The 115,879-nt window shown below is 35.5% G+C and overlaps 2 protein-coding genes and 1 non-coding gene across 15 annotated transcripts; 1 reads left to right on the forward strand and 2 right to left on the reverse strand.

The window, feature by feature from the left end:
- Positions 1-19,666: 19,666 nt before the first annotated feature.
- On the reverse strand, positions 19,667-25,165 carry TIGD4 (tigger transposable element derived 4). Its single transcript, XM_036233556.1, has 2 exons — positions 22,239-25,165; positions 19,667-22,069 (listed from the first exon to the last, which is right to left on the reverse strand). The coding sequence occupies exon 2, from the start codon at positions 21,518-21,520 to the stop codon at positions 19,964-19,966; it is 1,557 nt and encodes a 518-aa protein (XP_036089449.1). The 5' UTR covers positions 21,521-22,069; positions 22,239-25,165; the 3' UTR covers positions 19,667-19,963.
- Positions 25,166-28,497: 3,332 nt separating this feature from the next.
- Positions 28,498-110,068, forward strand: ARFIP1 (ADP ribosylation factor interacting protein 1). Of its 13 annotated transcripts, none has more exons than XM_036233557.1 (10): positions 29,052-29,341; positions 50,253-50,394; positions 50,569-50,670; positions 63,742-63,850; positions 67,437-67,532; positions 69,093-69,205; positions 74,765-74,986; positions 81,499-81,656; positions 87,133-87,307; positions 108,209-110,068. In XM_036233557.1, the coding sequence occupies exons 2-10, from the start codon at positions 50,311-50,313 to the stop codon at positions 108,362-108,364; spliced, it is 1,215 nt and encodes a 404-aa protein (XP_036089450.1). In that variant the 5' UTR covers positions 29,052-29,341; positions 50,253-50,310; the 3' UTR covers positions 108,365-110,068. The 13 variants fall into 13 exon arrangements, with proteins under 13 accessions (XP_016000075.1, XP_016000076.1, XP_016000080.1 ...); XM_036233558.1 differs by lacking the exon at positions 50,253-50,394 and adding an exon at positions 32,620-32,727 and having other exon boundaries at positions 29,053-29,341; XM_016144586.2 differs by lacking the exon at positions 50,253-50,394 and adding an exon at positions 42,001-42,080 and having other exon boundaries at positions 29,053-29,341.
- LOC118612525 lies at positions 50,247-50,349 on the reverse strand. The gene has a single exon (XR_004955054.1). It is a non-coding gene; the product is annotated as a small nucleolar RNA U13 (small nucleolar RNA).
- Positions 110,069-115,879: the final 5,811 nt, after the last annotated feature.

A 115,879-nucleotide genomic window follows, 5' to 3' on the forward strand; every position in this document is an offset into this window, starting at 1 on the left:
TAGATGACCAGACATACAGGGGTGGGCTTGGCTTATGTGTTAGGGCTGGAGAGACTGATTTGGAAGTTGGCTGTCCAAGCCAGACCAGACTTTTCCGTCCCAGATCTTCCCCAGGTAGAGAGAGGTCTGACGACCACAGGAAAAATGGAATTGTTTTCTAGGAGTGAGAAACAAAAAGAGATTAGAAATGGCTTTCAATTTAGGGAACTTGATAACATCCCAGCTGTTGCTCTCAGACTACCCGTATGATATCTCCTCACTGGCCGTGTTCTGAAGGATTCTTTCTCAATTTTATTGTTGATGTAAGGCTTCTGCTTTTGAAAAATTGCTTTAACAGTGACCTCTAGTGTTATAAAGAGAGCTCTGCTAACCGACGAGGCAGTCTGAAAATGAAAATTCCTTCAACCTAGGAGTCACTGAATAGATTCATATTGCCAGAAGGCATCTCAATAAATGATCCCGTTCATCTCTCTGCTTTTAGGGAGGACATCACTTAAACAATTCCAGGTCACTTCCCTTCGAGGCAAATGTAATGGAGCTTGAGAAAATTCGGAGAATGGCAGCTAGAGTAAACAAGGGGGAGATATATTGTCCTGCAAATATAGATTTGTTTTTTTAAATGAAGAATACACTACAGACTAGAAAGTTCACATGCATACAACACTGAACTAATAGAACAAACAAATCTCCCAGGGTGGAATCTGAGACGTACCTCCTTGAAACCGTAAAGAGGTCGCTTTAGCATAACGCTGGCTGCCACTTCTGAGCATTTGTTTTGTGCCGCTTATGCCCACCCCTACATAAGAACCATTATTATTATGTCCATTTACTGATAAGGAAACCAAGGCACAGCCATCAATTAACTAGCCAGGGCGACGCAGCCAAAGGGGGGCAGGATTGGAGCCCTGGCTTTTTGACTCCCACGTGTATGGCCTGAACTTTTAGATTCAACAACCCTTTAGTAAACGGGAATGCTAATTTAGACATAGGATGCGAAGACATTGGCAAAGGCTAAAAACGTAAATTTGTTCAAGAAATTTTAGGTGTGGACATGACAGTTTGGGAACATTCGGGATGTTTTCAGGCATGAGAGGCCAACCCAGAGTTCCTCAGTCGTAGCAAACCCCTCATCTGACCCCACATACTCATTCTCATGTCCTTATTACATATGAAATCTATGGAGCTTCAGAGAACAAACCCCATGCAGACTGAGTCATGCATTTCAATTTTTAAAAATCCTCACTAGCAGAAAAATTCTTCACATCTAAGTCCCTCCTGTCGATGCCCATTTTCTTTTATTTTGCCATCAGTGAAGATGGGAAACAGCTGGACATAATCCTCTCTAACCTTTTCTATATGTGAACAGCCATTAAGCCACTCTATAGCTTTCTGGTCTATCCACCCTCAAGATACATACTCTCCATCCTTTTGAATATCTCCATAGGCCTTATCTGTCTCGAGGCTTTAACTCATCATATATGAGCATCTTCAATCCTAAAGAGAAGTTTGTGTCTATGTAGTGAATAAATCGTAAAAACGTCAGCCTCTATAATATTTACACAATGTTTCTCATTTTCAGAGGACTTCAATATACTTTATTTTGACCGATTTTCATGTTTGTTCCTTGTTAGCAGAAGAGAGAGTGAGGCTCCAGGAAGTGAAGCAATTTGCCCAAATTCCCAGAGGGGAATAGTGGAAAAAATAACAAGGTTTGTCAAGAAAAGAGGGCGTGTGGTATTTGATGGCTCAGAAGATAAGAGAGAATTTTTTAGAAGACATGAAACGGTTGAAAAATAATATTTTTTGCCTCTTCTGTTTGTTTTGGCAACTGTCAGCATCTGGCAATATAAATATCTAGTAAACAAACAAACAAAAAAACAAACAAACAAGTGCAGCCTCCCTTTCTGGTCATCCTCGGCACTTTCATAATTGGAGCCCAGAGCCTCTCCTTCAACTTATAGGACTTAGGTAGCTGTCAACTCAGAGCCCCCTAATTATTATTATGGTGCCAAGCACTGTTCATCCACCTTACACATATCAACTCATGTAATCTTCACAACAACTCTATGGGGTGGGAGCTATTTTTACTTCTCACTGTACAGGGGAGGAAAAAAGGACAGATAAGGTAAATAGTTTGCTCAACGTGGTACAGTAGCCCTGGTAATTATAAAGGTAAAGTTTACATCAAAGCCTTTGAAATTCTGCTGGTAAGCAGTTAAGTATTCTTTACAGACTATGAACCATTATAATGCTATAAGGTAGGGCGGACACATATGATTTATCTGACACATGAGAAATTTGGGTCTCATAAGGTTAAGTGATTCAGAGTTGGTCACACAGTGAGGCAGAACTGATATCGGTTGGCACCCACCAGTAGTGCTGTATTATAACGGTATGTTTTTCTGTACAGGTAGGCAATAGCTGCTCCCCAAGAACCCGCATCACTCCCACTGCTTGGGCCCCTAGCCTCAGGCCCTGCAGGTCTCCCTGCAGCCCAGCGCTCCAGGGGCCCCTGCCCCAGTGAGGGCTTCGTTCAGCCCTGGCAGGTTCCCCTTGGGAACTGGCGCTGGGTAGACAGAGTAGGGGGAGGGGCAGAGCAGGGAGCCAGGAGAGGGAGGGCAACCCAGGATAGGAGGCTTTCAGGGGTGTCTGCTACATAGTTGGTTTCACTTCTCCTCTGCATTTTGTCCAAAAGACAAAAATAGTGTTTAGATAACAGTAGAAAATGTATTTTCTCTTTTGTTTTTTTCATTGGCTGGAAAAACTCAAGGTGTCTGAGCAGGAAACAGCTCTGTCTGTGGTATAGGGGTGCCTGGGGCAGTTAGAAAAGAGAGGGCCAGCATTTGAGGAGAGCCTGGGGGCTGGAAGTGAAGGCCAAGGGATTTTTCTTCTTTCAATTTGGTGGATACATGATGATACAATATTCATGAAACCCTCCAAAAATACAGTGTCAGGCCTTTACCTGGTACTCAATAAATATTTGTGTACACTCTTGAATAAGATAATGTGAGCTGTTTAAAAAAGAGCAGTCAGAGTCTGCTTTTAGTTTTGAATTTAGTAGGGGATTACTATAGCTGCAGAGCAGACATCCGGGGGCCAGGGAGAGGTTACCAACTAAGGAGATGTTGTTTCTATAAAAAAGACTCTCTGAAATGGACCAGTAGTTATAAAAACCAATGGCAGATGCCTATATGCTGATGTGAGAAGATGAACAGTCAAAGCATGAGTATCTTAGAAAAGGCCTGATCATAAGTGATTCTTTCAAGTGTAAATCCACTGAGTTAGTTCTGAGTCTCCTTCAGCATCACATGGAAGCAAACAGAAGCAAAGACAGAATAAATGGCACAGGATGAGAAGGCAAAATGATAAAAGATAGAGCCTGAAAACGAGCAAGGACTTTGTGAAGAAGTGTTACTTAGTTAACAAGTTTCATAAAGACTCTCTTGTTGGGTTTAATAATCTTATTCTTGCAAAGGATATAGCAGGAAGAGAATTGAGTCGCAAAAAGCAAAGGTGTTTGTGTTACTTTCCTAGGGCTGCTGTAACTTGGTGATTTAAAACAACAAAAGTTTATTCTCTCACAGTTCTGGAGGTCAGGCGTTCAAAACGAAGGTGTCAGCAGAACTCCGCAGTTTCTGAGGGCTCTAAGGGATGATTCTCTCTGGCTTTTTTCTGGTGTCTGGTGCCTCCTGGCATTTCCTGTTTGTGGCAGTGGCTCCCCTGCCTCTGTATTCACATGATTTTTTCCCCTGTGTTTCTCTGTGTCCTTTCCTCTTTTTATAAAAACACTAGTCATCATACTTAGGGCCTGCCCTAGACCCAGAATGATAACCTCTACTAAATCCCTAACTAATTACATCTGCAAAGACCCTACTTCCAAATAATTCCACATTCTGAGGTTCTGGGTGGATGTGAATTTGGGGGTGACATTATTCAATCCACGACAGTGTGTAACCCATTGCAGAAAGTGGACAAAAGAGTGGGAGATTATGCATTTATAAAACAGGAAATTCATTTACTCATTGTGATTAACTTGTTATTCTTACTACAGCTAACTATCTAATAATTGTTGACAATCAAAAGCAAACTTGATTTTTATCTGTATCCTGTACAGCAATGGTTCTACCGATGCTGGACACTGGAACAGTACTGGTCCCAGGGGAGGGTTTTATAGATCAGGGCATCTTTCCCCAGCTAAACCCTGTGGGCTGATTAAGGCCACAGGGCCTCCAGCCAGCCAGCCCAGCTATGAGGAATCACTGAGTTGGGGCTGCATCCCTGGGTTCTTCGGGGCCCAGTAAGGAATAAGGGGAGCATCAGAGCTGTCAATGAACTTGCTTTAATTTACACAGAATATTTCAAAATAAGGGAAATGTCATTAAAGAGTGTTACTTTCATTTTTTAAAAAACAAATCTATACAAAACAAAGTCTAATAGTGAATGATAAAGGTAAAATATGAGAATGAAGTGAACATTTATGCTTCACTTCATGATATCGCATTGAATACATAACCACAAGATGATAAATGTATACCAAACTGACAATTATATACAATATAATGTTGTAAAGTTAAATTTCATGTTGCAATTCTCCTAAATTCAAAAATTATGCATGTTTGTAAAAATATAGTTCATCTGTGTTTATTGTCAGACTACAACATTTATACTATGTTCTTTTTACTTTTCGAATATCAAATTACTACTTATTTTATGAAATAATAATAATAGATTTCTACCTCACAAAATATAAAGGGGGCAACTTTTTGTTGGTTTTGTGCTTTAAAAATATTTCAATTACACAATATTCTGTGTAATCTTGGAACACAGAATGATTACAGAAATAGATTTCAAAATATAAAGATATTGCACCATAAGTCAAACTTAAAAAATATATTTGCTAAAAAAAATCTATATTATTTTGCTTTAAAGTAAGAGAGTTTGCCCTTGAGAGAAAGTACGCTATGAACGTCCTTTACATAATAAACTTCTAAAGTGCATTTATATGGTTGCATTTTATATTTAAATCCCATGGCTCCATTTTATATTTAAATCCCAAATTTCAAGAGTATAGATACTTTACAAATCAAATTATGCCTCTTACTTTTTTCCACAAGGCAGCTGTCAGACTGCTCACTGCTACTCACAGGCACTTTGAGACCAGGCAGGTAGAACGACTTCAGTGGTGGAAGCCATACCCAGGCTGGACATAATTGTTCTGCCCAGGACATTGGCTTTTCCTTGGGCCTTTATGCTGATTGACCACCACGTGACAAAAACTGATAGTGATGACAAGGTCACTAGGTATCACGATGACCTTGGTCTTCTTTCAGAATAAAACACTCACCCCTCTCGTTTAAAGTATCAAGTATTTAATTCTGTCCAAGGTGATCCAAGGGGAGTGGCTTATGGTCTAATAGTGTTTTGTCTTCATTACCTCCTTGATGTTTCCCTGCACAATTGCTTCTGTGTTTCCCTCCCTGTGTACTTTGCTCCCAAAAGGCATGAGTTTCACATGCCTTACTAAAAATTATTTCTGTCAGTTGCTTATAATTAGAAAAGCGCTAAACCAAATCGTCTTCTAGTCTTTCTGAATAGTTTAAGCTCATAGAAACCAAGGCGTTATTCATTGCATTTCAAATATTTTTGAATTATAACCAGAGGCCTTATTTACTAATGTCCAATGAAAAGTCATATTCTAAGAAATATGCAGGTAATATAGCTGATTTGCTTTCTAACAGATGCCCATGGAGAGTTCACCACATAGTTGCATATGTAGATGCAGCTATATGCATATCGCAGGCTGGTTCCCAGTGAGATCTCTTATCTGCCTCCATGGAGACACATAGTTTAGCTCAATGCATCAAACTGCTTGAATCCTACACTCCGGAGGAGCTGGCATAGACACAAAGATAGTAAAAATCTTAAAAATATGAAAAATATTTAGTAGTTTTGCCTTGGTCTTTTTGATGTGTCTGTAATTTATACAAGAAATGTATTACGTCCTTGGAAATGGCCTCTCTCTAAATCCCCTCCCCACCTACCATTGTGTCAGAGTCTAGTATATCATAGTGTAAGCCAGATATACGTATCCTTTTGGATTAAGCTGGCTGGTAAATTAACTTATGCTAAACAGCTATCTGCCCATTCCTGTCAACTCTATCATCCTTGTCTGTCTCCTTTTCCTTTCCCCCAGACATTTCATTTCACTGTGGATGACATTTCATTTCATCTCCTTGCAATGTATAAAATTTTTCAGTGAACAGAAAACTCACTGACCCTTTTAAAACTGACAGGACACTGGTCCGCCCCAAACAAGTGCAATAACACAAGACCGCTTGGCTCCCCTTCCAGCCCCTTTCGAGCTAGTCTATGTTTCAGAGGCTGAGTTCTTAAAAAGGAGCACCTGCCCCACCTGTGCTCCACTCTCAGAACTGGACTTAAGCCTCTCTTATAGACACATATCACCAAAGATGAGCTGTCACATGAAGGTCTTTAATGGGCCAAGGTCATCTAGGAATCAGATCAACAGATATTTTGGGCACTTGCAATGTGAACTTGGATGTCAGGCTGGCATCGGGGTCACCTTAGGATCTCATGATCACTATGTGCTTTATGATAACAAAGAGATCCATATTCCTAGCACAGCAACTTTCCTGAAAGCTTCTATAAATGTACTAGGGCTCTAAGTTCTCCTATCTCTTCAGTCCAGATACAGAATCACTTTTCGTACAACTATTTATCAAGTTCCCACTAAGCTAATAAATGCTGAGAATACAATGCTGAAAAATAGAAGTGTGGCTTAGTTCCTCACAAAGCATCCGATCTGGTTGAGGCACTAGACAAGAAAACTATGAAGAAAAGGGGCTGTGAAGAATAAAATGCTACGGGAACACACACAGAAAAAAAATCCCGCAGGTCTTGGAAATAAGAAGGGCTTCCCAGGGGAAGTAATATCTAAGCTGAGACCTAAAATGCAAATAGAATTTAGATAAGAGAATAGAGATGGGACCATATTAAAACTCTCTTGTGAACTAAACATTGGCTAGGTTCACTGTAGTAATCACTCATTACCTATAGGTGACCTTTAAATATTCTGTGTACCAGGTATTATTCTTCAGATTCACAAATATTAACTTCTGTGCCCTTAGGAAAGTTGTATAACCTCTCTCTCCCTCAGTTTGCACATTTATAAAGTGGAAATAATAATTCTGACCTCACAGCTTTGTTGTGAGAATGAAATCAGATAATCCACATATAATTCTTAGAATCATTCCTTGTACATAGTAAGTGCTCAATACACTTTAACTCTGATTGGTTTGTGAAATCTCCACCACTCCATGTTTTACTAATGTGCTGTTCTTCTGAGTTCGATAATAAATGCTTTACCTGTTCTGAGATGGGATCGGTGAAGGGAGAAAGAGTGTTTACAAGAGGACCTAGGACGTAAGCTGGGCCATCACTAAATTTTGATGAGCAGGGTAGAGTGGGAAAGTAGCTGGGGGAGGGAAATATGTCGCTGGGGCTGGAGTTAGAGTCAAATGCCAAAGTGCTTGAATTTTAGCCTGACTGTTTACTAGATTCCCCTTCTGTGAATTCAGAATAATATCTTCCTCACATCACAGGGTTATTGCTATTCGGGTGTTATATGGAATAATGAACATAAATTTCTTAGCACAGTGACAGGAACATTGTAAGCATTCAATATCGTTAACTAACATCACTATCACCATAGAAGAAATAGAAGGGCAGAAATAGAAGCTTGTGAGAGAAGGAGAAAACTCACCAATTCCATCCCAGAATGGAGCTAACCCTGTATCCCCAGAATACATCACACACCTAGTGATTTTTCAACCTACGTAAGACCTTCTAAATATCACAGATCTGGTTTAAGTGGACGCTGAAGTTTTAATGGTTTGGATCTGGGGCATGGGGAGTGGGAACTGATTTTGAGTATACTACTTAGAATAAATTTTGTTCTTAAATAGGTTAATGTTAAAATTATTGGGAAACTGAATTAGTGGAGAAGTGATTTGCCCTTTCTTTTAACCCTTTCAGGCCAGCGAGTTGTGCTCCTTTTAAGTCACCTTGCTGCTGGTGTGGCAGGGAACAAGAAGTAACATGAGCTAGCTTACTTTCCGGCCACTCCTAGACACGCTTGATATAAATGTCTACCTCCCAAAATAATTTCCTTGGCCTCAGCGCTCTTTTTGACTCTGGTATTCCCTACTTTATCCTTTCATCCAGCCCTACCCCAGATATCTTAGAGAAGCATGAGCTTAGCCCTGTCTAACCTTTCCTTTCATATCTATGGCAGGAATTATTTTAATCTTTTTTTTTTCAAGTTTCTTTGTGAAGATTACAGGCACATTTGGAATGAAAGGACATTTTTTTCTTGGAAGCTTTATGCAATCAAGGTGGAGTCTTGTGCATTTATCTATAACATATACAAGTCCTAGGTTAATCAATAGACTTGTCTTCTACGATCTACATTCGGAAGTATCGTAAATGTGCAGTCTTTCTTCCTTATGTACAACACAGGAAATATCACATTAAAACACCTGAAGAAATTCTTCCAACCTGTATTTGTCATCCTGCCCTTCACTTGCCAGGCTTGGGCCCCTCTGCATGAAACCTTCTGACACAGCAGCTTGCACCAAGCTCTGTTCTGCGCTCTTGGTGCTCTTTTGTCCCAGGGATTCGAAACTTAGCATATAATGGCTTTCGGTATCCAGCGGATTTATTCTGTCTTCCCAACGAGATGGCAAATTCCAAGCAGAGACCAGGCCTTTGCCTCCTCTGTATCTCCCTCCGTAGCACGATGCACTGGCAGACCAGGCTTTGAAGATAACGCTTTACCCTTACGGGACAGTCCTTCTCCCAGTTCTGAAATAGCTTGACTAATAATAATTGTGTGATTGAATCATTATTTTCTTTGCTCTGAAAACAGAAAAGACGTCATTCCTGGGAAGTGAGCTTGGGGTCTGTAATGCTCAGTGTTCAAACGTTGTGTTTCTCATGCTTCACTAGAGGCTAATACCAGCGAGTGTCGCAAGGAGCAAGTCCTGCTTATAGAAAATCATCCTGGTACTAATTCCAGACTCTGTGTTCAGCTTTCAGAAAGCACAAGGCCTCCAATAGTTCTATTTATTAATCGGATTTGGCAAGGGGAGTAAATTCCTTATAAAAATATACAAACAAGCTATTAAAAATAATGTTCAAAGAAGAAAGTTAAAAATATTATGCAAAAGAAAATCAAATTGCTTAATTCAAATACAAGATTAAAAAATAATTCTATTAAAATTTTTAAGTATTTATTTGAAACACTGAGGGTTTAAAAAAGAAGATTCAGATATGGATGTTAGCTCAATAACCTCAGAGACTGAATTTTTTTTCTTTTTTAACATTTTGTATAGCTTTTAATAATGAAGACTTTATAAATAGTAGAAAGATAAAAGCAGGGTTTCTTAATTGTGAATCTTGTGAAATTCTAAGCAAATTTTATATGCATGTTCTTTTTCTGAAGAAAATCCAAAGCTTTATTTGCTTTCTCAGAAAGGGCTCTTAATCAGGAGAGATTTAAAAAACATAGATGTTCTTCTTACCACTGCCCTGAGTATAACAGAAGAGTTGGAGACACTTCCAGATCATCTTTATTCCAGATATGTCTCAAGTTTCAATGCGTGTTTCACTTATTCCATAATAACCAACCAAACGAAAAACCCTGTATCTTTAACAGTCTCAAAATTTGAAAGAAAAAGACATGAATAGTATTTACTCAAAGACTAAACATATAAAGATTCCAGAGGCGTATGGAACTTGACAAGGATTTCTAGAATTGCTCTTGAGAGCTTGACCATCTGGAGTCCTGATAGCACTGGGCTGCTAAGTCATTAAAAAATATTAGCTTTTTAGTTGCCCGATTAAAAATGTGGTATCATCTCCCTTCGGTCCCACAAAACCCACTGGAAGTGCTCAACCGATTCCCACACAGTGAAACTATTCATTGGACGGTTAATTAGGAGCAGAGTCTTTTCCAGACTGAAAGACATCTCCAAACTGCTCAGCACAGTGTGTCAATTACAGACATTATTAGAAGAAAGAAGTTGCCTGAGCTTGTGGGAAAAGTTCTTACAGAAAACAAAAATCTAAAGAACCATCTTCTAACCAGGGGCATTGTGAGACGAACCTTAGTTTATAAGAACTCTGGCTTCTTGTTAATTAAGTAAGTAGGGTGGGTGGAGGTGGAGCAGCGTGAGAAGAAAAACAGGTTTTCTGTGAAAGTAATCGTAAGGTTTTGCTCCTGCTGATGTGCTCAGCATAAAGCAGTGAGCTATGCTCCAGCTGAGAACAGAGGTCACCCCAGTGACAACGCAGCATTTGGAGAGGACAGCAAGTCGTTCTGAAAATAGATTTTCTATCTTTTACGCCAAGGATAGCTGTAGAATATGCTGAAAATACCAAATCAAATATCCAAAGTAAGAAACTAGAAAAAAAATCTTATCTACTGTGCTTTACATGTCCTAAAATATACTTTTATTCTTCCTTCTTGACCCGCGAGCCCCAGTGGGTTACATAGAACAACACATCTTGTTAGTATACTAGATAAGGGAAAAAAGGAGGGGGAAATCATTTCTTAGAGAATCATTTGTTCTTTAATAAATATTTATTTTGCCTTTTGTCATGTTTTTCTCCCTCCTTGTATATTCAAATTCTCCTTTTGAGGCTTGAACCTTAAAACGCTTAGCTTTCGGGTCGATTAGTTACTTCTTTTCCAGTAGCTTTGGAGATGTTTTATTCCAAGTAGAATATTAATTCCCAATGAGGCCATTTGAGAGCAATGGCCTAACATAATTTAAGCTGCCCTATGACAAACCACACCTCAAAAGAGAGAGTTAGAGGAGAACCCTGGTTATTATTTAACCTGTGCTTCCTTATTACACACTGTGGTCATACACATTTGCAGAGAAGTTGCAGAAAGGGAATCAAGAATGTTAATATAAGACTTGAAATCTGTTTTATTGTTTTTGTAAGATGTGCATATTATCGTATGACCTTATCTACTTGTTCCATATATATATATCTATATATACCCTCTTTCTTTTCAGGTTATAATTTATATGATCATGAAGGAAGTGGTTTCATCCCTGAGGGGGTGTGTGTTGAAGGAGAGGGGGACAATCACAGAGATCTTAAATGCTCTCAGTTCCGGGCTATTCCAAGTTCAGGACCGCGAAAGCATTCCTCACCCCCCACCTTTTCACGTGGTGTCCAGGGCCCATCTGCCCCTCTCTCGGCCACTTAAAAGGTGGGTTGTTCACATGGGGAAGTCACAAGATCTGCCAAGGTCCTGGGGCTAAGTCTGGAATCTTTTCTGCAAGGTGGTCACCAAACAAAGTACTGGTTGCTGTCACAGGAAGACTTCCCTGGGGGCACTGTGAGGCGGGAGGATGGTAGATGTAGCTCCAGGCCCAGGCAATGGACAGTCCACTCCGGCGCTCATTCCAACGGGTAGTGGGGCCATCTACAGAACCAACTCAGGTCCCATAGTTCCTGGACCTTCAAATAATGTCCCCCTCAGTAACTCTGGCTGTAACCTTCCTCATTAGTGTGTAGCCCCATCGATCTCTGCTCTCAGGGCCTTTCTCATCCCTTCTCCCCCAGCACTTGGAGGAACTCTTTTTTCACATGGGCAGGAGACTCCACTTCTCTCAGACTCAACTTTCTCTCTAACATCTCGCCTATGTTCTGAGTCCGATTATGCTGCTCTGGCTCAAGTTTTGGAAAACAAACATGGGAGGTCTTCTTTTCCACCCACATTTTTTCCTGTGAATAAGATAGTGAATGCTTAACTGGTCCTCACTACAGGCCTGCTGCGGCAAGGCCTGGCCTCTCTGCGCACCTCATCACCTTTTCCTCGTGCCAGATGCTTTCTTTCAGCTCCTTCCCCCTCAGAACCTTCGCCCAAAATGGTCTTCTCCTTTCATCTCCCTTGCCTGGTTAACTCCTATTTGCCATTCAAATCCCAGGTCTCAATTCCTGACACTTCTTCAGTGACTCCTTTTTTTGACCTGATTCAGCTTAGGCCAAATTCCCATGCACGATTTTATAGAAGCAGGTACTGCTCATTCAGAGTATTATTTATGTCTGCCCCCTAACTCAAGAGCTAGTTCCATGATGGCAAGGATTTTTTTTTTTTCACTCTCACCATTAAATCCTCGGTGCCTACCATAATGAGTGTGACAGGCTCTTGTTTCCAGAACAAACATTTTTTCCTCAATACAATTTTGAGAGCCACTAAGCTTGAATCAATTCTATGTGGAACCCCCCCCCAACCCCCCGCCCCGAGTAATTAAATAAATTAGATAAGGTAAATCTAGACTTCCTGGGATTTTGTATTATTTCTCTAAGAGAATAATTGAATCTGGAAGACAATGATCAAATTTGGAAGAAAAGACTCAAAGTCAAAATCTCACCACTAAGTAGATGCTGTGAAAGGTTATTAGCCTTGTAATAGACTTAAATTCCTGCACTACCATGCAGGAAAAAACAACCTTAATTTTTCCACTTAAATATAACTGTCTTTCAGTTTAAAATAATTTCTTCTGTTTCTTCTGGATAATTATTCAGACATTGTAGGAATTAAACTCTTCCCCAGTATTATTTCTGGGAATGACACAGGAACTTGTTATAACTAGAAAGGCACTATGAAACAGTAATCCAGTCAATGTATAGTGATTACTTCCCCTATAGGAAACTTAAGATTAGATAGATCCTTGACTCATACCACACACAAAATAAATGTATTTTAAATTAAATTTATTTATTTATTTATTTATTTTTAGGCGAGGCAACCGTTGGTAGACCTCACAGATTACAAGGACCTTGTCAGTTTACAATCCCTTATTTTTTACACCTACAGCACCTTGTCTTCCTGGGTGGTCTCTCATCGAAGTACTAATCAGGTCTGACCCTGCTTTGCTTTCGAGATCAGATGGGATCCGGGTTGTTCAGGGTGGCATGGCCATAGCACAAAATAAATTTAAATATGAAAATAAAACTTTTTAACTAGTAGAAGAAAATATGGAATATTTTGTGGCCTTCAGGTAAAGAGGAAAATAATTAGTAAAAATAAAAGAAAGAATTAAGTGATCTCTAGTTATGTTAATGAAATGATCTGGCTAGAAATCACATTTGAATTAATAAAAAAACTTTGGTGATATGACTAGATACAAAATAGTCAAAAATAACTTACTTTTCTCTATACTGGAAGTAATCAGAAAAAAAAAGAGAAAATATTCCATTTGTAATAATAGCCAATCTATATTCAGGAATAAATTAAGAAAATAAAGGATAGATACGAAAACCTAAAACAAACATGATAATAGCTACATTAATTATGAAATTGGTAAATATATGTATTGTATATACTTTCCTATACTTTTTTTAATTAAAATTTTAAAATTATAGTATGTCAAATTAATGATTATTCTTTTGCGATATTATACATGAGTCTTCTTATTCCAAGTTTTTCATTGGCTGGCTTCACAATAATTATAAGAAATCAATGTGGTTGTAGTGCATAGGTCTGAATCTGTTTTGGTGTTATTTGCTTTCTTACTTTTTGGTAACTAATAATTACATGAAGAGTATGAAATTCTCTGAGATATTCATTTTAGAGTGTAGGGCTAAGGCAAATAGTCCTCTGCAAACCACTCCAAGAGTTGAGAGACGCAATTCTGGATTTTGGGAGGGGGGAGTTGTTCCTCAGTGGGTCAGGCAGAAACATAAAAATGGCTTGTATCTCTCTATGCTGTGTTATCTGTTTTGCAACATAGAAAATAAGGTGTGGTACCAACCGGTAACACAGGCAGTGACTTTGCATTCATGAGGAGAGTTTAGTGGCATGCAAAGAGGAAGTTAGGGAAAAACAAAAGTCTGTTCTTTATTCCCAGTACAAGAAACGAGACTAACTTTTCATTCAGTTCTTCAGTTGAGCAAATATTTAATCATATCAGCAGCTTGCTTGTATTTAATAGGTACTGTAGGGAAGGTATAAAAGGAACATACAACAGTCGCACCTCTAAAAAAATGATCTTGTTGGGATTTGACAACTAAGAAAAAATAAAAGTGGAGTGAATTGGGACCCCTATCCTTTTAGTTTTACTCAGTTCTCTGATCAAAGAAGCTGACTTCTTTGGACTTAAATTGGGCAAACATATAGAGATAAACACGTAACTTATAGTACATTAAACCAGCAAGTCTAGTTTTTCACCAATTCGGTACTATGCCGTTGGTCCTGTTTTACTTGGCAAGGAATTTTCTGGTCTTTGTGGTGATAGTAAGATGTTCAACAAGGAGAATCACAGGAAGAGGAGATTTTTGGTCCAGAATTTGCAAGTCAAATTTAGAAAATTCCCACTTCAGTTCAGATAAGCAAACTGGCATACACACCACGTAAAAGTTGTTAAATTAAAAGTTTGAACCTTGATGTTTCATGCAATACATACATATATATTTCATCAAGCCTCTAAAACATTTAAATAGTTTTCAGTCTTTTGCATTTGTTTTAAGCTATTATAGGACTGTACTCTTTTATTTGCATTCCGAAACATGAAAAGCTCTGACCTGACATGAACCTTTTTGGCAATAAACATATGAAGCTATTTAAGCTATTTATAACCTTTACATATCTGACTCCATGTGAAAATGTTTCTTGCACAATTATTAATGTTTGATTGTGCAATGCTGCTCTAATTCCCCTTGGGGATATTATATAATATAGAGTATACACATATATTTTCTTTTTCGAATCTGAGGAATTCTGAATTCTGAAACATGTGCTCCCAGGGCTTTGGATAAGGAACTATGGAAGTATAAACACTGCAACAAATGTCCTCAACGTCATTGTTTTGTTAGGATAAATTTACATCATGTACAACATATATTTAAGTCAGACTTTCTGGGTTTGAATCCTAGTTTTGTCATTTATTAGCTATACCTATACTTCAATTTTCTCGGTAGTAAACTGCGAATGATAACAGAGTTATTCTGAGAATTAAGTGAAGTTACACATGCAAAACACTTAGAACGATGTCTGATAATTATTCAGCACTTAATACACATCAGTATAATTATAATAACAGTGTACCAATTTACATTTCCAACAATAGTGCACCTAGTTCTCTATGCTCTTGCCTATTACCATCTTTATAACTTTGTCTATTGTGATAGTCTCTCAAAAAAAATTCCATTATTTTATTTGCATTTCTTAGATTTCTAGTTGAAAATATTTTCATACTTTTAGTATTTTTATGCTCGATGATTTTTGTCACACTTTTAAAAGATCTTCCCTATTAAAATATTAAAATATTTACATTTACCTATTTTTTTAGTATTTGTAAATTTCTTTCCTTTTTCTCCCTCTTTTCCTTCCTTCCTTTCTGCCTTCTAAGAGCTCATTTCGATGTATGACTTTTAAAAAATATTCTATATTGTTAGCCAGTTACCCCAATACCAGTTACTGAATAATCCATCTTTTTCACCACTGATTTAAAAACTTTTATCATATGCTAAATTCTTTGTCTTTTTCTGGACATCATATATTATTCCTGTGATGACCTATTAATTTTCTTGCCTATATCATATTGTTTAAACTTCAGGTAAGTCAAAATATTTTTCTCAAAATTTTCTTAGATATTGATACATAGTATTTACTATGAGCAGTTTTCAACAAACCTGCATTGGAAGTTTGATTGAGATTAACTTGGAAGAAATATATATTTCAATATTGAGTCTTCCCATTTATTCAAGGACATATTTCCCTATTCTTATTTTCATACACTTTAAAGTCCTTGCTAACAGCTATAGATGATTAACACATTTTGAAATATGCGTGCCCTTTTAGTTTATAGCCAATTGGAAACTAAATATGTGAATACCTTCATCAGTACTAGGTAGTTGCTATGGACTGAATGTTTTTTTTATCCTCTTCAAAATTCATGTTAGAGTCCTAATATGTTGGTATGTGGAGAGGGGCCTTTGGCATGTAATTAGAGTGAGATGAGGCCATGAGAATGAGTTCCCTGTGATGGGATTAGTGTTCTTATGAGACACCAGAGAGCTTGACCTCAGTCTCTTGCTCTTGCATGTGCTAGCGCGCTCTCTCTCTCTCTCTCTCTCTCTCTCTCTCTCCTTCTCTCCCTCTCTCTCATATTCTGTGTGTGCGCACATGCACTGACACAAAAAAGAGGCCATATGAGCACATGATGAGGTGACTGTAACCCAAGGGAGAGCCTTCGCCATAAATGGACCATGCTGGCACCCTGATCTTGGACTTCCAGCCTCCAGAACTATGAGAAAATAAATTTCTGCCTTTTAAGCATCCCTGTCTATGATATTTTGTTATGGCAGCCTGAGCCAACTACTACAGTAGTGTGTATATTACTTAGTCTTTCCCCAGACTCTGGGTTGCTTTACAAATTAATCACAGCCCAAGGAAATAGTACAATTGTATGAGCTAATGTGGTGACAGAAAAGGCTACTACTCTGTGATGAATACTTATTTTATTGAATTGCTTTGCAAAGGATCAACTCAGGAAAAGATTTCTGTCACCTTGTTCCCACATTCAAAATGAAAATAATTTTTTAGTTCTACAGATAAATTGCAGATTTCCAGAAATGCTGACTTCCCTATTTTGTTGCCTAGAAGAATGCCAATAAGGAAATTGTCACTGATGCTCAGGAGCTACAATGTTAATATGGGGGCATATCTGAGAGTAGTAACAAAAGTACCTCTCTAGTCGTTCCTCATAGTTGTGGAATGCTTTAGAGTTTGCTAAATGCATTTATATGTAAATTTTTTTCCCATCCTTAAAAGAAATTCAAGTGAAGGGAGTAAACAGATTCAGAGAAATTAAATGTCTTTTCCAAGGTAGCATAAAACTAGGGCTGGATTTAATTTATTAGATTGAATGAAATTTTTTTCTGAGAATTTATTGTGTGCACACTATGGCCCCCAATCCAGGCCTTTGTATCCTGTGATCTCATCTCAGCGACCGATGTAGCTTCTTGGCTGTCTTATGTTAAGCTGTACTTAGTTCAGGTAGCTCCTGGTGCCTCCAAAGACCCAGCCTACCACTGGACTCTGAACCTGCGGGCAGATGCATGGTGCTGCCTCCCCTAGGGGGCAAGCCTCTCCCTGTCAGTCTCTCCACAGCCCTTGCTGAGCCAGAATGGAAAAGGGTTTCTTTTGATATCTGAGGTGTTTGTTGGGAAGCTCTTCTTCAACTCTCCCTCCCCTAAATTTCTCTTCTTCCCAATTATTCTGCTTTGTGTACAGTAAAAGGGAGGTTTGCAATTTGATCTTAGGTCCAAATGAAAAGCCAGGCAGGCAACGTGAAACCCACAGGCCTTGATTTACTCATTGTCCTACTTTACTCTAAACCAAACCTTTCTCTAGTAATTCGCTAGCCATTGGTAGTAAAATGATGCCCCAAATTCAATTTAAGAGCTGTTGCTTGATAAGGAAAAAAGAAGAAAAAATTGTCGAAACATCAGAAATCTATAAGGCAAGAAACAATGAAAATAATACCACATTTAATTGAAAAACAGGTGAATTACAAGTCATTTTTTTTTAAAAGACCAGTGACATTTAGTCCCAGCTTTGTGTTGACTATGTAGAGAGAAGATAACCCAAGAGCAAGGCACACAGTGTGACTATCTATGTCCTAGGAAAAGGAAATTTAAAAATTTTTTATTTCAGAAATTATTTAAATCTAGATATCTTGTAAACTAGACATAACAGTGCACAACATCAGCAACTTAATGGTTATCTTTGAATTTAAATCTGCAGGCATCTTTTTCTTATTATTTATATAGTAGCCTTACCTTCTTTTATCATTGTTAGATTATGCCCCAGATGTAAAAAATGAATCATACCATGTAGGGGAAAAGGAGTAGATGCTTTTAGCACTTTGGAAATATTAAAATTGTTTTAAATATTTTCAATAGAACTCCCTTGGAGCCTCTGTGTTAGAATGGTACAGAATTACCAAATCAGAAGGTATCCTAGTATTTCATTAGTAATGGGGTGAATATTCACTTTTTGTGAATATTGCTATCAGCTAGATCAACCCAGCATATTCTCAAAAATACTTCACCCTCAGGTCCCTAAACTCAAGGAGAAAATAATAGGATTTTCTTTTTTTAGAGTACTAAAAAGAAGCATTACGGTACATAGTTAGAGAAACATAGGACTAGGTGACAGGGAGCTACTGTGTTTTAGTTTTGGCTTTAAGATTTTAACCAAATCATTTAATATGCCCAGGTTTTAATTTCCCTATTTGTAAAAAGGGAGATAATAATTCTTATGGTATGGAATATCTGGAATTATTAAATTAAAAATATTTGATATCAAAATGTTATGAAGTGCAGAAAGAAATAAAAAATTGGTCAAGGGCTCAAATATGCCAGGTACTGTAGTAACAGGTGGAGCTCAGAAGAGCTTCTTTAGGTCCATGGCTCCACCACACTAAAATCGTATGCCAAATCATTAATAAAAATGTTTTTAATTAAATTTAAATAATCCACATTTTGCTCTGAAAGAAACTTTCTTAGTTTTAATATATTTTTAAGTCTTGCTATTACGAAATCTCAGATGCAGAGTAAATCAACAGTGGAAAATAAAAATACTTTCTGTAAAATACTTTCAGTTGGCAGACTAATAATAATTTATAATAAAAATAATTGGTATAACATTTTACATTTTTTTCTAAAGACTTTTCAAAGGGGACCTTAAATTAGCTATAATAAGTTAAGTAAGCTTACAATTTAAAATTTAACAACAGAAAAGCCTGATACATTGTTATATTTCTACTGTTTAAAGACTATTTTATGAATATATAGTAAATAATTTTATACAATATTTTTAAAACATTCTGTAGATACAACTTCCTCAGACAGAAATTTAATTCAAAATGTTAAGGTAGGTGAAGGGGATTAAATACATTAGACTATGCTGAAAAGACACTCAATTTTCTTGAAAATAAAATTCAGTAAAATCAATAAAATAATTAAATATTATAGATTATAAGCTCCAGCTATTAAAATTAGAAAACCATCTAAGAATGATAAGATATTTTCTTTTCTAGTAACAGCATCTATTTGCTTTTAAGAGTAGTCTTAACACAATATAAATATGAGTTTAATAAATGTTTTAATAATGTATTTTTCTATTAGATACACATATATGCATACAAATATAAGTACAAATCTATATCATCTTCTGGTTATAGATGAAAAACAAATCTGATAAGGTTTCTGACAAAAAAAATCTTTTGTTTCATCTTATATAGAAATAACTTGAAAATAGTTAGGACAAATTTTTAATCATGTTGGTATATAATTGGGTGAGATTTTATTTTCAGTAGTTTTTCATAATTTCTTATTAGGAAGATAATCTGGTTATAAGAAAATTAAGTAATTTAAAATTAATACTTGATACTTAAGAGCCTAGTTAGAATATATGTAATATATATATTTGTAAAAATAAATAAGCAATAATAGATAATAGATGAGGTAGTTAAAATATTCTGGAACATAATCTGAACCTTAAAAAAAAACAAAACAAAGAAAAGAGCATTCACCAATTCAACCCATATGAATCAGATAGCTGGAGAGTTTTTTATTTTTGACATATATACCATATGTTTCAAACACAAGGCCTCTGAAATACATTTCTAAGTTCCAAAACCTTGCTAAACTGAAATTCAAATTTTTTGCTTGCTTAACCATTGCTTAATCTACATCGGGAACTTTGCTGTTCAGACTAAAGATATTTGCAATTTAACCATGGATTAGTAGTTTTTCATTTTTTATATTTAAGTGGTATTTTCCCTTTATGTATGTCATATAGTAAAACACATTAGGAAAAGCTATTACTCCTCAGATGTTGTATGATAAACAATTACTTAGATGATAATGAGTTAACAAAAATTTCAAGGTCTGCTAAAGAATTATGAAGCCCATCATTCATATCTTGACTTCTAAGAAAATTTTTAAGAGTATCTAAAGCAGTTACTGCCTCGTTTTTTGATGGTAAAGCGAGTTCCGTTCCCAGAGATCCACTCTCATCCTCCTCATCAGAAGTGCAGAATCCAGTTTCATCTGATTTACTTTCCTTGGTCCATGCCGCATCACCATCCGGTGCCGCATCACCATCCGGTGCCGCTTCACACGTCTCCAAATCATCATCCAGGGCAGCGTACTCTTCGATAGACAGACCTTCAGGAAACTCCACTCCTGCTGCTTGGGCGTGGGCAACCAAATCCAGACCAGTGTCTATCTCTGCATCTGCCTTGTTACTTTCTCCCTGTTGAGATTTAAATCCTGCATCTTCATAGCTTTTAACAATAGTCTCTGGGGTTACAGCCCTCCAACAGAGATGCAGTGTATCAACTGCATCTAGTAGGGAAAACGTAAATTCTTTGCTGCCTTCAACAGAACTTAAAAATTTCTTGATAAGACAATGTCGATATTTGATTTTAAGGCTTTTAATAACGCCTTGTTTCATAGCTATAAATTTGGAAGATAAACATGATGGAAAAAATGCTAACTCGATAGACTTTAGGTTCTTAACCTCTGGATGTGCAGGAAAAGAATCAACAAAAATCACCACTCTTCGTTGCTGGGCTTGAAATTTCTCATCAAGCTTCCGCATCCATTGTTCAAATATATCCGAGGTCATCCATGCCATTCTGTTAGCTTCATAATACACAGGTAAAGATTTTATGCCTTTAAAACAAAGTGGATTTCTGTTTTTTCCAATGACAAGCAAAGGAAGTTTCTCTGAGCCATCCATGTTTGTCCCGACCACCAGAGTTATTCTGTCTTTGCATAACTTTCCAATTGAGCATGTTTCTCCTTTAAATGCAAATGTATTCGTAGGTAACATTCGATAAAGCAGCCCAGTCTCTTTTATATTAAAAACATTTTTAGGATGATAATCATTTAAATAATAAGGAAGTATGTTTTGGTGCCAGACAGTTGAAGGGTCTACTGATATACCTGTAGCTTCTACAGGTTGTGCTCTAAATACTAAACCATACCTGGATTTAAAGCGATCCAGCCAACCATTACTGCACTTAAAATCATTATGTCCCAGTTTCTGGGCAAAATCATTAGCTTTTAGACGCAGCATTGGACCATTAACTGGTACATTTAGACACTGAGCAATTCGATACCACCTCATTAACGCCTCTTCCAGATCTGTGTAAAAAGCAGTTCTCAGTCTTTTTCTTTTTGGATCAAATCTCAGAGATTCAAAGGCTTCTAGAACTTTGTCCTTATTCTTCATAATAGAAGACAATGAATTTTTCTTTATTCCATATTCAGCTGCAATCTCTGCTTTTTTCTTGCCACTTTCTACTGCATTTATGATGTCGATCTTTTCTTCAATGGATAGGCTTTTCTTTTTTTTCACTGTTACAGGCAGAGTTGAGGCATCCGCGGAAGCTTCTGCCATTTCAACCAGCGCCTGTAAAGAGATTTCTCCTCTTCCTGGTATCTGTTTCTTAATTAAATTTCTTTTCCAGTATGACACGAATTGCTGCTTTCTATCCACTTCATGTATTAAAAGTCGGTATGTGTTTAATAGTCTTATTCCTTAGGAAATTGGTGACTAAATATATTTTTTCCCCCAAAGAATCTAAATAAGAAAAATGTTATATCCAGCTAGAATAGTTTAGAAGAGAAACTTCCTTCCAAGGACCCTGTGCAGCTCAGTTTATAGTCTATTCAGAGTTCCAGAAGTCAAGCTAAAATAGAAATCTCATTATGCAAACCTGTCCAGTCCTGCTGATATATTTTTGGAACTTCAATCCTTTAAGACGATCCATTTTATCCATTCATGGATTCAAACTCCTATTAATTCTCCACAGAGGGCCTCAGAGATAAGAAGAAAAAGCATTCAAAAATTTTCATGCAAAATGTTACCCATTAATTCCCAAGTCTCTTCAGGGCAGAGAAGAAAATGGTAGAATCCTTCTAGGGTTTGACAGTGTATCTTCTGTCTCTTGAAAATGTAAATAAACAAATAAACAACGACAAAAAAATGACCATTTTTAGTAGTGATATGTCAATTAAATCTCAAAAAGAATATACTAAATAGTTCTGCTTTTAATAATAAAAAAATGGAAATGTGTTTCTGAAAATACAATAAGCAAAGCAGGAGAAATGCTTACCTTCTAACCGGCCTCCATAAAAAGCTCTCTACCTCTGCTCTGTGCATTTGAATTCTCACTTGCCTTTGAATACTTTCTAATATATACTTCTGAAATAAACCAGACAAATTTAATCTGTTTTGAAATGTGGGCTTACCAAAATTAAAGAACTATAAATGTTGCTGGTTAGATCTTTGGTGGCTATTTTGTACATGAAGTCACAGACTGCCCCCTCTGACTTCTCTAAAAGAAAAACATAGTCAGACAGTAGTCACAAGGTTTAACTTTTAATAGAACATGGGAGACAGTGTCCTCTTTATAGAAGTCTTGTAGAAGATGCTTCACTAAAAGTCAAATCAAATGATTTCATTACATAGTTTAAAATTTTAAATCTTATTCTATTTAAAAGCTTAAAAATCTAGTAACATTTATATCAGTCACGTTACAACCGAGCAGAAATACTTGACAAAATGCATAGGAAAAAACAAATTATCGAGAGGCTATAATGCAGAAAAAGACCTAGATTAAAAGTAAAGAGAGTGACCATGGGTCTTACTCTCTCAGGACCTCCACTTACTCGTAAATCAAAGGGCTTGTAGTACAACAACATGGACTTTGGTGCCAGACATGCCTGAATTGACAAGTGACTCTGACACTTAGTACTTATGTGATCCTGGGTAGTTTACTTAACCATTTGATCTCGGCTTCCTTATTAGTAAAATAGGGGTTAACTATAGCACCTACCTCAGGGTTATTTCACATTCAATGGTATTCAATGAGAAAGTGTAAAGCATTTAGCAGGGTGTTTAGCACCTTAAAAGGTGTTCAATAAATGTTTGGTGGTGATCTCATTTTATCAACATTATCTTCCCTCTAATGTCCCTTTGGCTGTGTCAATCTATAAAATTCATATATTTTGCAATATATACTGAGAGCAGAGCTTCTTAAAAGTACTGTGAGAATAGTCAAAGGACTCAGATGGGTTCACCCCCTACCTTCCCATGTAGCAGCATCTTCTCTTTTAGAATCTATAGGCTTTAGGCCTACTGCAGGCCAAGGTAATAAACTAATCTGAGGGGCGGAGGGGTGGGAGCATTACTGCTGTGTGAAATAGTGTAGGCACTCCATCCCTCTAGTTTTTCTCTCTGTCCTCCCAGGTTCCAATTTGACACATGCATTTTTTTCACAAAATTTTTTGTAAAAATTTTATCAAAATTCCTCTGCCTTTGTTGTGCAAATCAAAGAAGTAATTTTCATCATAGGAATTTCAACCAGTAAAGTAGTTTGTTGGTGTTATTTTTTAAAAAATGCCTTAATAATAATTATGATAGCTGAGGCTTTAATTTCTGAACCGCTTTGCTTGGGATATTTCAAACAACTCAGGAGGAAGGTAAAATTGGATTTCAAAGCTCATACAGCTATAATGTGGTTGAGTGCGGTCTGGAAACCAGACTTTCTAATGTCAAGTCTATCATTCATTTTCTCGAACCACACTGGTATGGCCTCCTGTAATAACAGTTACACATTCTATGCCCTCAGACCTATGCCAAGTCAGCATTTCTAATGCAGATCTGCCCCCCCCCCAAAAAAAGAGGGGGAGCAATATCAGGCCTCCATAGCAGAACAGGCCATTATGAATTCTGTGAAAACAAACAGTAACCTGTGGAGGGCTGACCTTGCTACATAAGCAATATTTGACCATTAGACTAAAAAACAAACAAACAAAACTTACTCATATATGGAAACTCCTGTACATTTTTCTGTAATTTCCTATTAGTCCATAATTATTTCAAAATAAAAAATTTAAAATAGCTCGTTCTTATTAGGAAGATACCAAGCTTCAGAAATTAAGGTAGCAAGCAAGAACCAATTTTTTAAAAAAGGCTAAACCAAGCAAAACTACTCTTCAATTTCCCAACTTCTCTCTTTCCTGTCTTTTGTTATTCCCAGTCTTCTTTTCTTCCTTTTTCCTTTCTGCCTTGTTTCATTTGTCAAAAACTCTACCATCTCAAATAATAAGGATTATAGAAAAAGTAACTTGAATTTCCCTTACCTCATCCCAAATAAAGCAATCTAATATACACAATCAGAAACTACTGGTTTTCTTAATCAAATTAAAAATAGTGATATGTTTATTTAGGAAGATAGTATGTTTTTTCTGATAGTTAATGGTATATGTTTCCTTCCAAAACAGCTGACAAAGCTATAATTTTCCATGGTAAGATATAATATATCATTAGTCCTGAAATGACCACATTTCTTATGACAAATCAGACAATCTAGACTTTTTTTTTTCCTAGAGAAGAAAAAGCACCTACTGCCTAAATCAACGAAGCTGACACTTTCTATTTTCCCATTGTCTAAGGTCTGGCATATACATACATATATATAGGAAGGCATGGCACAGCTAATATTTCTCAGAAGTATGCATTCTCTCAATTAAGTTCATAAATCATTCCGCCCCTTGAAAATATTACAGCAGAGAAATTCTACTAAGTTAGGGACTATTTCCTCTATGTGAAGAGAATAAAAACAGGCATTCTCTAAAAAAGACTGACCAACTGAACCCCAAATAAAGAAAACAATGGTCAACTCTACCGGTGCTAAAATAAATGTAAATCTCTTTTTAAAACAAGAGATACCTTTTTGGTTTTTGTTTTTGCCTATCAGAATGGTAATATCTAGTGTTTGCCAGAAAGCAGTAACATAGGTTACCAGGAAACACATAAATTGGTACAAAGCTTACAGAGGGAAATTAGCACTATGATACAAAAACCTTAAACATGTACATAACTTTTATCCAGCAATGCTATATGTAGGGTATTATCCCAAAAGAATTATTATAAATGTAAAAATCTAGCTTACAAATGTATTTGGTTTCTATTGCTGCAGAACAAATTACCACACGTTTAGTGGCTTAAAACAACAGCCATTTATTATCCGACAGTTCTGTAGGTCAGAAGTTCAGGTAGCATGTGTAATTTAAGAATAAAACAAATGAGTAAACAAAATAGAAACAAACTCATTGATACAGAGCACATTTTGATGGTTGCCAGATTGGGGGTGGCGGGGTTTGGAGGAGTGGGTGAAAAAGGAGAAGGGATTAATAACTACAAATTAGCAATTACAAAACAGTCATGCGGATGTGAAGTATAGCATAAGAAATATAGTCAATAATATCATAATAACTATGTATGGTGTCAGATGGGTACTAGATCACTTTATAAGTTATACAAATGTCTAATCACTATGTTTTACACCTGAAACTAAAAGAATATTGTATGTCAACTAGAATTGAAAAATAAAAAATTATTTAAAAAGAAGAAGTTCAGGTGGGTTCAACTGGGTCCTCTGCTTAGGGTCTCACAAGGCAGAAATCAAGATGTCGGTCAAGCGGGACTCTTATCTAAAGGCTCCGGGGAAGAATCAGCTCCCGAGCTCATTCAGGTTATTTACAGAATTTAGCTCCTTGGGGATGAAGGACTAAGATTCCTGCTTTTTTGTTGGCTGTCAGCAGAGACGCTCTCAGCTCCCAAAGGCCTACATCAGGTGCTCGCCTGTGGTCCTCTTCATTTCAGAAACAGAGAACCTTCCTCATGTCAAAACTCTCTCATGTTTCCAATCTCTCTGACTTCCTCTGCTGCCACCAACAGGAAAAAACTCTCAGTTCTTAAAAGGCTAATTTCAGGCTCACCCAGATTATCTCTTTTAACTCAAAGTCAACTGATTACTAACCTCAATTACATCTGTGAATTCCTTTTTACATGTAATATAACATAAACATGGGAATGACATCCTATCATGATCACAGGGGAGGGAATTATATAAGGAGAGGGTCATTTTGGAATTCTACCACACTAGACTATTCCTCATATTATTGTTTCATAATTATAGACAAAATTGGAAATAACCTAAATGTGTAACCAAATGTATTAGGTAAATAAATTAAGGAAAATCTATATGTTAAAATACTACTGAGTCACAAAAGGAGAATATTTAATGATGAGGAAAATTCCATAATATATTAAGTGAAAAAAGCAAAATACAAAATTGTATGCCAACAAATACAACATATACTGAAAGTTACACGAGGCCAGAGGCTCATGGCTGTTCCTACAGTGCTTAGTGCTCAGCAAACAGAAGGTTCTCAATAACAATTTGTTAAATAAATGAAGAAAAAATATATATGCATGGAAAAAAGGCATTAACCAAAATGTTGAATGTTAACTCTAAGTAATGAAATTATGAATAAGTACAGTTTTTTTCTCTTTGTAGTTAGAACAATTTCTACTCTTATGTTCTACTCATTCTATTCATGGGTTTCTTTGAGTGACCTATTAATCAGTATCTTCTAATAAAGGATTTGTTTCTAGAGAATTACACTGTGCAATCAGTAACTAAATCTCTCTCCATGAAAAGGGAGCTGTTGATAAAGAGTGATGAAATTATCGCGATATTACCAGAATTCCCCTAGAAAAGCTCTGAAGGTAGCAGCTTCCCCTTTCTCTTGAGGAAATAATATTGATAAGAAGTATACAGTATTCCACATCTAAGCAGGGTTAGGTTTAAAAAAAGATCTTTTAGTTAGTATGAAAAATGTTCTCCAAATCCAAAGAATACCTGTTACTGCTTCACTTTTCCCTAAGAAAGTGCATAGAATTTCACTGCTTTCCATCACCAAAGTCGTTTCCAGTATTTTCTTTTAGCCAATTTACATTCTAATTTCCCTTGGGGAAGCAGAAATCATGGGGAGATTAATCCTGTGCACAGCCTTGCACAGCATAACACTGTGTGTGAAGACTGACCATGTACAGTACCAGAATCACATGAGACTAAAAAGTACCTAACAAGATTACTAGCACCTTCACCAAGCCGAAGTTAGTTTTCGTTTCAAGCGGTTCCAAGTCCATCAGAATCTCTATCAAAATCATCAGCTGCTTCTAAGGAAATCATCCAGCTAAGGACAAATAACTAAGTGTCCACTTCCTAATATAAAAAACACTTGAGTCTAACAGACTAATAGTTACACTAATAGTTACACAGTAGTGAAGCTACTAAACTAATAGTTACACAGTAGTGAAGCTACTCAAGACAGCTAGCAGGAATCCTTAAGGCACCAGCCAGCTCAGTTAGGTACACATTCAAGTACCACTGAGCACTGCCAAGCACCTCCTCCTAACCACCTTTTTGAAACTCTAAGAATAACACTTGTACTTAGTTACTAAATTCCATTCTGTTCCTATACAAGAGCAGTAATTACGCTAATTGGGATCCTTTTCTTATAATTGAGAAGACTAACAGGATGGCTTTGAACAGGAAAGTCCACAGTAAGCTATAGAACTGAACAGTTTGAGTGAATTGGTATGTATATATATGTGCTCTTTTCTTTTAAGGATAGAGTCATTTGAGGGCCCTTTATACAAGAATGTACGTTTGGGGATTTCAGTACTGTTTTTGTCAGGGGAGGTTTCCTGGACATCTCAGACAATAAATATCCTTATTTCACTTTTGTAACATTTGTGGTGTCATGGATATTTACTATTCACGGATATGGGGAGGAGATTATATATATATATATATATATATATATATATATATATATGGATATATTGTTCACTGGGCTGAAACTCCCTAGAAATTTGTAGAGGCAGAGTTCTGCCTTTGGGCACTTACATATTAAAAATGTCTTGTTAACTAATGTGACAAGTAAAGGCAAGCGAGAAGTACAGTCTAAAGGAGGGTAAACCCCACGGAGTTCAGTCATCTTTCATATTTCTGCACGTGAAATGACAGTAAAAATGAGCATCCACAGCTGTCAAAAGAAAGGCAGTCCAGAACTTCGAAGGGAAACGTGTGTGGATTAACTGTCTGTACTGTATGTAAATGAGCTTCAGGTATGTCTAGCACCACTGCTGAGCCATACATTTTCTCCATTCAGTGCCGGGGCTAGGGAGAGAATCCGAAGGACAGGTTTGGGCCTCAACTTAGGAAACTTCAAAGGGCTCTGAGAGAAGAAATTGTTGTTCAGCGGTTTCTGTAGACAGGGCAGCGACCTACTTAATTAACAGGGCGAGCAAAGAAAGCAGAAACCAATTGTCTGGATAAAGAAAGAGGAGCACGAAAGAAAAGTATCGCGGATCCACTGTCAGCGAGCAGAGCAGAAACTGATCACAAAGAGCAAGTGCCAAGAATGCAGGAATGCCGAGCGTGGGGGTCTGGTTTTCCTGAAGGGGGTGGGCGCAAGTGACGTAGGCGGAGGGGGGCTCTCCAGGCACTGAGGGAGCGAGGGCGAGGCGCCCGCTTCCCGTTTGCTCCCTTAGCTCCGCATTCCCTCCACCCTCCCATCCCGCGAGGGGCTGGAATAACCTCGGTGCTCTCCCGCAGCTGAGAACGAAGCTTTGGCTCTCCGGTGACATGCGTGGCGGGGAGCTACGTCCACCTCCACCCTCCCGCCACCGGCTCACCGTCTGTCGGGGGGACGCCTAACGCGTGAGGCTGGGGTGAGTGAATGAGAAAGAAGGGATGCTGGGGACTCCTGGAGACCGCCGACCACTCAAGATCAGGCCCGCGCGCCCTTCCGCAAGCTCCCAGCTCTGGCGAGTGTATCGGAAACTTCGCACACACCCCTCTGTGATTCCGCGGCTGTCAGTAAATTACCCGGGCAACGGCACCGGCGGAGCCCCGGATGTGGTTGCTAGGGCCGCAGCGGAGGGGCGGGGCCAGCCTCCCGGAGACGGGTGGGGAGGCTCGTGGGTGGTGCGCTGGCACCATAGAGATGTGGCTGGGCCAGGCGCGATTGAGAGAGAGAGAGAGAGAGAGAGAGAGGCCATCCAGGGCCCCAGACAGCGCTACTTCCGGTCTCCTCACTTCCGTCTCCGCTGCTCTCTGTGCTGGTGTCGTAGGCCGGCTTGGGAGGCCGCCGGTCTGTGCCCTCGGCGGTTGGTCATTGTGAGGCTGTGACAGCTGCAGTTGATTCCCGCCCCTAAGGAGCCGAAGTGCGTGGGGGAGGGGAAGAAGGAAAAGTCCCAGGTCGCGTTTCCGCTCATTTCTTAGCGTTGAGACGATTCCAGAGCTGCGGCAAGGATAATCCTCGACGTGAGAGCTGCCGGCTTCCCAGGCGACAGGTGAGAGCGGAGCTGGCCCACCTGGGAAGAGGCCGGGAAAGACTGATCTGAGGTGATTGGCGGTAGTGGTCACGTTACTTTGGGATTCCGGACTTTCACATGGCACTTCTATCCTTAGTCTATGCCACATCTGACCAAGTATTCGGCCTTTGGTTTCTGCCCCGTCGTTCCTCCTGTCCCCCTGAGTATGTCCCCTGAAAGCCTTTTCAGGGCGGCACCCTTCTTTTCCTGCATCGGGTGGGAAAAGGGGTTACAGGATTCAGGTCTTTCTCGACTTAGTCTCGGACCTTCAGGTTTTGTGTCCAGCCTTTATTGCTCTCCTTTCCCTGCATCCTTCATTTCCTCTTTCCCGCAGTGAGAGGAAGGGAGATAGTGATAGTCCCTCCGAGAGATCGATCGGGCAGTGGTGCAGGGAGGAGCCTTGCTTATGAAATGTCCCAAGCCTGAGTGTGCTTGTGGGGACGTCCAAGGAGTGCTGGAGTTTGGGAAGGAAGTTGTGCTGTCGTCTTCTCATAGGTTCCTCTTTGCTAAGTTACTAGTGTTTACGTGTCTAGGAAGAGGAAAGAGAGTTTGTGTTTGTTTTAAGAACAGTTCCTAGATGCTTTTTCCTTTTATTTTATTATTACTTCCTGTGTTTTGTTTTCTCCCTCTTGAGCCCTTTGATCTAAAAACGTTTGTAGTCTTCACTTCCTGCAAATCCTTTAGCCATAACCTTTTAGGATTTTTGTTTCCTTCCCTTAGTTTTCTCCTGAATTATATTATTTCTCTAACTCGACTCTTATTTGATAAAGAAAAATGGAAGATTTGCAAGACTCTTCGTAAATTTGTGCTTTCACATGCAAGGGTGTGTTCACGTTTGCCATTTAATTAACTTCATTGGCATGGAACTATGCACCAGAATTGGTTCCCTTAAGTCGGCCCTGTGTTAAGGCTGCAGGAATTGGCCATTTCATTGCTGCTATCTCTGAGTGATTACAACACACTATATGCTAGTCCTGTTTTAATTCCACTTTTCTTCCGTTTTCCTGTTTGTTTTCCTTGCTCAACATGACCAACAGCCTATTCCAACTTCCATGTCTAACACTCATTATCTGAGAAAATAGAAAATATTTCTGATCTTGTTTTATTTTCTAGATTAAAATCTCTACCTCAGTTACTTTTATAAATTGTTAAATTATCTTAATTCTGGGTTATGTCTTGAGGTCCATTGTTTATGGGGTCTGTGACTTATCCTCAACCCTAAAATTATGTACAAAGTTTTGATTGAGTGCTTTTTGGGGGGATCAGGGGAAGTCCATTCTTTATATCAACTTCTCAAAGGAGACATATAATCTGCGCGCGCACGCGCGCGCGCGTGTGTGTGTGTGTGTGTGTGTGTAACCACATCGTAGTGTCTTATTGAAGTAGATGAAAACTTTTTTCATGGGGCTGTTATTTTTCCAAATTATAAATAGCTTTTTGCATAGAGTAGAATGCAGAGATTCTAGCTTTATACTGAAATCTTTCCAACTACTTCAAAACGTTGGTGTTTCTAAATTCCTTCCTACACTTAGAGAAGGAAATGAGTGCCTTCTTTAGTTCCTGATTTGTGGTTTTGTGGTTTCGTTTTAGAGATAGCTGTGGGCACTGCTGTGGAGATCCAGGATTTATCATTTACTATGTTTATTACTTTTTAAATACATATTAAATATTACCAACCTGCAAGGTACAGTTCAGTATAAAATATTTAAATTCTGGTTGTACTTTGCTTTCATTTTCTTGTTTTTCACTTGCGGCATATACTTTGGGCTTTTACTTTGCTAGAAAGGGCAAATAAGATGTTTCTGTAGTGTGGTCTATAAGCTTTATATTGCTTCTTATCTTGAAATCCCCTTTCTCTCCATTCTTATTAGGTATATTAATAATTGTTCTCTCTTGCGAATAAGTTAGTATCCTTCCAAACTTTAGGTTTAGAGTGCATATTTGAATTTACTGATTTGGTTGTGAAGTGTTTGTTCATCAAGGATTAAAGTTCTAAATGTTTGACACTTGTTTCATAAAATGTTAGAATTTGAAGAGACCTATACAGCTCATCAAATTCCGTATAGAATAACCAGTTTCTTCTGTCTAGCATCCTTACTTGGAGGATCACAAAGCATAACTTTATAAAGAGTAGATTATGCTAAATTGGTTTCCTTCTAATGTAATGAATGACAAAGTCAGAAGATTGATTATATCTAACATCAGAACAACAATTAACATTCTGTTGCTTACTGTGTGCCAGATATTATGCTAGGTGCTTTACAGATTACTTCATTTAATCATCGTAGCTGAAATCCCCATTTTTACAGATGAAGAAACTAAATGATTGACTGAAGCTAAAGGAACCCGTTCAGAATTATACTGGTGGAGCCAGGATTTAACTTAGGTTGTCTGACTCCAGTCTGAGCTCTTAGCTACTGCTCTGGACTGCTTCTACCATATTTCGTTACATCCTTTTTTGGCATGAGTTGGGGTATCTCATCGGACTTTTTAATCAGACATTAAGAAGATCTTTTCCTTTATTAATCTTCAGTGGATGAACACCTTATTGAATGTCATACTGAAAAGTAGGAAAGAAGAAATAAATTTGGAGTGTTATTTGATAGACTTTTCCCATGGGGATGGCTGTAAATCTGTACATATGTAGGGTGTGTGTGTGCGTTATGACATACAAGGAGTGGGAAATATGAAAGTAAAGATTTTAAATAATAAACTTGTCATTGTGAGAATCTAGATCTATGCATACATTCCAGAATGATAAATTTGGGGTGGAGTAAGGAATAAATTCAGGATGGAAGAAGGAGTAGATTCAACAGAGAATTTAAGATAATATGGCTATAGATGAAAAAATATATCTACTTCTACATAACATGGAAGATGATAAATTAGGGACCATGGCAATCTAAAAGTCATATGTACACAAGCATTAGTTCTAGGATGTATGAAAAAGACTATAAAACAAGAATCTGAAATGATCTTGTTATCTTGGGTCCTTACTAACTTTAGGCAGTCATGGAAGCCACTCAATAGCTCTTGCAGATTCTCAGCTTTTCTCTACAAGATAAAAGTATACAGATGTTTTTCTCTTTCTTCTCTCCTTTCCCCTCTCCCCCATCACTTCTAAACTTTTGTCTTAGGATGGTTATAGACAGTTGTTGCTGGAAATTGCTCATATCTTTTGTAAAAATATGGCGATATCTTGCCAGATTATCACTAAAGGGGTTTTATTTTGTTTCATTTTTGTGTATCTATGATAGCATTGGACCAGCAGCTCTTTGATGTTCAGTCTTGATCCCCTTTGATCCTTTGGGAAACTGACAGACACACAGTCTTTGAAGCAGGAGCATAAGACCAGCAGAGTTGGGGTAAGACCTAAATCATCCAGAGGAGGGAGTAAGTTGGCCAACTCGTTTCTGCTAACATGAGATAGTGTTTTAAAGCAAGTTCTCCAAACTTTTCTGCATCATGGCACACATGGAAAGTCGTTGTATTTGTATGATGATGGACTATATAGCCAAGCCCTCCCTGTCTTCCTTCAGGCTGAGGTGGAGGAGGGGGTCAGCATTAATATTCCAGCACATCTATGAATCCATTCTTGGTGCAGTGGTTGGAAAGCTTTGCTCTAGGGAAGAGGAATCTGTTATTCTTTGTTTAGTACGTTCTGTTTATTTAGCATGTAGTAATTTGCAAAGCACTTTCACATATATTCTCATTTTATTTTTACTCCAGTCATGTCAAGTAGGTAGAGCCAATAACATCATCATATTAGAAATGAAGAAATTGAGATTTTAGATAAAGTGCTTAATAAGTGATGGGTCAGGAATTCAAATCCTAGGTGGAAAGAATCCTTAAGTGTTAAACCAGTGGCATGTGACCTCCAGGATGGCCAGGACCCTATGTGTTGTATTTCAGAATGCTACCTTCGGCACCTATGTGTTGTATTTCAGAATGCTACCTTCAGCTCTAGGCACATAGAAGTCCATTTATCTAGTGCTACTCTGGCTAGGCACTTTGTAAATGCTACCTGTGTGTTAGAAATTGTTATTTTCTGTTAGCAGTTGAAGAAACAGGTATAGAAACCAGCAAGAATAATTAGCTCAAGGTCACCCAAGTGGTAAAAGGAGAACCGCAAGACCCATAACCAAAAGTGCTTTACTCCAAAGCCTTGTACTCTTTTCACTATAGCGACTAAATGATTTAACAACATCGCAGGTAGAGATTGGAGTCCGTAAAGCACATGACATTAGGGGCAAGAGGGCGATGATGATAGTGGTGAAAGGGAGATAAGCAAGTAGACTATTAAATGTTTATTTTTAGCAGTTTTGAGGTGGAGTTCTGGAAATGATGGCTGTCTAATGGTATTTTCGGGGTGCTTGAGGATGTGGTAGAAGAGAAACGGGCTAAAACTCAGTAATGGGTCATTGCTGCTACAGGTACGACTAACTAAATGGTTCTATATATGGTTAATGTTAATTGTAGATTATTTCTTAAAGGTAGGCTTACAGATTATTTTTATTTTCTTTCCATATTTCCTAATTTTTCTATATAACATTAATTATTTTTAAAATTAAAATTATTTAAAATTATCCAAGCAATATATTCAGATAATATAAATTCAAATAATATAATAAGCAGATGGAATGAAAACTTCTACTTCTCTAATCCCTCTGTTCCCACACCCACTGCCAGTGAATTCACAAGGTAGTTGTTGGGGGTTAGCTGAAATACCCCAGGAAGCTCTAAACCCACAATAATACTGTAGCCACTGGCCACATGTGGCTATTTAAATTAGTTAAAAATAGGATTTAAAAATTCATTTCCTTAGTCACACCAGGCACATGTCAGGTACTCAGTAGCCACATGTAGCTAGCAGTTACTTCATTGGACAGTGCAGGTATAAAACATTTCCAACGACATTGGCCAGTCCTGCTTAAACTTTAAAAGATTATATGATTAGTGACATAATTACTATATACTATCAAACCAAGATTTAAAAAATCTCTGTCTCCTCACAGTGCCCAGTTTTTGTTTTAGCTGATAAGATTATAGCAATGGCCTCTCTCCGCTTTTTGTTTTAACTAAATTCAGATGGCCAAAGTCTAACGTTTCTTCTAGGGTATCTGGGGATTGTAGTTAGCTGTCTTTCTAGGATGTCAGCTTTTCTAAGAACATGAGTGTTTTCTATTTCCTTGGAGCTCTAGACCTGTGTATCTTGCTTTCCTATTTGGCACTGTCTCTTGAATATGTTAAAGGTATCTCAAATACAGTATGTCTAAGAAGACTGAACTGATTTTCCCCCACATTCCCCCTAAACCTCCCCAAAATGTTGGCTTTCTTTCTTTGTTCTTTATTTCAATGAATGACCTCATTATCTTTTCAGTTGTAAAATTCTGAAAACTAGGCGTGATTCTTAATAACTCTTCTCCCTGACACATCCAGTCTGTCAAATTCTATTAATCTTACTTTTTCAGTATCTCTTGAATATGTCTATTTCTTATCATTTCCACTGCTACCGTTTAGTTTGTTACCATCATCTTGCCCGAAATTTCTATAGTAGCCTCCATTCCTGTCTGCCCGCTTGTTTTATTCATCCCTCTCTAACCCATTATCCATCCTGAAGGCACAGTGACTTATTTTGAAATGCACATCTGATTATCATTCCTTGCCACTTCCTCCCCCATCTTTTTATTACTTTCCATTGCTTCTAGGGTAGAAATGAAACTCCTTAACAATGCTTAGCCCTCTAGCCTCATCTTTTACCATATTCTGCTTAACTCTCCTCTTCACCAAGCTGGCCTTCTTTTGGTCCTTTCTACTTGTCTTGCTCCTTGCCATTATAAGGCCTTTCCTGGCATATGCTTTTCTCCTTTTCTGGACTGCTCTTTCTTTACTTTTACCGCACTTGTTGGCTCCTAGCCATCCTCTGTACCTGAATTGAGGTTTTGCTTCCTTAGAGAATACTTTTAATCTCCCTGAGTAGGTAGTAACATCATGCATTTACAGCAGTTGCCATTTACATTTATTTGTGATCGTGGGATTATCTTTTTCTTCCACTGCCTCCGAAATGCTGTGAAGATGAGGACTCCATCTCTTTTTTGGGGGGGCTCATTATTGAATCCCTAAGACCTAGCTGAGTGCCTGACACCTAAATATTGATTGAATTACAAAGTTGATGTTATTAAAGATTTCAGTTCATGGATTTTTGTAATATAGGATTTTTAATATTAATATTTATAAATATAGTAGTTAAAATATAGTAGTTAAACTGCCAGTTATACTGCTTTCCCAAGTACATGACAACATTATTTTAATAATACAATTCTATATTATTGTTAAGCATTGAAAACTAATTATAAAATATAACTATTTTTAGATTATTTTTTAATAAACTCATATTTTAAAACTATTAGATTTGCAGAATTATTGCAGAGATAGCATAGAGATTCTTGTATATCCTGTGCCCAGTTTCCTCTATTATTAATGTATTATGTTGATATGGTACATTTGTCAGAATTCGTGAATCGATATTCATACATTATTATTAATTAACATGTGTTCAGATTGCCTCAATTTTCTCTTGATGTTTATATTTCTAGGTTCCCATCCAGGATTTAGTTGTCATGTGTCTTCTTAGTTTCCTAAATGCCTTGTTTTTGATGACAAATTCATAGTTTTGAGGATTATTGGTCAAGTATTTTGTAAACTGTCCCTCAATTGGGATTTGTCAGATGGTTTTCTCATGATTAAACTGGGCAGTGTGTTTTTGGGAGGAAGACCACAGAGATAAAGTGCCATTCTCATCGTATCAAAAGTAAATGCTGTCAGTATGCTTTACCGCTGTTCATGTTAACCTTCGTCACCTGGCTTGAGATAGTGTTTGTCAGGTTTATCCATTGTAAAGTTATCTTTTTTCCCTCTTATTTTTTCACACTGTACATTTTAGAAGAAAGTCACTATGGGAGATACACACTTAAGGAGTGGGAAGTTATGTTTCACCTCCTTAACAGTGGAGAATATTTTGACTTCTGCAAGGAGATCTGCCTCTTGCCCACCCTCCACTTATTAATTTATTCAGATATATATAATCGACTCATGAATATTTATTTTATGCTTTGAGTTATAATCCAATACTACTTTACTTATTTTGTTGGTCAGATTGTTTCATCTTTGACTATTGGGAGCTCTTTCAGTTGATTCCCATATTCCTTTGACATATCCCCATCCTTGTGAGTTTTTTATTGTTTTATTTTTTTTAAGCACCGTCTTACTTTCTGGTACTACAAGATGGTCCAGGTTCATCTTGTATATTTCCTGCCCCAGTCCTAGAATCTGCCGGTTCTCCAAGGAGTGCTGGTTCTCTTTATTGAAGAATAGTATTAGAAGATCTGGGTATATGTGCTTATTATTGCTGTGGTTGCTTCTAGGAAATATAATCTAACTCATATATATACATATCTACAAATATTTCTATGTATATCTATTTATATTAAACTTCATTCTTAGATGATTTACCTTGAACTTTTTCCATTGAAAAAAATTACCTGTGAATATTGAAGGATTTCTTTTAGATAGTTTTGGGAATTTAATAACAGAATTAAAGTAACTCTCCAGTTCTCTTGGTTCTTGGTTGGCTTCACTACTCATGTCTTGGAATTCAAGTAGCCATCTATGAAGAATGAGGCCACAGTACACTGAATAATTCAGAGTTTGTTTACAGCTAGTTTTCTTTCGGGGAGTAATTTAGTTTTTAAAGTCTTATTATTTTACTTCTCATTAGTTTCTCTGTAACACAGTCTGGTGGGGAAAATAAAAAGACTTCCTCAGTTGTTAATGATGGTGGGATGGGAATAGGTGAATATCTGTTAGGTTGATTTTTAAATTGTTTCCTATTATTACATGTAATTGAGAAGTATATGTGTATTGCTAAAGCTTTCTACTTTTGAATTATCTAGACTAATGTGTTTATCTTAATGAGTAACCTGAACTTAATTTATAGGACTTACAGGTATCTAGCAAAATAGCTTTTGCAGATACCAGATAGTTGTTGACATAAAGACAGAAGCATAATGTAAATGATTCTTTATTATCTTATTTCTTTTTATTTGGTTATTCTACTTATAAAAGAAATTATAATGTACTTTGAACTTATTGTTTTGCAAACCGTTTTCAGTTCAATGTCATTTGCATTGGACAACAGGGAAAAAGACTTTCCTATTTAAAGACAACTACCGTCATAAAAAACAAAATTATTTAAAGTGTTTTAACTAAACCTGAAAACTTCTATATTTTGGGTATCATTTTTCAAATCTAAACATATATAGTTACTTAATGTAGTCATCGTGTGTCTTAACTCTAGATATTTTATTGTAAACAAGTCAGTTCAACTTGAAAATTAATATTGAATTATAAAATTAAAACAAGTCTTACCAGTCTCTTCCTGTTTATTCATGAGTGAGAAAAGATAGACATATTCCAATGGAATGAAAGAAATAGAGCCACTTTCTTTAATCTTTAGCCTGGTAACCAGTCTCTGATATCAATGATATAATAGTCTAAAGAAACTAAGCTAGTTCAGCTCAAAGCAAGCCCAAGTTTTGCTATCTTTTGCCCTAAGTTTTCTTTATTTACTGCCTTGGCATTGTCCTTGACAGGCAGAACCCCTTGGTCCCATATATCATATTTACGATGCTTCTCCAGCTTTTTTACTGAAGTACCCCAGAAAGAATAACCCTTCAGATATTTCTTTTGAAAGTCATATATTTCATTTAAAAATTCAAGTTATTTCTTAGAAGACATATGTGTATTATTTTATTTAAGTTATTTTTGCTTTAGATTCCATAATACCATGCTTAATTTAATAAGGGAGTGTAAATTGTCATTCCAGTATGATGTACTATGTTTATCCTATTTATGTCTGTCCTGTTTGTATCTGCCTTCAGGTGCCTTGAGCATACCATTTCAGATTCCCTGTGATGTATGAGTCCCTTAATTTGAAAAACTTATGATTTCTGTTCAACAAAATTAATCCCATACATAGATCTTTTAGTATTAAACTTCTGAGTCTTTAACTCATTGGCATCATAGAGACTGTAAATACAGTTTGTTTTCTGATACTCATGGAGCGATATGTTTCTCTTATGTTCCAAGATCTGGCAAATCGAGCACCTCCTGCCTTTTTTTCCCTGGGTCCTAGGAAGACCCTGAATGCATTTAAGAGTTGTAGGGTATAGAATGCTCCTTCATTAAATTATGATTAAAGTTCTTATATGGTTTCCCTTTGGGTAGATCTAGTCCGTTCAGTTTGTAGAAAGGAGAATGTGATTTTGATCATAAATCAAAACAGCTCCAAACAGTAGGATGAATTATAAACTTTAGTTGATATTATTTATTACTTATGCATTTTTTTATAAGTGCTAATTAGTAATTCACTTTATAGGTCATTGGTTCTTGCACTCATCAGTTAAGGAATACCTCTGACTGATTTAAGGTAGAGCCTCAGAGATGACTTAAGGCATTTTTGGCCTCCTATATAAACCCACCTGAATGGCCTGACCATTAGTGGTAGTTTGTAATAGTAATTTATCATTCTGTTTGAAGACAGTTTTTTAAAAATAACGGTGAATTTATGCAAAGATCCAAAAACATTTTAAACAGCACAAATAACAAGTCATTAACTTTTTAAATCTTGTCATTATTCATGTATGTTATCAAAGTTAAGAACAACAAACTTTTAAAAAATAAATATAAAAAGGTCAGAACCTTTAAAGAATATGAATAAAACACAAATTTAGTACTATCTCTGTTATTCTCAGAAACTTGGTTCTGTATTTCTCTGTCTACTAGGGATTACTTGGTCTTTTCTTTATCTGGATGATAATGATACATTTTCCTAATTGGTGCTACTGTTTAATACAGGGGAGCAGATGATAACTCCTATTTCACAAGAAAGTAGAAAATAGCAAAAACGAACTGCCTTAACTTTGTTCCATTTTCCATTCCACTCTTCGCTCTCCGTGGTTCCTTCCTCCTTTCATTCTTTCCTCAGTATAGAAGATTGCCTCCTGCTGATGTGTCCTTCTCGGTGCTGTGTACCAGTGGGATTATGATGTCCATGTGTCTTCCTACTGGTGATTACTATCACTTGGTTAAACTGGCTCTATTGCATTTCTTCCCTGTGAGCTGTGATTTTCTTCACTATCTTTTTCTTTTCAGTAGATAAGTACTTTGTGGGAGATGCTTCGAGATTATGTGAATCCTACTTGTCCTCAAACTTTAACCTCTAATTTTAGTGTTCATCAGTAGATCTTGGCTGCAACATTTATTACTGTGATGTTTGCCTGATGGTGATGCTCTTTGCCTCTTTTTCTGTTTTGTAATTGAGATTTTATTGTGAAGCACAATTGTCTCTTTACCCCCATTTACTTGACTGTTTATATCAGTATGGGCTCATTAATATTTGCTTTATTTTATGGGTTTTAATCCAGTGCTATCATTTATTTTGTTGCTCAGTTTGTTTCAGCCTTGGCCCTTAGGGACTCCTATAAGTTGACTCCTGTGTTCTTTTGACAAGACCCCCCCCCCTTTTTTTTTTCAATTTTCCATACTTTTTGACACAAGAAAATGTTCCAGGCTCATCTTGTATTTCCCTGCCCCAGCATTACAATCAACTGTTTCTCCTTAAGAGCTGTGGTTCCTTTGATTGGAGAATGGTGCTTAGAGACCAGTGTCTGAGCATTATTGTTGGGTATCACTGCTTCTAGACCCTCTCATGAACACAGCTGGGAAACCTGTACATGCACATACACATATGTGTGTATATAATACGCACACGCACACACACACACACTAAAAACCATGAGTTTAAAACTCATAACTGATTCCAGTCCAGCACCATAGGTTTTATTTTAGCATTTCTTCTTTTTGTTTGTTTATAACAGTGAGAAACCTAGTTCTCAGTATCTACATTCTATTTATTTATGTGTTCAATTCTATTACACACATGATGTAATTTTAGAATTATTAATCCATACCCCTATGAAAAACACTTTTACTAACGAGATTAACAGCATCTATGTGCAGTTCTTTGGGTCTTAAGCCTTATGGCGTCTAGTCAAGATACTCTTTTCTCCTTCCCTTCCCCTCTCCCACCCCCGCCCTTATTTCTCCCTCTTTTTCCCCTTCTCCCCTTGCCTCCTCTTCCCCCTTTCCTTCGCAGGGTTGTTCATTTATAATACAGTAAGGTTTATTTATTGGTGATTTGATATCATTTTGAATTTCTCTTAAATTCTAGTTGGTTTTAATTATTAATATTTTTTTAATGAAGGATATTTGAAAATTACTATGGTGCCGAGAGTCAGAATTATTTAAAAATATATATTTAGGGAAGTGTCACTCCCTCCTTATCCCTGCTTCCCTGTTCTTATTTTCTACTTTTTCCCACTTTCCTTTCTACCTGTTCCCTATAGTTAACCTATCGCCTTAGTTTCTGGTTTATCCTCCTGGTATTTCTCTTGTTTCAGTGAGGGAAAATGTGTATTTTCATATATCTCCTTTGTTTTTCCATGAAGGTAGCATACCTGTAGGTGTTTTTGCCTTTTTTGCTTAACAGTATGTCCTGGAAGTCATTCCCTGTCCAGAGAGATCTGCCTAGTTTTTCTTTTTCTTTTTTTTAATAGTTGCATAGTACTTCATTGTTTGGATGTACCATAGTTTATTCAGTCACTTTCCTATTTGAAGACATTTAAACTGTTTTCAGTGTTTTACAATTATCAAGGCTACACTGTGTATATATTTTTATATTGTTGGAGGTTTATTTACAGGATAGATTCCTAGAAATGGGATTGCTGGGTTCAAAGGTAAGTGCATATGTGACTTGTTAGGCATGACCAAAGTTTCCTCCAGAATGGTTGTACCAGTTTGAATTCCCATCAACAGTGTGCGAGAGTGCCTATTTCCTCACATCCTCACTAACGGGATGTTTTGTTATATTAAAATTTTTTTTTTGCCAGTCTAACAGGTGAGAAATGGTACATCAGTGTTATTTTAACTTGGATTTTTCTAATTGTGAGTGAATTTGAGCATTTTTTATATTTTGGATTGCCATTTTAATGCCTTTTTGTTATTTTCTGTCTTTTTTTTCTTTTTTCTTTTTTTTCCTTAACATTCTGGTTTTGTTCTTTTTTTTCCTTTGCTTTTCAGACTTTGTTATCTATTAGGGATATGAGCCTATTGTGGCATATATTGTGAGTATTTTATTCTAGCTTATTAGTTTTCTTTCGTCTTTGTTTGTAGTGTTCGTGTTGTGCAGTTTTTAAACATTCTTATTTAATCAAATTTATCAAAATGTTTAACCGTCTTTGGAGTCCTAGAATTAGAAAACCTTTCTATACACCAAGTTTAAAGCGCAGTTCCATCCATGTTTTCTTTTACATGGTTTTATTTTTTACATCTAGATTTCTAGGCCATTTGGAGTTTGTTCTTGTGTATAGTGTGAGATATTACTAGTATTAGGTATTCAGAAAACACCTAGTCATTTGACTTCAATGTAAATTTACTTAATATATTTCTCTTTATTCTAATGAACTAGAACAGCTCTTAACTAAATTATTTAATGTGTACTTAACACATTTTACTTTTAGGTATGTCTGACTGCAGCAATGATACTACTACTCTTGATGCATCTAAACCAGCCACAGAAGAAGTCAAGTCTAATTCTGAGGTGATTGGGTGGTATTTTTACTGTTATTTGAAGTCAGCTCATCTCAGTCAAAGTTTTAGACCGTCCAATTGAGTGAGCTAGTCAAAACATGTGCCATTCTAAGTAAACTCTTTTACACACATAGACACAGGAAAGGAGTAGGAGGAGAGAGACTTCTTCATAACAGGAAGTAAGTTACCATTTGCCTTCTCACATAAAAATTATTATAAAAGTTGGGGTCCCGCTATAGTTTGTAGTTTAAATATGAATTGAGATTTCTTTTGAAATAATAGTGGTAATGGGTTCATGTTTGATCTCATATATTCCTATATGCTCTCTCTATAGTTAGGTGTGCATCAGATCCAAGCGTAGAGTTTGTTTGTTTGTTTGTTTGTTTTTAATACCGAGTTCTGGACTTCACTTCAAACTCACTGAATGTACAGTGATGAACACAGGGCCATGTGTAATTTTTTTTTCTTGGAAGTTCTGCAGGTGATTTTAATATAGACCACGTAAGAACCACATTGTAGGTCATTAGAATAAAGAAAAATATATTAAGTTAATTTAATATTGAAATCAAGCCACCAGATGTTTTTTGAATACCTCTCATATATATAATGCTTAAAGATTTACAGAGTAACACTTTCATGTTGGCCCACCTTAGTCCTTAGAACAATTTGGTGTAATTCAGTTAGGTAAGTAGAATGACTATTACGGTCTCCATTTATCAAATATATTTAACTTTCAGACAGGTAGTAACTGACTTTTGGGAATTGACAAGGCTGGAACTCCAGTTGCAGTGTTTCTGAACCAGTTTGCGATCTGTGTTTCTGGCACAATGCTAGACACAGTATTTCTTCAGGCAAGCCAAGATACTGTGAGTCTGTGCAACAAGCTTTAATAGAGGATTTAAATACCTTATTCTTAGCCCAAAAGACAAAGATGGGTTCTGTTTGGGAAAATATTGTATTATCTGTGGAGGATTCTGAATTCTTTGTGATTTAAAATAGTTTGGCTGTTTACCATTTATCAAAACAGTGCTGTAGTTGTATTCAGTTCTGAGAAACTAGGGAATTATGTATCTTAACTCATGGATTTGATTTTTAATGGTTAGATCTCTAATCTATACTGTTGAGAGATCAGAGGAAGTTTATGCATGTGAACCATAGTAAATACTGGGAACCCAGCCAACGATGGGACTCATAATAATAAATGAAAGTATGCTCTTTGTGGTTTTTACCACTGTGGGTTTTGTCTATGTGAATGTCACTCAGAAAGATGCTAAACTAGAAGTTTCCTGCTCAATAGAGAATTAAGCCCGGATGGAAACCGCTGCCAAGTAATTGATTGTTCAAATTTGTCTGTAAATTAACAATAAAATGTGTTAGGTATTCCCTGTGTTTTTAGCCATAACTGAATGTGCAGTATCTATAGGAATATTGTAATTTTTTAAAAAGATCAGGCATGTGAGTATAATATGAATTTATGCTCAGATGTAAAAGCATATGAGTTTACAGTTAACCAAAGTAGGCTTTAGAAATATTTGTGATTTTAAAATTCCCCATTTATTAATATTCTACTAAATTAAATCTGCTTTTTTTCAAAATCTATAATGTAAATATTTGGGGATCAAATTTGCTTACAAGAATTCTTTTAATATTACAGCTCTGTATGTATTATGGTCATTCTCTGAATTTAGATATTCTATACATCATCATTTTTAGTAATTCAGACTAATCTTAGTAGAGCTTGGTACATACTTGTGGTTAATTTGATGAATGAATGAATTCTCACTCTACTAGTGTAAGTGATATAAGTATTGGTTTCTTATGAATAGAATGTAATGACTTGAGTGATAGTTTTCATCTCTTTAAAAAGGAAAACAAAACAATAGAAACTCCAGCATTTTAAATTGAGCCAACCCTGAATAAGAAGAGACTTAAAGTTCATTTAGGTTTTTTAAGGTGAATTACCTTGCTCATGCTCACTTAGCTGGTTTATTGCAGAACCTGGGGTGACGTTTCCATTAAAATGTCTATCTTATCAGTAACTGTAAAAATGGTTTCTTCTGCATGTGTGTGTTTTTTAAAGACATCAAGTTTTATTGTTGGTGTTCTTTTTGGATTAAAAAAGAAGAAAACATGAGCTTGGCTTGTTTTGTTCTCTGGTCCAGTCTTGACAAGAAAAGATAAAGGTAGATTTTGTTCTTTACATTTTTAGTATTCAAACTTTATACCTTAAAATATGTTTAAACTGCTTCTTCTATGTCTGTAGAAGAAATAATAGCCTAATAAGCACCATTCACTGAGAGCCTATGAGGTGCCAGGCACCGTACTGGGGTTTACATGTATTATTCCATTTAATGCTACACTAACCCTTTTGCAGTTAAGGTTTTCTTCCTCATTTAACAGGTTAGGCAACCGAGACCTGAAAGAGTTAACGTAGCTATTGAGGAAAAGAACTGTGATTTGAACCCAAAGGAAATGGAAATGAGTCAATTTAAGAAACTAATTAGGAAAAAAAATTATTTAAAGGTAGGGACAAGAAGTTTGAAAAAAGGCAAAAAAATGTATTTTTTAAAAAGAAAGAAAGCACAGTGGTTCGTGTTAGGTATTTTATTAGGGTATCCTCGGATTATTAACTGAATTCTTCTTTTCTGTCTGCCCTTTAATGTAATAACACTAATATATATACCAGTTTCTGATATCCAAGAAAAATATACAGATACTCACATTCTTCTTTTATGTAAGTAACTCAGAGATCTAAAAAGTGAATTGAGTACAGATCCTGCACTCAAGATGCATGTTGATTAATTGAGGAAATTTTTTAATAAGTAAAACATAGAATAATAATGCCTTTATAGAGTGGTACAGATGAAGAATTATGGCAGTTCAGAGGAATCTCAGCCAGGAATATCAGTGAAGGTGGCATTTAAGCTGAGTCTTCTAGATTGGGTAGAATTCAAGTATGTGAGTGATGATGGTCACTGCTTGAACAAAGTCATAGAGAAGGGAATTGAGAGATATGTTAAATGTGAGTAAAGTTTGATTTAATAGGATATCTGAAGAAGTATAATGGAAAGAAGATAGTTCAAATCATATAAGGATTTCGAGTATCAGGAGGAGTTGGTTTTTGTGCTGTAAACACTTTGGAGGGAGACAGACATGTTAAATATATACATAAATTATGTATATATATGATATGTAGGTGAGGTTAATAGCCTCTTTTTATATGAGGAAATTGAATCTTAGGGAAGTAAGTGACTTCTATAAAGTTATGAAAAAGGGCAGAGCTTAAATACATTTCTCCTGATACCTCGGTTCTCCTGAGATTTCATGCAGTAGGCTTTATTCACCTAATACTTTTGAATCATGTTGAATTAATGCTTTGTAATAAATATATTAACCATTTTTTCAAGGTCATTTTTACTGATACAGAAGAGAATTTTAAGGACTGTTTGAATTAGGAGTTTAGGTTTACTTTCTTTCTTTCTTTTTTTTTTTTTTTGTAGGCAAACAAAAACTAAGTCATTTGATCTGACACAGAAAGCATTTGTGTTTTTTGGTATTGGAACAAAATGTGGCCTCTGTCAACATGCGTAATTAGTTCACTAAGCCCTGCAGCCTTCATAAGTCTGGAGCCATCACTGTAACAATCAGAGCTGAATATTTGCACCTTTGCTGCTTCTTTCATTTCTTCATTGCTGTTTTGTCTAGAATTGTCTGAAATTTAGAATTTATTCCTTTAAATTAGAAGAAAAGATAACTACTACTTGATAGTAGAACAAAAATACTACTGAATATATGTAGCCAGTGAACTGAGTATTGGAAATATTTCACTGTATTTTTTAACAAATTTTCAAATAACTTTTTAAAATGGTAGATTTATAAAAATTAGAAAAACCTTAAACTTATTATTATTATACCACTTTATTTTCATTTGATCAGTGATAAATTAGATTAAAAGGACAATGTTAAATGTGTGTTTTAGGAGATATAATGCCTTGTACAGTTCCAGAAATCTACTTAAGGCCAAGACAAATTATTTTATATCCTTTCTAAAAGTTTCTATCTTGTTTCTAAGCATTTTAGAAATTAGATTTTCCCATTAATAATACTTCTGGTATGTCTTCTCTTGCATTATTAGATAAACTTTTAATCTTTGGATAAATTTTTGTTAATGTTGCATAATGAACATCCACGGGATGTTCACTGGTAAATGCTGACAGTCAGATATAAAGTCTTTTTTAATGTTATGGCAAGGTATATTTTCAGGATTTGAAAAACATAAGTAGTGCCAGGAAAAATTACATGAGCTCTTTTCTTTTAACCTAGGTCTTGGGCAACTACAAAAAAGGCTATAAGCTGAGAGTTGAATTGACAGGGAGAAGAGTTACTATGCATTCTGAGGGTGTAGATGAAGTTAGGCATTTGGTCACCTAGTTAGGGGAGAGTATGGTATGAGAAGCAGTTGGAGAGGTAAGTAAGTAGGGGTCAGATTGTAAGCAGTTTTAGAGCCATGTTATAGCTATTGTAGGACTGAGAAACTTTGCTTGATTATCTGGTATTTCGAGCTTCTATGTAATGAGACACAGACTCTGCCTTTGCCCAGCCTCATCATGTGGAGGCTTTCCCCAGCATTGGAAGGGGGCCGCGGCTGGGCAGCCAAAAGAATGAGGCATATGCAGTACTTGGCTAAAGCCTGACTCGGCAAGCTAAAAAGAGGCAATCCTGTTTTGCTGTTTCAAAAGATCTAGGATGAGGGACACTGAATCTGAGGAACAGAGAGATTTTTTTAATGCTCTTCCATTCTTTAGGTATTCCCTTAGAGGCAAATGCTTGTGATTTAAGACAGGGAATATGTGTCTGTAAAGAACTGCAGTAATTTTTATAGTGAGAGGGTTTTAGTCTACAGTATTTTTGTCACAGAGACATATTTTGGAAAATGACAAACTTCTTTAGGTTTCGGAGCTGCAAGTCAGGCCCTCCTTGTGGGTGAAAACTGTGATCAGGGCCGTACACCTTCCCATCTCCATCAGACTACTGGGGTTGCTATGGTGGATTTGGGGCTTGCAGAAAAAACTAGATCTTCTGCCATTAAACATGATAGAAAAGGTTTTTATCCTTTAAAAAAATCAACAGTTTATTGAGGTAAAATTTACTTAAGGTAAAATGCACCCACTTAAAATATACAGTCTGGTGAGTTTTGGCAAATGTATAAACTTGGGAAACCATCATCATAATCAAGATACTGAATGTTTCCATCCTAAAGTTTCTTGTGCTCCTTTGCCCTCAGTCCTCCCCTCCCCCATCCCTCTATAAGATTTGTATGTTCTAGAGTTCTGTACAACTGGAATCATATAGTATGTACTCTTTTGTGTCTGGCTTTTTTAGCTCAGCATAATGTTTTAAGATTAAACAATAGTTATCGCTTGCATCAATAATCATTACTTTTTATGGCTGGGGAATATTTCATTGTATGTACATACCACAATTCTTTTATCCATTGCCCTGTTGGTGGATATTTTTAATTTTTTTTTATTTTAGTTTTGGACTCTTAAGAATAGAGCTGCCATGAATACATTTATACAAGTCTCTTAAGGACATTTGTTTTAATTTCTCTGTTGAATGCTTAGGTGTAGAATGGCTGAGTCATATAATCAAATGTATATTTACTTTTATAAGAAATTGTAAACAGTTCTCCAAAGTGAAATACTTGTTTACATGCCCTCCAGCAGTGTATTTAAGTTCCAGTTACTTTTACCAGCACTTGGTATTGTGAATCTTTTTAAGCTTCAGCTATTATTGTGGGTTTATAGTTGTACTTTTTGTGGTTTTAAATGTCATTTTCTTGATGATTAGTGATATTGAACACCTTTTCTGTCTTACCATTCATGTTTTCTTTTGTGAAGTATATATTAAAATTTTGACCATATTTTATTTGGGTTGTTTGTCATCTTTTTTAATTGTAAGATTTACTTCAATATTTGGACTACCAGTCATTTGTCAAATACATTCTTATATTACATCTATTTTTTCTCAGCCTGTGGCTTGCCTTTTCTTTTTTTTTAATTTAAGAAATGTTTGTTTACTCCAGAGTCATTATTCAGTCTACTAATAAGCCGATCAAAGGCAGTCTTTATATCTCTGTACGGTGATTTTGATCACTGGCCTTTCTTTTTGGTTCTTTCTTTCTTTTTCTATAATTCTGCTTTACATCGTCCATCTGTTCATGCATGCTGTCTATCTTTTACAGCTCTTAGTATATTAATCATAGTTATTTTAAATTGTTAGTCTCATCGTTTCAACATCCTTGCCATGTCTGACTGTGATGCTTGCTATTTGTCTTCAAGTTGTGGTGGGTTTTGTATTGTATTGTTGCCTTTTCGTAGGCCTGGTAATTTTTCTTGATAGCCAGACATGGTGTACTGGGTAAAGGGAACTAGGCCTTTAGCCATGCGGTGGTGAGGTGTGGCAGGAGGGAAGCATTCTGTGGTCCGTGATTAGGTCTCAGTCTTCAGTGAGCCTGTGCCTCTGACTGTGAACTTCACTAGTGTTTCTCAGATTTTTTTCTCCACCCGCTCTTAGGTGTGTCACGATGGCCAGAGTGTGTTGGATTTGGGTGTCTTCTTGAAGTCAGTTAGCCACAGATTGTACCCACACAGGTTAGGTTCTGGTTTCTCCTGAGGGTAGCCTTTGTTAAGCAGAACAGAGTGCTCTGGTGTATTTCAGAATGGTTTCATTTCTCCTCCCCTGCTGGAAGGATGAGGGGATTTTTCTCCAGTGTTTACTGTGCTAACCTAGCCCAGCTCCTGGAGGTAAAACTCATAACATTGGAGGGTCCTCCTTATTCTCCCTGGAGTTTTTAGCTCTCAGAGTCATCCGTCTACACTGAGCCTCCAGTGGTTCAGTTACAATTCGGGTTTCCCCGACCCCAACACTGGTTCCTGAGGTGTGTTCACTCTGAGAAGCCATGATTCCCTGTATTCACATGTCTGTCTCTCCAACTTTGGGGGCAGCAGTTTGCCCCCGTATCCTCCCCTCGTTCAAGAATCCAAGAAGAGTTGTTGATTTTTTAGTCTGTTCAGGTTTTTACTTGTTAGGATGGCATAGCAACTTACAAGCTCCTTACATTCAGAAATGGAAACTGGAAGTCCCGCCCTCAAGGTCAAGCTTTAGTACTTCCCCCGCCCAAAGCAACCACTGTTCTGCCTAAAATCTTTGTAACTTCTTGGTTTCTTTTTTAATCGAATCATGTAGTATGTACCCTATGAGTCTGGCTTCATGTGCTCAACATCATGTCTGTGAGATATATTTTAGTATGCCTTCTATATTTCATAGAGGTAGAGACTAGACCACAAACCTGTTCGCATTAACATTTGCTTTCAGTAGTATGACTTAGCCTGTAATAACCCCCTAAATTTATGTTCTTGACGGCAGATTCAGTCCTATAGATTAAAAACACATACATATATACACATTTATTTTAGTCGTTTGGTTTGGTTTTGGTAATTCTGTGTAGTGCGGTATTGAGGGTAGCACCTGCATTCAGGTCTGAGCATTGGAAATTTGTTGTTAGATAGCGATTCTGTTCCTAACATATTTTTATGTCACGCACCATTGTTGAGTGTGTGAGGAGAGAGGCCCCTGTTCTCTGTAAAAAGTGGAATAAATTGTTTAGCTTATTCTGAAGTTTTTTGATTTTTAAAATAAGGGAAAATAGATTATTGTTAAAGTCCTTTACAGATATGAAATTTTCATTTTCATTTTTATTTGTAGTCACACATTTTTTTTAAATCACTTGTGTTTTGAGCAAGAAAATTTTTTATCAACCATAATTGACATTCTGTTATTGATTAACCATAATTAGTTTTGAAATAAATTTATATTTCCTATGGTTATAAAATTAAGGAATTACTTTTAAACATTAGTTGACCTTTAGAATAGTAAACTATAGAGTTTAAAATTTTTTGTTGCATTAGAGAAAGAAACTCTTTAGACAAAAGCTGACATAGAGACTCGTTACAAACAACAGCAAAAGTGAGCTGCTTTAGTTGAATTAATAATCAAGCTTGGCTTTATGTAATAGTTCCAGTTGTAAGTGGTAGTCTATCATAACACTATTGACAAGGCACAGATATTGCCCCTTGGCACCTATAACAAGTAACTTGTTTTTTTTTCTTTTTCACGTCAGATGGGTAATGTGCCGATGTCGTAACAAGGTTTGAGGGAGGCACATCTCACACAACAGCATGACACCCAGTCATCACGCTGATGAACTACAAAAGGATCTATCTTGTTTTTTTAATCAAGAAATTTGCAGTTTTAAAAGCCAGGTGCATTTTTTATTATATTAGTATCATGTTTATCATAAAAGTATTAGGTTGTAATTATTTTAAAAGATGCTATAATAGTGGTTTTTAAGTGCCATAAACATGAATAGTCTTTTGAATATTTGCCTTTTATGATTCGGTGGTGTTTATCACTGTTTTTTTTCTCCTTTCTTTTAGGAGTCTATGATGGCTCAAGAATCTCCCAAAAATTCAGCAGCAGAAATTCCAGTAACTAGTAACGGGGAAGTTGATGACTCTCATGAACATGGCTTTAATAGGGTAAGAACATTTTCTTTCTCTTAATACAAAGACTCATGGTAAGCCTTTAAATGTTGAGACGAAAGTAAAAGACAGAGTTTAATATAGGAATATTTTCTTAGATTGGCTGATATGCCAGTAATCTAACATTATCATAAAGAGATGACTAGGAAGGTTGTGTTAGTGGTTTGTCAAGATTAAGCTCTAGGCCAGTAAGCATTTAGGCTTTAATATTATTATCAGTAATTCTTCTGTATGACCAGAACAAGAGTATATCTGATGATTTTGGAATATAACTTTATAAAACTACTTAATTTTACTTGAGATAAGAAAAAAATACTAACTATAGATTATCCTTTTAAAAATTGGCTCCGTCTAATCTCTTTCCTACGTGTCCTTAGTACTTGATTCCTAAGTGTACTACTGCTACCTTTGCTGTTCACATTCCCAAGTGGCATATTTGACTCAGTGGAGAATGAGCTGCATCTAATTTTAATCAACCTCTTATTTGAAATTGAAATTAAATGCGTTTTAATAGAAAAACCATAGGTTTGGAGATATCTGGATTCACATTTCAGCTATGCAATTTCTAGTGGTGTAACCTAAGGTGGTATTTATTTAATTTTTTCTAGTTTTTGTTTTCTAGTCTCTATAGATGCAAATCTTTTTTATTGGTATGGGGATGTTAATATTAAATAAGATAAAACAAGTAATATGCTGAATATAGTCCTGGAAATGATAGTAACATTATTTCTGGAGATATTTTCATTAAGCATCCCTTTATGGTATTTGATATGTATGTAAAACTTTAAAAGTACAGTTTTCATATTCTTGCAAAAGTAATGGTTGAAAGATAGTTGAATTATTTTACAACTTAAATAGGATTCCTTACTTCATATGTTTGAGAATAAAATCCTTTATTTTAGTTTAACAGAAGGTTACAGCTCAGGATTTCTTGTTCTCAGCAGTAAAGACATTTTGAGCCAAATAAGTTCCTTATTGTAGAAGGTTGGCCTGTGCATGTGGGAAGCTTAGCAGCATCCCTGGCGTCTTCCTACTAGATACCAGTGACACGCTCCAGGTGTGACAAGCAAAAATGTCCCCAGACATTGCTAGATGCCCCAGGAGTAGAGAGAAACTCACCTCTGGCTGAGAACCACTGTTTTAGGTAGATCATTTTAATTAATTTTAGAAAGTGCCACTGAATTTCACTTATTTTTGCCTCACCTTTGGAAGGAATTAATTTGTCTTCAAGCGTTAGGTTTCTTTTAATTGTAAGTGCTTTAACTTGGTTTCTGAGCACTTATGGCCTCACAGTGACTCACAGAAGAAAAAGACTCTTAAATTCTGAGCACACAAAGGACATTTTCACTTCGGGTTTTAGTCTTTCAGGTATTTGAAAACACTAAGACACACCTGCAATAATAAGGAAACTCAGGTTACCATCATTAGACTCCACCAATTACTTTATAAACTCCTACTAATTCAAATAACTCATTATATCAAAATGTTAGTTAATGATTGCTTCATCATATATTGGGTAAAAGCTTCTCCTGCAAATTTATTCTGCATCTATTTATTATCTACTGTATGCCAGGCACTGGAGATGTAGCTGTCAGGGAGCTGATATTCTTATAGACAATCTAATGGAAGCTAAGCACTTTTTATCTAAGAAAAAAGCAGTACATACAAAATGCTGCATTATTTTGAAGATTCACCTACCTTCTTGAATCTTTTCTTTTTCTTTTTGTTGTTTTGTTTTGCTTTTTTAGCTTTGACTTCAGCCGATGCACAGTAAAAAGCACAGATTTTAAGCTCAATGGAACCACTACCCACATCTAGGTGTAGGAACATTTCCAAGACCTTAACCGGCTCCCTCTTGCCCTCTTCTAGGCAGTGCACCCCACTCCTTCCCTCCCAGGATAATTATTTCTGCTCAAACTCTGTCCTCATAGATTGCCTTTGACTGTCCCTGAACTGCTTATAAATGGCATCATACACTATGTACTCTTTTTTGATTGACTTTCACCCAACATTATGTCTGTGAAATTTATTCGTGCTGTCGCTTGTGGCAGTATTTAATTTTTCTAAATTATAGTATAGTTTTCCTAGTGTTAATATACCACAATTTGTTCTTCAGTTGATGGATACCTAACTTGTTTTAGTCTGTGGCTATTATGAATAAAGCTGCCATGTCCATTTTTGTACAGATCTTTCCGAGTATATAATCACCTATTTCTGTTGGATATATCCCTAAAAGTAGAATTGCCTGGTCATGGGTACATGATGCTTGCCTTTGGTAGACATTGTCAACTGGTTTTCCAAAGTGATTGAACCATTTGACAATCCTACCAGAAATGAATGTGAGTTATATTTTTTCTATTTCTTACCAATTCTTGGTATTGTCATACCTTTTAATTTTAGCCATTTTGATGGAAAAATAATAGTATCTCATGATGGTTTTAACATGCATCTCCCTGATGACTAATTATATTGAGCATATTTTTATATTCTTACTGGACATGTGGGTATTATCTTTTATGAGTTGCCTTTTCAAGTCCTTCGTCCATTTTTCTATTGAGTGTGTACCTTTTTTAATTCATTTGTAGGAGTTCTTTGTATATTCCGGGAATAAGTCATTTGCTTGAATATGTGTGTTGCAAATATTTTTTTCCAGTCCGTAACTTGCTTTTGTACCCTATTAATGATATGTTTTGATGAACAAAAGTTGTTCATTTTAATGAAGCCATTTTACCAATATTTCCATTTAGTCAGTTTTGTGATCCTATTAGGATTTCTTGCCTATCCCAATATGATAAAGATACTCTGTATTCTTCTAAAAATTTTATTGTTCGCTTCTCACACTTAGGTCTTTGAGTCATTTTGAATTAAAATTTGTGTATGGGGAGATGTAGGAGTTAGGGGGTTTTTTTATGACTATCTAATTGATGTTCACAGTTTATTGGCAAGACTGGGTTCTCTACAGGGGTTGGGGTGGGGAGCTTTTGCTGTTAATCAGGTGATTATATATGTGGATTCTCTGTTTTATTTCTTGGTCTTTTTGTCAATACCATATTATCTTTTTCTTACTATAGTACTTAAATCTGGAACAAATGTTAGCTTCAGCCTTGATACCTGGTAGTTAATTCCTCCACCTTTGTTGTTCTTCACGGTTACCTTACCTTAAATCTATTCATGAGCCTTTAGTTAAGAACCTTTACACGTACAATCTAGTAAATGAATGTGTTTGGATCTCCATAGCTTGTAGTCTTGACGTTAAAAAAAAAAATTTAGATGTGGTGGTCCTAAGGCCTCTTTCGTCATTCAAGAAGACAGATGTAATGCCTGGTGATTTCTGTTAATAGACTGAAACTGTACTTACTGTAAAAGCACAGAGTGCATTTGGGGATCAGTCTGACATTGTTAGAAAATGGCACCGGGGAGGTTTTGGGGTGCATGCTAAAGGTGGCTGTAAATGTCACTTGGGCCTGTACAGCAGTGGTTCTCAAACTGCTGCACAATCGAATCACCTGAGAATCACTCCAGACCTGGAAACTGAGTATTAACCATTTTTAAATTTGCTATTTAAATTCAGATCCAAATTTGAGAACCAGTGCTATGGATAAGTGCTTTTCAAATTTGAATGTGCTTATGAATCCCCTGGATTGTGTTAAGATGTAGATTCTAACTTGAGGTGCAAGGTGGGGCCCTAGAGGCTGCATTTTAACAAGATCCCAGGTAATGCTGCTGCTGTTGGCCAATGGGCTAGTTTAATAGCAAAACCATAGACAATGGGAAACCACCCAAAATTTCTGTCTGAGGGGGTGATGTAATCAAAACTAAGCTTCCCAGAGATGAATCAAGCATACCTTAGCACAGTAGATATAAAGGGGAGGGAATGAACCAGGAGATGAGTAAGGAAGCTACAGAAGGAGAGGGAGATGCGGTTAGAGAAGTCTGAAGGGATCACTGAGGAGAGGTGACCCTGTCATATTCAGTGCTACCTCACAGGGCTGTTGATATGGGGTGGACTTGTAAAAAGCCCTAAAAGATCTAAAAGATCATATGAAACTCGTCTACTTTGGTATGTGGTCCTTCCAGCAGTCTGAGTAACTAAATAGCAGAGCATGGGCATGAATGCCAGTTCCCTTGCCTTCTCCTTGTGGAAGAGACCGTTGCCCCTGTCCCTTCTGTTCCCCTTCCAGGCACATGGGGGCGGGGAGTTGCCTGTGCCTGCACCTTTGCAGCTGGAAAGGACCCCATAACTGGGTCTCAGCAGGTAGCATGGACCAAGCCTCCAGTCACCAGTGCTCACCCTTCCTTCCCTGCAACCCTGCTGCCCCAGTAACAACTGTGAGGGCAGAGCCCAGCTCCCACTGAAGGAACGATATGGACAGTGCCCACCGACAGGTAGACGGAATGAGAAATACACTTTTGTTAGGTTAAGTGACAGAGATCTTCAGGTGATCATTACTGCGACATGAGCCTGGCCAGTCCTGACTGACTAATAGATACACTGATCAATCGCCTTCACCCGTCATGGTCTAATCCCAGAAACCTGGCAGAGGCAATCTGATGGTCTGGTAAGCCTGCTGATGGAGCCGCTCCAATTCTGGTTAGCATGGGGATGTTGCTTGAAGATCCTGAACCTAGTGACTCACGTAACCCACAGGACTGCTGGGGAAACCCAAGTCCTCACACCTCAGAAGGGCTTCCTCAACTGAAGCTTTCCTGGGAAATAAGATATTTCTGAAATAAGTGTTTTGTCTTCCTTCCCTTGTTCCCCCGTATCATAGCTAGAGAGAATCATACATTATTATTTAGCTTTCACCTCTGCTCTCTATTTCAATCCAGACTCCCTCTATGCCATTTTCTACATTCAGAATTTTAACTAAAGAGTGTGACACAGATCTATTGTTAAGAAGATTCAAATAATATTGGATGATTTTTTAAATTAAAAAAGTAAGTGTTGCTTTTAAAAATCACACCAAACCAAAGCCATTTTCGAAGGCTCTAATGTCACTTAGCTAAACACCACCCTGAAATTAGATATTTGAAGTCCGCAAATGGATGTAAAACAGATTCTGTGTGAATACAGTATTAAAATAATGACTTGAAACTGCTTCAAAGGTAAATTATCAATTTTAGTTGTATCTCATGATTTCGTCTTTGTTTATTGATAGAAATACCTATTTTCCCAAGTGAATAGTGAGCAATGTCCTGGGAAAATATTCTTTTCTATCATGAAATCAGGAAGTGGAAAGAGTACTGCATTGAACACTTGATAAATATTTTTTTAAATTAAGTTGATGTATAAGCTAGACCTAAATCTCTCATTTATAAAGTGGAGTTAGACATTTTTTCATCTCCAAAGTTTTATGCAGTGCTTGTTTAGGATTCCCTTCAGTGGGGAATGTGAACCTATATTAGCCAGAAATTTGAGTATTTCTCAAAGAATGTTTTTAGTTCTATTCTCAGATTCTTAAACACCCTCAAATTGTCCATCTACCAGTGTTTTATTTACCTTTCATATAACTTAATTTTTAAAAATTCAGAATTCATTCTAATCAGTCATCATCAGTTCAGCTGTTTAATTTGCTTTCTTGCTTAGACATAATCTTATAATTGTTATCTGTGTCTAAATGTATGACATATTAAAAATAAAGCCCATATGAGATTTCAAAAAAAAAAATCACTTGCCTTTGAGTAGCACAGAAGAAAGTTTTTTTAATCCTTTCAAATTTTAACTTTATAATACAGAGTCTTACTAGAATGAAGTGAATTAAACCATAATGTAGCTGTTCTTTGCTTATGCAGTCAAAGCCAGTTAGCTTGCTGCTTTGTAAGTTTACTCATGGTTAATGTTGAGTTCTCTTTTGGTGATTCCCTTGCAATGTTATTTTCCTTTTGAGTGCGAGGTAGAGCAGGGAGAAAGGAGATGTGGTCCTGGAAGTTCCCCCTGGTCAGAGGTGAATTTTCCCAGTGGGCAGGGCTCCTTAGAAGCAATACTCCCCTTCGCCAGCACACCCAGCTTCACCTCCCTGAAGAAATTCAGAAAGTCGTAAAACTTGTTTCTGCCGGTAACTGCTCTTATTAAAAATTGGTGAATAATGTGTATCCTACATTTTTATTGTACTTTGATTAAATTAAAAATTGGCTATGTAATCCCTTTCACTGTGAGTAAAAACAATATTTCAAAAGCTCCTTTTTACTGTTTTGAATAAATTACACTCAAGATCTATTAGGCTTATCTTTATCCAAATTTTGGCATGCATTCCCTCCTTTAATTCCCGAGCAATAAAGAGGAAATTGCATATAATCTCAAATCTATATTTCTATTTTAATATGGACAAAAGTTCATGAAAGTGTTAAAATGTACTGCTTAGCATTAGACTATATTTTATAAACTGGTAAAGAAATCTCATGCAAAACTGAATCATAACCAGAGTTTTCTGAGGCATTTTACTTAAATACATTTTCCTTTTAAACCTATTTGTTGTTTAAAGTTATATAATGGCTTTTATTTAATGCATACTGCATAATGCACTTCAAAAAGTATAGTCTTGCATAAAATTAAGATGGTCGCTTATTAAGTCGTCATAACTTGTCTGGCCAGCTGGTGTCGCTGTGGCACAGGCCATGAGATGTAATGTTTCTGTGTCTCATTGCAGATGTTTCATTTTTCATTTGATTTCCCTTCTTAGTCTGTCCAATTAGAGGCTCTGGTTAGATGCTTCACATGTATATAGAGATTAGAGTGGAAGAACTTGTCATAGGAATCTCCGGCAGCAGTTTAACATTTGTCGACGTTTTGAAGTTTATTACTCTTTTTGTGAAGATGAGGGGAAACCGCTATATGTAGAGTACTGGTAGTCTAGAAGTACCAGTGGAGGGCTGAGAAAATGCTGACCCTGCCTTCTACCCACTTGAAAAGTAGAATGTTAGAGGATGATCAGCTTTGACTCAAGATAAATGTAGAGAGGAGGCAGCGAGGACGCTGCGAGGAGGTTACGGATGCTGCAGTATGTTCACAGCGGGCCTGGGGTAGCTTTGCAGATAACCCTTATAGGCAGCTAACTGGCAGAACAGCAAAGGGGACTTAAATTGCCAAAATTCATAGAACATTTAACATAATGTTTTCTATTTGTTTCTTTAAAAATTATATTATGTAAATGCTTTGAAAAGTTTTATCCATTTTGAAGAATGGGATAGGATGTTTAAATTTAGAAAATTTCTTAGTATAAGAAGAATTAATATTACATCTGCTAGATGCTAGAATTACTAAAGAGGAACAAGATGAATAAACAGCCTGGTCTTAGAGAGCTTACAGTCAGCAGGGAGAGAAGATATTGATAAATCAATTTTTATACTGTGTGAGAAGTGATATACTGTACCAAGTCTAGCGTGGTCTGAGAACTGGTAGGAGGAGTGAGGAAAGTTTACCTGAGGAATCACTCTATCCAAGCTGCATCTGAAGGATGAGCTGGCCAGATGAAGAAGGGCGAAGAATGTTCCCACCAGAGGCAATTCTAAAGCCCTGAAAAAGGTGTGAGATCACAGAATTAAAAGTTCACTATTGCTAAGGAGGAAAGTGTAGGGGCAGATGTGTGAGAAATGAGACTAGAGAGGTAAGTAGGGGGCCAGATCCCACAAAACCTTAGAATCATATTGAAGAATAAAAAAGGCAATGGAGGGCAACTAAATGACATAAAATGAAAGGGTCTCAGTCCAGTTCACATTTTAGAAAGTTGTCTCTGCCTACAATTTGAAGAATGAATTTTAGGAGTGACAAAACTATAAAGACCAGGGAGACAGATCTGTTAAGTCACCAAGGGAGGAGGGGAAGTGAGACTTAGGACTTTTCTTTTGTAGAGAAACTAGAACTAGTAAAGAATGCCAAGCCATTTTTAAAGATGTGGATAGGAGGAAAACTGGGAGAATTTATGTAAGGAAATTAAGGGAAAAGAGAGTTTGTGTAACTTGTAAAATAATTGGGGACTCCTTTTAGATTCTTGGTGGTTACATATATGTGTTGTGAATCACTCCCGTATATACTATTTCTCTTCGCCCTAAGTAAAGGGAAGGATTAATCAATCTTTAGTTCTGCTTATATTTTGTAGTGTTGTGCATCTTATTAAGGATGTATATTTTAAAACAAATTTGCTGAACATTTTGTGTTTTTCATGTGTTGGTCTTGCACTAACTTAGTTCAAAAGCAGATTACCATGCTAAATTATAAATTCTAAAGTTATATCTTAAACTCATTTTTTTTCTTCTGTTAAAATGTGCAAAATGGAGCCAAGTAATTTTGTTTAAAAAATGAGCCCCCTTCACAGCTTTATGGAAGCTATTACTACAAACACTATTATGTCTCTTTTGAAAAGGACTTAAAATATATGTGAAGCTTTTTTGCCAAAAGGATTATATTTGTCTTAGCTTAATTATTTGAAAATTTATTATTTTTTAAACTATTGAATATTGCAGCATTATCCTTATAGCTTGAACAGAAAGTTAACTTTAGGTTTATTCCATTTTATTGTGTAGTTATTAAGCACGACTTTGCAAAAGTCTTAAATTTTTTAGCCAATGCCAGTGACATAAAAATGCAAATCAGAGATTTTACGTTGTTGGTTATAAATGGGCTCATTGTCTCTCAAATATATTCCGGAAACTATAGGAGTGAATGCAGTAGCAGATATTTTAAAAGCTACTAAGCCGAGCACAGCCTTGTAACTGAGATACTTTAAAAAAAATTAAGAGTTAATGTAAAGGCATATTTTAAGTTTTTGTGACCTATCAGGCTAAACTATATTATTCAGAAAGTATGTGTTTTACAAAAAAACAGTTAACAAGCTCATGAAATAATGAGTGTTATCTCAGAAGTCATGCATTCCTCTCACACAGCACATGCCAGCCAGACCACTATCAAAATGATAATTCTGTTCAGAATCTGAATGGACTCATTTGTATCACTTTTGGTTAGACTCCTTCTGTTATTAACAGTTTAAGCATGGGAAGGCCTTAGTGCTTTTCATATTTTACATCTGTTTTACATAAAACAGGGGAGGGTTTTTTTGTTTATTTTCTGGGAGCACCTTTGTTTGTTAAATAAAGGACCCTGGGAGATCAGTGGGAGGAGTTTGAGTGAGATGTAATACCTTAAAGTTGTTTCTCCTAGAGGCCGTGCATGACAAGATGGGAGGTGTTCCTGTCACTTTTTGAAAACTTAGGAAAACTTAGGTAATCAGAGATATGCATCATATTTACTGTTTAACCTGTTCCTAGCGCTCCTCTTCCCAACTACTGCTACTACTATATCTCTTTTTACACAATATTTTGTGACAGAACAGATGATTCATATGAGTAATGTTTTTTCAGGTAAGCTCCAAGAATACAGCAAACACAGTTCTTTTGGACTTCTATGCCATTTGTGTGTTTTTGAGTGTGTTTAGAACTAATAAGTTCAGCAAAGTTGGAGGATATGAGTAATACGCAAAACTCAGTTTTATTTCTATACATTAGGCATAAGTAATCCAAAAATCAGGAAAATCCAAATCAACACTACTTTGAGATACTACTTCTTTCTTGCCAAGATGGCTATAATCAAAACGACATATAATAAGTATTGGTGAGGATGTAGAGAAATTAGAACCCTCATACATTGCTTTTGGGAATGTAAAATGGTGCAGTCATTTTGGAAGACAGTCTTGACAATTTCTCGAAAAGTTAAACATAGACTATCATATAACCCAGCCAAAAATAGGTACACTAATGTTCATAGAAACATTATTTGTAATACTCAAAAAGTGGAAACAATCTAAGTGATGATCCATTCAACTGATGAATGAATAAACAGTGATATATCCATATAATGGAATATTATTCAACTATAAAAATAAATGAACTACTGATGCATGTTAGCAGTACAAATGAGCCTTGAACATACTATAGTATGTACAAGACGTACTACGTGGTTCCATTTATATGGCTGTCCAGAGTAAGTAAATCCATTGAACTAGAAAGTAGATTAGTGGTTCTAAGGGGCTGGGGAAAGATAAGAATGGAAAGTGACTTCTAATGGGTACAGAGTTTTTTTGTGGGGGGGGGGGTGATGAAATGTTTTAAAATTAGTGATGATGGCTACACAACTCTGTAAATATACCAAAACCACTAGCATACACTTTAAAAGGATGAATTTTATGGCATATGAGGTACATTTCAATACCTACTTGTCTACCAGTCAATTAAGAAATGGAACATTTAAATTATTGTTCTTTTCCCACATAGCTGCATGGCTCACTTTGTCACTTTGTTCCCATGTTGGACCCCCTCAGAGAGACCTTCCCTGCGTACCCCACCTAAAGTAGCACCTTTCACCTGTCGTTCTATATCCCTCTTTATCCTCCCTTTTAAAAAATTTTTTTTAAAAAGGCAACTTATTTACTACTTACTTATTACCTTCCATACATTCATTTGTTTACTATCAGTCTCTTCCTCCCCCCAACCCCTGTGTGGGTATAGTATGGGCAGAGACTTTACCTGTTTTCTATACTGCTGTGTATACAGTGTCTAGAGCAGTGGCTGTCATAAAGTTGGTGCTGATTTAATTAGAAAATAAATCCTTTATGTTCCAGAGCTCAAGCAGTGTTTTCTTCTTTCCTCTTTGGTTCTTATGGGCTTAGTCCCGATTCTGAGTTCCTGTGATGCTTACTGTCTTTACTTGGGTACTAAGTTCTACTTTTATGTTAATGTTTGTATATCTTGTCTCTCCAGTGAAGCAAAGACTGTATTTCTCTTTTTCTTTGCCCAGAAAGCCTAACATATAATTAAGAATAAGCAAATAACTCATTAAATTAATTTTTTAAAAAAATAAACCTATTGGTATAGGAGCTTCTTAATCTAATGGTGCTGAGTCATAAGTTCTTTAGTTCACTCAACAAATTCATTTGTTGATTCAGCAAATACTTATTGAACATCTACTACGTCTCAGGCACTTATTTCAGGCATTAAATATATAGTAAACAAAATAGACAACCTCCTTGCTCTCATAAAGATTACAGTATAGGAAGGGTGACAAAGATAAATATACACATAATATATTACCTAGATGTAACTGCTATGAGAAAAATAACACAGTAAGCAGAAAAGGGAATTTCATTGCAAGATTGCAGGAGTTGCTATTTTATATGTTGGTGGGGAAAAGCCTCTCTGGCTAAAGGACTAATAAAGGAAAAAGTCTGGATTTCTGGTAGAAGAGCATACTAGGAAAGGCCCTAAACTAGAGGTAGGTTTATTGTTTTTGAAGAAATAGTGTGGCTGCAAGGCTCAGGCTAGTAGGACATAAGTCAAATCATGTGATCCTTTAAGAATATTTAATAGTCTGGGTTTTATGTCAGGTGAGACTGGGGGCTTTTGGAGAGTTTCGCATAGGGGATAACTTTGGTCGATGTGTGGAGTTAGAGGTGTGTGTCATGGACAGACAGGGAGACCATCTGGGAGGCTCTTGGAATAATCCAGGTAACATGATGCTGGCTTAGACCAGGATGATAGTAGTGGAGGTGGTAAGAATTGGTTTGATCCTGGGTATATTTTGAGGGTAGATCTGATAGGATCTGCTGATAGTGTGGATGTGAGTATGAGAGAAAAAGAAGAGTCAAAGATAACTCCTAAGATTTTTGTCTAAGATTTTGGTAATAGAGATGCCGTTAACCGAAAGACGTAAAAACTATAACTGATTTTTTTGTTTTGTTTTGTCTGTGAAGGGTGGAGATTTACTATGGAATCAATCAATTTTGTACATATTAAGTTTGAGATGTTTATTTGATATGTAAGTGGAAATGACAGGTATGTGGTTAGATATATTGGAGTTAAAGAGGGAGGCCCAGGTAAGACACATACATTTGGTAGTCGTCAATGTATTTCTAAGAATCGGTAAGATCATCCAATGAATGTATGAATAAGTTCTCTGAACCCTGGGACACTTGCGAATTTGGAGATTGGGGAGATGAATCAGTTGAATGTGTAGCAAGGAGAGAATATCAAACACTGTTTCATAAATCATATAAGATGAGAATTGACCTCATTAGTTATTCAGGGTCCACTATACCAATCAGGTAATCGGTTAGGCAAAATTAATGAGGTTCTCAAGAAAAACCCTTCTCAACACTTGTCAGTTATGAGAGACCGTATCTGTTAAGTGTTGACTTCGCAAGTTCTGACTTTGCAAATTGGGAAGCTCAAAATGTTCCGAGTTTTTAAATTGTAGCTGTAAATTATGTATGGTGGGGTAGAGTATTAAGAAAGGATTTTAAAGACATATTTGTCTTCTAGTGAATCAATAACTTGTTATTGTGGAAAACTGGTAGGATCCATTCATAGACTCTGCTTATGAAAATTGAGTAATTACTCATATCTAAGCCAGAAAAAAGGGACTTTTAATTGGAAATTTACATTTCTTGATTTCTTTCTTTTTCTTAACTATTAAGACAGAATGTTGGATATTATATTTATTACAGTAAAGTTCCAGTTGTAAGCTAATGTACAGTTAGGTTGACGAATATCAGTGTTCAGTGTAATCTAGATAGCAGGAAATTTCTTTTACCTCACCTTAGTTGACGTCAGAGAAACCCGGTTTTCCAAGCCAGCCTTGAAATCAAAGGGAAATTAACATTGCAAGTGAATGATTTGTTTATACTGACCATGAGCCAAGCTTATCGTGATTATATTAGACATCGGTCAGTTTTTTTACTATTAAACATGGCTTTTTTTAGTCGTCTTAATTCTGTTCTTTAAAATGATTTTCCTGATATAGCAGTAGATTAGAAATTTGAAAATTGTATTTTGATATCTACCTGCTGCTTAGTTCTAGAATAATGAAAGTATTTTTTATTTAACATGCATTGTACCTCTTAATAGCAAATCTTACTGAGTTTGCTACTGATTACACATCATGACAGAATGCCATGTGACAGCATAAGGAAATACTACATAGTAGAGAGAAAATTTAAGATGTGATTAAAAGGACACAATTATGCTGAACTGTGATGTGAGATTTTTTGCAAAAATTTTCTCTCTTATTCAAATTTTGCTAAGGATTTGAAACGTTCATTGCCAGCTGGACTTGGTCTCTCAGAAACCCAAATTACATCTCATGGTTTTGACAGTACCAAAGAGGGGGTTATTGAAGCAGGAACACTTCAAGGTAAGAGCCCACGTATTTTTAAAGATGACTGGGGTGGAGGATGGGAGAAGTTCATCAAATGCTATCTTTATTAAGAAAGTGTAAGAGTTGAGCCCTTTAATTCTGTGATAAAACACCAATAATAAACATACTCCTTTTTCTCTTCCATTTAAATAATTTAGGAATTAGTTTAGTAGGAGTCTGTAGATAAATCAATGTGCATAATTTCACCAATTGTTATTAGGGAATTAATTTTAAAATAGCGAAATAAAAACTCAGAAATTAAGAATGCAGATTTAAATTATTTTAGCTTATAACCGCAAACTATAGCTATAAGTCAATGTTGATTTGTACAATGCTTATTTCCTATTTCAAAGCAATTAGGAAAATATAACTTCTATTTTTTATACTATACATACTGTATAGGAATAAGACCAGCGTCATATTTGGTAATTTGCTAAGAGGACTCAGTCAATAGTCATACTCATGGCTATGATTATTTTAGCAAAAGTATGGCAAGCACGGTTAGCAAAAGCCAAGAATGCCTGAGGCAGAGTCTGGGGGAAACTAGGCCCAGTACAGTCACACAGAACATGCTTAATTCCACTGCTGTGACAACATGACAAGAACTGTGACAACATGCGTGAAGTATTGCTAACCAGGGAAGCTATTAGAGAGAGACTCAGTGCCCAGGGTTTTTATTGGGGATCGTTCACACAGGCCCCCTCTAGCTAGCATGTACCAGGATTGCAGACTCCCAGAAGGAAAGCAAGTGTTTAGCGTGGACCACGTGGTTTATATAAACAGTTTAGGCATAGTGAGCCAGTCTTAACATTCTGGGAATGGAGGAAATCTTCCCCAAATTTAAGTTCCCATATACCAATCAATAGTCAGTCTTGTAAGCTGGTCTTTTTTAAGGATAAGCAGTTGGACCTCCTTTGTTAACTCTTTTCTGCACTTTTCTATTCCATATATGTGTCTGTTTTTAATATGAAGAACAAAGTTACCTCCTTTTTTTAATGTTCTTTTTAAGTGTTTTTTCAGTTTCACATGAGTCAAAGAAGGAAAAATTATATAAACATTTGGATGTAAAAAATGAGTTGTTTTCTTGACAGAGCTCTAGTTAAAGTAGTAGTTATAGATTATGTTCAATGAAGTATGTTAATTTTAATACAACGTTGTGATTTTACAAAATGAAGAAAAGTTATTTCCATGCCTTTGCAATCCTTAGCTGTCTTGCAGATAATAGTATTCTATATTTGAGTGCCTAAAATTATGAGAGTTTAAGGTAGAAGGCTTACTTTGTATAATGTGACACCATTTTTGGACGAATAACTAATTTCCAAATTTAAATATCAATATAGAATTAAAAAATACTTTTATTATTAAGACATTTAAGTATTTTCAGTGAAATTATTTAGCTGACATTTGGTTTAATCTTTTTCCCCTTAAATGGAATAGCATTATACAATAATTAAAATCAACTGGCCATTTGTAAACTGCTGTGCACGAGTATGAAAATGCCAGTCATTTTCACTTGCTTGTAGATCATCCTAATCCTTCAAGTTGGAATAAAAATTATGTTTCGCAATAATGGCAGTAATTTATGTGTCTTCGAGTTTGCTTTATAAAATATTTTTTGATACAGGCTATATTACTAATATATCAAAAAGATAATATCAAAAAGATAATCATTCTGCCATACTCATATTAGTTAAGCATTTCATTGGAAAGTTGTAGTTTTAAATGCCTTTGTTTTAAGACATATATATAGATAAATTGGAATGAACATGAGAAAGAGCAACATGATTGAAATTGAGGAAATAGGTCTTAGGAAAAAATGTTAATGTTATTGAGACTGCATTAGCTCTCTGGAAAAATGACCGAATGATGATGACTTTATTATTTGAACAGTTGTTGCAAGAAGACTATTTATTAGCCATTTACTTTTCCATCTCTAGAGCAAATTTAAAGGAAATTCTACGTCGTTTCAGCCTAATAACAAATATTGAAATCTGCTTAACAAATATGTTGCAGAATTAATAATCATGGAAATCATGAATAAATCAAAGCTCATATAAGAATGATATGTACTTTGTACACAAGTTTTGTTTTAATGGGGTTTTAATCATTGCATGCATATATTCATATTTCTAGATTTCTGTTGTTGAGATGAAACAGAGCTAATATATCAAATTCGCTCAATTAGCAAGATCCTAGACTTTTAAGAATTATTTTTATCAGGTACTAGTGACTGGTTTTAATAACTAATTTACTCTAAATTAGTAATTGAAAGGATTGAAGATACAGAGAAGTGATAATTACCCTTGAAAGTGAAGCAAAAATCTGAGTACCCAGTTACTCAGCACCATGTCTTTTGCCGTTTTAGTTTGGGAAGTTCTATATCATTTGTTACATATACTATGCACATTTCATGTTGTGTCATAAGATTGTGTCTTATGCAAGATTAATCAACAGTAATAACGAAAACAGCAGGGCTCTGTTCCTGGGGTCATTAAGAAATGGAACTACAGCAGTCATTTACTTACTTCCTTGTGTAATAGAGAAACCCTGTGCCTTGACTAGTAGAGATACAGTCTTTTTAAAAATGGTGATTGAACTGGATAATCTATTAAAGTGCCTTCCAGCTCAATAAGTAACTTAGGGATTGGTGTTTTCTGTGTTGAACTTAACAATGAAGATATTATAGTGTGGATTCAGAACATCTGAGCCTCTAATAAGCTGTTTTAGCCTCTCTGAGCCTTATTTTTCCTATAGTTTAATGTCAGACTAGTTGATTTCCCTTATCCCTTCTAGTTTCAAATTTTATGGTTCAACAGCTATAAAGAAACAAGTATCCCTCACCTTGAGAGGTGGCACCAACATACTTAAGTCTATTGCATGTTTGGATTTTAAATGTTAGATCCAGTCCAAATTAAGGTTTTTAAATTATTAAGGGTCAGAGCCTTATTAAGCCCCTTATCATTAAGGGACAGAGCCTGAGATTTTGTTTTCTAATGAATTCCCAAGTGACATAATTGATGTAGGTCCCTTGCATCCATACTGTGAATAGAAATGATCTATACTATGTGACATTTCATTTTTGATTTAAAAGTTTTGGCTACAGTTCCTGTGAGGACTATGATTCAGTCTCATTTCTGTAAATTTTGATTATAAATTTGATATGGTATTACATGCCTTTGAATTTCTACTTGAAGAGCTTTCCTTCATATGTAAGAGTAGTAGCAAATTATAAAATATTACTTATGCTTTAAATCAGTCAACTATGGAACTTTAGTCACATTCTAGTAATTGATTTGAAATAGCAGAGTCCAGGTAAAGTCCTGTTTAGATGTGGTCTTGCCGAGTTTCTTCTTATAGTTATGTGTTTTGTTTGGTTTTAATAGTTTGATGAAAAATTTATACAAAACTCAACTGGGGGCATTTATTTTTTATTCCATTCCTGTAAGAAATGGAAATATATTAATTTCAGTTTTTAATCCTAGTTTTTGAATATTTAAAGGAAATGTCAGTAAACCTATATTCAGCATGTACAATGTGTAGAAGAGGAAAAGGATTTTCACAGTGAAATGTCTGCCCTTTCCAGGTTCCCCAGCACCACCGGTGCCACCTATCATGTCTCCTAGCAGGGTCGCAGCTAGTCCGCTGGCTCCGCAAGGAAGTGATTTAATTGTTCCTGCAGGTATTCACTGCACTGATGGGATAAAGCCCTTCTTGCTACTGCTACAGCTAAACTAATTCACTCAATTTCATAATCACTTGCCTTATATTCTTAGGTGTGTGTTATTCTGGCTTTTTTGGTGGCTGCTTTTTTTTTTTTTTTAACAATAAGGGAAATAATCCTTCTAGCCATAACTATCTTTCTGGCTTTTCAAAGTTATTATATATATATATATATATATATATATATATATATATATATATATCTCAAACCTGAAATTTAATTCACTTTAAGATTAAAAAACATTATAAAATTTGATTCATTTAAAATCATCCTTTCTTTGTTCTGGAAAATGTGGATTCACTTACTTGATCCTAAACTCTCAGCTTTGCAGCTCTGCTGTTTCAGTTAAACAGGAAAGGAGCCTTCAACAATTGGATTGTTCATTGTTTGGAATGGGTCACATGGAAAAGGTTATAGCTTCCTATTTTCAACCTCATCTTACAACTAGTTTGTAGATTGTAACAAAATACCTTGTAATTTACCAGGTATACCTAATAAAAATATTTGAGAAAAATCCATTTCTTCACATTGAATTTGCTCTACATTTTATTTAATATTGCTGGACTGTGAAAACAGGAAAAAATCGAACTCCATGTTTTTATAAGAAATGTTAACATTTCGTATTTTGTTTCTAGGAGAATTTTGTAAATTCTTAAATGTGTTTGATTTTTATACCATTTTTGATTTTAGTTATTTTAAGGCATGGTATAGCCTGGTCTGGCTATAGGAGTGAGAAAAGAAAATTTTGCTGACTCTACTTTTTAAAACCCATTTATTACAACTTTTTCTCCTCTCCTTTATTATTATTTTAAAATTATTATAAAGTTTCTATCCCAAGTCATTAGTATTATAAGCATTTAATATTCTATGAAAAAGTATTTGACCGTTAAGAACTGTATAATTGTAGAGTTGCTTTTATGTCAGCGCTTTATACTGCCTTTATAAACTGTGGTTGTTTTTGGTGGAGGGCCTCTAATAGGAGGAGGTACAAAGTAGGTCTCATTTTAACCCAGCTTTTCATAGTGGTGGTAAGATGTTTTTAATGACTATTTCCAAATTCAAATTGTATTTTTAAGTCCTGCAAAATTATAGTAATATTCTATCGTTTCTCTGTTCTGTATAGTACAGTGAAAGGAGATCACTATAAGGAGCATGGGTGCTTTCAGATTTTTAGGGACACAGTTTTTTTAGTGTCTTTAGGTTATAAGATTAATTGTAGAAATTTTGTTTTTCTTGAGGTAAACAGCACTTATTTAGAAAAGAGAGCTGAATGCAACATTTCTTTTTAAAGAATTAGTACAAACCATACAGTGTTTGTGTTTAATGGAAATATTTTTTAAGTGTTAGGAAATTATCATCAGTGAGTCCAGGAAGTTGTAGTCCTTCACTTTGGGAACCTTTTTATTTTTCAAATGCACGAGTAGTTAATTTGAATAGCATCAGTGTTTTGTTTTGTTTTGTTTTTCCCTACTTGTCTTTATCTGATTTGTGTTTTTATCTTTTATTGTGATCATGCAGGTGGCCAGAAAACACAGACAAATAGTGGACCAGTTATTCTAGCAGATGAAATTAAAAATCCTGCAATGGAAAAGTTAGAACTTGTTAGAAAATGGAGTCTAAACACCTACAAGGTTTGTAATTTTTTAATGTTTCCACTCCGGCTGGCACTAAGATTTTTTATTTGTATGTTATTCACATTATTTGCAATCATATGAACATAGAGGAGAGCATAATGCCATCTAAACATAAAAATGCATTTAGAAAATGAAATATTTTGTTTTATTATTGATCTTTGCACGAATGTAGTTTAAAAAGTAGCAAAAGAGTAAATCTACTAAAATGCTTCATAATTGATAGATAATACATAATTGAAAAAGAAATATATTGCCTTGGAATATATTTAGCTATAGAACTTCTATAGATATGTGGGTCCCTACCTCCCTCTTTTTGATACTTTACAGCAACTGAATGTCAAGAGGAGTATATTAGTTTTTCGAATTGGGAATTCTTTGATCTTATTGTAATAACTAAACATTAACTGTACAGACACCATCACATTACCAGTCAATTGGATTTCAAAAGTTAGTGTTTTTAGTTGAATGGCTTCAGAGTATGTAATTGGTGGTCATTTTTCTTACTTGGTCATTCTTCATTGGTGGTGATTCTTCATAAAACAAATAAGCAAGTTATTTAATCTCTACTTTGTTTGATGTATTACAAATAGCCCAAGCCCCCAATCCACTCAGTATCTTTAAATCGTAACAAAGACAAGACAGTAGAATTCATAGAAGAGTTAAGTGGGTGGAAGCCCTAGCAGCTCAGGTGAGAGCCATAAGGCTCTCTATATTTGTGAATTGATTGTGGGTCTTTGTAAATCAGAAATTGTCTATATTTTTATACAGAGTACATGTGTCATATATATCTTCTCAAGAGTAACGCAGAAGTGAATTTATTCTTTCAGTTATACTTTTAAAATATCTGAGATCTTCTACAGAAGTACGTTTTCTTAAGATGGTAAAAGTGCCTGCAACATGCTCCATGAATCTTTCCAAAAACTACTTAGCTCATGCCAATGGAGAACTGAGAAATGCCAGTGGTAGTTGTAAAAAATTGATGCCTTCTTAAACTGTCCTCATTCAAGACATCCTATTCAATCATCGCCCCTTTCGTTCTCAAGGATGTAATTATCTCATTTCAAATATTGTTTTTTTCTTTATATTCTCTCATATCACAACAGTTCAGATATTCAGATTTCAACTCATCTTCTCACTGATTTGATGTATTTAGTTAATCATTAAATGAATTCTGCCTCCTTAATATTCTTTGACTTTATCCCCTTTCCTTCATTCTAACCTTCACAGCCATATTTCCTGTGTTTCTTACTCTCTCATGTTACTATAATGGCTTCTCAGCAGATTCTCTCAGACTACATATTATACTCTGCCAAATATGATTCATTCTTGCTTAAAATCCTTCAGCCACTCCCCATTGTCTTCAGAATGTCATAAATCTGACCCCATCTATCTTTCCGACTTTATCTCCTGCTCTTCTACCCATGGATCCAGTGATCCATACCAGCTTATCCAGACTTCCTAACGAAATCGTGCCTTCTCACACCTGTTTTGTTCATGAGCCTGTCTTTACCTACTGCTTAGATTTCCCCATTGTGCTCCGTTTCAATTGTTTATCTTTCATACCAGACTAAGCTGCATTCATTCATTTATTAAATTTATTTATTCAATCATTTCTTTGTTTACTTGTTCGTGAAATTTGCCTCTTAACTAGTAACATTCTATGTTCACACATTTTGAACCCGAAGAATCACAGGTCTTATTTTTGAACCAAATCCTAGTAATTACAAATTACAAAATTTAAGATTTTCTTCCTCTTATGTCATTTAGTTTGTGGTTTGTATATTCCATATCTTTTTTCTTGATGTGTATGTTATCTGTTCCTTTTATTATCTGTTCTTCCTACCTCAACAGTGATCTCAGTTGAATCATTGCTAAGATTCTATAGTTCTTTCATATTAACAAACTACATTCAGCCTTTCTTAAAATTTGTGTTAATAAAAATGACCAGTCTTTAAAATGTTGTACACATGGCATAATACTGTGTGAAGGAGTTATCATTTTTCTCAGAATGATCACTTTATTTTTAACTGAAAATTTTTTTCATCAGAACATAACTGGGTATTTCATTCTAAGTTCAAAAGAGAAAAAGAAAGTTCTAATTACCTGATTTTTATGGAGTTTGTAGCCCAGTATGTCTGTGCTGACGTAGGCCTCTCAACTAAGAGAGCCTCAGAGTATAATGACCTTATTGGCTCTATATGACTCTGTTCTTGTAGCCTCTACCTTTTTGGTCCAAATTTTGAGCTAATGTAAGACATTTATTGTTATTTGGATAATCTTTCAAGTATTGATTCTGATTTGGTTGATTTGGGGCTGTGCTACTTATCCATTTTACTCTTAAGTAACAGTTCTGGCTCTGAGTATAATTTTTTCTTTCTTGGACTTCAGTTCCTTTATGATTTCTACCTCTTATTTCTTCTTTCTGTCTCTGTTCTCTAGCAAACGCTTTAAGGCTTTTCCTCAAAGAGAATATTTAGCACATCCTTTATTTGGTTGTTATTTTGGCTCCAAGACCAGTCTGGTGATTAAAACCAAATATATAATAGGGCCGATTTTAAGTTTAGTCCTTGAATCCATCTTTTAAAATATTATTTCATTCAATCCACCTGATTTTTCACAAATTTTAATCCAAAATTTATTTATTGTCTTACTCTTTCTCATCTGCAGAAACAATTACAAATACTGGGTTTTTCTCTTTGGTTTGTTTTTATACAAACCAAACCTAGTGTGGAATAGAATACTTTTCAAGATCTATCTTACTTTTTTCAAGAATAATCTTGATTTTACTCAGAGATATTTAGCATCTTTCCCAAACACTAAATGTTTTTTTTGAAATTTTTAAGAATGTACAATCAGTATTGACACCTTTATCAAATTAATTTGTTGTCTTTAAACCATTATTTTTTAAATTTTTATTCATTTTTCTTATATTGCCTTATTTATTTACGGATTGACCTATTTCTCCTGTTCAGTTTCTAATATTTACTTTCATTCTCTTTTTCCTTATCCTTCACCCTTAATCTATCAGTTGTTGCCATGAAATTATTCTTTTTCATGTATTTAAATGTTTTTATTCATTTTTGGCATTACAGAAAAAGCTCTTGGTGCTATTTAAATACTCAGGCTACACAGTGACTGTCTTGTAAATTCATGAACTGTATGATCGATGTTGATTCATGGTATTTTGTGCACTATCACTTTATTTTATCCACCCTCCCCCCATAGGAGATCTCCATAGAGCAGTAATTTACTTTTGCTTCTTCCTATCTCTTAAACTTTGCTCCATGTGTCCTATTGTCTTCAGAGTGAATTCTTAATTTATAAGTATGGAAAACCAAATAAGGCCACCAGCTTATTGTGAATTTTCAGGGCCTTTGAAGAAAGAGAACTGAGATTCTTAATTCTTTCCTAATTTAAACTTGATTTATAATAATTTTAGTACACACTAGAAAGTAATTTAAATTAAAAAATCTCCTCTTCAGTGATCATATGAGAAACTTGCTGTGGGATCCTGATGAGTGGGGAAATGACTAACCAACGGCTTATGTTTTCTCACTACAGTTTTCTTTACAAAGCTCCACGTAGGCCACCTCTGGCACTCTCAGTTCCAGCTTACTTCGATTTCCCTTAAGAGTGTATCGTTCTGTGTATTAGAATACAAACTCTGTAAGTCCAGGTGTCCAGATTTATCTGAATATGCCTCATAATCACTATCGCCTTGTTCTTCCCACTGCCTTAGCTTCCTGGAAACAGAACAGCATTTGCTCATTAATTAAACCTTCGACCCTACTGTCTGCTTGTAACCATTACTTCTGTGGAATAATGGCCACTCAGACAACAGTAGATATTTCTTTTATTTTGCCCAGTATACCAGGCTCCTTCAGTGAATTCTGCCTGCTTGACTTTTAGCAGTTTGGGTTGCTATAGAAGGTACCCCATGTTTTGGCTTGCGAATACAGTAAATGTCTCTGGTAATGCTGCATAGGGAAAATCCTGGTGCGAGTGGTATATCTCTTTTGTTACCATTTCAGATACTACTTCTCGTTGATGTTTTTCTCATCAAAATCACAAAGTTTGCACTTAAACTTTTCTTTTGATGTTATTTTTATCTCTCCAGAATGTTTGTATGTTTTCCATAGAAGTAGTTTTATCTCCTTTGCGTGAGTTTGGCCTCTTACCTTTTCTTTCATTTTCAAATTATATACATAATTTCTCTACTTTTTTAAAAACTCATTTATAAAAAAACTCCTTTATAAAAAATGTTTATTCATAAAGATACTTAATTGATGAGAATAGAGAATATATCATAGAGAATTAATTTTAATTTTAAGTAGAAAAATGGCATATAGTATGCTAATATTAGAAAGAGAGATATAACAAACAAAAAAGAAAAAAGGATAAATATAGATTTATTTGCATTGACGAGGAAAAATCTTAAGATATTTATTCATAGAAAAGAAATGTTTACATATTATGTATAACATAGCTTGGTCTTATGTTTACTTTAAAAATATGTATGTGGCTATATAGGTTTAAAGGAGAGTCTAGATTACCCATCAAACTTAGTAGATTTCTATTTAATGAGATTAAAGAAAGGAAGAGGAAATTCATCTTTTATTTCAGTAATTGCTTTAATTTTTGCAACAAATATTAATTTTAACCAAACTTTGAAAGATATGATAAAAGAGCAAATATGCATATTTCAAAGATTGCCATATTTACTGCTTTTTAAGAATATTTTTGTTAACTTTAAATGATGAGTATATTAATACCCTGTGTGGTTATTCTTAAAATATATTATTGAATAGTGAAATTACTTGTAATTTTTTATTTCTGGCAAAAAATACTAGAAAACTTATTTCTGTGTGCTCTGAAATTAATTATTTTGGGGGCAGAGTAGAATAGCAATTTAGTGTCATTCTATCTGAGCAAAAGTAAAAGAATTCAGGAATCTCTAATCTCTACCTGTTTCTCTTCCTTCCCTCCTTCCTCTCTCTCCATCTCTTCCCCTTTTTCACTCCCTCTTCTTCTCCCCCTCCCCACCCACTCTGCTTTCCTGTTTTCTTCTTCCCTTTATTCCTCCTGCTCACACACATACACACAAATATTTAAGGGAAAGATAGAAGGGAAAACAGCATTCGAGATCAATAGAAGAATATAATTTTGGTATTCATATTCCAATATTAGCAGTCTAATATTGTTCTTAAATCAATGCCAAGTCTTTCAGTTGTCTAAAGTAATCTACCCAGGTGCACTAATCTTGAAATTTGATTATGAGAGAGATCTCCTGGTAGTATGTAAATTAGCTAGATAAGTCTTAAAACTTCCTCTGATTAGTAATAGTTATTAGGTATGTCTGGTAAATTTGCTTTCTGAGTCCTGATGAACTTCTTAGGGGACTGACATTTTCAGTTTGTGTGAAACCCAATGGCTAGCTTGTGTGAAGCCAAAAATGGTGTATGCCATATGCTCTAGCGTTTGTACTTTGGGTTATTATTAGTTTTTTCTTTTGTTCTTTTTTTTCTTCCTAAACGAAGTGCATCTTTCTACTTTCAGTGCACTCGACAAATTATCTCTGAGAAGCTAGGCCGTGGATCAAGAACTGTGGACCTTGAACTTGAAGCACAGATTGATGTATTAAGAGATAACAAGAAAAAATACGAAAATATTTTAAGACTGGCTCAAACATTGTCGACCCAGCTTTTCCAGATGGTGCATACCCAAAGGCAGCTTGGAGATGCATTTGCTGACCTGAGTTTAAAGTCACTAGAACTCCATGTAAGATTATTTTAAATAGCTATTGGGAAGCAAGAGGGACGAAAATGGCAATAGGGGTGTTCTAGGAGGTAATGTGTTACATTTCCGATTTGCTGAACTCTTAATAAAATTGGAATCTTGAGGTGTTCTTTAAGATATCTCATATAATTTTTAAGAAGGCCCAACTGACTTCTGTCGACATAGTGAAACAGTTGTATTGAGGTTTCGGGTGAAGGGAACTTGGAAAGGAAAAAGAATATTTAGCCTGCCTGAACCCAGAAAGAATCATAGCTCTGTGTGTTGCTGGGCGTGGATAAAATGTAAATCTGGCACCTATTGAAAATCTTTTACCTAGTCTTCAACTGTCTTGAATGAATAGTAATTTGCTTGACTGGATTTATGATATACTTTACTGAAATCATTAAAATAAATTATTAATTTTAAAATGGAATTATTTTTCTGAATGTATTTCTGTAAGTATTTAGCAAAGCGTTTCCTACAGTTTCTTATGCTATCTGAAGTGACTCCTTTTATGTCTTTTTTCCCCTCACCTGGAGCCAAATGGTGTAGAAATCTCTTGCCTTCTAACTTGAAGAGTTAGATAATTAAAGTATTAAATCATTTGATAATATCTAGAAACTTAGAAAATTTGGTTAGAGATGGCGATATATATCATAATAGTAAAAACTAGATTCAATTCTGAGTCATTAGACAAAAAAATAATGAATATTCGGAAAGCAGAATAATCATAATAGCTGCAGCTATTGAATGTCCACAGTTCCAGTGTAATGGGCTAGGTGCTTTATGGCCTTTATAGATGTAATTTGTCTAACAACACTGCAAGAAATGTTATCTGTGTTTTATTCATGAGGAAACTGAGGCCAAGGTAATTTTTATAAGATCACAAAACAAATAAAAGGTAGAACTGGAATTTATATGTAGACCTGCCTATGTTTCTCCTAGAGCTCTTGTTGTCTCTTTAAGAGGAATCTTTGGAGGATCTGGAAGCCAGACATAAAACCCACAGTATAGAAAGAGATAGCCAGGGTATAGGGTCTGAAGAGGTGTTGCTGCCATATTATCAGTGATGCTACACTCAGTAAACCCTGTTAATTATAATGGTTAACACAGATTGGGGGCTTACTGTATGCTAGGTCCACTTCTAAATGGTTTAAATTAGCACATCTAATGCTCGAGCTGATCTAGTAAGTATTTTTATTATCTTTTGAGTTTTTTATTTGAGCATTTCTAACTCTTTGTAAGGACTGATATTTCATTACTTTTATTCTTTCTTAGAGGTCTTCCAATGAGAAAATTTACATATATTTTTTGTAGAATAAAATTTTTATCTTGCAACTACCATATGGGTCCATTAGAAATCAAGACATAATATAGAATCTTAATAATCTTATTTTCCTACATCTTAAAACATTTTGCTGTTTCATCATATTACAGATTATTTCATCATTACTCACCAGTTATTTTCAACCATGTTAAAAATGACAGTAAGAAAAAAGAATGCATTACATGGAAGAATGATACAATAGTGAGATAAATACTTTTTGTTTGTGCTGCCAAAAAAAAAAAATCTGGAGAAACCATTTCTGTGTTTTGTTTTGTTTTTTAATGTTTGTGCAGCACCATTGAGAATTTAAGATTTTCCATTTTCTGCACATAATAACAAAGAGAAAAGAATACCAGAGGAAAAAATTATCCACAACTATTAGACAAATTGGAAGATGACTGCAAAGAGATAGTAGTATTGACTCTTAATGATGATGGTAAAATTGATAATATAAGTGAAATATTAATCTGTGAGTCTTCTGATGATGATATCCTAAATGAAAAATTTTCTTAAATTTAAGTCAATGAGAAACAATGTATCATTAAGGACAAAAAGGAAATCAGGCTTCTCTAGAGAAACAGATTGAACAGGAGGTATAGATATATAGAGATTTATTTTGAGAAACTGATTCATGCAACTGTGGAGACTCAGTTAATCTCATCCCAAAACACCTTCACTGAAACATTCAGACTAATGTTTAATTAAGTATCTGGGCACCTTGGCCTAGCCAACTAGACATATAAAATTAACCATCACAGGTATTTTCATCTAGCTAGTCATTCAACAGAAATGACTCCATCATGCAACATTTTTGGACAAGAATCTGGATCATCCTATTTGCTAAAAAGATATGATATATTTTATGATGTTTATGCACCAAAAAGTATTTGATAAGACTTGTTAGTGAACAGATGCTGAAGGCAAGTGTATATACAAAACGATTTGAAGGAAATAGATAATTCACTGGACTGAACATTCTAATTGATGTTTATAAATGTAAAAATAATGGTAAACTATAACCTGTTGAAGGTGTATTGAAAATTTGAAATCATTATTAACAAGACGGAAGTTTTTGTATCATTCAGGGTTTTCAGAGAAATAGAACCAGAGTAGAACACACATACACGCACACAGATGATAGCTAGATAATAGGTAGATATTAATAAATTCCCCACATGATTTTGAAATCTTTGGAGTAGGTCAGCAGGCTAGAAACTCAAACAGGACTTCTATGTTATAGTCGTAAGGCAGAATTCCTTCTTCTAGGAAAACTAAAGGCCTTCAACTGTTTGGATAAGGCTCATTCGCATAATGGAAGATAATTTCCTTAAAGTCACCTTAAATCACATCTACAGTGTTTATCATTGTAAATGTTAATCACATCAACAAAATATGTACCTTCGTAGCAACATCTAGACAAGTGTTTTACCAAACAACTGGTTAACACATAAAATTAACCATCACAGTCCAACTTTTGTCAATTTAGCACTTATACACTTCTCCTTAAACTATAGTCTTCAAATAAAGAGTGACAAAGTCTTACTTCCAGGTGACATGATACAGCTATCCTGCATATTATCAAAGACACACTAACCCTTTCCCCAGAAGAAGATGCAAAATCCTTGGACGACATTCACTTTTTTCTTTGATATGCTGTAACTTCAATACTATAATGTAAAGTTAATATATCTTATAAAGAGATAAGAGAGGAAAGAAAACATGTGTTTGCTTACACACACACACCCCCCCCCCCAATCTGTAGCTTCATAGCAGGGTGCTTTACACACACACACACACCCCTATCTATAGCTTCATAGCAACATCTAGACTGGCGTGATAATAAAATAAGGAAGAAATAATGATTGTAGTCCTCCTTCCTGCAAATAGTTTCACAGTCATAATAGCTTCCACTATCCTTTCCATATTGCATTTGCCCCCAACTAGCACCTCAGCCTATCTTGATTCTTTGTCTTGTAGGGTGACCCAGACCTTCGTTCCTGAAGGGTCCAGGCCATTGGTAGCCCTGTCTGAAATGGGTTGTCATAGTTTTCCGTTGACATTAATCACAGGGCATGATAGTACTAAGAGATGCCTGAAGGGATCACCTATCCCAGGCATACTCTTCCTTACCTCTATTGCAGAGTAACAGTCCAGTTTCCCCTGGGTAATCAGAATCAGTCATGCCAGCCAGCAACAGTCTTTGCCTGTTGATTCTTATGAGGAAGAGTTTATGGAGTGCAGCGGTGAAATGTTGGCATCCACTGCCTCCCACTTTATGCCATATTAACAGATTCGTGGAAAATACCACAGGGCATGGCAAATAGTGGAACTGAACAAATTATGATGGTTGTGATGGCTGTTGGAATTGTGACATTTGGGAGTTGGGGAAGAATTTAAAGATTAGTCCAATTCTTTTGTTTCTTCTAGAGAAGCAACCAAAATCCACTGGTAAAAAAAAAATGTCCTGAAAGGGATAGGAAATGATCTTCTAATGAATGCCTGTTGTCTGTCAGAATCTTTGCACAGGTTATCTCATTACACTTTGCTGTCAAGCCTGTATGGGAATGACCCTCATGTTTTTAGTAAGGAAAATGAAGCACAAAGAATTGGAGTTGTTCATGAAAGACACAAATCCAGTCAGTGACAGAATCAAGATGTGAACTCCCAAACTGTTTTAATTCCCAAACCAGGCCCTTAACCATTTTTACATGCCTCCTGACTCCTAGTTCTGTTATACCATGGCACCTCATTAAATTGAATTTTCTAATTTTAGAGGGTAACGTCTACATCAAATTAGGAAAATTTACACAATCTATATTACTGTCAATTATCAATATTTGTGATTCTAGTTTTTTACTGCTCTGTCTATTATTGTTTAAAATAGCCCATTTGTTATTAATCAGGTAATAATTTCTATTAGTAAAACTTGATGTTTTAGATCCAGTCAGATTCTTCTGTTATGTGATCCCGATGTATAAATTTAATGGAAAGTGAAGGTCATTTACATCTGGTAAATGTAAATAACAGAGCTGTAAAAGAGTAAAAAATGCAGATGTTTTGAAACTTTGTTCTCTCTATATATAAAGCAAGCAAATTTTTAGATCAAGGAATTGGCCTTCCTTCAGCAGTAGATTAGAATTATTCTTGATGTATATATTCTTTGATTATTTTGTTTAGTTTATTTGTAATTGCTAAGGTAATTTACAATAATGTATAAAATGCCCCTGTCCAACTGAGAATACCAACATATCAACTAAATGAAGTTTAGGAGTGATGGTTTATGTTATTTTTGGTGCCAAAAAAAAAAAAGCATATTAAATTATTTATGTATTTATTTCTAATTCATATACATATGTATATTCAGTTCTGTCTAGTCCTAATTGTTTTATATTTTTTACTATTATGTCTCTTGTACCTTACTATAAAAACTTTTTTATTCTAGTTAGTTGTTTTCAAATTATACATTAAAATCTTAAGTTTTATACACATATTCTTCACAGAATTGTAGGTGAGATTTACATTCATTGAACAGAACAGTGTTAGTTTATTCTTCCTGCCTGCTTTGAATTTAGGCCTGTTTTTCTCATCTGTAAATATAGGATTCCAAATTCTGCTATGTAGTTTTTCAGTCTGCTGCTGTTTCATCTAGTTGTATTGTTGGTTTTTAGTAAATGAGCTGCCTTCTAGGCTGTATAGATCTCCCAGTGGCTAAATTAGAGCTTATGGCATTTTCAAAATTAATAATGTGGAATTGTGGCTATTGAGAACTTTCAGAAATGAATATCGTTGTGGGGATATGATGCAATGATATAGCCTTTGTTATGCAGTGGATGGACGTTTCCTAACTTTTTATGAACTATGATTTTTATATACAGTCCAACTTTCATATTTTTCTACCTCATGTTGATTTTTTTTACCTTTTACTTAATACCAAAGGTAATAAGTATATTTGTAATGTTATGTGAACTTTTTCTAAAAGTTTTAAAAATGTTTTCTTCCATGTTATTCTGTGTCCAGTAACAGTTATTTAGTTATCAGTGGGTAACTTAGCTTATATAAAAACTTGGTGCCAAAAATCTTCAGCTGTTTTGCCTTTTATTTTAATTTTGATTGATGTTCTTTTTATGTAATCCTATTATCTGCCAGTATTTGCAAATCAAGGTTTGTAAATGTTGAAGACTGAGTCCAAAATAAGGAATTATTTAAAAAAAAAAAAAAAGAATTACTGGACCTCTCTTAAATGGCAAATGTTTTTAGCATGATAAAGATGATTTTACTTTCATGCTATTATTTATTGAATGACTATTTTATCTTTAGAAATTTAATTATAACTATAATGGTAGCATTAAATTTGCATCTTGTAAGATTCTAGTTGATTTAATACTGCATTTTTTTCAACTGAAATTAAAAACTGTTGTAACAGATTTCAGAGTTCTCAAATGGAGTGATACATCTTAGGATATGATCCGATTTTTTATTAGGTCAGACATTTTCTTGATAATCTGTTAATTAATCAAACTTGGGCTGGAAAGCTTTCCCTGCTGAAAATTTCGAGTTAGTCCTTGCCTTAAGTGTAGGAGTCACGTGTGATGTTTGCCGAGCCAAGATTCAGTTTATTCAGAGAAATGAGTTAAACTGGTGTGAGTGACCCTTCCTCAGCTGTGTGCCTAGATAGACCTGAGCTTGGGAGTTGACCGGTCTCTAAGTTTACAAAGAAATGTGTGTTGTTAATATTTATACTTTGAGGAGATTCAGTCAAAACACAAAAATTGCAATCTATTTTATGTCTGAAAGTTTTAACCAGTTATTACCTAATTTGGTCGTAAAAGTTATAGTCTCTGATTAATAATCTGCTATCTTTTTCTTCTTAACATCTGTGCTTACAGTATAATAGAAACAAAGTGTAGAAATGAAAATATTCTTTCTAGTACAAAGTAGTTTAACTTTTAAAATTATTTGATTTGAGCCGTGCATCTGAGCTGATGATTGTTTTGGTTTACTAGACTTTTTTGGTAATTATATAGCTAGTTGTGATTTAGATTCCTATTTAAACATTGAAAGAAAAAAAAACTTCTCTAGCTAGGTTTCTAAATCAGGATATTTTTCCATTAGTGATATGTTTGAGATTTTTTAAGTCACATTTACTCATTTATCACTGGATAAATTAAGGGGACTTTTTCTGTTTTAGGAAGAATTTGGCTATAACGCAGATACCCAGAAGCTCCTGGCAAAAAATGGAGAGACTCTTCTTGGAGCTATTAATTTTTTCATTGCCAGTGTGAGCACTTTGGTGAATAAAACAATTGAAGACACATTACTGACTGTGAAACAGTATGAAAGTGCCAGGTAGGTATAAATTTACACTGTATTATCTGTTTTATAGATGGCACATAGTTCAGTTAAGATTTTTGGTTGCAAATAAGAGAAACCAACTCTGGCTAATATGGGCAGGAAAAGAATGTATTAGAAGGTTATAAGATAGCCCACAGAACTAACAAGAAAAGCAAGAGAAGAGATGCTAGAAACAGGCGCGAACTAAAGCCAAAATAATGCCTCAGAAGAATCTAATTAAGACTCTGATGCTGGGTATCCCTGGTCCTTGATGCTGCTGCAGCTACCACAAAGAATTTCTATAAGGCTCCAGAATACTTTGCTTCATTATCTTGAGAGTGTCAAATTGAACCTTGGTCACGTGTTCAAACCCTGCCTGTTGAGAATAGGGAGGTGAAGGATCTCCCAGATCCAGCTTCCTTAGAAGGCGACAGGACCTTGGGTACTACCAGGTAGACATAGATCCCTCTGTAGTCTGTCCTAAGCTTACCTTTCTCCTTTACTACCACAGCTTCCACAATAGACAGACTCAGTCTCAGTGATTTCTCTTGAATGTACAAGCTCATTTCTGCCCCCATGATTGTGTTTATATTGTGGATACCAACTCCCTGACCTTCCATTTATCCAGATTGTAATCAGCCTTTAAACTCTTACAAATTTACCTTTTACATAAATATTTGCCTTATGTTTTCATAGGTGTCTATAATGCAGTGTTTTCATATATTTTATACATCCACATGCATTTATGATTTCACTCTCATAACCATCCTGTTAGGTAAACAAAGTACATGTTAATAAATACTTATAAATGTCTAAAAAGTAGCATGTTTCAGCTTTTGATTCCAGGCCCAATTTTTTTCACACTCATTCCAGTCCCCTTTGAGTGTTTTCCTCTGACCACTTGAAATTTTTATTTTCTGTTATACTTTTTTTAAACCACAGTTGAAATACAAACATTACCTTCTAGAAGTGTAACTGTACTTTTTGGCCTGTTGCCCTAGTTTAATGATGTGAGAACTGAATTCATCTTGTCCTTTTTTGCAATTGAATGCTTATTCTTAAGGATATATTTTCTTAGGCTTTGCATAAGTAAAAGCCCAAATCACTCGGAAAGTTAACTTTGATCTTTTCAAAAGAAGAGGTGTTTCTGTCCTGTGCTGTTTGTAATTTTCAGTTTAGGATTAACATATGAAATTCTTAATAACTTGGAAATGAAGGTCAAGACACACAGCTGTGGTTGTCTGGTGGGAAGAAGGGCTGAGATGGGGCTCTGTACCTTATTTAGGTTTTGGAGTTGGTTTTTAACTTTTCTTTATTGTTTGAATTCTTTACTAACAATATTGAAATCAGAAGGTGAAAAAGGAGTAAAAAGGGAATCTACCAATAGGATATTCCTCAATAACGTTGAAGGAATTGCTCAATAAAATATTCTTCAATAGAAATCCCTCCAATAACAGTGCCAGTAATTGGTTCTCCTGTCTCCGTTTAAATCCTTTCATAGGTATTGTCTGTATTTTTCAAAGGATTTATTATGTATATTTTTTATTTCCTTTTATAAAAATTTGGTTATTTTTCAATTCTGTCTGTTCCTTATTCATAATGTCCAAACTTGTTCATAATGAATACTCTTATCTTTTAATCATTCTTATTTTCTAGTCTTTCAAGTTGTTTTAATATTTGTGGGTTTTGAAGATGAAAATTCTTTTGTCTCAAAAATACCGCCACGTACCTCCCAATTAAGCATTATGTGAAACTAGTTTCTGTTTCTCTACTTTGTAATTATCTACTTATTGTGAAATATATTTTAGTTACTAAAATATATATTTAAATCTAAGAATATTTTATTTTAAACATGCTGTATCTTTCTTTTCAGCCTTTATTTCTAATGTGCTTTTAAAAATATTAACCCATATTAAAGAAAGACACTTATTAGATAACTCACCGTTCATACACAAAATATCTTATATTTAATTTGCAGGGGAGAAAAATAAGCCTCTAGAGATTAAATGGTTTGCTCACTTAGAGCCGATTAAAAACCAAAACGAGAGCCACGGGCTTCCTACCTTCTCCTTTGATCATTAGGTCTAAAGCTTGAACTGGATTAATCTCAGATTTTCACATCTTATTATAAAAATAATTTTTACATCTCATAATGAGAATTCTTAAGATTTCAGTTTATCCGTTTATCCAATATACAGATTTGTTTAAAACTTTTGAACAAAATTATAAATCAAGGTATATGTATTTGTTAGCTGGTTCTCAGGAAACCTTTTGACTACCTCTATATGTGCCTTAAAAACTACCAACAGTAATGACCTTACGCCATAATTTATTCTTCCTTATTGAAATTGCAGTATATGATTTAATTTATCAAGCTTAGCTTGGGATTTGACTTTTCTGTGCTTTTTCTGAAGTAGTTGAGGAATTCACTAGTTGTAACACTAAAACATTACCTACTGAGGGAGAACATTAAAAAAAAAAGAATCCCAGATTAAAAGTTTCTCAGTAGCTGAATTATCTTCCCTGTCAAAACCAGAATTTACTGACTTTTAGGGCAAGGGTCAGCTATTTGATCCAGCACATAAAGTAGCAATTTAGGCAAATTTCTGGGTGGCCTTTTAATGCTCCCCATTATGCATTGTGTACAGCATTTCCTAGCCCTCTGGTGCTTCATGTGTCGAAAACCTTGTAACAGTCCATTCAACACTTCTCCACAGCAGCACCAACAAGGGAGTCAATTGTGGTCAAGACTTTTCAGATGTGGACACCTGTTCTCTAGAAGTTTTACGTAAGCCATAAAGTAACCAGCTTTCACTAACTTTATTGATATGGACTCAATTCAGACTGGCAACCTTGAAGTGAAGAGTTATATTTTGAACACTTAGCGTGTTTCCCTTCCTGGTTGTAATGGGCATGTTAGAGAAGCTCTTATGGAGAGTTTTACTTTGATACCATCTACAAACTGGATGTAAAAATTAAGGGATATAAGGTCAGTATTATAACTTTGATTATGTTTAAGTTAATCACTATTGTTTAGAAATGTGTTCCAAGACTGTTGAAGGACATTTGTCTTCACATTAAATCACCACATATTACTTTTCTTTTTTAATTACTATTTATTTTTATTCTACTTTTTTTCTCGTTTATTTTTTATTGTTTTTAGTACATTTGCTTCTGGCTTTTGGACTTCTAATTTGGCCATAATAATAAGCACTCTAAAGATATTATTACCTGATCCTTAGTACTTTATATATTTGAAGTTATATACATGTAGAGAATATCATTCCCATTTATGGATGAAAAACTGAAGACCTCAAAGCTAGCGAAGGGCAGGCAGAGTGGTCGTGCAGTTGGCACCACCCGTGGGATGTATCTAACTACCATCACCAGCTCAGCCGTGCCTCCTAAATCCTTAGTATCGCTCCCCTCCTTCTTAGCTCCACTGCCATTGCCCTGATTCGGTGACTCATTTTCCTTTTACCCATGGTCTTATAAAAGGGTTCCTTGCTTCTTATTTCTTAATCTTTAACTCCAGTTCATCCTCCATTCCTTATGCTGCCACTATCGTCATCTTTCTATCCTAAAGAAATAGAACATGTTACTTTCTAGATCATAGTTCTTCAGTGGCTTCCCATCAGTTGTCCTACTGGATTAAATCTTATCCCTTTAGCGTGGCCTGTAAGGCCCTGCTTAATCTCAGTCCTGCCTTCCTGTAGGGCTTTAATTTCTTCCATTATTGTTTTCCAGCTGTAGGTTCTAATATACTGAATTACTTCCCAGATGTTTCATGGTATCTTAGAATGGACAAATGTCCATATTCTTCTCTTCTTGGAATGTTTCACCAGTTTCTCTGCTCCAGTCCACCCTGTAAGCTTTTCCCATTCTTTAAAATTTAATTATAGGATTTTAATTCTGTTCTGAGATGCCTTTCAAATACCTAATTTGATATTCCTTCCTCCTTATTTCCACTGTACCTTGTCCTTCCTCCCTCATGGCAGCTTCCATTATCTCATTTTGTTGTTGTTTAAGAGCTTCTTTCCTTCTAGACTTCTTCTGGAAGAATAACTTTTATCTGTTCATCTTTATAGCTCTATCTGGCATAGTGCCTGGAACATAGCAGGTGTTTGCTTAATGTTTGTTGAATGAATCAATGTGTCAGTGAATGAATGAATGAGTAATCTTTTGACCCAGAAAGATCAAGTTTGTTAACTTCAGTACAGGTTAGGAATAAATTAGGCTCAATGTGAGAAACTGATGTATTCTATCTCAAGTCATATATACAATATAGTTTATGTTGTTTCAAATAGTCTTAATTCCCAGAATAGGAGATATAAATTGTACTACAGATATTTGAATAAAGAGCATTAGTTTCAGGGCATAAGGTTTGTGATGCTGATTTTGACTAAATCAGAGGTTACTTTGCTTCTTCTTAGCTGCGTACTGAATAGTCGAGACTCCTGGATAAGTCATTATTTAATAATCAAGGTAATATTGTACTTACACAGTTGCTGTGATAGAGATATTATGAGGGGCTGTGGGATTGTGGAGTGATGGTGGGTGGGGTAACTATTTCAGTTAGTGGTGGGCAAGTTTTAGGGGGAGGCATCTCAGGGAACACAAGGTGGTAAGTGCTTCATCATAGATGCTATGTCACATTCTCAATACTAATGTTATGGAAACCCATCCTGAGTTGTGCTGTCCCACACTGTAGCCATTAGCCATGTGTATCTGTTGAGCACTTAAACTGTAGCTAGCCTGAATTGAGTTGTGATAGGATGTAAATTACATAGTAGATTTCAAAGACTCAGTACCAACCCCCCAAAGTAAAATAGTTCAACAACAATTTTTTACATTGATTATATTTTACAATGATAATATTTTAGATTTTTTTAAATAAATTATTTTAAAAAACAGATGAAATTAATTTTTATTATTTTAATGTGACTACCAGAAAACTTTGTTACATATATGACTTGCATTGTATTTCTCTTGTACACTGCGGACCTGGACTACATTTGAGGACTGCTGACCCTCAGCGTAACTTCCTTTTATCAGTTAGTCTGCGTATGTCATTCTAAAGTCTGCTGTCCTCACCTGCTCTGCCTTATCAATGTTAACCAGTTCACACGGGAAGTCGATCACTGCCCTTCATCTCATTAGCATTAGATTTTAACATGTGGCTTTTAAACTGGCTTTTAAATTTTGGAAATTTTACTTGTCTGTTAATACTGTACAGAATTGAGTCCATATCAATAAAGTTAGTGGAAGGTATAGTAATGAGATTAATAGGCAGCTCGTCCCTTCCCCTGCTTATATTAATAGTTCTTTGCATTAAAGATTTATATAATTTTAAAAGCTACAAAAGGTACAAAATATGTGAGAATTATTATGTATTAATGTATAGTATGACATTATTATATATTTCTAACTCACCCCCTGAACTTATTTCATCAGTTTTTGTAGCACGATTCATTTATTCTCTTTTTTCCAGGATCGAATATGATGCATATCGCACTGATTTAGAAGAACTGAATCTTGGACCGCGTGACGCAAACACTCTGCCAAAGATTGAGCAGTCACAGCATCTGTTCCAAGCACATAAGGAAAAATATGATAAAATGCGCAATGATGTTTCTATCAAGTTAAAACTTCTAGAAGAAAATAAGGTGAATTCATTCTTTACTGTCTGAGATCTTTCTGTGGACTTTAAAATAAAGCCACCCTAGAGAGAGATAAATTGAAAGTTTTTTTGTTGTTGTTTCTGTTAACTCTTTCGTAAAGTTGCAAAACAGAAGTCCATTTATAATCAGTGTTTGAGTTTTTAGAAGTACATCAAATATATTTACCTCTCTGTCATAAAGCCGCCATCAACTCTGCAGTCCCAGTCTTTCATAACAATTGGCAAAAATACTTGCCGTTTAATGGTTCGTCTTCAAATTGGTGTTCACGTCAAGTGCTTTAAAAAGTTTTTTTAATGATAGGTTCTGCTCTGGATGTTTTAAAACTTTATTATTAATGGTAGATACAGATTTTGAGAAGAGACCAGCATTCTTCCCAGTAACTGATAAATAGGAAATGACTAAAAGGTCCAGCGTAGGGCTATAGTTAACATAGCCTAGAAGAAATAAGCCAAAAAATCAGTTATCCACATTATTTTCATGTGACATGAACATATCCAAGACAGTGAGAGCTGAGATGGGCCTGCTGTAGGCTTCATTTAGAAATGGATTCCTGCAATAACGGGCTCCTGAGTTTTGATTTTTAAGTAAAGGACAGGATGTCATGTTTAACATTTCTTCCAATGCATGTGTACACAGTTTTGTGAGGGGGTTGCAGTTCTGGGCATGGGAGAGCCAGTAGCGAGCACAGTACAAAGTAGCTGTGGCTCAGTCCCATGGAGATGGGGTCTTAACCATTGCACTTTGGTGGTCCCCTTCTTGTGCTTCTCACATCTTCTGAAGTCATATAGGCCTTCAACTCTGCTTCTTTCCAGGTACCCTCTTAAAGTTATTCTTCCATTCTTATTGCCTATTGATACCTTGTTTTCCTTAACATTTCATTAGAAACTCTTTTGGTTATCATAAAAGTTGCAGAATTACACATTTCCTTGAGACCTACCAAGTCCAGCCCTTTTGACCACCCCCCTCTTTTTTTTTCAGCTACAATGAGTGGAAAGTATTCACGTGAGAAACATTACTATGGCAATAAAGGAAACTTCAGCAGAGTTATCCGATTGCCCAGGATCATTCACGCAGCACAGTGCAGCCTTTTAGCATTCATTGGCTGAGCACATCAGATGGCATTCATTTTAGTCATTCATATATATGTCCATATAATAGATCAGTTATACCGTTTAATATTACAATGGATAGGAATATATCAATACCTAGGTATAGATGTATATTTTAAATATAAAAATATTTTTGACATACTGCCCTATCATGGATCAGGACTAGACAATGTGGTGCTAAATGAAGTATGCTAGAATCTTTTGGGCTCTGTCCAAAGCTAATTTGAAGGAAAAATTTGGAGATTGAAGACCTCTTCAAATAGGGGAAATGATTTTAGGACAAATCTATAAAATGACAATTGCATTCCATTGGGATCTAATGATATTGTGTGGTATTCTGTGAGAAGTGAGATTATGGGTAATTTTCGTTTTCTATAAATGTTTCTGTATTTGGGACAATTTCTCTGAAGATTGTATTGCCTTTATAAAAAGGAGGGAAAGTTCTTTTGGAAGAATCAGTACCCTTAAACCATATTTGCTTATATGATTCTTGCCAGAGTAAGTAAAAATAAGCACAATTACACAAGGATAATCAATGGCCATTGACTGCTACTTCTTTTACTGTAACTATTTTTGAAACTTGGCAGTAGTAGATCTCCAGATTTAGATATGAATCAGGGAAGGCAGTTCTCATTTGTCAGTTACCATGCATTTGATATATAGTCTCTCACTTAATCCTCATAACAACCTTCATTGCAGTAGCCGTAGAAAGGAAAGAACGCTGTGATTTCAAAACCGAGCAACAAGGATTGGGAAATCAACATAGGAGGCTGGGTTAGCTGGAAGGCTATGCGGGAGGAGGGATGGGAATTTGTTCAATTTAACCTCAGAGTTCAGGATACTGAAGTGGTGGAAATAGTTGGTAGGAAGTTAATGATGTAGGTTTGCAGTTTGGATGAGTAGGGTCAGGGCTTTGGAGATAAAGGTTCGGAAGGTATTGTTTGAAAATAATGGTGTCATTGTCACATCCTCTCTTCTGTTGACTTTTCTTACTGTAAAATAAAAACATGAAATTGTCTTTATTCTCAAAGATTGTATGTTCTTAAGTGGCCTAGAGACATTCTTCGTTTTTGGGTTTACACAGTTGCCATCAAGCGAAGTTTCAGGTTGAACTCAGTAAGCAGTTATATCTAAAATAGAATCTGTAAACTCTGACCTCTTTATCTTTTTTATTTAACTCTTCAAAACTATAAAGAGATCACGTTGGTTTCTATTATATTAAGCAATAAATAACTACAATTTGGATGAAGACAGATCCATGAGAAAACTCTGGGTTTTTTTTTTTTGTTATTGTTAAGCAACTTTTACCCTTTTTTGTTATTTAAAAGGTCTTAGAAAATGAGGAAAAAGCAAGCCCTTAGGCCGCAGACTGTCTATCATCCTTGTCTGTGTTCTTGGCAGTTTGAAATGCTTCAAATCTGAGTTTTTTGGTTCTTTTTTTTAAATTACAGCCGATTTGTGCCTTAATATATCTTAAAGGCAGTTGTCAGATAATCTACTTAGCACTTGAATTTTAACAAAATGTAATATACTCTATTTCTTAAGTATCATATATTGAGTTTTTTAAAAACAAAAGTTTTTAAAGTTCCGTGAAACATCGAGTGTGCTATTTTGTAATTTGATGATGTCCTGAAGGTTACTGCTTTTTTTGAAAGCTGTTTTGGCAGCTTTTTGGAGGAGGCAGTGGGGACTTTTTTTTGGTTCTTATGGTTTTTGGAGTGTCTTCCCATAGCAACAGTTCTTTTCTAAAATGAGACTCCAGATAACCAGACACCTAGTATACACATAAAGTAAAAGCAGATAGTCATCGAGTAAAGTACTAAGAACCGTTCTTGTGTCTATTGCAGTAAATTTTAGTGGCCAAACATTGTGAGAATGTTTTTGTTTTGTTCTTAGAACTTCTTTTAAAATCTTTTCAAAAGGGACAAGAGGTAGTCTTAGCTGTATTTTAGAATATTAAGGTGTTTATATGTAGTTAGTCTAACCTTCCTTCTCTGGCAAGGCAAAGGGAATAAGTGTGTAAAATACACACATTCCTGTGTATGTGCAAACGTTGATGCTGAGTGATATGTGCACACGTCTATATTTGTCATAGATTTCTATTTTTAGAAGTAGTTTTACCTTTAATAGAAAAACTTGTATTCTTTTACTATTAACAGTCTATACTCTATGCACCCCTCACCCGGTGTGATATATTGTATTTATCTTTAACTTAAACAACACTTATTAATCTCTGATATTCTCTTCCTTATTTACTAAACAACACTGAGGCGCAAAGCATTAAGGACAAAGTTAGTTAGGCTGTTCTAATGTTTCTCCTTTCATCAATATTTCTCTTTTTCTACACCTTTAAATAATGTAACTTGAGCTGTTTTGTGGATTGAGGCAGTTTATTTACCTTCAGTCTTTCCTTTCAAGGTTCAAAACAAAACATAGGCTACTTTAGTAAAGAGGAAAAAAATAGACGTTTCTGGTGCTTTGTAGACTTTGTGAGAAAGGATACCGTGCCTTCTTTAACAGCCCTCATGATGCCTAGCAATGGTGTAAATGCATAGTCATCACTTAGCAAATGCGTGTTTGCGTTTCTTCCCAGAATCAGAGGTACACTGAAGGCAAGGGAAGGAAATGGAAGTAAATGAGAGTCAACTAGCATGGGGTAGCAGGGCAAATCCTGATTACCTCACTCTTTTCTTTAGTGAGGACAAAGCATGCTCTCTCAGAAATGCTTCTCTTGTCTGCAGTGTGTATGGCTTGCATGGACAGAGGAAGCAAAAATTAAAGGAACATAATGCAAATCATTGTGAGTGACCCACGTTTATTTTTTTAGAAACATTTTATATGGCTTGGAACCATGTAGACTGTGAAAAGAGTAATTTAAGATTGTTTCCTTTAAGATGAACATAATTTAACTTAGGAATGGTAAATCTCTTTTCAGGGCTATTAGGTATTAGGGAAAAAAGAAAACTGAATATATCAAAAGATTTAGCAAAGCATTTTAGGATATAAATAAAAAGTAAGGATTCTGTTAATTTTATTCTTATTTTTAAAAGGATAAAATATACTCTTCCTTTAAGGTAATGCCAGTTAATTAACTATAACCATTACATGCAGTGTTTTTCCCATTATTATATATCAGTGACTTAAAGGATGGCCAGAGCTGGGGCAGGGGCAGAAAAAGATAGAGCAGACTTGGGATCTGCCCTGGACACATATTTAATTAATATTGCTACATAATTTAAAATTTTTTTTCTCAAAAATTGTAGTCATTCTGAATCTTAGGTTGATTAAAAAACTTTTTTTCACTTATATCGTGTTTCATATATAATCATAATACAGTAATATTCCTGTAAATTAGGATTTTTTCTAATATATTACAGACTTGTTTTATATGCATCTTATTATGAATTTAACTTTCAGAGAAAAATCCAATGAAATAAAGTGGTGAGGCAGGAGAAAGAGGAGAGAGAATACACTGAGAATAAACCTAAAATAAACATACTCATGTAATATGAGATAGCTGTATATCTAGATGTGATGACTCAGTGGCTTTATGCAAATATGTACAATAATACGAAATACTCAGAGCCTAGTACATTTTTGTAAAATATGCTGTAAATGTTTGAAAAAGCTTGGAGGGCAAAGGTATTCTTTGTCTACTAAAAGTTCTCTTTGAGAGGAAAAAATACAAACCTCTGAATTTAACAAATAGATACATGCCAGACTTTAAGGAGCATATTAATCATTACTTAATATGTACAAGCAGATATGTTCTTGAAATCTTTTTCCCCATGGTCAAAAGAAAAGAACTTAACTTACTCTTGATACTTTTAAAATATCAATTCCAATGACACTGGCATGTTTATTTCTGTAACTAGAGGGATAACCAGTATTGTCTCTTGTCATTTGCTCAGAGGGCAAATGAAATTAAGTTCTATAGGTAAAAGAACCTTACCTAGTTCAATATAAAATAAATAAATAAATAAATAAATGTTTATGGGTTGAAAATGTAAGTGTTTAGTATGATAAGCAACCTTAACACTGTGCCAAATGGAATTACCTACATTTGGATCCTATGAAGCATTCCTTTACCCATGCAATTTTACTTTTAAACTTAATTCCTGAGTTTATTTCATCATATAGCTTGATATAATTCCATACTATTTTTGTTCTTTTTTCATTCCTTTAACATGTTTTTAGGTATATACTGTGTGCCAGAGGTGAGGGATGACTTTCTTCCCACCTTCTAAGTTCTTCTAGCTGGGCTAATAATCAAATTAACATGAGACAGAGTAACAAGAGAAAATGTCCAGATTTTATTATTGATGTATTTGGGGGCGGGGGGGGGGCATAAGAATATGAGACCCAGATATGCATTGGGTAGTTGAGGTTTATTTGTCATTTTGGACAAAGGAGAAAGGAGGTCAGGGGTCTGGGATTTCGAAGGGAAAGCAGGCGATTTAGAGGTAAAAGAAAGAACAAACATGTGGTAAATAAAATTTCGCTGGGCTGCCCAGAAACAATGGGACACGAGGGATGGTCAGTAAACAGTCTTCGCTTATTTTCTCCCTGTCTGCCACATTTGGTTGATATTATGATGCGAAGGTCATACTGTCTTCCTTAAGCAGGTGTTCTATCTGAATTCCTTTAGGCAGGTAAAGGGAAGGGTCAAAGGTTCTTTCTGAGTCTTTTCTTTCTTTTTACTTATTTATTTTTTAAGTCTTTTGTTTCTTAATAACCAGCCTAGAATCATTATTACAAAAGGCATATTTCAGGGTGGCGAAATTTTAGACCCGCTTCACTAGGAAGTGTTCTGGATGTTGATGATACCCATTGGGCAAAAGTAAAAAATTCTACCGTCAAAGAGCTTATAAGAAACAACATTGAACAAATCATACCAAAAATATATACATATATATAATTTTGGTTGTGACCAGTGTTTTCAAGGAGAAGTAGTGCAACATGGTCAGTTAAGAGTAAACAGGGCAAGTTTCCTTGGGCAAGTGTTGAGCATTAACAAGGTAAAGTGAGAAGCAAAGAGTGTTCCAGGTAGAAAATATAGCATGTGCAACAGCCCTGTGGCAGGCAGGGGTGTGGTATGTTTACAGAATGACTGTGACTAGAGCGTAGAGAGAAGAATGGGAGGTGAGCAGGGTCCAGACCATACAGGCCTTATAGACCATGTTAAGGAAAAGTTTATTTTACTATCAGTGGGAAGCCATTGAAAGAATTCTTGGCAAATAATAGGACTAAAACATGGAGCATAGATTTCAGTAGAACCTAAGAGTGAATACAGTAGTTCAGACAAGGGATGATGGGAACTTGGCTAGTGTGGTGGTACAGAAGGGTGATTTGAAGGCCTCCCAGGAGTGATCGCCTTAGAATCATAAATGCTATTTTTATAGATTTTACTTGGTGTTTTGTTTTGTTTTGTTTTCGTTTTTGTTTTTTGGTGAACCGAAGGAATGAAGAGATACTTTAAAGGTAAAAAAGAAATATACGTAAAATACTGAGAACAGATTGACGTATAATTAGCACCTTTGACATTTTATTTTTTTATTAGCAGATATTCATTGGCTGCATTTTTTAAGCCAGTCACTGGGTTAGGTAGTAGAAATACAGACAAGCCTTGCCATCATACAGCTTACGGTCGAGTAAGAAAAATAGACATTAACCAGATAATTACATAAAGACATAATGTTGTGAAGAAAATAGAGGGGTCATGTGAGAATACAAAGAGAGGGTGCCTTGGTGTGGGGGTTGTGGGAGGCCGGCTAGAGGAAGTGACCCTGGGGCCGAGACCCAGAGGGTTGGAAAGGAGTCAACTACAGGTGTGCGGAGGAAGGACTGGGGAGAGGAGCTGTGGACGAAGCTGCACAAATAGATGGGGCCTACACAAGAAAGAAAGGACGTGTGTGCAGGGTTATTCGTCGCAGCTTCACCTGTAACACCAGAAGAAGAGAAACAACCCAGCAGTTCAGCAGTAAAGGACTAATAGAATAAACTGTGGTGCATTTGTATAACGGGATGCCAAAATAAATAAATAATAGAGACGCTATTGATAAGTCCTCAAAATATTATTAAAAGAAAAGGGGAAGATGCAAAGCAGTGTATAAGAAAGGAAGAACATAAGAATGTATAATCAGATTTTGTGCTTGCATGAAGAAAAATCAGAAGAATTAACTAATTAAAATCAGTTACCTATAAGAGGAGCAGAGTAGTTGGAGATAGTAGTGGAAATGAGACTTCTCATATTTTCTATATCTTTTCAGTTTTAATCCTACCTATTCAAAGAATCAGATTTAACTTTAAAAAGAAAGAAAGTATAGCTGGAAAATATTTGTCTTTTAAATAGTATGTCTTATCTTTTTTCAAAATGAGACTCAACTAGATTTCTATTTTTAAAAGTTGAAAATGTATTTACATAGCCTATAATTTTTATCTTAGCTTTAAAATCAAATTATCAATTCTGTGTTGGAGACAATAGAAAAATAGTTAACTTGCCTAGGACATGAGTTCCCTACATCATTCTTAAGTGACAGATTAGAAATGGGGTGATATAGTACCTTTCACTTATATCGGAAAATAATTTTGTTTGCTGCTGTTAGTGGTTTGGCTCATAGATCCCTTTAAAATTTTTTCTAATCCCACATGGAGGAGGAAAAATTTGCCTGTGGTTTGCATTGCCTCCTTTCTCTCTTTAGAAAAGAGGCAGAAGTTAACTATCCTTATAAAAACTATGCAACCAAAACAAATGTGTTATGAGTTGAATTTTAAATTAGCATCATCCAAGCCATACTTACTCAGAATCAATCGACGATTGATAATCTGAGAATCTATCAGTAACTCCCTATTTGCAGTTGTGAACTGGTGAATGAGAGGGAGAGAGCATGCCTAGCTAACCAGTCCATACAGTCAGTCTCTCTTGTCTGTTGTGCTAAGATTTCCAGCATGTAATTTTTGTGGAGGAGAGGTATTTTATACACAAGATTTAAAAGCCTCCCAGGAGCGATAGTTTTATAATCAGGAATTGCTGTTGTTTTTATAGGTTTGACTTGGTTCTTTTTTGGGAGCGTGGGAGGGGGAGCTATTATAAGGTTCTTATGTTTTCTGACCCTTTTGGTCAGAAGTGATTAACTTATTTGGAGAGGAGGGTTTGGATTTCATTTTTCTGTTGTAAGAGGAGGGAATTGTTTGGTCTCTTTACTTTGAATGAATAGGATTCGCTTATAAAATCCATTTCAACCATTTATAAAATGGTTGAAAGCTGTGTACTACTCAGATCCACATTTCCCTGATTTGTCCAACCTTGGGGATCACCCAAGTCAATTTGCCATGTTTTGTAATACAGTTGATTTTTTAAGTGATCAGTGTAAAATTTAAACAGATCACTGGTAATCGGTATTGATTTTGGTGACAGTGGCATTACTGCACTATTTTTTTTTAAGTTCTTAGTTACGGTCTTCAATTAACTTAAAAGTAAAACCTCTAATTAATATTTCTGAGTAAAATCTTAGAAGACACTAGCAGTGTTTAAGAATTTAACTTTGCATTGTACTTTTTAACCTTTAACCTTTCCTTGAAGTGGTCTCAGTAATGACTCAGCACCTTGTTGACCATATATATATTCCTTCCGTGACTCATCTACATTTTGCTTTGTTAGATTCTAAAAAAATCATTCGATAAGTGAGTTTCTTCTTTATTTCTCTTAAAACTCATAGCATTCTGCTTTTCCGTCTTTAAGTTTTTAAAAGATGCTCTTTTTAATTTAATAAGTTTTTTAAGGTTTTTGTTTGGGGCTGTTAGACTATCTAGTCCTAAAAAATATTATATGAAGGTATTACGACAAACTCTTTGCCGACAAACGACTTACAGCCTAATGGAGGACAGAGAGGACAGTTAGTAAAATCTGTTAGATATGAAATGCTGAGTTAAGCCTGAGAAAGAAGAAATATAGAACTTGATGAAGGAAAAAAAACCATCAGCGTCGGCTGGAAATACCTGCTGGGCTAGGTGAGGTGGCAGTATGCCTTAAGCAGGACCGCACAAGAATGAGTAACATGAACATTGGTGGGAAAAGGTCAGAAAAAAATTCTTGAAGAAGCCCTGGATGATAGATACATTTAAATGATTTATAAACTTATGTTAAATTTGCTGTCCTCATCTTAAAGCAGAACATAGCATTACTGCTTATGGATTTTTTTAAAGAAAAATAATGACTTTATCACAGATTTTAATAAATCTTTTTTATTAAGGTAATAAATGGTTGTTAGATGCATAGGATCAGAATTTTGTTAGTTGTGTAAGAGATTGGGTTCTCAGTCTTAAAAAAAAAAGTTGGTCTTCCAAGGTATAGTCTAAAACTATACTTATGAAGGAAAACTGTTTGGTGAATGTAACGATGGGTAGATTTGGTGAATAGGCCACAGGTTTCACTATAAATTCCTGTTGCCCATTATCCCAAGGCCAGTGAGAACAGGGTCACCTAATCGATACAAAGAAATACCTAATTCCTTAACTACTCTTCTGTACCTAAATTGATTTTGAAGTAGGATCTCAGATGCTAACTCGAATGATTTATGTGGCTTGATATTTCCTCCAGCAACTTGAAAGTTTCTTTCTTCCCCTATGTATTACCATTGCGCCCAGAGCCTTCTCTCCTTAAAATACGGGTCACACCGTGCTGTGAATGACCATTAATCTAGTTCTTCCCCTAGAAGTAAGCTCTGTGGATGCATCTTGGAGCATTCCCTTCCTACCTTAAGTGAATTGATAGATGCTGATCTCTGAGTAATCTGTATATGGAGGAAGCTCTCATTAAGTATTTTATATAATATCTATTTGTATGTGTATCTAATCTGTGATCTGGATAATCATATACTAATATACAGATAATGAAGCTAAACTTTAGAGAGGTTAAGTAACTTGGCCGAAGTCTCACAGCCAGACCAGGATTCAAATGTAGACCAGTATAACTCCATAGCCCTGCTTTTGGTTAACTGAAATGAAGCTATAATGCTGCTCCAGGGAAGGTTCTTAAAAAAGAGAAAAGACGGATCTTCGTAAAACAGAAGCCATATTGGTTACATCGAAACCTGGAGCTCTTGGAAGGAAGGGAGGAAGCAGAGGGAGCTGACACCATAAACCATAAAGCAAAAGGGAAATAGAAGTTTTTGGAAAGGGAAGAAAACCTGTGCATTGAGAATTTTAATGTATCACTGGATAAAGAATTATATTACCACAGTTCTGTGTCCTGCCATTACTGAAGTTTACAGATTATGAGTTATCAGTTACCTTTTCAAAAACAACTGCCCTTTTTCCCTTTTAGGATGTTTTTTTTAAAACCCGCTTCTCAGTGATTTGTTGAAACCTATCCCAGTGACTCAGAAAAATGAAATCTGTCCTTCTACCTCTTCTTATAGTTCATATTTGTCTTTCCTTCTCTGTCTCCCTTCCCAGTGCCCACACCCTTATTTTTGATAGTACCTCTCTTTCTCAACTGGCAGGGTTTTTTTTAACATTGACAGGCATTTCCCAATCTTATTACAAAGTAATAAAATCATAAATCTCATAAAATACTAAGACAGGTATACTTCCCTGCTTATTATTCTTCTGGTCTCTTACTGACTGAAGAAAAAAAATCAATGATGGGCAGAGAAATATATAATTATACATTTTTAAATAGGAGTAAAGAAAGGAGTTAATGCTTTACACATTAGTGGTTAGAGATGTCTCACTAAAGAGTGATTTTGTTCCAGCCATTCGTCATACGTTTAAGGCAACCTGCCAACTCTGGATGGTTGTACACGTAGTATAAACACCTGTTTTATAGAATTATTGGGAGAGCCAGTAATTAATCTGAAGTTTAAGTTATAAATAAATATATTAAAACTAATAACTAGAAATTGTATCTTCTCTATTACTTCAGTACCTTTGATAAGGTATATAATCTAAATTTGATTTGGAAAAAAGTTCATTTGGTAGAAATAAAGTACCTTTTTATGGTTTTGATGTCTATGAAGTAATACTTCAAGTTTTTCAGTCAGTAACTTTGTAAATGGTATTTATCGTCTACTGATACATGCTGTGTAGGCGGGAGGACGTTTTCAGTGTATCCACTTGGCTCTTAAAGTTCTCTTACCCAGTTTCTGTTTAAAACCTCAGCTTGTCTCTGCTGTGTTAGTCAGTGTCGAAGTTTGTTTTGCCCTTTAACAATTAAAGTATTGTATGCCACATTGTAGGTCATTCACCAGATGTTGCCATAGTGGTTTTGCTTATGTCTGATCTGCGTTGCTCATTGTTCGGCAGATCTTTTTGAAAGTTCTTTGTAATTGAGTTCACAGTGATTTACTATATTTCTAAATTACTGTAATTGTTTCTGATATTAGGTTTTGAAAATCTGTCTAATTTGTCATCATCCCATTTCTGCCTAGAATTGTTACCTCTATCTTCTTTTGCTTCTGTTTTAAATGTTAGCTTTTCTGTTGTTATTTTATTCTTATAAACCACTTTAAATTTCTCCTAAATTAGGACATATGTCAATAAATAGTTCCGTATAGATTTTCCTTGCTCTGGAATTATGAAAAGATACATGAAAATTTAATATTGTATTCTTCATAATTTTAGAAGGAATTAACTTCTTTCATCTGTTCCAGCCCCTTGCATTAGATCCTTGTTCCTAGGATGTTTAAATAAATGCAGCTTCAGGGCCAGAGACCAAATTAGGAAGGAAGTCAAAGTATATCTTTTCTGCATTTGTCATTTAGGTGCTCTGCCTTTCTTTTTTTGTTTGTTTCAGACTTCTTTTAAAAGCTTTCCAAAATCTTTATTGCTATATGAATAGAGGCAGGTTAGACCAGGTGAAAGAACATGGGCCTGTCTTGGAATAAGACATTCCTGAGTTCCCCGGATCCCAGCCCATCCGCTTCCTAGCTGTCTGACCATAGGCAAGTTACTCAACTTTCTGAATCTGTTTTTTTTTTTTTTTTAACTGTAACATAGAGAGAATAGAACACTGTAGAGTTGATGTAAAGGTAACATCATCTGCCACTTAGAAAGTGCCTCTCAAAGGATAGCATCACCCACCATATCAAAGAATAGTCTACTCAAAGTACTTGGCTGATTGATTCTATATGCTCATCATTTCTCATGATCCGATAGCATAAATATAGAAGTAAATTGAAAAAGTATTAATGACCCTAAAATATTTCCTCAAACATTTTGGCTTTTTGCCACTTTTCTTAAAAATAGGATCTGACCTTTCTCCCACCTCATTTTCTTCCTCTCTCCCGAAGCCAGTTCTGTTTGAGAAGCCAGTCTTTCCTAGATTGTTCGTTACAAGGCCAAATAGCCTAGTAGAGTGAACCTGATAAATAAGCCAAATAACTTAAAAATAGTACTTTTAAGTCTTGTTAACACTGCTAATATATAATGGCAACAGCAGAGCCATTACTAAGATTGCAAAAATTAGTTATCTTTAAAATTGTATTGCAACTGCTTTTCTAATATTACTTAATTCTTCTCTTTAATTGGTAATGATTTGTATTTATTTAATAACCAAAACATTCTGAGGATTCCTTGTAGCATATCAGTCAGAACTGCATTGAAGATACATGAATACATATTATAGTGTAAATTAGTTAATCAAAAATAATAACTAGAGAAGCAAAATATTTTGTTTTTGATTTATTTTGTTTAGAAAGTATATTCATATCAAAAATTGGTTTAATTTCTCTTTTTTATTTAGTAATGGTTTGATTGGATATAAGTCAATACCATTCTTATTTAAATTTGTATCTGATTTTGAAGACAAGCTATCAAAACTAAAACTTGTATAGGATATAACACATAATCAGTGCTAATAGAAAAATGAGATAGGTTATCCGTTTTGATGTAAAATAGCTTCTGAGATTAAAGTGGCAGTGAAATTTTATATTTATAATTATTAACTGAAAATTATAAATTATCATTGAGAAGCTGTGAATCTGGAAGGCTCTCCTATACCAGGGAGCTGCTCTCAGGTGTATACTTTTAAAGGCTTTGAGCATCAACCTTCGCACAGTTACTGGAAGAATGTTTTTGTGAAAATGGGTATTTATCATTTTGTTGTGCAAATGAGAACGCAGTCCTAAAAAAGCACCCTCTTTTCTTGGTTTCCCATGGGTTGTTTCACTGGGGGCTGGCTAGGGGACCATTTTAAAAAAGAGCTAATGCTCGCATTTTGAGGCTTTGTTAGTGAGCCACCAAGACTTCCTCAGCTACAAGAAGAGGAAGTGCCTCTGTTTTGAGTTGTCAGCTCCCCAGGGAGCAGGGAAACTGGTTTATGTTATTGACATTTGTGGGATTAGCTAAAGATTGTCTGATGTCCGTCTCACATCTTTCTGTCTCTCTAACTTTCTAGACTGTTTTTAACAACTATCTAGAGGTCCAGTACATGAATAAATCCTGTACTCTGCTTTTATTGTCTCCTCTCATTTTAAAACATGAGAATTAAAATGCAAGTCAAAAAAGTTTTGTGACCCAGAGCAGTAAAGTAATTGGCTAAAACCTGAACCTATTTCTAAAATTAGAATTTCACACTAAACATACAGAAGCTCCTGAGCTGCTCTGTAATTCCAAGAGCCAGGGGTCATCTGAAATAGGAGAATAGGAAAAGCCAAATAATAACATTAGAGCAAGGTGGAAAATTACTTTGTGACTCAGGTAGCCTACTAGTGTGAAACCTTTAAAAAAAAAAAAAACCTCTGAAAGAAGAGCATTTAACAGGCTGGTTCATAAACTGGTACATAAACTTTCAGTGGAATTTAATGTCTAAAAGAGAAGCCAGTTTCTATCCTTCAAAATACATAGGGATGTTTTTCTATTGAAAGAAAGGCTTTTTGAGAGCTCTTTGAGTTTCCAAATATATATATACCTCTATTTAGAAAGCAGATTTTTTTCAGAAACTTTTACTAGAAAGGAACCATAAAAATTATCTTAATCTTAGTTTCTTCATTATGCAAGTAAGAAGAGAATTCACATAATAAACTTAGGGCAGGGATGGTAATGCTGCCTGATTTTCCTGTATCTTTTATTCTCCTTCAGCGATATCAGTTTCCTTCTAGTTAACAGGACTCTCTACAGGCAAATGAAAAGATTATCTACTTAATGGACAGAGAAAGTAGAAAATTAATAAATGGTTTATTTTGTGATGAATTGCCTTGTTCATGATCTGGTAATAAATGCAATTTTATTTTATTTTATTTTTTCTTCCTATTCGATGGATTTTTCTCCTTTTTAATGTTATTTTCAGATCCAGGGTCTTCTTAATGCTTGGCTTTGCCTCTATAACATTGAAAATAATCTTCATGATCTTTGTCTAGCCAACTTGGGAAAATGCCATTTTAGAGAAAGAAATTTTCCTTAAGTGTGGTTTGCAAAAATTCAAAGTACATCACAAAGCAGTTTATAAGAATTGGAACATCATATTTTAGAGATAGTTAGGAATTTTCTTCAATTGTCTGAAGTTTATAAGTGAAGGTGATTATCTTGATTATAAACAGAATTGATTTATGGCTACATTGAGAATTAGAATCTGGAAATTATTTGGAACTTTCTAATTTAGTTTCATTTTTAGATCTATTAACTCATAGTTTTTATTTTTGATTATCTGAAATGAGTCATAAAGCTTCATTTTCCTGTTTTTTTCTTTATCATTAAAAAAATCACATTGATATGCATATAAAATAATATAGGTAATGCATATTTAAGTTATAAAGCATAATAATATAATGAACATCTGACCCCGCCACCCAGCCCAAGAACTAGAACATTACCAATAGCTTGTTTCCATTTTCATGTTCCTTCTCTAACCCATCCCCTTACCCTCCTCATACCTTACATTTTATCTATCTATTCTGTTCTGTTGTCGAAAGATACTTGCCTTGTTTCTGTGTCTGCTATGAATGTCCCTGACCATGTCTCAAAGGGCATTATGAGTATTCAACTTTTTAAGGTAAAGTCAGAGTGTTTTCCAGTATGGATATACCAGCTTACATTCCCGCTTGCAGTGTGTGTAAAGTTCCCTTTGGTCCACATTCCCTCCAAACAGAGTACCATGCTGTTTTTGTGTGTTTGCTCTTCATTTTTATTTCTCTAATTATTTATTGACCACATGTATTTCTTCCACTATAAAATGCCAGTTTATACCTTTACCCCTACTTCTAATGGATTGATTTGTAGTTCTTCATATATTTTTATACAAATATCTTTTGGTTATGTGTTACATATATTATATATGTCCTCTACCCGTTGTGACTTTTGATTTACCCTCTTTGCAGTGGCTTTTGACAAATCAAAGGTCTTAAAGTAGCTTGAATTATCAATCTATTATTTTATTGCTAGTGCCTTTTGTGTCCTATTTAAGGAATTTTTTCCAACCCAAGTTTGTGTGAATTTTGGCTGTATTCTCTTCCGAAAGTTTTAGATTGTTTTGCTTTTCACAATTCTAAGTCCACGTGGAGCTGGTTTGTTTATATTATGTGAGTTAGGAATCCAACTTTCTCCCCAAGTGGATAAGCTCTTTCCCCAGCACCATCCTTCTCCCCCACAGCTCTATTGAAGTATAGTTGGCATGCAGCCACTGCACATGTGTGAAGCGTACAATTTAACAAGTTCTGACCAATGCAGGCACCTGTGAAATCATCGCCAAAACAAGATAGTATGTTCATCACCCCCAAAAGTTTCCTCAAGCCCCTTTGTAATCCAACCCTCGTTACCAGGCATCCACCGATTTGCTTTCTGTTGGCTATAAATTAGTTCTAAATTTTAAATAAATGGAACTAAACAGTTTATACTCCGGTTTCTCTCAATGAGCATGTTTTCATGATTCTTTATGTTACACTTATCAATTGTTCATTTCTTTTTTTGCAGAGTAATATTCCATTGTGTAGAAATGCCACAGTTTATCTCTTCATCTGCTGATAGGCATTTGGGTGGATTCCAGTGTAGACCATTATAAATAACGCTACTATGAACATTCACGTACAGGTCTTCATGTGGACATACACTTTCATTTCTCTCAGGAGTGGAATAGCTGGGTTATATGTATAGATACATGGACATAATAGGTTCATGTTTAACTTTTGAAGAAACTGGCAGACTTTTTTAAGGTAGTTAAACCATTTTAGATTCCCACCATCACTGTGTAAGAGGTCCATTTACTCCACATCTTTGCCATTAAAATATGGTTACTCTTTAATTTTAACCATTCTGGTGGGTGTGTAGTGGCATCTCATTGTAGTTTTAATTCGAGTTTTCCTAGTCACTAAAGATGTCAAATATCTTTTCATGCGCTTGTTTGCCATCTATATATTTTCCTTGGTGAAATGCCTGTTTAAATATTTTCCCTATTTTTTCATTAGATTGTTTGTCATCTTATTCAATTCTAAGAATTCTTTATATACTGTAGCATCAAGTTTTTGTCTGACACATGTTTCGCAAATATTGTCTCTCAGTATGTGGCTTGCTTTTTCATTTTTATGTGTCTTTTGAAGAGAAAAATATTTTAATTTAGATCAAATCCAGTTTATTAATTTTTTTCTTTTATAGTTTATGCTTTTGGGTACTATTCAGAAATCTTCGCCAAACCCAAGATCATTGAGATTTTCTTCTCCTGTGTGTGTTTTCTAGACGTTTATATAGCTTTTAGCGCTGACATTTAGGTCCGTGATCCATTGCGAGCTAAATTCTGTTGATATTATAAGGTGTATTGGTCATGGTTCATTTTTCATGACTCAGTCCCTGGGTGTCTTTTCTGTCTGCCCACTCTCTTGATGAGCTTATGAACGCTCCTTTCACCCTTATAGCTCTGGGGCTGTTGCAGAAACAGGGCTAGAGACCAACTATTATAACAAATGATGCTTCCATCTCATCACTTAGGAAATCACAAGAGTTTTAGGAGCTCAGTGCCAGCAATGAGGAGGAAGACCAATTATATATTCCTTCTTATGAATCACGATATCACAATCTTTTTCCAAGTTCCAAATCACTGGGTTCTAAATAAATGAAAGTTTATTTTACTAAGAGAAGTCAATGTTGTTTGAAGATTTGACTGTCAAATAGGTAAACTCAGATTTCACTGAAATGGAATGAGTCCTTATTCTGTGTCAGACAGTGTGCTAGGTTGTATCTGATTTCATTTAACCCTTAAAACAGTGCTACAAACTTAGTTTGGTAATGGCATCCCTGATAAATGGATAAAGACCTCGACCAGTGAAGTTAGAAGTAACCTGTGCCTGGTGTCACAAAGAAACTGGAAAGTGATACGACTAAGATTGTCATGCATGCCTCCTTACTCCAAAGCTCTTTCCGGTAATTTCTATAAAAGAAGAGTCCTAAAAATAGGGATATTTTACTAATTACTTAGATTAATAGTAAACATAAGTCTGAGGAGGCTGTGACCAGTATCGAACTTTGCCTAATGCAGTTCTTCCCAGAAGGTCAGAAATAATCGTTTTCAGATACTATATTACATATCACATTTACTCCAAAACCACAGTTAGATGTTGGGACCAGATAGCAGCAGCTTTGCCTCTCTTGTTTGAATCTCTGTTCTCTAGCTGCTTTCTCTCTTAATTTATTTCATGTGACACAGCCACCCCTCCCCAGGTACAGGCTTTTTTCAATTCCTTATTTATCACCCACCTTAGCCTTTCCTCTCTCCAAGGCTGTCCACCACTTTTAGATTTTTCTCCTTTTCACTGTTTTTATCTAAAATCCACATTCATTGTTAGGAAACTGCCTTCTTAACCTTTTTCATAGATGTACCACTTAATCTTTTGCTGCGTAACAAAACACCCAAAACTTAGTGGCATAGAACAGCAATGACGTATTATTTCCAGCAATTATGTGGGTTGGGTAGGTGGGTTCTTCTGGCTACACTCCCTGCTGGAATGTCTGCTGGGTGCCGGGCACAGCTGGAACAGGCCGTTGCTCTCTCGCTGTGGGCTTTCATCCCGAAGGAGGCTGGGCTGGGCTTCCTCACAGGCCGGTGGCAGTAGCCCAAGAGGGCGGACACTGGCTTATCGGGCCTCATTTTCTAACGTTACATGGCCAAGCTCACTTTCATTTGTTAAAAAATTCAACCAAGTAAATTTGGAGATCGAATCGGCTTTACTAAGTGATTCATGAATCCAGCAGCATCCCTTCTAGCAGCTAGAAGGGCCCTCCAAGGAGACGGTACAAAATGGAAGGTTTTTATAGATGGAAGGAACATGGGACTAAGAAGTTAAAAGTGGATCATTTCGAGCAAGGAGCCTCCCCTTAGGGGAAGACCGGGGGTCTTACCAGGCAGATGACCTCACTAGTGTGGATCGGAAAATTTCACACAGATTGGTTTAAAATTTTACTCCTGTGAGAGGCTGAAACTGCAGTTAGGTTGGGTATTAAACCCAACCTAAAAGCTATTAGATTTTGTATCGTGGGCTTTTAGCACAAGTGACGCCATCTTGAGCCTGTGAGTTTTTTTCTTTTTAACACATTGTAGACCACGCCTCACGGTGTGGATATTGAGAGGAATGATTTGGGGGGGCCATTGTTGTAACAGTCCACTATAATAGAGTATTTCACTCACATCTTAAATTATCATCTAGAAACCTGCTTTTCCTGTGATTATCCTGTTTCCTTCATAATTGTCCCTAGGTTGAGGCTGGTCATCCTTTTAAATATTCCCATATCTCAGAACCAGGGGTCAGGGGAGTTAGACCTTTCATGTCCCATTGTTCTCTTCCAACTTGTCTTGAAAAAGCTCTGTTCTCTCCACAAGTACCTGTGTTTTTTGTTTGTTTTTAAGTTAACCCGATGTAGCTCTACTACCCATTCATCATACTAATGATCGTTTTTTGCTGCCCTGTGCCTTACTTATCCTTGTTTTCTTGTATCTCTAGGACAGTGCCTGGCACTGTATACGGTGTAAATATTTTGCTGTGGTCTTTATTGTACGGAGCACCAAAGGTTTTCATTGAGAAACGTTGCAGACCTTAAATGTCTGACCAGAAAAATTCAAGATATACCTCTTTTAATTTATACAGATATTTTTAATTTTCATTGTTTCCTGCTATCTGGTCCTCTTAAACTATATTCCTGCCAGAAACTTTCTTTGTCAGAGGAAGAGAAAAAAAATTCCTTTTGTTTTAAACAAATTTTAGATCAGCAGCACCAGATGCCCTGAAGGTTTGAGCAGTTAGAGAGTGAGCCCAAGTTCTTCTCCAGGCATGAGATATGAATTCCCTTGGGTATCACTACATATTTTGTGTCTTGCGTCCCTTTCCCCATCCTCTAATAACGTAAGCTCATGAGGAATAGGTTTTTTTTAATGTAACGCCAACACCTAGAATAGTGCCTGGCACATAGAACATACTTAATGAGTATTTGTTGAATGAATAAACGAGATAAAAAGATATCTATCTAAGATATTTTAAGAACCAGTTACTGAAAGAATGCATAGTACAATCCATTTGTTTTTAAATATTGCATAACATTTCTCAAAGGATATACAACAAAATGTTTAACAGTGATTCTTAGGCGGGAAGGAAGGTGGATAAGTACAGAGAGTGGATCGGATTTTACTTTGTAATTGTGAGCATGTTATTTTTATTATACGTTATTTTTAAAAATAAAGACTTTACAAACTAAAAATAATATTCAATATAAATATGTTATTTCCTTTATAGAGGTCGATGAAAGAAGAAATGGCTTGAGAGACTGTGTGTGTCTATATGTGTGTATAACATAGTGAATACAGATGTCATGTCATATAGAAAATGTTATATCCTCTTTTTTCACTTAGCATCATGTATCAGATCTTTTCACATCATTAAACATTAAAGCTCGGTTTTAATGAAAATTGCATTGGATGGGTAAATCAGAGTGGATTTTAGACTTTCTCTATTGAACATTTTGCAGTTATAAATAAGATTCCAGGAAACAACTTTATTCATAACTCTTTGTGATGCTTTGCTGATTTCCCCAAGAAGGATTCGTAGAGGTAGTGTTACTTGGTTAAAACGTATTCCTGATAGCATTACAAGTAATAAACCATTAAAAATAACTGAAAGTCATGTGAACCTTAAGTAAATTGGCTTTCTGGACAACACTTCTTGCCACATACTTGATTCTTTGCAGAAACTAAATTATTTAAAAGTATCTAGTTTACTCAGTTGCACATAAAGCTTAGCCTAATGATATCCATACTTGATTTGTAGCATATATCATATAATAATTATTTATATATAATTTTTCTTCTCCAATATTTAATTTCAAATATTCTTAGTTTTGGAGGAGATTGATATTTTTAATTAATGTCTGCAGTAATGTTTGAAAATAGTTAACAGAGTTGGGTAGTTAACAGAGTCGGGGCATACCTTGGAGATACTGCGGGTTGGATTCCACACCACCACAATAAAGTGAGTCTTAAACTTTTTGCTGGCAGAGAGTCTTGCTTTCAATTTGTGAAAAATGCAACATCTGTGAAGTGCGGTAAAGTGAACCAAAATAAAACGAGGTATGCCTATATGTATTTAGCTTCTTAAACTGATCTTTTCCCTTTAGGGAATTAAAAGTCATCAGAGGCTCAGTTATCCTGCAATGCAATGTACAATTGCTATGCATAAAATATTTGCATTATTAAAAGGGCTTTTCCTGAGGAGAGAGACACTGTTTAACTATGACATGAAATAAATCACCTTGTATTTCACTGCCACTGATGTTAATGCTTGGTCTTGTGACTCTGCCCTGTTCACAGGTCAAAGTATTGCACAACCAGCTGGTCCTTTTCCACAATGCCATTGCCGCTTACTTTGCTGGGAATCAGAAGCAGCTTGAACAGACACTTAAACAGTTCCATATCAAATTGAAAACTCCTGGAATGGATGCCTCATCATGGCTTGAAGAACAGTAAAATCACTCCTGGAAAAAAAAAGAAAGTCACATTGTTATATTTCTAAACAAACCTAATAAGAATTAAGCAGAGCTGGGGTCGAGGAAGGGGTGACGACCATTGTAGAGATTCTTGGGCAAACAGCTTTAGTTTCTCCCTTTTTCATACTGTAACAATTGAACTATTAAATTTGGTGGGATGGTGGGTGGTTTTAATGAAAATGTAATTTCTATAATCTGAACACAATAATTTTCCTTTTTGAGAAATCCTTTTGTATTGTGAGGGTCGATGGCTATTTCTGTAGTTTGAAAACATCTAACATAGATTTGCACTGACCAGATGAAAATTCAAGGGTTTTGGTCCTAGAAATGAGGGCCAGTTGTAACTTTTCCAAAGGGAGGTTTACATGATTTGTATCAACATCAGATATTTTATATATGAATATATTAAACATCTTTACGAGATTCATTTTCATGTATTGTCTTAAAGGAAAAACTATTTTGCAGAGTAAAATTATATGATGTTCTTGCAGCATCCACACGGAGATGACCGCTCTGACGGATGATGGAGTTGTGGCAAACACTATTTTAATAATGAATCTCTACCATCGTAATCTTGTTTAGACTTCTTTTTTTTCTTTTTTTTTTTTTTAAGACACAGGAATCACACTGTCATTTCTACGAGGCTTTCAAGCTTATGAATTTGCATCATCCAAAGTCATAGGACGGTTATGTTAGTCTTTTAATTCACAGTGAAACCTGTGTAAGAGAATTTTTTTTGACAGGTGGATTTTGGAAGTAGAAGTTCTTGACGGTTTCTAGAGTAGAAATCTGCTTAGGACGCTAGTTTTTGGTAAATTTCATTTTGACAGAAGTGAATTCCTAGAGAGCTTTCATTGACTTCCATGTGTAACAATACCAGTTAAGCCTTAAATCACAGATATGTGCCTTCTCAGATACAGTAATTCTCATGCAACCAATGTACATAATCCTAAGGAAACCCCTTTCGGATACTGTTGGATGTGTCTGTTCCTTCCTTGGAAAGGAGCACGGTGTATAAACCTTGGGTTTCTTTGTATTCATTAAGCCACGTTTTGGGTTTATGGTGAAACCAGCTTTTCAGTTTGCCGTTTGATTTTCTTCATTCTTTTTGCAGAATGGAAAGACGGGAGTTTTTTTTCATTTGAGTAACGGAACGGCATATGGGGCACTGGTGGGTGACAGAGGAAAGGGCCTGGGGAAGGCCGGCACGGTCTGTTTGCTCAGGACTGTTGGTTTTGTGTTCTGTGGTTGGCCTGTCTGCTCTGTGGCGCATCAGTAATGTAATCCTTTTTAAATATAAGTTCTCTTGATTTTTTTTTTGTCACAGACATAAATTAATATTTCGAGAAGCATCCCTTTACCTGTTCAATTATTTTATGTTGAAATGAAGTACTTAAAATTACCGTTATACATGACCTTCGTGGACTGTAAGATTTGTTATATATGTTCAAATGCCTTTTAGCTGGCTTTTTAAATAATATGCCTGTTTCCAGTGCTTAATACAATGTAATGTGATTGTAAATCATAAACCTATTTTAAATCATTCCCTCCTGTATATTTGTACTCTGAGAGAGCCTTATTTTATTCTTCCAGCAGAATTACTACTTGTGATAGTTCATTTACATTCCCCAGAATGTGCCTCTGGTGTGAATTTTGTATTCTTATTAAAATGTTTGCTGCAGTGCCTTGTTTCTCTGGTCCTTCGTAATTTAAAGTAAGTAACAACTATCTGGAAATTCTGAAACATACGATTTATCTTTTCTGAACTTTAAAAACAATAACAAAAATGGTGCTTCTGTTACTTCTAATTGTTTTATCTCAGTTAAGTTATTATTTTCCCTCACTTGGAATCTCTTGGGAGAACATGCCCACTCTTACCACATTTCAATAACAATTGTAGTAGCTGAGGAATTAGTTGTTTCATGGATTACTGATTTTTCAGAATAAACTAAAAATCCTAGTGACTCTGAGTCATGGGTACATGTGCAAAAGAAGTAAATAACATATTAGCCAGTGATATATTTACTTTGTTAAGAAAGTAATTCATATTCATTGTAGAAAAAAATTAGAATTTCAAATAATCAAAGGTAAAATACGTAACTTCCCAAACCAGTAAGTACTACATGGGACCACCTAACTCTCCTGAAGTTAGACATTTTAGTTACCAATTATTTATCTTATAAACTCTAGTTCGATTACTCTTTAACATGCATGCATTCATTCTTCTTTGTACTCTGACCTAGTTATTCCCTTAGATTAGATTCTTAGAAGTGAAAATGAGCCTTCAAAGTTTTACACACTTTTAAGACTTTGTTATACCTATCGCCAATTGGCTGCTTAGATTTTGGCAGTTTACACCTCCAAGAGTGTACACACGTGCCTGTTTACATATTTTTAAAGCCAATATGCATAAAGCATATACTCATCAGAACATCACTTTGTAAATGTTTTAAGTGGAAAGAGAAAAGCTGTTAGGAAAATAAAGACCAAACAATCAGGATTTGGGGAGAATTGTGGGGTTTGGGGTGGAGAAATGGTTGACTTTTATTACAATAGAAATTAAGAAAAAATGTACTAAAGAGCAAGACATATTAAAAATTTTAAGAATTTGAGCAAACATTGACTCAAATCAGGCAGTGCCAAACCAGAAATGGTTCGGAGCCTTCCACCAACAGGAGCTAGAGGGGGAAGTACTTTTATAGAGAAGAGTAGGAGCAAAGCAAGGAAGTTATTTGATTGGCTATAGATTACGTGGTTTGCCTTACTTGGGAAAGGCTAAATTGGCTATTTGTGATTGGTTGTCCTTAGGTTTCGATTTCTCAGTTTTGAGCCATTTCAGGCTTACTAGGCTACTAAGGAGGCATTAAAGCCTCAGTCCAATGGTCCCCTTGTTTAATTAACAATCCCAGCACTTCCAGGTCTTAGGGCCCAGGAAGAACCAGGGCTTGCAGAGGCTAAATCTAGACTTTAAGAAGCATCTTTTCCATATTCAAAACACACTGATGATGTCACTGAAGCTTACTAACATTAATCCCATGTAGTGTAAGATAGATTTCCTTAGAGATTATCTGCTTAGTAAGTACCCTTTTCACAGATGAAGACAGGAAGGCCCCAAATTTATAAAATGATTTAGCCAACCCCCCTATCTCCAAATTTAATGCCAGAAGGTATTTACAACTGAATATGTGAATTCTGTGCCCCCCTCCTTAAATTCTGCCATTTCAACTGCATGATTAAAACATGTCAAAAGTGTTGTTTTCTTCTACCAAGGTTAAGTACAAATGTGTAATCAGTGTCTTCTTAGTTGGAAAAAAAAAATCCACCCCCAAATGGATTCATATTAGGTACATTTCAGAGTATATGTGATATTCATCCTTTTAATCCGCTGATCTTAAAAGTATCCTGAAAAATCATGTGAACCTGAAAAGTGCTATATAAAGTAAAATCATGTATCTCAAAAAGGTAAAGATAAGTGTCTTTTAATCATGGGACAATTGGAAGAATAATGTTTCTACCTCATAATGTGCCCAGGCTGGAGATGACTATAGGTGCAAAAAATAAAAGCAAATTATTTAAATGATAGTTCAGTGCAACATTTGTATCTAGTTTGTACTAATTTTTGTGAAGTAGGGAGAATGACTGGCTGCGTAATAATTTTTCTAAATTTCTTTTGCCAGTAGCTCTTGCCCCCCACCCCCGGCATAGCACTTTTCTTGAACTTTTTGGGATGCCTGGGAGAGCTGAGACCATCTGAGAGCCTTCATCACTAAATTCTAATCAAATTTAAGTACTTAAAAACTCCGATTCCCCCCATAAGATTTTTATATTGGCAAAAACTATCCAGTTGTGAATAAGTGTTTTTTTTTTTTTTTTTTTGTGGGGTTTTTTCTTTTCGTTTTTTTTTTATTTTTTTATTTTTTTTGATCGAAAGGCCAGTTATAGTTTGCCTTAGTTCAAAGTTTTTTCAGGGGCCACAGGTCCTTTACTATTCTTACAATATAGCAAGACCTATTAAAATAGAATGACAAGGCAAACAACTTAACTCTTTTGAGAACTTTCATTAAATTCCGTTCTGTGCTCCCACTTGAAGGTTTCCTGCTAGGCGGGTTTCCTGGCATAAATGGCCCTTTATAATAAATTGCCAAGTGGTCCTCCTAATGTACAGGAAACTAAAGTTCAGCTGTGTTTTTGTGGAATAAAGATTAACTCTTAGTAGTCATGTAAATTAAGTGAGACCTATTTGTTATTCTGGTGTTAACTCTGCTATGGAAAGAGGAGACTATGCATAAGAGGAAGGGAAATTGGATCCAGTCTGAAAACCTCACCTCTACTGCTGTGCAGTTAATTGATTAATATACTATCAGAGCTGGGAATTTCAATAACACCTTTACAAATGAAACTTCTGCAGAAAAACAAAACCAGAGTTTTTCGGGGTCAAAACTAGGTTTTGCCATGTGCATCCTCTGTCGAAGATTGTGACCTTTTTGCAACTATGATTTATCATGAATTGTTGATTCATAAGGAAGAAGAGGAACAAGGTTCCATTTTGTTGATCTTAGAAGTAACTTAGGCTTTCATATCGTTTGCCTTTGGTACAAGTGTATGTATTCGTATAAATATCTCAGGGGTGAAGTGCATATACCTTGCTGGCATGGGGCACATAAGAAAAATGTAAACCAGATTAGTTTGCACCATATTTTAGAGCTTTGATTATTGAAGTTCTATAGAAAAAGCAAAGTCTCCCTGTAAAAAAATTTTTTTCAAATGGGGGGTGAAGTTTGGTGGAGGAAGGAGAGGAAAGCCAACTTCAATCTGGTTGGCCTTGCTGAAAAGTTTTAAAATTAAGTTTTTAGAATAACAAATAAATACTTAAATTATTTATATATTTGAATTGATTTCCAATCCTATATTAGGAAGCTTTCTATGAAAAGACTTACAGGTGAAGTAGCATGATGTCTGTAATTTACTCTTAAATGGTTCAGCAAAAATATATACATTTCACACATACTCAGATATATGGAGAGAAAGAAAAGAGAAAGAAAAGGCAGCAGTAGAAGATGGCTCAAAGCGATACAGCAATATGTGAACAGTGGTTGATTCCAATAGATGAGTGGACGCGTGGGTCTCACTGCACAAGTATTTTAGTTTTTCCTTCTTGCTCAGGGTGGCAGTCCAGCATGTTTTGGTACAGCGAGTGGTACCACTGGCTTCACTCCTGCACCTGGCCGAACCCCTCCTCTGGCACGTAAAAGAAATTGGTTTGTACTTGGAAACACAGAAATTCAGGAAAGTGTAAAGCTGAACAGTTTTCTGTCTATCAGTAAAGATTACAGAAACAGGGCCACCGAATAAGCAGAAATAGCTTAGGACATGAGACTAGTCAGCGAAAAATCATGTAGGAAAATGTGCATTCACTAGATTTTTTTCCTTTTTTCCTCAACTATCTAAATAGCTATTTGAACTACAAAGGAAGTTAAGACCAAAAATAAAACACTAACTTTATTTTAGCTTAACACCAATGGTTTCTTCCATCTCATTTTCCCCCTCTTCTCGTGAAAAAACATATCTACTATACTGTAATGCTACTCTAGGTTTCTTAAAACTTAGCTACTTATAGCTTCATTTGTAATAACTTAGACTGCTTTAAAAAGTTGTATTTGTACATTGATAATTTTTAATAATTTATTTTCGATCTAAAATGACTTTGTGAGCTGGCCAAATTTCTGTTAATTCACACTTCTGAACTTAATAAATTAGCTTAAATCTTTAAAGAACTTCCCAAATAAATAATGGATGTTTACATTGTTCACAAATTGTTTCCTGTTCCCTCGCCCCTACCTTAGGTAAAAACCAGGAATATCCCGTGGATTAAAATTTTTCTAACTAGGTTACAACAATAATAGAAGCAGCAAAAAAGCCCAGATGATGTTTGAGAATTGAGTTTTTACCATGGCAATGGTTACTATATAATCTCTGGTACTATCAAGTGACTTGAAAAAAAATCTAAGCTTAAACGGTCATGAGTATTTGCTGAATGACTAGTCAGTTTACATGTGTTGACTTTCATCATCTGATTCCACTACAGCCTCAAGAGGTACAGATGGTCCCTGAAGTGGGTCTCACAGTTTCCTCTTGGACTGGCGTTGGCCACTGGAGAAGGCCAGACCTTTTTTATTCCCCAGTTACAGTTGACATTCAATATTATATTAGTTTCAGGTGTATGGCATGGTGGTTGGACATTTATATAACTTAAGAAGTGGTCGCCCCAGTAGGTCTTACATCTACCTGACGCCATGCACAGTTATTACAGTATTATTGACTATGCTGTACTTCACATCCCTGTGACTATTTTGTAATTGGCAAATTGTACTTCTTAATCTCTTCATCTTTTTCACCCGACCCCCAAACCCCCTCTCATCTGGCAACCATCGGTTTGTTCTCTGTATAAGTTTGTTTCTGTTTTGTTTGTTCTTTTATTTTGTTTATTAGGTTTCATGTATAAGTGAAATCATATGGCATTCTCTGTTTCACTTAGCAAAATGCCCTCTAGGTTCATCTATGTCAATTTTGGGTTTTTTTATGGCTATGTAATACTCCATTGCATATATGTACCACATCTTCTTTATCCATTTGTCTTTTGATTGGAGCATTTAATCCATTTACATTTAAAGTAATTATTGATAGGTCTATAGTTATTACCATTTTACTAATTGTTTTCTGATTATTTTTGTATTCTCCGTTCCTTTCTTATTCTCTTGTTCTCCTGTATGTTGATGACTTACTGTAGTATTGTATTTGGATTCCTTTCTTATTATCTCTCATATATCTCTTAAAGATTTTTGGTTTGTGGTTACCATGTGCATTATATATACCAAGCTGTGTTTATAGCAGTCTATTTTAAGTTGATGGTCACTTAAAGGGGAAGGCCAGACCTTTAATTCACCATTTAGATTTCCTATGATATAGTCTTTTAAAAAATAATCTGTCTTTTATGTTCTCTAAAAAAGCTCACTATTTTCTTTGAAGTTTATGTAGCATTTTCTACATTAAACCAGAAATAAAGAGAAAATAGAAATTACAAATGAATAGCTATAAGTCTAATAATTTTTTTTTTTTTAATTGAGACATTTCCTAAACTCACAAGGGAAAATAAAGTGCTAAAGTTCCACAGCAAGCTGTGGTCCTAACTTTCCTCTTTGTCCTTTAAAAAAAAAAAAAAAAAAACGCAATGACATAATAAGAGACCATTGTGCTGTCTTCGGGTTTTCAGGCTTTTAGAGTCACTATTTGTGCTCATGACTAGAGCAATGAAAACAAGTCTTTTTTCCCCAAAATACGAGAAGCATCGGTTCAAGCCACTCCAGACTTCCTTGCCAGTGACCTCAATGCTGACCTTGACCTATTCTAGGAAGAACCCTGTCTGTTTAGTCCTTTTAGCTCATTTTATGTGAATTTCTGTTCATTAGTAGTGAACTGAGACCACTCAGTTAAGAAA

This window comes from Rousettus aegyptiacus, unplaced genomic scaffold (genome assembly GCF_014176215.1).
Source record: "Rousettus aegyptiacus isolate mRouAeg1 unplaced genomic scaffold, mRouAeg1.p scaffold_m13_p_16, whole genome shotgun sequence".
NCBI lineage: Eukaryota > Metazoa > Chordata > Mammalia > Chiroptera > Pteropodidae > Rousettus > Rousettus aegyptiacus.

Excerpts from the sequence above, each read along its gene's own strand:
- TIGD4 (XM_036233556.1), bottom strand. The coding sequence starts at position 21,520 with ATGGCAGAAGCTTCCGCGGATGCCTCAACTCTGCCTGTAACAGTGAAA.
- ARFIP1 (XM_036233557.1), top strand. The coding sequence starts at position 50,311 with ATGACACCCAGTCATCACGCTGATGAACTACAAAAGGATCTATCTTGT. Across the intron at positions 74,987-81,498 it reads TAAAGTCACTAGAACTCCAT|GAAGAATTTGGCTATAACGC; the intron begins GTAAGATTATTT and ends TTTCTGTTTTAG. Across the intron at positions 87,308-108,208 it reads AACTTCTAGAAGAAAATAAG|GTCAAAGTATTGCACAACCA; the intron begins GTGAATTCATTC and ends CCCTGTTCACAG.